Raw genomic sequence first — 144,179 nt, 5'->3', positions numbered from 1 at the left:
AGTGTAGAAGCGGTGAGTGGATGGAAGCTGGAGACAAAGGAGGGATGCTTGGTTGCTAGTTGGCGAGAGCAGAGTTCTGATCCTAGAGACTGGGAAGCTGGGTGACACCATTTTCACCTCTTCTGAGCATGCACATACACTCATACATGTGACACACCAATCCACCCCCAGTAAGCTAAGCAGCACCACCTAGTGGAGTACAGAGCCATTACACCAAGCCCGGTCCAACTACACCAACCAAGCCCTAGAGGATCACCACAAGTCTCTCTGCCTGCTTAGTGTACAGACTATAAAATGCTTCATAGTTTGACTTCTAGGGAAACCAATGTAATTTCATTCGGATTTCATTCTGATTGCTGGTCCATCTATTCATTTTTTTCTTTTCTTATTCTTGAACAGAAAGAGAAAAAAATTATTTTTACTTTCCATTTTTATGAAGGAAGATTTTTCTATTTTTATTTTTTTTGTAAATTTTTAGTCTGTTTTACTTTCTTAATTTTATTTTATTTTACTGTATACATCCTTTTAAATTTTTTAAAGTTTTCTTTTTTCTTTCCTTTTTTTTCTATATTCTATCAAGCTCTTTCAGCAACCAGATCAAAACACACTTAGAACCTAGCTTCCTTTACTTGACTTTTTTGTGTTGTTTTTAATTTTTAATTTAATTTTTTATTTATTATTTTTCTTCCTCTAAAATGACAAAATCAAGGAATTCACTCCAAAAGAAAGAACAGGAAGAAATGACAGCCAAGGACTTAACACAGATATAAGTAAGATGTCTGAACTAGAATTTAGAGCCACGATAATAATACTAGCTTGGGGTGAAAAAAAAATAGAATACCTTTCTGCGGAGATAAAAGAAGTAAAATATAGTCAGGACAAAATTAAAAATGCTATAATTGAGATGCAATCTCAATGGTTCCCAAAGCAGCAAGGACGGATGAAGCAGAGCAGCAAATCAGCAATACAGAAGACAAACATGGAGAATGAAGCAAAAAACAAGAGGGAAACTAAGGCAAAAGAGCATGATATAAGAATTAGAGAACTCAGTGACTCATTAAAAAGGAGTAACATCAAAATCATAGAGATCCCAGAAGAAGAAGAGAAAGAAAAAGGGGTCAAAGTTTTGTGTGAGCAAATCATAGTGGAAAACTTTCCTAACCTGGGGGAAGACAGACATCAAAATCCAGGAAGCACAGAGAATTCCCATTAGATTCAACAAAAACTGACCATCAACAAGGCATATCATAGTCAAATTAACAAAATATGCAGACAGGGAAAGAATTATGAAAGCAGCAAGGGAAAAAAGTCCTTAACCTATAAGGAAAGACAGATCAGGTTCGCAACACACCTAGCCACAGAAACCTGGCAGGCCAGAAAGAAGTGGCAGGATATATTCAATGTGCTGAATCAGAAAAATGTGCAGTCAAGAATTCTTTCTCCAGCAAGGCTGTTATTCAAAATAGAGGAGACATAAAGAGTTTCCCAGAGAAAAAAAACTAAAAAAGCTCCTGACCACTAAACCAGCCCTGCAGGAAATTTTAACAGGGACTCTCTGAGGGGAGAAAAGACAAAACAAAACAAAAACACCAAAAGCAACAAAGACTAGAAAGGCCCAGAGAACACCATCAGAAACTCCAACTATACAGGCAATACAATGGCAATACATACCTATCTTTCAGTACTCACTCTAAATGTCAATGGACTAAAAGTTCCAATCAAAAGACACAGCGAAACAGAATGGATAAGAAAACAAGATCCATCTATATGCTGCTTACAAGAGACCCATTTTAGACCTAAAGACACCTTCAGATTGAAAGTAAGGGGGTGGAGAACCATCTATCATACTAAAGGTTGCCAAAAGCTGGAGTAGCCACAATTGTATCAGACAATATGGATTTTATTTATTTATTTATTAACATTTATTCACTTTTGAGAGACAGAGCACAAGTCGGGGAGGGGTAGCGAGAGAGAGCGCCAGAATTGGAAGCAGGCTCCAGGCTCCAAGCTGCCAGCACAGAGCCTGACACGGGGCTTGAACCCACGAAGTGTAAGATCATGACCTGAGCTGAAGTTGGACGCCCAACCTACTGAGCCATGCAGGTGCCCCAGACAATCTAGATTTTAAAATTAAAGTGTAACAAGAGATTAAGAAGGGCATTATATCATAATTAGGGGGTCCATCCACCAAGATCTAACAATTGTGAACATTTAGGCCCCTAACGTGGTGCACCCAAATATATAAATCAATTTACCACAAACATAAAGAAACGCATTGACGATAATACCATAATAGTAGGGGACTTTAACACCCCATTTACAACAATGGACAGAGCATCTAAGCAGAAACTCAACAAGGAAACAATGGCTTTGAATGACACACTGGACCAGATGGACTTAACAGATATATTCAGAACTTTTCATCCTAAAGCAGCAGAATACACATTCTTCTCAAGTGCACATGGAACATTCTCCAGAACAGATCACATACTGGAACACAAATCAGCCCTCTCAAAATGTACAAAAAGACTGAGATCATACCATGCATATTTTCAGACCATAGAGCTATGAAACTTGAAATCAACTACAAGAAAAAAATGGAAAGACAACAAATACTTGGAAACTGAAGAACATACTACTAAAGAATGAATAGGCTAACCATGAAGTTAAAGAGGAAATTAAAAAGTACATGGAAGTCAATGGAAATGATAATACCACAGCCCCAAACCTCTGGGATGCAGCAAAGGCGATCATAAAAGGGAAGTATATAGCAATTCAGGCATTCCTAAAGAAGGAATAAAGGTCTTAGATACACAACCTAACCTTACACCTTAAAGAGCTGGAAAAAGAACAGCAAATAAAGTTCAAAACCAGCAGAAGATGGGACATAATAAATATTATAGTGGAAATCAATGCTATTAAAATAAAACAGGCAAGCAAACAAACAGTAGAACAGATCAATGCAACCAGGAGCTGGTCCTTTGAAAGAATTAACAAAATTGATAAACCCCTAGCCAGATTGATCATAAAGAAAAAGGAAAGACCCAAATAAATAAAAACACAAATGAAAGAGAGATCACAACCAACACTGCAGAAATACAAACAGTAATAAATGAATATTATGAGCAATTAGATGCCAATAAAATGGGCAATCTGGGAGAAATGGACAAATTCCTAGAAACATATAACTACCAAAACTGAAACAGGAAGAAATAGAAAATTTGAACAGACTCAAAACCAGTAAAGAAATTGAATTAATAATCAAAAATCTCTAGGAGCACCTGGGTGGCTCAGTTGGTTAAGCATCTGACTTCAGCCTAGGTCATGATCTCACCATTCCCGAGTTCAAACCCTGTGTTGGGCTCTGTGCTGACAGCTAAGAACCTGGAACCTGTTTCAGATTCTGTGTCTCCCTCTCTTTCTCTGCCCCTCCCCCATTCATCTCTCTCTCTCTCTCTCTCTCTCTCTCTCTCTCTCTCTCTCTCTCTCTCAAAAATAAACAAACACTAAAAAAAAAAAAAAAAATTCTCCCAAAAAGACAGAGTTCTGGGCCAGATGGCTTTTCAGGGGAACTCTACTAAACATTTAAAGAGTTAACACCTATTCTGTTGAAGCTGTTCCAAAAAACAGAAATGGAAGGAAAACTTCCAAACTCATTCTATGAGGCCAGCATTACCTTCATTCCAGAACTAGACAAAGACCCCCTAAAAAGGAGAGCTACAGACTAATTTCATTGATGAACACGGATGCAAAAATTCTCAACAAGATACTAGCCAAATGGATCCAACAATACATTAAAAGAATTATTCACCATGATCAAGTGGGATTTATACCTGGAATGCAGGGCTGGTTCGATATCCACAAATCAATGCAGTACATCACATTAATAAAAGAAAGGACAAGAACTACATGATCCTCTCAACAAATGCAGAGAAAGCATTGACAAAATACAGCATCCTTTCCTGATAAAAACCCTCAAGAAAGCAGGGATAGAAGGATCATACCTCAAGACCATAAATGCCATACATGAGAGACCCACTGCTAATATCATCCTCAATGGGGAAAAACTGAGAGCTTTCCCCCTAGTGTCAGGAACACGACAGGGATGTCCACTCTCGCCACTGTTATTCAATATAGCATTGGAAGTCCTAGCCTCAGCAATCAGACGACACAAAGGAACAAAAGTCATCCAAATCGGCCAGGAGGAAGACATACTTTCACTCTTTGCAGATGATATGATTCTCTATATGGAAAACCCAAAAGATTCCACCAAAAAAGTGCTAGAACTGATCCATGAATTCGGCAAAGGCGCAGGATATAAAGTCAATGCACAGAAATCAGTTGCATTTCTATACACCAATGATGAAGTAACAGAAAGAGAAATCAAGGAATTGATCTCAATTTAAAATTGCACCAAAACACATAAAATACCTAGGAAAAAACCTAATCAAAGAGGTGAAAAATCTATACACTGAAAACTTTAGAAACTTATGAAAGAAATTGAAGAAGACACAAAAAATGGAAAAATGTTCCATGCTCATGGACAGAACAAATAATGTTAAAATGTTGATACTACCCAAAGCAATCTACATATTCAATGCAATCCCTATCAAAATAACACCAGCATTCTTCACAGAGCTAGAACAAACAATCCTAAACTTTGCATGGAACCAGAAAAGACCCCAAATAGTCAAAGCAATCCTGAAAAAGAAAACCAAAGCTGGAGGCATCACAATCCCAGACTTCAGGATGTATTACAAAGCTGTAATCATCAAGACAGTATGGTACTGGCACAAGAACAGACACTCAGATCAATGGAACAGAGTAGAGAACCCAGAAATGGACCCACAAACATATGGCCAACTAATCTTTGACAAAGCAGGAAAGAATATCCAATGGAATAAAGACAGTCTCTTCAGCACGTGGTGCTGGGAAAACTGGACAGCGACAGGCAGAAGAATGAACCTGGACCACTTTCTTACACCACACACAAAAATAAACTCAACATGGATGAAAGACCTAAATGTAAGACAGGAAGCCATCAAAATCCTTGAGGAGAAAATGAGGCAAAAACCTCTTTGACTTCAACCACAGCAATTTCTTAGTCAATATGTCTCCAGAAGCAAGGGAAACTAAACCAAAAATGAACTACTGGGACCTCATCAAGATAAAAACTTGGAAACAATCAGCAAAACTAAAAGATAACTAATGGAATGGGAGAAGACATTTTCAAATGACATATCAGATAAAAGGTTAGTATCCAAAATCTATAAAGAACTTATCAAAGTTGAGCATGAAAAAATGCTCAACATCACGGAAATACAAATCAAATCAATACAAACACAAATCAAAACCATAATGAGATACCACCTTAAACCTGTCAGAATGGCTAACATTAACAACTCAGGCAACAACAGATGTTGTCAAGGATGTGGGGAAAGGAGAACTCTTTTGTACTGCTGTTGGGAATGCACACTGGTGCAGCCACTCTGGAAAACAGTATGGAGGTTCCTCAAAAAATTAAAAATAGAACTACCCTATAACCCAGCAATTTCACTACTAGGTATTTATCCAAAGGCTACAGGTATGCTGTTTCAAAAGGACATATTCACCCCAATGTTTATAGCAGAGCTATCGACAATAGCCAAAATATGGAAAGAGCCCAAGTGTCCATCAACAGATGAATGGATAAAGAAGATGTGGTGTGTGCATATACACACACGTATACATACATACATACATACATACATACATACATACATACATACAATGGAGATTACTCAGCAGTCAAAAAGAATGAAATCTTGCCATTTGGAACAACATAGATGGAACTACAGGCTGTTATGCTAAGCAAAATCAGTCAGACAGAGAAAGAGAAATATCGTATGACTTCACTCATATGTGGAATTTAAGATACTAAACAGATGAACATAGGGGAAGGGAAGCAAAAATAATATAAAAAGAGGGAGGGGGAAAACATAAAAGACTCTTAAATATAGAGAACAAACTGAGGGTTGCTGGAGAGGGTTGTGGGAGGGGGAGTGGGCTAAATGGGCAAGGGGCATTAACGAGGACACCTGTTGGGATGAGCACTGGGTATTATATGTAGGGGATGAATCACTGGATTCTATTCCTGAAACCATTATTGCACTATATGCTAACTAGCTTGGATATAAATTTAAAAATAAAATAAGAAAAGTCTCACTTTTTACTGACAGCATATGAAATCTCTCCACACAAAAATTTTAAAAAGTGTAGCTTCTGGTATTATTACAAAGAGCCAGGATTTTGGAAGAAATCTTCTTCAAATGTAAGCACTCCATCCACCTGCATCCCTCCACCTGGTCTTTCTGACATCCTCCTCATTCCCAGTGACAGGGCTCCAGGGAACCACAGGGGCTCTTCCCAGCTGTCCGTCTTAATCAGCTTGTGGAACCACTTGCACATTGGGAATGAATCTCTGTCCTTGTTGACACCAGAAGTACACTCTTGGTCCCCAAACCCCTGCTGTAATGCAGCCCCTGCCTGGAAGGATTAATATAGTTCCAGTATTTTTTTTTTGGGGGGGGGGTGTCTAAAAAAAAATCTGAACAAATTCCTGTCTGTGAGCCTATTCCTTTTGTCCAGGACATTTGTGAGAAACTCACCATCTTTTTCTCCTTTCTTCCTCCTCTATTCACGTATTAGGCAGAGATTTCTTAGAACAGGATCATGACAGAATTTCTTTCCTCCAAAAGGGAGACATAATTCTAAACTTTGACAGTAGTAATCACATTAACCAACCAGGGAGATCAAATGACCCTTGAACACATTTTATCAGCTCTATCTCTGAGGCACTAGGGTGGAATCTGGGGACGCTAACCATTTCTTTCAACTGGATCACCTACCATCGTCTTTCTGGGAAGCATCCTCAACTGATATTGGCAGAATCGCAGTGTAGCTGCTATGAATATAAAATTGTATTTTTCAAACCCTCCTGGCAGAATGGAATGAGACAATATACTACAAATAAAGAGGCTCTTCAGGGCATCAGGCCCATCCTAAGAACAGAAGGCTCAGGTGCTCAGAATCCCCTATACGGTTTCCTGTAGTGCCTCTTTCACTTGGCAGAACCTAACGGATGATAACGGATGTCTGTCCAAGACGTCTCAGCAATAAATAACATCTTTATCCCTCCAAGCTCTGTTGTTCTTAAGCCCTATTGGCTACTGGCATGCACTGCCACTGAGAGCACATTCTTCAGACCACATTTGGATCCAAAGAAAACTCATGACAGCTTAATGCTGACCCGTCCCCTTTTGATTCCCCATGGCATTTTACATGCCACTCCTCTAAACAATAAAGATTTTTCATAGTTTACTGATTTTTTTTTTTTTTAAGGAGGAAAACAGTAAATATTAGGTTGGGTATGCTTTTGCAAATCCTTTTTTTTTTTTAATTCCATTTTATTATTTTTTTACATTACCTCTACACCCAGTGTGGGGCAAAAACCCACAAGTCCAAGACTAAGAATTACATGCTCTACTGACCGAGTCAGCCAAGTGCCCTGCAAATCCTTTTAAAGGTACCAAGGTGGCAATACTTTTCCCTTTGAATGTCCAGCCCCATAGGATGTTACATACCATTACATGACCAAATATCATAGTCAAGGGTAAAACCGCATGCATTTCGTCCCATAGTTGGAATGACTTTGGGGTGCCTCAGAACTGTGGAACATTATGGAAACAGCAAGGGTTTTTTTGTTTTTGTTCTTGGTTTTTTGGGTTTTTTTCTTACCTCTATTAAGGATAAAACCGAAGGGGCTCCTATGTCCAGAATTTACCAAATACCATATTTTGGTCGACTGATCTGGCTGATATCAAGGGTACTGGTCTTTCCAGACACCCCCTGGGGGCCAGAGGAAAGCACCCCACTGGTATTTCCACCACAATCACTGCTTTCGGAAATAAGCAGGCACACCTGAGTCATGGTCCAAAGGGATGTCCCCGCGCACTGAAGAAAAAGTTCTCACTTAGTCGGAGTGGACGTGCAGGGCTCTCTCTGCCGGCAAAACAGCACCAGGAGCGAACTGCATAGTCTTTATTTCCTGTTCGCCAGGAATAAACACCAAAGAACGTCAAAGCACGGGAGGAAAACACAAAGAGCCTCCGGACATGGACCACACACACATCCGGTGTTTACATGAAAGCACGTAGGGAAGATGTGCGGTTTTGAAGACTGCCAGACGACTACAGTGGGTCTGTTCCCGAACTGGCTCCTGGGAGATCATGGGACTCTGGATCTCACAGGGCTATCGGTGGACAGCCTTGAGCCCAGAACATCGCTGATGTTTCAGCATTTACCCCATTCACTTTCCCAGGCCTTGCAATCCACTCTCAAGAAATAACTGCACAAGGGATGTTCTTCTAGGTCATAATTTGGAACAAAATCAATCTAAGAACTAGTGCCAGAAAGATAAACCAATATCAGAACTTTATTTTTTTTTTCCAACGTTTATTTTGGGGACTGAGAGAGACAGAGCATGAACGGGGGAGGGGCAGAGAGAGAGGGAGACACAGAATCGGAAACAGGCTCCAGGCTCTGAGCCATCAGCCCGGAGCCCGACGCGGGGCTCGAACTCACGGAGCGCGAGCTCGTGACCTGGCTGAAGTCGGACGCTTAACCGACTGCGCCACCCAGGCGCCCCTTGAACTTTAAAAATTGAAGAAAAAGGGGTGCCCAGGTGACTCAGCGGGTTAAGTGTCCAAGTCATGATCTTGAGGTTTGTAAGTTCAAGCCCCGCGTTGGACTCTGTGCTGACAGCTCGGAGGCTGAAGCCTACTTCAGATTCCGTGTATCCCTCTCTCTCTCTCTGCCTCTCCCCCGCTTGTGCGCTCTCTCTCTCACCCGATCTCAAAAATAAACGTTTTTGAATTTTTTAAAAATTGAAGAAAATGAGAAAATTGATGTGAAAATATAACTTTTAATAACAAAGACTGAAAAGACGAGTAGACACAGAATCAGGAAATTCCAGTATCCGTTAACAGAGGACAGAAAAGACCTTTCAACAATGAGGGGTCTAACATCATGAAAACTTATGAAGAACATTTTGGAATGTATATAATTCAAGACATTTTTTTGTAAAAGTATATAAAGGTGTTAAGTACACACCAACAATAGACACATTTTTATCACCTCTAGGTCCAAAAGACATTATAATGGGAAAGAGACATGTTGTACAAAACCATGTGATTACTTCAAGTCTGAGGTAACATCTAGGTTGTACAGATATAGAGGACAAAGAAGGCCACTTAAAACCATCAGTGTTCATATCAGTGAGATGAACTAGGAATTCATACACTTGGGATCCCAGTCAAGGAAGAGGCACCTGGAAAGTCAAAGCCATATTCACAACAATGAAAAGATTTCTCTCCTGCCTGAATTTTCATGAACAAAATACATGAAGTTCTATACCTGAAGTTTTCCCAAAATTGTGTGCATTCAGGATCATCTCCGTTGTACTGACTCGCATTTTCAAGAAGATTTGAAAGGAGGGATGCCTGGGTGGCTCAGTCATTTGAGCATCTGACTTTGGCTCAATCATGATCTCACGGTTCATGAGTTCAAGCCCCACATCTGGCTCTATGCTGACAGCTCAGAGCCTGGAGCCTACCTCAGATTCTGTTTCCCTCTCTCTCAGCCCCTCCCCTGCTCACGCTCTGTCTCTGTCTCAAAAATAAACATAAAAAAATATTTGAAGGAAAAATAAATGCTTTCCTACAGTGTGGCTTTGCTCACAGATTCCCGGACAGGCTTTTCCATGGTGCTTAAGTGTGTAATGTTTCACATTACTGTGCTTGCACGTGTGTTCTCGAAGGGAAGAGGGACAACTGAAGGCTTTCCCACAGAGCGATCATTCGTAAGGTTCTTCTGCCCACGTCTACGAGACACTGGAAGGTCTTACCAGAGTCCTTACATACAGAGGCTTACTGTCCACTGTGCAGCCTCACGTGTTCTTGAAGGGAGCAGTGATTTGTCAAGGTCTCTCCCCAGGGTGTTTCTTCATGTGCGCTCGAAGAGACGAGGGGAACTTGTACACCTTCCCACACTTCTTACATTCATAGGATTTAATGGTGCTGTGTGTTCTCAAATGACTTTCAAAATTCTGCAGCTGACGGAAAGCTTTCCCACACTCGATACACTCAAAAGGTCTCTCCTCAGCATGTGTCCTCATGTGTGCTCCCAGGTTCGAAGGAGATGTGAAGGCTTTCCCACAGTGCTGACATTTACAGGGTTTTTCCCCAGTGTGTGTCCACGCATGTATTCGTAGGTCTCTGTGATACCTGAAGGCTTTCCCACACTCCTGACATTCATAGGGTTTCACTACATTGTGTGTGGTCATGTGATGTTCAAAAGGTTGATGCTTCCTGAAAGTTTCCCCACACTCCTTACATTCCAAGTGTCCGCCCACTGAGTGTCTTCTCGCAGTATGTAGTACGAGGGTGTGGTGTCGAATGAAGGCTTTTCCACAGTGCTGACATTTATAGGGTCTCTCCCCAGTGTGTTTCCTCACATGTTCTCGCAGGCATGAGTTATACCTGAAGGCTTTCCCACACTCCTGACATTCATAGGGTCTCTCCCCCGTGTGTATTGTCACATGCTCTCGCAGATTCCCAAGATATCTGAAGGCTTTCCCACATTGTTGACATTCATATGGTCTTTCCCCAGTGTGTGTCCTCATATGCACTCGCAGGTCTGTGTGATCCCGGAAGGCTCTGCCACATTGCTTACATTCATAGGGTTTCACAGTACTGTGAGTGGTCATGTGACGTTTAACATGTTCATACTTTCGGAAAGATTTCCCACATTCCTTACATTCATAGGGTCTTTCCCCAGTGTGTGTCCTCATATGTACTCGCAGGTCTGGGTGATGCTTGAAGGTTTTGCCACACTCCCGACATTCATAGGGTTTCATTACATTGTGTGTGGTCATGTGACGTTCAAACTGTAGATGCTTCTTGAAAGTTTTCCCACACTCCTTACATTCCAAGTGTCTGTCCCCTGTGTGTCTTCTCCTAGGTACTAGAAAGGACTGCTGGCCAGGGAAGGATTTCCTACAGGGCTGATATTTATAGAGTTTCTCTGGAGTGTGAGTCCTCACATGTTTCTGCAGGCCTGACTTACACTGGAAGGCTTTCCCACACTCCTGACATTGATAGGTTCTCTCCCCAGTATGAGTTCTCACGTGATGTGTAAGATCAGAGTGACACATAAAGGCTTTCCCACACACGTCACATGCATGGGCTCTCTGTACACAGTCATTTTGCACATGACCCTGAAAAGAAGAAATGCAAGTGAAAGCTTTTCCACATTTCTTGCACTCTAGAGATTTTTTACTACTCAGACTCTTTCTGTATGTCTCTGATGCTCTCCCGGTGTCCTGACCTTCATAGGGTTTCTCTACAAGGTCTGCACCCACCTGAGTGCTGAGGCTTGAGACAGAGCTACAGGCCGGCCCGCATTCCTCACAGGGACTAGATTTGGGTCCTGGGTGAGATCTTCCCAGAGTCCCTAGAAAAAAACCATCTGTGAGGGCTTCCCTACACTTAGCGCATTCACAGGATTTGCCTCCAGTGGGACAGCCCTCATGCACAGTAAGACTTGTAATCGGGTTCAGGGTTTCTCCACATGGATCTCCTTCAATACGTTCACAGACACTCTCCACCAAAGGACTTCTGTTCAAAATAGGAAGGTACATGGTTAGGGAATAATGATTATAAGTGATCTCTTTATTACCTAATGATCTATTGATGTTTGTTAATCATTATTGGGTTACATGATGGATATTCTCAATGAATGAGTATGTTTTTAGCACTGTGTGCAAGGTTCCAAAGTGGAACAAGCTTCCTGTTCTCCCTGAGGACTCAAATAGAGTCATAACATTCAGGGCTTCTTACATATGCTTTTCCCTGACCATTTTTTCCAACTGAATTGTTTTTCAGATGATCAATAGGTAGAATGCATTTATAAAGGTTTGTCTTGTGAAAATTTCGACTACATGATTGTTGCGCTAGGTTTGCAACTGTTCTCTAATTTCAGATCAGTCTCACAATCGCCAACATCCCCCCCTTCCTCCCTTACAAGTGTCACTCACCTCAAAAGCCCTTCCTGCATTCGGGTCAAATCTCCACTGCTGTGAAATTTCTGCTTCTCTACAAACACAGAACAGGAATAATTTTTTGTAAACATTAGTATTTTCACTCAGAGGCTCATTCTGCAAAGAATTCCGCTCAGTCTTTGATCCACTCATTTTACCTTGACTGGGAGAAACTACAAGAAGTGGGAGTCTAATTGAATTTCTCGGAAATCATCTGATATGTAAGGTAAGAAAACAGACCATGTATCTCTATTTATATACTGATCCCGAAATGTAAATGAACTTCATGAGGAAGAATGGTCATGTGACCAAAAAATTCCGAGGACCCTTGTGACTCGAGGCTTTGGCAATAATAGAGAAAGTGTCTGAAATGGCAGCCCGTTCATTCAGAAATACTTCAAACTAGATGGACACTAATGTGGAGTTAAGAATTATCAGAAGAGCCAAGTAGGAAGGAACTGGGCAAGATACACACATCCACACCCTACCTCTATAGGAAGACAGAAAGACTGGCCACATGGGGTATGATGGATGAAAAGTCCAACAGGAAAGCCGGGTCGATGACAAATATCACCCTTCTCAAAAACAGAGTCATGTTTCTAGGGGATGGGTCCAAATGTCAATCCCTTGTCCGGAACCTGGTCCAACCAAGGGTTGATCAGTTCTGAAGGCACATAGGCCTTTGGTGAAGCCTTCCTACACTGCCCCAGCTGCCATTAGAGGTCGGGTGATGTGTGTGGCTGCTGGCCTGCCCCTGAGAAGAGCTCAGCGGGAGGGAGGATTTGAAGGACAACAAGCAATCTGGAAGATGGGCACTAACTTTAGTCTTCAGGGTCATTGATGACCGATAATTGGGTGGCTTTTTATTATTTATTCATTTATTAACTCATTCATTTAATCATTCTTTTACTAGAAGCATACTGACCTATATATTAGTGTCAGATGTACAATACGGTGATTTGACAATTACATACATTACAAAATGCTCATCATAAAAAGTGTAATTGCTGTCATTATACACAACTATACAATTATTGACCATATTCCCTATGCTCTACTTTTCCTTCTGGTAACTTATTTATTCAACAAGTGCAAATCTGTTCTTCTCAATCCCCTCCATGATTTCACCTGTCTCTCAATCCCATTCCAATCTCACAAACACCAATTTGTTGTCTACGGTTTTAAGTCTGTTCCTATTTTCCGTTGTCTGTTCATTTTGTCATTTAGATTCCACATATTCCACATGTAAGTAACGTGTTTTGCTGGTCTCTCTGTCGGACTTATTTACTTGGTATAATACTCTCTAGGTCCATCCATGGTGTCACAAACGTCACGATTTCGTCCCTTTTGTATTACTGAGGGATAGTCCCTTGTATGTAGATACCACATCTTCATTATCCATTCATCTGTTGAAGGACACCTGCATTGCTTCCCTATGTTGAGTACAGCGAGTAACAGTCCGGTGAACCAGGGGCTGCACATGTCTTACCGTGCTGGCTTTTTTCCTTTGGTGAACTACCCAGGAGCGGATTAGGGACTACATGGTACTGTTGTGTTTCGTTTTATTGTTGAAATTCCAAACTGTTTGCCAAGCTGGTTGCACCCATTTAAACCCCACCGACGAGGAGCTTCCTTTTCTCCACATCCTCACCAACACTCGTACTTCCTGTCTTCTTGACACTAGCCGTTCCGGCTGCTGCGAGGGGGCAGCTCATTGTGGTTTCGATGTGCACTTCCCTGAGGATTAGTGATACTGAGCAGCTTTTCATGTGCCAAGTGGTCACCTCTATTATTTTCTGTGGGAAAATGTCTGTTATGTTTGCTATGTTCCCCTTTCAATTTTTTATTTTTCCTTTTGTTTCCCTTACCTGAAGGGATGAGTCCACAAAAATACTGCTAAGGCTGATGTCCATGAATTCAGTGCCTCCGTTTAGTCTTAAGACGTGTATGGGTTCAAGTCCTGCACCGAGGTGTTTAATCCATACTGAGTTTCCTTTCAGGTAAGGGGTATGAAGCTGGCCGAGTTTCACCTCTTTGCAGGTAGCTGTCTCATTTTCCCAACACCACTTATTGAAGAGACAGTCTTAACCCCATTGTGTATTTTCAGCTCCTTCTTTGTACATAATTCGGCCATAGAAGCATGGGTTTATTTCTGGACTCTCTATTCTGTTGCCTTGACCTATGTGTCTATTTTTGTCCCAGTACTACACTGTTTTGCTTAGTATAGTTTGAAATCTGAGACTGTTGTATCTTCAGCTTTGGTATGTTTTCTCAAAATTGCTTTATTTGGAATCTTTTCTGTTTTCATAAAAATTTTAAAATTTCTTGCTCTAGTTCTTTCAAAAATACTATCTGTATATTGATGGGGATTGCATTGAATATGTATAACACTTTTCATAGTATGGGCATTTTCAATAATATTAGTTCTTATAATCCAGGACAATGGTATACCTTTTTTTATTGTGTCATCTTCAATTTCCTTTTTTTTAAGTATTTTTAAATGTTTATTTACTATTTTTTGAGAGAGAGAGACAGAGACAGAACATGAGTGGGGGAGGGGCAAAGAGAGGGAAACACAGAATCCAAAACAGGCTCCAGGCTCTGAGCTGTCAGCACAGAGCCCAACGCAGGGCTCAAACTCACAGACCATGAGATCATGGCCTGAGCCAAAGTCGGATGCCCAACCAACTGAGCCACTGAAGTGCCCCTTCAATTGATTTAAAAAAAAAAAATTCTTAATATTTATTTTTGAAAGAGAGAGAGAAAGAGAGAGAATGAGTGGCGGAGGGGCAGAGTGAGAAGAAGACATAGAATGTGAAGCAGGCTCCAGGCTGTGAGCTGTCAGCACAGAGCCCAACGCGGGGCTCGAACCCACAGACCGTGAGATCACGACCTGAGCCAAACTTGACACTTAACCAACTGAGCCACCCAGACGCCCCTTCAATTTCTTTCACTAAATGTTTATACCTCCTAGAGTAAATATCTTTAAACTTCCTTAGTTACATTTAACATAGTATTTTATGGTTTTTGAGGTAATTTAACATGGGTTTGTTTTCTACATTTCTCTGCTATTTTGATAGTAGATACGGAAGTGCAACAGATTTTGGGATGTTAATTTTGTGTTCTGCAAGTCTTCTAAATTCATGTATTAGTTCTAATAGTATTTGGTGAAGTGTTAAGGACATTCTATGTATTGTTTCATATCATTTGCAAATTTGACTTATTCTTCTTCCTACCTGAAAAGACCAGTGAAGGTATGGAGCCATCCTTACCCACGGCAGACAGGTTCCTGCAGGTCTCCAGCATCACATCTCTGTAGAGCTTCCTCTGACCACGATTCAGCAAAGCCCACTCTTCCGGGGTGAAGTTCACAGCCACATCCTCAAAGACCACAGAGGCCTGAAACATACCACATATTCTATTGCAGCAAAGCTCCCTCTACACCCACATGTGTGGGAGAATAAAGGGTGACAGGCAGGGAGCTGCACTCCACTCCTAGGACCCCTGAGTCACAACAGAGGGTGAGGACAACAGCTGACATAGACTTACACACACCCAATTTCCTGGGTTATTTACACTGAGACAGATCTGAGCAGACCAGTACTGTACAGACCGAAAACTGAAATATTCACTCGGACAACACACAGACCGGAGGACACACGCTTGGCTTGCTCTAAGACGATTATGCCTCGTCAGCTCCAAGAACTGGAACCAGAATATCAGGATGCTGTGGACACTCAGATTCCAGGGCTGCTTGATGTGAGGAGCTCTCGCCCTGAAAGGAACAAGTCAAGAAGCCTGGTGGAGTCTCCTCTCTTCCGACAGAGGCAGACACGACCCTTTCCCCGGATTAGGTGGACTCTGGGCACGGACACAGGCCAGGGCCCGGGCGCCTGGCACACCTGATGTGTAAGACGAGTCCGGGGCCTTAAGAAACTTGGAAGTCAGCAGGGCCGCTCAAACTTTTAACCCAGGGCCCAGAATTCAAGGAAAAGGGCACCAGAAGGAAGAGTCCCTGAGGGATTGATGGGGACACGGCCACCACTCACGTTAACACAGGAGGAAGAGTCACAGCGTATGGACTGTTTTTAGGCAACAGGCCTGAGTGATGGAAAGACACGCAGCAAAGGGCACAGTGAGCACACAGCTGAATGCACACGGGCTCCTGAGTGACCTGCCTCGAAATGGCCACAGGCCCTAACTAACCCCTGCGACTTACAACCGGGCACAGGTCCCACACAGGGAGCATTCCAAAGGTTCCCATGCTCCCTCGTGACCCCGTAACTGTAGCCCCCAGCACCGCCTCCCGGCAGATGGTCTCTTCTTTACCGTCCTGCCCGCTGCTCCCTCGCAGGGTATTCAGCAAACTCCCATCTCCTCTGTTCTGCCTTGGGGGGAATTCTCTCACCCCCCGAGCTGCGGGCCTCCCCCTGATCGGGTCACCCCACATTTGTTGGCCTTCACAGGGACCCTCTGCTATACTCGGCCTCTCCTGGGATTTCCTAGGAATTTCTTGGGAGTTTCCCTTGGTGGCCTGACTCTAAGTGTTCTCTGGGCACCTGACAACCTCCACCTGAGGTTCCTCCTCGGTGAGGATCCCAAGTCCCAGGGGGCGTCTATGGGGCACCCCTTGCCCAACAGGCTGAGGGATTTCCCCTCTTGCCTTCAGAGCGATCCCTCTCTCCTCTCCTTTGTCTTTTAACCCTTCAAGAGGTCTAACCCTAGTACTCCTCAAACAAAGAGGCCAGGGTGGCTCCACACTCTGTCTGAAGGTGTGAGAGTGAATAGGTTGGACTGCCCATGTCTATGAGGGTGAAGGGCCCCTTTCCTCTGCTTTCTCACCCTGTCCCCCAAGGTCTGCTCCCAATATGTGGTGTAGTTGGCAACAGCAGCCCAAGCCGGGTGAATCCACATGTTACAGACTCAGCTGGGACCCTTTCCTAATGCTGGTGGAGTCTCAGCAGGCTTATTCTTTCAGACCCTTTCCTTAATTCCTTTGTTTCCACGTATCCAGCTGCCATCTTGATCTACAGGGAAACACATTCCTACAGGTCTCAGTGCTGAGTCCTCCCCTTTTTTTTTTGACCCAGGTTGGCCACCGGGTGTGTGTCTCTCCCTAGAGCAGGGTACACCCCAGCACAGATTTCTATTGCTATTTGTTGTGACACTCTCCTTGATCGCATGCCCCCAGTAAAGTCAGGTGCCCCACGTAAGGACATAAGGCCCAGTCCTTCTTCAGGACAGTGCACACCCTGACTGAAATCTCAACCACAAGTCACAGCCTCATTCCCCTTGGTGGGACAACCCTTTGGGAATCAGCAGCAGATCTTTCCCAGTATGGGACGAAGTCCTCTATTCCTATACTCGCCTTTGGGCTGTATTTTTAAAAAGTGGATAAAACACGAACCCCAAGACCTGAGAAAAATCATCTCATCTTTCATGTCATGTGTCCTGGCCTCATACAAACTCCCAGATCAAGACATATGGCCCCATACACAACTTGAAGTCTTTTGCCAGAACTCCTCCAAATGCTCACAGGTCCCATACATGCAAGCCTTCATATTCATGGCACTGTCCCCAAATCCCAACCTCTACAAAAACTGCAGAATGTGTCTTCCTCAGACACATGGTCCATCTGACCCTTCAGACATTCTAGATGACCTCTCTTTTATTCCACCCATTGGCTTTCCCCTGCCTCTACAGGAACAGGGGCTCTACTGGACTTAATGGCCAACTTTAGATTTTTCCCATAGGTATCCCAGGTTAAAAAAAAAAACAAACAAACAGTGGGCAACAAATTGACTCCTAGTGGACGCAGATGCAACGTATTTGATTTTTTTTAAATTTTTAATGTTTGTTTATTTTTGAGAGAGAGAGAGATACAGAGCATGAGCAGGAGAGGGGCAAAGAGAGAGGGAGACACAGAATCCAAAGCAGGCTCCAGGCTCTGAGCTGTCAGCACAGAGCCCGACGGCAGGGCTCGAAGTCATGAACCATAAGATCATGACCTGAGCCAAAGTCAGACACTTAACCTACTAAGCCACCCAGCTGCCCCAGAATACATTTGATATTAAAGCTAATTTAAGGTTGCTGATGTAACGAAAAGACATGATTTTAGAGTTATCCATACATATTTATTACATATAAAACTTTTATACTAAAGGTCAAATAAGCTCTGTTGCAGTTTGTAAATAAATGATGAGTTAAAATCATGGTTAACTTTGTCTCAGAAAGTTCTCATGGGTAATTTTTAAGATAGCTTTCAAAATCTTTCATAACCTGAAACTTTGAAATTTTGCTAAGTTCAATGATAAATTCGGTTTAATTCACTGGGCATCTAAGTCTTTTCTCAATAAGATAAAATACTAACATGTTAATTAGCAAAAATAAGTTTCATCTGCTTTTGGCTTCTTATTGCAGAGAAACTAAAGATACCTGCATCTGTTGGAAAACATACATTGTGACTCATTTAAAGACTGTGCTATGAAAAAGGCATGTTCCTAAAAACTATGAAATGCGTCCATAAATTTGTCATCTAAAGAATCCTGGTGTATAGACAGTTCTCAATTGGTTTTCACTGGAGACTAAGGTTTCTAAGAGGTACAATTCTTCTAAATGTAACGGAGACTGACCGGAATGGGGAAAGCAAGTCTGTATCTAAGAGAGTAGGAGATATGAGGGATGGGAATACATTTTGTTAAGGTGAAAGAAAGTAATTTTCTCCTAAAATGAGACTGGTTATTTAGAGAAAAAAATCTCAGGACAAACTCTGAGTGCAAAAGAATGTTGCAGACAAGTCTGTGAAGGGACAGCTTTAGAAAGTCATTTTATGTGTGTGTGCTTAGGATGAACTAATATTGAAATAAATTGATTTTATTAAATTTCTTTTTCAACGTTTATTTATTTTTGGGACAGAGAGAGACAGAGCATGAACGGGGGAGGGGCAGAGATAGAGGGAGACACAGAATCGGAAACAGGCTCCAGGCTCTGAGCCATCAGCCCAGAGCCTGACGCGGGGCTCGAACTCCCGAACCACGAGATCGTGACCTGGCTGAAGTCGGACACTTAACCGACTGCGCCACCCAGGCGCCCCTGAAATAAATTGATTTTAAAAGGATACTGCTTCAATAGTAAACATGCACTTTTCTCGCTGGGACAAAGCTTTCTTGGATTGTTGGTCTGGTCTTGATCAAGACGATGTAAACAAAAGTCTTCTTCCTTTCCTTATCTGCCCCCAAAACCAAAGTTTCTATGTTTTGCTTTCACCAGGTCTTTGACTACTTAAAGTTAAGACTTCTCAAAATGTGTAAGATCTGTAATTCTATTTAGACATGTGCTTTAAAAATTTCTGAGAGTTCAAGGGGTGCCTGAGTAGCTCAGTCAGTTAAGCATCCAACTTCGGCTCAGGTCATGATCTTACGATTTGTGAGTTCGAGCCCCACATCGGGCTCTGTGCTGATGGCTTGGAGCATGGAGCCTGTTTCAGATTGTGTGTGTGTGTGTCTCTCTCTCTGCCCTTCCCCCAGTAATGATCTGTCTGTCTCTGTATCAAAAGTAAATAAACATTTAAAATAAATAAAAATAAAAATTTCTGAGGATTCCAACACACTTTCCCAAGTTTGGAAATTGTAAACGAAGTCTTTTTTGACTAATTAGGCTTGCATATTTGGTATGTTAAGTTACTTGGAAAGCAGGGTCAAACAAATAGTAATAAACCTTAGATTGTATCACTTGAGTGTATACTACAGCTGTTTTGAAATTACATAAAATCCATAAAGTTTAAATATGTTCTCATATAACATCATCACTTGACATTCTAATTAATAAAATACTAGGTGTCAAAGAAACGAGCAGATGTCCTTGTCAGCTATATTACACTGAAGTCACATATCAGATCATGAGTCATGGCCATTTCTATGTTGTTTTGTTTTTTTGTCATTTATATTTATTGTTCTGATGCTCTTGCCAAATGAGTTTTGTCTTCAAGGAGATTCATGAAAAGGATTTTTTTTTTTGTAAATACAGGTATTTGATATCTTTAAATCATAAAACTGAACTGGGTAAGAATTTCCAGAACTAATGGGAAAGTTGCATTCAAACAAACAGGAATTAATTAACATAGGACTAAATGAATTAAAGATGCTTATAGTTTTTGTAACTCTTATTTGAAATACTGCTGGTTCTATAGTGTTTGCTCTAACAAATTGAGGAAGTTTTCTCTTGAAATACCTAGGACTTACAGAAACATGATGAAGTATTCCTTTGTGAACAAATGGAAACATTTCCCTTTTTTCCCTACCTAAATGCCACAGAATTCCGAAACTCTCAGTGAGTATTCTTTCTTTTCCTGTCAAGGATAAGCATTTGTGTAAGTTCAATGAGCCTCTCTGCTTCTTGTAACAGGACACCATAGGAAACGTTGGTTATCCTACCGATGCTTCGACTGAAATGTCATATTTCAGAGAGACATGGTAAGACAACAGATACTACCAGGCAGCTTTAAAGAAATAAGGTTGACTTTATGCAGCCAATCAAGCCCCTTAGAAATGCTGGCCTGATCCCTTGCTGCCAGAGTTCCCAGCAGCCTTACCAGGTGAGTAGACAAAGTCAATTCCTGGCAGGTGCAGGTAACCTCAGGATTTATTCAGGGCCTCAAGAATAGGTAGGTATTCACCTGAATCTACAGGGATTGTAGACAAGTCTGACAGCAAGTATTTGACTTGGCTTCTGGCCTTGAGAGGTTATTAAAAATTCAATCTAGAGATTATTTATAAACATTTCAAGCAAAGCAAGTCGTTAAAAAAAACTCCTATGACCAATCACTATTCTTTTTGTCATTATTATTATTTTTTTATATTTTATTTATTTTTGAGAGCAAGAGAGACAAAACACAAGCAGGGGAGAGGCAGAGAGAGAGGAAGACACAGAATCCGAAACAGGATCCAGGCTCTGAGGTGTCAGCCCAGAGCCCAACGCAGGGTTCAAACCCACAAACTGTGAGATCATGACCTGAGCCAAAGTCGAATGCTTAACCGACTGAGCCACCCAGGCGCCCCACCAACACATTCTTCCTGAGCTTCTGTGAATAATTAGGCCATGTTTGTTAGTCTTGATTTGACTATCTCTGGTTTTAAGGGTGATTTCAGAGAGAATAAAAAATAATGTTTCAATAACACATCTTTGTACATATTAGATTTTAATACTATTTCTTATAAACCAGACTAGGTCCTGAATTTTTCTGGTTTCATCAAATATTTAGCTAGAGTTCTCCAAACTAAGGTTTCCAGCCTTCCATCCTCTTGACTTAAGTCATTAAAAACCACAACCACCCTTTTTCCTAAAGTCTTGAAAACTGACGCTGGACAACTTGAGGTGAGGTTCAGAGAAACTGGCAAAAGCTCATGTATAAAGAATCATCATGCTTGTTACTGTGAGGATGATAACAAGACCTCATGGACATACGATCATCCGAACAGCCAAAAACATGGGAGGAACTCTCCAACATTTTCATAACTCAACTATCACCTTGACCAATTCTGTGTGGCTGGGAGGCCAAAAATCACTCCACAAAATCCCGAATTTCCCCTTCTCCATGGGATTGGCCGTAGACTTCTGGAAATAATGGGTAGCCATTCTTTCCTTATGATATGACTGGATGATGCACTTAGGGATGCCCTTATCTACCAGGACAAGTCACCTCCCACTTGCCAGCAATTCCTCATCATTAGAATATCATTAAGGCTAGGGGCACGTGGGTGGCTCAGTCGGTTAAGCATCTGACCTCAACTCAGGTCCTGATCTCACGGTTCGTGTGTTCAAGCCCCACGTCAAGCTCTGTGCTGACAGCTCAGAGCCTGGAGCCTGCTTCGGATTCTGTGTCTCCCTCTCTCTCTCTGCCCCTCCCCTGCTCACATTCTCTCTCTCTCTCTCTCTCTCTCTCTCTCTCTCTCTCTCTCTCTCTCTCAAAAATAAACAGTAAAAAAAAATTGTTTAAAAAGAATGTCATTAAGGCTGGACATCAGGCAAAGAAGCCTTCTTGATGGTTTTACCCCTTAGACATTCTGTCACAGGAGTTGCCTCTATCAATGTAAAATTGTAAGTAGATGCTTTAACCAAGCACACAGACATCACCTTTAACCAACCCCAACACACGGTCACCCAGAAACTGAGGTGGTCCTGCAAAACCAAACAGCCCTGAAAATCCTGCTGCAGCTCAAGGAGTAACGTATACTTTCATTAAAACAGTGTTGGGGCGGCTGAGCGGCTCAGTTGGTTAAGAGTCTGACTTCTGCTCAGGTCACATCTCCTGGGCCCCACATCGGGATCTCTGCTGTCAGCGCAGAGCTCACTTTGGATCCCGTCTTCCACCCTCCTTGCCCTTCTACTGCCGCGTGCACTCTCTCTCTCAAAAAGAAATAAGCAGGGGAGGGGCAGAGAGGGAGACACAGAATCCAAAGCAGGCTCCAGGCTCTGAGCTGTCAGCACAGAGCCTGATGTGGGGTTCAAACCCACGAACTGTGAGATTATGATCTGAGCCAAATCGGATGCTTAACAGACTGAGCCACCCAGGCAGCCCAACCCGCCCAAAAAAATCGTTTTAAAAGAGTGTTAAATATATGCTCCAGATTACAATAATGTAACAGGATTGCTAAAAGATATGGGTACTCATGTTGGTGCTTGAAAGGATCCCTCCCTCTCCTTTAATAACTGGTTAAACTCCTGGACTGGAGGAAGATTTTGGTCAACTATTAAAGGTCTTTTATTTCAGCTTCTCTTCCTGCTGAACGTTGACCCACCAGGGACATCTCTATGCCCTCATTCAGCAGGAAGAAGCTACTGAAGGTGACACCCCTGCCCTAATGCCAAAGATTTGTATTGTCCGCCTGTCAGGGGGATGTCAGGGCCACATTTAGATAACAGGCTTCACCAATGGAAAACTGAGTTAGGCAAGAGGGCCCACAGTGAACACACAGATGCATAAAAAATAGGCTCATGAAGTGACCCACCTCGAAATGGCCACAGGCCCCAACTATCCAATGGCCTACTTATAACCAGGCACAGTTACCATAAAAAAGGGAATTTCCATATGTTCCCACACTCCCTCACTCTGCCCTATAAGTCTAGCCCCAAACCACTTCCTGGTGGCCCTCTGCTCCCTCATGGTGCATTCAATAAACCTCTATCTCCTTTGTGCTGCGTTGGGTGAATTCTTACACAACCCACACTGCTGGGTCCCCCAAACATCAGAACCCCCATACGTAATATCTTTGGAGCAATACAAGAAGCCACCATATCATTGACATAAAGAGCAAACAATTATCATAAAATTATCAAAAGTTGTTTAAACAAAAGACACGTCCCCCAAATCTAAGGACACAGAACCCCAGCTACATCAGTTACAACAAAGGCAACACCCCTTCGTCTGGGGCTGCAACATGGGTTTGCTAGTCACACAGCTGATACGAGGTTTGTGATCTAAACAGGTTTTTAAAAACTCATGTAACAACAATAAAAAAGTATAAAGACAAATAATACAACTAAATAACGGACAAAGAACGCGAGTACACATTTCCCCAGGAAGATACACAATGGCCAAAAAGCACATGAAATGATGCTCAATGTCACCAATCATCTGTGGTCCATCCACAAAATTTAATTGTGCACAGACACTTCCAACCTACTCTATGAGGCCAGTTTATGGTGATACCAAAACCAGTCATATATAAAATGGATTCTACAACGTGACCAAGCGGGATTTATCTGGGAATAAAATGGTTGGTTCAGCAAGAAAATAGCAGTCATAAACTTCATGAACAGAAGAGAAACAAAAACCCCATGATCACTTACACACAGAAAAGGTATCTCCTTGAACCCACCACCCTCTCTTGACAAAAATACTCAGCCAACTAGGAACAGAAAGGAACTCCCTCATCCCGAAATGGGGCGGCGGGGAAAAGCCCACACCTAACATTTGCGCACCCAGACACTTCTCCAAAGAACATATGCAAATGGCCAGTGGGTCGATGAAAAGATGCTAGACATTCGTCACGAGGGACACGCACCTCGAACTACCACCAGCAGAGGCCCCTTCGCACCCACCACACTGGCTATAAAGACGCCCCAGGAAGCGCCGGCGAGGCCGTGAGCAGGGCGCATTCGCCTTCATTTATCCTGCTGCGGATGTAAGCGGGGGCGGCCGCTTTGGAAGAGTCTGGTGGACCCCCAGCATGAGCAACGTGGAGTTCCCGCCCAGCACGGCAGGTCCGCTCCTCGTATCCACCTGCCCCAGACCCGGGAGGACGAGCGCCATCACACACACGCGTGCGCACGCGCTCTGCTCTCCGCGGCGCGACTCCCGATCGCCAGGGATGAAAACCACCCAGGAGCCGGGCACCTCTTCCAGGATGAGTAAAGGCGACACGACTGAAGTGGAGTCAGGAGTCCACAGGGGAAGCTCCCGAACCTGCCGCTCAGGGCCAAGGGCAGACACAACACGGAGAGACGCACCTGCACACCCGTAATGCATCACTGCTCATGCAGGAGGAAGGAAGATGATTTCCTGGGTGGCAACAGCCCAGCCAATGAGAGACGGTCACAGCCCAGCCAATGAGAGAGAGCCAGGGCTCAGCCAGTGAGAGCCACAACCCAACCAATGAGAGACGGCCACAGCCCTGCCAATACAGAATAGTAGCAGCCCAGCCAATGAGAGGCAGTCATGGATCACCCAATGAGAGATGGTCATAGCCCAGCCAGTGAGAAGCCCCTGAACGTAGAACCCCCGCCCCCCAGTTTGCTCCAACGGACTTCTTGTTTGCACAGCCCCTCCCAATGCCCCCTCTCCTCTAGAAAAGAGTAGCCCTCCCTAGAGTCCTCCCCTTTTTCCCTCCAGATTTGCCTGTGGTTTTGCTGTGGCATGTGTCCCAAATTACAATTCTCTGCTAGTCCCAGATAAACCCATTTTTTTCCTGGAAAAATATCTGGTTTTAAGGTTAACAGTTACTTGATCACTGGTGGACCCACAAAAGACCCCAACCACTCCGGGCTGGCGAGCAAACAGGTGCAGGTCCCACAGAGCCCACTGCGCTGCTTTCTCGCGGACCCTGAAGTGCAGGGTAAGTTTTGTGCCAGGATCAGAGCCCCGCTCCCCGGGTCTGCGCTGTCCTGTGTCTGTGCTCTCCGGGGTTTATTGGGGACCTGTCTTAGGGGCTTGTCCTTTCTGAGAGAGCTCATTTGGCTTTTGTTCCGACTACTTTTCAGAACTGGACTGTACCTCTTAGAACCGTCCCTGTTGGAAATGTGCTAGCCCTTGGTCTGGTTTCTTCTGTAAAGAGGCTACTCCTGTAGAGACTAGTGTTTATACATTTTATTCTGGTCTAGAGAAAACCACCATGAAATGGATTCCAGACATCATGAAAAGAACAGCTTTAAATCCAAATGACAGCCTTGCCTTAGTTTAAAGCTAAGTTCTCTTTTCTGCTTATTATGGATCTTTGATAAGAAATACAGTTGCTGAGAAGTCTGTTTTGCTTGCCGTTTGCTACGAGCATTGTGAAACCTTTCCTGAATGTAACCCGCTATGTAATAGAGTAAGTTGTGAAACTTCCTAAATGTAGTCTGGTATGTAATAGAATAAGTGACTGTACATGAACTAACCGGCATTCCTCGCTTCTGTAAACCTGCTTGCTTAACATATTTCCCCCTTCCCCTTGGTTCCTCAGGTACTTGAGAAAGGGGAGAAACGGGAGACCTGGGCAAACTGTTTGCCTAGTCATCCTGGTCTGTGAAAAACAAACTTAGCTTCAATCCGCTTGCTTAACCAGCTTGTTCCGCTTCTGTACAACTGCTTGGCGTAACCGCGAAGAATCCCTAACTTCCCCATAACTTGTTTGTACCTGTCTATAAAAAGGCTGTAAAAACCTCACTCGGGGCCTCTTAGCGTCACCGGCAACGAGTGTGCGGAGGTCCAGGTTCGAACCTGCAATCAACGACCCTTGCCGCTTGGCTTTGGCTTATGACTCTGGTGGTCTCTTGTGGGGGGTCGCAACCTCGGGCATTACAATCAAAGCGCAGGGAGGGGGGGCTCCCACCCGGGACCCTGACCGGTCTTACGTTTAAAAAGCCATGGTGCGTCCTCATGTGCATTTCTAAAAAATGAACAACTGAACCAAATGTAATTTAAAATTACAATGGCCTTTATGGGGAACTTTCGATCTCCCCAAACTTGTTTTATTGAAAATTAAATTAGGAAGTCATGACTTCAGAACATTGAGTTTGATACAGATTTTATTCGATACCTCAAGACTTGCAAATATTTTCAGGATCTAAGTGTGCCTCTTTGCAAAAGACTATTTCAAATGAACGGAGGCAAACAACTGAAATACGACAAATGGCTTCCGAAGTGTCTTTTTCTCCCGCCCAGGCTTCCCTGTCTGCAGACATCTGGCGGCTACTCTACACCCGGGACCTGCCTCCAACCACTTTCCTCAACAAGCTCTGAACTTCCCTTTTCTTCTGAACCTGCCCTTGATCCCTCCTTACCTCAACCTGTTAACCAGGCCTCTTTAAAGGGAAGGCTTCTCAAGATCTAAAACCCCACATTTCTCATGTTCCCTGGACTAAGGCAGAAGTTTCCAGAAATGCCTAGAACCCCCATAAGCTCGCTGAAGAACATAACACAGCTATTCAACTGGGACACACCAACAGGGTGTCCCAGATTTAGATCAATTAGTCCACATGCGTGTTGCTGAGGCCCAGGCCACACATGGGATGAAACTAACCCGCGAGACACAGATGCCCACTTCTGGAAAGATGCTTATGATACTTACTGGAAATCCCCACCGAGCAATTACAGTAGCTTTTCCTAAGATTGTGAATTAAAACAAAATCTAGATTTCCACACAAGAGCCTGATGAACCTGTACGCGGCTGTTGTAACAGACTCCAGCTTGTCTTCAACATAACTTCAGGGCTTTCTTCACATGTGAAATCTACCCAGGCAGCATTTAATGGGCTGAACTGGGATCCTGCTTTTTACTTAAAAGGCCCAAGATGGAATGGGACTCCACGTCCACTGCATTTTAGTTATTTTGGCAAACAAGCGGACTCACACCCCACATGGAGGAAAGACAGCCAAAACTCTTAATTCTCACCTACGGCAGCTGAAGCCTCCTAAAAACCAAACACCTACAGTTCGCGCTACGATTGCAAACCAGGCGGGACATGTGAGAGAAGGTTATCAGCAGCCTGAATGCTCCAGGTGCGGGAGCCCTCCTCCCAGCCCTTCCCAACCCCTCCTCATTGCCAACATCTGGGCCCTAAGGACCACAGGGGCTCTGCCCCAAGTTCCCTCTTGATCTCTGACATGTCTTCAACGCAAAAAATGGAAGCCAGCTCAAGGAAACCAATAGGCAAACTTCTGTTCTACTTCAAAGGGATGTTCTCCTAAAAAATAATTTCGCAAAACTGACCAGAGGTGTCCCCAAAATGCGCCCCAGAAATGGAAACACTTTATTAGAAGTCTAACTGTTACTTCGAAAAAAGGGAGAACTCTGGTTTGGGCCAAAGAACAGTCTGGCCCTAGGAGCGATTCTACAATATTCACTACTCACCACTGAACACACAGTAGAGCAGCGGCCTCCAATAACAGGAGAGTGTTCGAGAAGTACTCGTGGAGAAAGACTGAAGCCACAAAAAAATGTGACAACCTCGCTGGTCCCACCTGTCCGGTTACAACCCAGGGAAACCCGTTTGCATGAATGGATTTCACGCAGCCCCCTCTCTCTGAATAGGAGTATGTGTTAGTCACGGTTCATAGGTTATCTCACTGGCGGAAGCCTTCTCTTGTCGACAGCCCAGGGCCTGTCCTGTGGCTGCAGTGCTGTGAGAAAAGGGCGTCCCCACCTGGGGAACACCTCGCAAACTTCACAGGGATCCGGGAGCCCAGTTTACCAGCCAGGTGCTGTTCTGTTCGGCCCGTCTTACACCTTCACTCTGTGTAACACCTAGGATCCTCGGGCTCAGGTGGGCTCACTGAAGGCACTACTGCTACTCAAGGGACACCCTGTGTCCCAAACACCGTGTCCAAAAGCACTGGGGTTGGTCCTTTTCCATCTCACACCCCCCTCCAGAGCCCCCCCCCCCCCGACTCCCACCCTGAGAAATCACAGCACGGCCAAGGCACTGGCCCTCGCTCCTTTGACTCTCGGTGACAAAAAGGTGTATACGTTAGTATTGGAAAAAATTAATAGCTTCTTATCAAAATAACCATGCCGTGGGAGAGCCACGTTCACAGTGCCCTCCCGGGGGAGGAAGACCCTGAGGCCTCCCACCTTCCAACTCCGGAGATTTCGTCTACTGACAAGACCCCTCCTGGTTCTCTCCGGCCTCCCTGGAAAGGCCCCCCGTCAGCATCTGCCCGCCAGCCCCTGTGTCACCGCACTCCAGGGCACAGACCCTGGATGCATGTGGCACGTGTAGACACACAGCAAACCCTGACTGCCCTGCACACCACATGGTGACGTGACGGGAAAGGTTTCCCGAACAGCAGCAGACGACATCTGTGCCACAGCCTTCCCGAGACGTCCGGCCTTGGCTTGGGGCCCTTTTTCTCACTGTTGCTTCTTCTCTGCTTCATGGAACTCTCTTCGTGGGGTTCTGGCCTTTCAGGAAAGGGCTCATCAGGATCCCGAGACAAATGAACCGGTCACTTGCCTTTTCTCACGTGTTAGAAGGCTCTAAATTCACAAAAGTCTTTCTTCATCCGAACTATTAACTGATGCCGTCCTATTACCCAAATTCATGGTCTCTCCATTCACAACCTTACAGGCTGCATTTCTGGGTAACATGTGGTTCCAAACTGCACTTTTGAGAACACTTTTTATTTTTTTTTCTTAATTTTTTTTTTCAACGTTTATTTATTTTTGGGACAGAGAGAGACAGAGCATGAACGGGAGAGGGGCAGAGAGAGAGGGAGACACAGAATCGGAAACAGGCTCCAGGCTCCGAGCCATCAGCCCAGAGCCTGACGCGGGGCTCGAACTCACGGACCGCGAGATCGTGACCTGGCTGAAGTCGGCCGCTTAACCGACTGCGCCACCCAGGCGCCCCTTGAGAACACTTTTTAAAACATCTTTCAAGTTTTGCTACTTTTTCAGAAACTTCACCACTAAGCTTTGTGTCCCCGCCCCCCCCCCCCTCCCGGCACTGTCTCCTCCCAAATGCCCTGGGTTCGTTCTCTCCCTCTGGGTCCGTGGGATTCACCATCTGCCCTCACGGTGGCCCAGGCGGGGACTTCCAGGAGGCAAGCAGGACTCCGGGCCTGCCTCCACAGGGAGAACGTTCTCCCCGGGGTTGGAATAAGTGCCAATGAACATTTCAGTGGGCTGCCTTCAGACCCGGGGTCCCCGATTAGAACAATCCATAGAGTTATGCTACTTTTCTTTCGTATTTTATTGCCGGTGAATCGTGTGATTCATACAAGTACACGCTCTGCAAGGCTGACACTGCTGATGCACCCGGCCTAGATGACAAGTGTCTGACGGCATCTCCCTCCGAACCGTCCCCGTCACTCAGGTGTGGCCTCGACTGGTTTTCACTGCTCTGCTCCTTCCCCCCAACAGAGACACGCCAAGCGGGAGACGTCCTTCCTGGCGCTGAGGGACAAATCCACTAAATACAGCAAACCCGCCTCTCGCTCGCAGATGCTTCCGAGGAAACACGGAGGTCAAACAGAGGAAATGGAGAGATTCGCCCACGGAAAGCTCCTTAGGGACGGAGTGGGGGGCCGGCAGGGGGCGCCCTCGCGTCCTGCCCCGTCCTCACCGGGGGCCCCAGCCGCAAGCCCGGCACCCTGCAAGCCCAGCCTGCCTCGGCTGGGACGCCGCCTCCCCACCCCCGCCCTGCCAGCGGGGAGCCACTGTGCTTCCAGCTCTAGGTTCTTCCGCATCCCGGGTTTCCATCCCGGCCCCTGCTGGCCTCTCTAGCAGAGCGTCCCTCTCCTCTGTTCTAGTAACTGCCTGTGGTCCTGTGTATCTTACACGTTCAGAATTAATTCCCTGCTGTTCCGGAACAAACTCAGTTTTGGGGGTAAAGTAAGTGACAGTTTCAATTTACAACTTACCAGTAACTAGAACACGAGGCAGTAACAGACAGACGGATAAACAGCCTGATTGACAAAGAAATGCACAGACAGGCGCCCCTGACTCTAGCAAGTGGGTATACGCTCAGCGGGTGCCACAGGGCATCAGCAGAGATGGGGACACTTGGACACATGGGGCCAGGGAAGGCTGGTTATCTAAGGGGTAAAAGGAATCATCAGATTCACGGACAATAACCGAGTCTGGTGGATTTAACTGGAAACAAGAGGAACACACGGACAGAAAAGTTCCAGCACGTGTGATCAGACCTGAGCGATGGAGGAGTTTTCTCACAGAACAAAAGAAGGTCATCTACACAGGAAGAGACCGGGAAGTTCAAGTCTACTAACAACGTGAAGGGTCCATCCACGCAGACAGCACAGAGAAGTGACACACCCTGACCTGGACAAAACACAACACGTAGAAATGAAACAGACAAATGTCTCCGGGACGTGAAGGAAACAGATCATCAGGAAGCAGACCCTTGAGATACAGGAGACAACACGCTGGAAATGCTTCCACGGAAGAGGAAACCCACACGTGAGAAATGCTCAGCCCGGGAGGAATCAGATAAACCAACGTGCGACGTCCAGGAGACCCCGTGTCACACCCGCGAACTAGAAAACAGGAAGCCAGAAGGGACAGGACCCAGCACTGACGTGTGGTTCAGACTCTGCACCCGCGTTTCCTACTAACATATAACTTACTCATGAGCTACAATATGCAATATGTGAGACAGATCAGGATCACAGTTTTACAACCCTGGACCCTGCATGGAACCGTCGCTAGCATTTGGATGAATCTTTTTTTTTTTTTTTTTTTTAATATTTTTGGGACAGCACAAGCAGGGAAGGGGCAGAGAGAGGGGGAGAGAAAAGGGATTCTCCACTGACAGTCTGACAGAATTGAGCTGGATGTGAGGCCTGGCCTTGACCTCACAAACCCGGAGATCACGACCTGAGGGGAAGTCAGCTGCTCAACCAACTGAGCAACCCAGGTGCCTGGGATGAATCCTCTGATCCATGACTCCACCCACCTGGCATGAAGGTGTGGAGCCCCCTGCAGACCCCCCCCCCCCCAACCCTCATGGAGAAGGACAGTTCTGTCCTGAGACACTTTTCCCCAGGGGACGCTCTCTGGATAAAGCCCCCAGTAACCCGGGTCAGCAGGGACAGGAACGACCTGACACACTTACCACCCTCTGCCCTGAAGGGGAAGAAAAGAGGCAGAAAGAACTCGGGCGTCTTACACCTGCTCAACGCGAGGCTGGCGGAGGACAGAGCCATCCGTGCTGGGCTGGACAGGGTGACAGGTCCTGCTCACAGGTGACAGGTGACCTGCAGACGCCTACCTGAGTGCTGTGCTCCTGGGTGGTTCAGTTGGTTAAGTGTTAAATCATGTGAGTCTTGATTTTGGTTAGGGTGGTGACGTCATGGTTCATGGGTTCGAGCCCCACATCGGGCTCTGAGTGAGGGTTCAGAGCCTGCTTGGGATTCTCTGTCCCTGTCTCTCTGCCCCTCCCCCTGCTCACACTCTCTGCCTCAAAATAAAATAAATTTAAAAAGAGAGAGAGAGAAAGAGAGAAGACTGACAGGAAGTCCCCCTGGCTCACCCACGACAGGGCCACGCGCCGACCCCCCACACCCACACTTTGTGCCTCATCTGCGATCAGCTCAGCTGCTTGTCCCCGTGACCAGGGGGCACAAAATGCTGGCTGGTCCCGCTTTGCTTTGGCTTCTCTCCTTCCTCCAGACCCCTGAACGTGGGCTTGCTCTCAGCCTGAGCCACACACAGCCCCTCCTGGGGGACAGGGGACAGGCTGGTCTCAGGGAACCCCAACGTCAGCACCACACCTGCTCACGCCTGGTTTCTTTCCTCCTCTCCTACCTTCTACACGACTCTTGAGACACTCGCAGGTCTTAGGCTCACAGTGTCGATGTAGCCCCTGCCCCAAATGCAACTGCCCCCCGATCCCCTGCACGGCCCCTGCCCCTAATGCGACAGCCTCCCCTGCCCCTAATGCAACTGCTCCCCCTTCCCCCTGCACAGCCCCTGCCCCTAATGCAACAGTCCTCCTACACCCCTGCACAGCCCCCGCCCCTAGTGCAACAGCCCCCCCGTGCCCTGCATGGCCCCTGATCCTAATGCAACAGCCCTCCCTTCCCCCTGCACAGCCCCTGCCCCTAATGCAACTGCCCCCCACTCTGTTCTCAGCCCCTGCACCTAATGCAATAGCCCCCCCCTGCCCCCCTGGACAGCCCGTGTCCCTAGTGCAACAGCCCCCTGCCTCCCTGCACAGCCCCCACCACTAATGCTACAGTCCCCCTCCCCCTGCACAGCCCCTGCCCCTAATGCAACAGTCCCCTCCCCCTTCTTTGCAGTCATTCTTCTCAGTATAGGACTCTCCTTACTCAACTTGGATTTTTCTTTTGACACTGGTTTGACCAACTGTCCACGACCGCCCCTTTCCTACCCAAACTTTGCCCAGGCCGCTGTGCTCCCCACAGGCCCCTGAACTGCAGGTGGCCCACACGCTGAGCATCCACTGAGCTGAGGAACAAGGCCCTGGGCACGTGAGCCAATGAGGCCTTCCTCCACCACAGGGGCCAGATCCTGACACTGGGCCTTCCTGCCCATCCCCCTCTCGCAGATGGGAGCAGGTCCCTGTTGGAACCGATTGTAATAAACTGTCCTCAGCCAGGTGCAGATTTGAGGTCATCTCTCAGGTCTGTCACCAGCTAGACCCCAAGCCCATGTGGTTGTACTCACAGACCTTTGCCCCACGTTTCCCTAAGCTGTCCTTTCCAGCTGTCCTTTTAACTCAGGCAAATGACAGGAACCTGCCCCTGGAGCAGATCACACATCGACTGCCCTCACCAGATCTCCAGAGCCCCAACCTCCCCAACAAGTTTGAGAAGCCCCAGGATTCCTGTCTGTGCAGAGGGACCTGGAGGGACCTCTGGAATGACCACCAATTACCTTTACCTCATTATCACACTGAAGTCTCCACTGGGGGAGGAGCACAGCCTCCTGTACATGACTTACTTCCTGGGGACAGGCCTGCTGCCCTAAGGCCCACCTCCAGCACCCCTCCTTCCACCCCACACAGGACGAGGAGGCTTCCCCATGGAAATACCCATCCCAGCCCTAAACCAGAAGAGCCCATCCACCCTCCCTCCGGGGAGTCAGGGCTTTGGAAGTTATTTCCTCTGATCTACTGATCTCTGTATCTGCTGCTAATAAAGTTTTCTTCCTGGGACTGCTCAGTGTGGAGCAGTTTCTGACTCACCAAGCAGAGAACTCAGGTTGGTTGGGTGACAGGTCCACCCTGGGTCCCCCTGGAAGCTCAGCGGGTTTAGGGGGTGCCCAGAAAAGCAATCGTTTTAGGACCCCCGCTCCATTCCGTGATCTACGCCTCTCCGGCTCTAATTGCCCAGTACACCCCTTGCAGAACTTCCTGGTCCGCGTCAGAATCACAAAGAAATGGAAAACCAGAAAACCAATCTCAGCCATTTACGACTTGAAGGGAACAGCGTGGAAGCAAAGACTGACAGTCTGCACCAGGCCAGGAAACAGCCAAACCCGTGAAACTCTCCGCGCCGTTTCCAAAGTGAGAAAACCCTGCATTTCTTACCCGAGATCGCAGCCCAGGACCCCATGCGCGTGCACCTGCTCCCTCAGCGCGCGCTCAGCCCCGGCCCCACGTCCCACACTTACCTCCGCTGGATTCTAACGTCCAAGTCTCAGCCCCCGGGACCAGCTCTGGCTCCGTGACCGTCACACTGCACGCGTGCTTTCTGGGCACGTCTTCCAGCTCGCTCCGAGCAACCTCACGCCCGCCTAGACTGCCCCCGACAGAGCTCCCCCCCACCCCCACCGCCCGTCCCCGCTAGGGAGTCGCGGATTCAGAAGCTATTTCCTGAGGCCGCCTTATGGCTACAAATAGTTTCCTTTATGTGACAACTTACCCGGACAGTCTCTACCTGTCCTCCACCGAGGAGCGCAAACTCCTGCTTAGTCAGGCCTCCCCCCCCCCGCCCTCCCCCCTGCCCTCCCCCAGCCTCCCTTCTCAGTTCCAACCGCCCAGGGCCCAGGTGCGGACCCCTGGGGACGCGGACACCCCGCCGCGGCCGCTTCCACCTAGTTCCGGCTGGTCCCATCCGCCCCTCCGGCCCGCGCACTCACCATCTCGGGGCCCCGCTCCGCGCCCTCGGGGCGTCCTCTTACGTCGCGCACACCCGCAACCTCGGCAGCGCAGGATCCCACTGCAACAGCCGCCCCGGCTGAGAGCCACACCCACCCGGCTCTCGCTCGGGCCTGATTGGGTGGTGTGCAGGTCCCGGGCCCTGATTGGGCGATCCTTCAGTCCCTGCGGCCTGATTGGATGGTGTTCCGAAGATAATTCTCCCCGAATCTGATTGGATATTGGTCCCGCGTCTGATTTCCTCCCCCTCCCAGGCCCGCCCCCTGCCCCTGAGTGACAGGCTGGCGGTACACACGTGTCCGATCCCCCCGCCCGAAGTGGGCTCTCAGTAGAATGCGCTCCAGGCGGACTGAGCCGCCTGTCTCCTCCTCCTTCTGTCTGAGGATCTGACTCAGTTTCCCCGCGGAGCCTCCCTTACGCGGCGTCGGATCCGGATGTGACAGAATAGAAGGGCCCAGTGACCCTTCAGTTCGTGGCCCATACAGCATAACGGTGCACCTGTCCCCTGTGTTTTGGAACTGCTCACTGACCGGTGACGTCACCGTAAGGAAGCCAAGCTCCCCCGAGATTTTGACCTGACCCTTGGACACCGCAAGGCCTCGCCCTCCGGCCCCACCCCTACCTCTCTGGCCTCCAGTCGACCAAACAAGCCCTGGGTCCTCAGCCCCCGGGGGACGTGGCTTCATTACCTGTGTGCCCAGCTGGGCACAGCCATAGGCGTGACACGTTACAATACTCAGGTGTGCGCTATATTCTGCAAGGAAAGTCACGGCAGATCCAGTTTGTAATCAGTCCCTGTGGATGTGGAATGTTGATGTGGGACAGCTCTGGGAACACACAAAATAAAAAGAACGCTGGGTTTTACTCTTACAAGTGTGAGCCCTATGGGATGTGAATATCTCCATTTTCCTAAACAAATTTAAAGGCCACAATAGCCAGGAAATCATGCCTCCTGGGCACTGTTGAAATACTTCGTGTCTCTGCGGATTTGCCCACTCTGCCTATTTAATGTGACTCACACCATGTGGCCTGGTGTGGCTGGTGTCTTCCACGTGGTATAACACTGTCACCATACGTTCACGTGCATGATGTGTCTGTCCTTCATTCCTCTCTGGGGCTGAATCACCGTCCGTCCTGTGTCTATGCCACACCCGGTTCATCCATCCACGCACTGGGGGACACTTGGGACGTTTCCCTCTTTTGCGGGGAACGCACAGTTTTGCACCTGGCACTCATGGGCACACATCTGAGTGTCTGTTTCCGTTTACGTAGGCCTGAAACACTTGGGTCACACTGCCGTTCTGTGTTTCACTTCTTGAGGAACCACCAAACTTTTTTCCACGTCAGCTGCCCTGACACTCCCACCAGCCAAGCGCAGGGTTCCGCTTTCTCCATCCACATCTTTTCTGGATTCTGGCTCCTAGCCGTCCTCGTGAGTGGGAAGTGGCATCTCATCGTGCTTCTGACTCGCATCGTCCTGATGGGAGGATCGTTTCATGTGTCTATTAGACATTTGTGCATCATCTTTTTTTTTTTATTTTTTTTCAACACATATTTATTTTTGGGACAGAGAGAGACAGAGCATGAACGGGCGAGGGGCAGAGAGAGAGGGAGACACAGAATCGGAAACAGGCTCCAGGCTCCGAGCCATCAGCCCAGAGCCCGACGCGGGGCTCAAACTCACGGACCGCGAGATCCTGACCTGGCTGAAGTCGGACGCTTAACCGACTGCGCCACCCAGGCGCCCCCATTTGTGCATCATCTTAAGAGAAATGGCTGTTCAAGGTTTTGCTCAGTTTTAACCAGATTTTTTTCACGCTCTGTGTTGCAGATATAAGGGCCGTCTGTGTATTCCAGTTAATAAAGTCTTATCGCATAAGTGATGTAAAAATGTTCTCCCATTTTTGCGGGTGTCTTTTCACTCCCTTGATAGTGTCCTTTGATGCACAAAGATTGACTCTACTGTCAGTTGTGGGAGACAGACTTGAGCCAGCTTCCTATCGGGCGGCTTGGCTCTTAAAACCAGGCGTCCTGGCTGCATGCTCCAAGACTCCGCGATCAGCTTTGCTGCCAGTGGGGAAAAGGTCGTGGGTTCAGTTATGATGTCAGAGCAGCAAGGCCCTGAGAGGGATCTTGGCTTTGCACAAGAAATTCAAGGGCAAGCCATTTAAGGAAAGGGACAAAGATTCACTAAGGATTGAGGTAAGAAAGGAGATCCTTCACACAATGATGGCCTCTCCTCCCAGATGACCCAGAAGACAACCCTCCCTTGCCTCTAACCAAACTTTTATAAGTTTGTTTTATTTTATTTTATTTTAATTAGCTAACCGTACAGAAAAGAACTTACTCTTTAACTCTGGGTTCATCATTGAGGTGAGTTTTTCCTTTGTCTTAAGGTTGTGGAACTAGCCACAGCGGGCAATTTTCAGCATGTCCAGCCTTTGTGGCTTTTACTGCTGGAGGGAGCAGGGTCTTGTGGTTTTGCATGAGTCAGATCATGTGACTCTTCTTATGACCTGATGAGTTTTAGGTTAAGGGTCAGCCTAAGACCAAAAGGGCTTTACACTGGTCTGTCTCCTGAGTCTCCCTCCCTTCCCTCCAGCCTCAGTTACGGCAGGTCTTTCCACGGCTCCCCCAAGCCCCTCCCGGCAGTGCCTGCTGCCCTCTGGTCCTCCCTCAGATGCCACCCGGCCAAGGACTGGAGTGCAGACCCCTGTGGAAAGAGGGGATGGACGGGATACCGGGACCCCAGCCCACGGCCAGGGGCATAAACTGTGGTGGGGACCCCTACAGTCCTGGGAGACCCAGGCTGCGGCCACGTCCAGCCCGCTCAAGTGGGAACCAGCCCCTCCCAGTCTCCCTGGTCCTACCAGGTGAGGGTAACATGGTGGCGACACCTGGGGCCCCAAGGACAGGTGCACAGAGCCACGTCCACGAGGCTAGGAGACCTCCCCCTTGGATGATGCTGTAGCTCCCCGCACCCTGAACGATCTGCACTCCCCTCCCAGAAGCTGTGACCCAACAGAGCTTCGGAAGTTGCCCCCACGTCCGCCCACTGGGCAGCGCCCCAGCACCGGCACTGGGTTTGGTCAGGGCTCCTGGCTCTCCATGCCTGGCCAACTTGACTGGAGAGTGCTTCGTGGGTCCTGCGTGATAGGCACATGGCTGAGCCCGCGTGAACTCGGGTTCTGGCCCCAGCCTCCCCTGCCCGGCCGCCTTCCTGCAACCGGACCCTGCTGCCGAGGACGCAGAGGCAGAAACCACTTACATCCCCCTCCTGGACCAGAAGTCCTGACTCAGTGTCCCTGCGGAGCGCCCCCTTGTCCAGAGCTGGGACAAGAGGGGACAGGCCTGGACGGGACAGGAGGGTCTGGAGACTTCAGGGGTCGGGGGTCAGCCTGGGGACGAGGTCCTGGTGGCTCTGTGTCCTTCCTCTAGGAACAAAGACACTCAACAGTGACCCAGCTGTTTTGACATGTGACCTTGGACACCCTGAGGCCCAGCCCTGCCCTCCGCAGCATCTGGGGTTTGACCAAGGGTTCCCCACATCTCATTTCTTGCCCCTTGGTTATCAGGTTCTCTCCATTCAGGCCCCAAAGTTTGGGCCACCCCCAGGACTGAGCAAACACCGGGACTGAGAACCAGCTCCTGGTCTGTTTCTCCTGAGAACAAGTTGACCACAGGGCGCCCTGCCCTGTCCCCACCCCGCTGGTCCTGCTGTCCTCCGGTCTGTCCTCATCAGTGCACTTTCCCCTTCTTACCTGGAAAAGAAAAGCCCCTTTCTGTCTGACTCGAGACCTTTGCAGACTTCTGGGCTCATTTTGTTCCTACTTAAGTCAAGTTCGTCCTTATGACACATCCAAGTTTTTGTTTTCTGTTTTTTGTTTTTTTGGACATACATGCACTTTAAATCAGGAAACCCACAGCTTCCTGAGAGCTTGGTGCTCACGGGAAGTTGGAACTGTTTAAAAAGCAAAACTCAACTGAATTCATTTTAAAGATCTTTGTTGGCTTTATTCAATGATTCATGAATCGGGCAGCATGCCATCTCGCGGATACAAGGGAGCTCGGAGGAGCTGCACAAAATGAAAGGCTCACAGGCAGGAGGAGTGGGGACAGGAAGTTCTATTAGACAAAAAGTGGATGGATGGTGGGAGGTCACCTTTCCTTCCGGGAGGGCAGGGGTCTAGCAGCCCGGCGACCTCACTAGTGCTGACCAGGTCCTTCCTGATTGACTGGTTTAAGATTCCATTTCTGGGAGAGGCCGAAACTGCAATTAAGTTAACTCTTGGTCTGGTGACAAGGAACTTAGCAAGTGATTCCATTTCGGACTTGTGGTCTTATTTTTAACAGAACCCAGGCCCAGAAGCCGGAACTCTTCAAACAACCACAGATATGACATGTACTTAAAAAATTTTACAGGGTGCCTAGGTGGCTCAGTCAGTTGAGCGTCCGATTTAGGCTCAAGTCATGATCTCACCGTTTCATGGGTTCGAGCCCCATGTCGGGCTCTGTGCTGACAGCTCAGAGCCTGGAGCCTGCTTCGGATTCTGTGTCTCCCTCTCTCTCTGACCCTCCCTTGCTGTCTGTCTCTCTGTCTCTCAAAAATAAACATTAAAAAAAAAAATTTCAAGTGGACATTTCACACTGGAAAGAAATTTATTTGGGATCACTGTCTGAACGTGGTCCTAAAAGACTTTGAAACATAGAAGGCCATGCTAGCCGTGTGGGGTTGGCCGGTGACACAGGCAGTGAGGATGTGCAGAGACAGCAGAGCCACAAGCGGGATGGAGCTGATTCTGTCTCCAAGGGAGGAGAGGGACCGGACATCTAGAGAAATGTCGGCCCTGGTTCCTGGCAGGCTGGGCCTTTTAAGGGTTTTTTAGGGCATGAGAAGGTTGTAGCTGTGTCCACAGTGGAGGGTGGGGGAAGGGGTGGATCCTGGGCAGGGTGGAGCAGGAGGTGACAGGTTTTCAAGGGGCTCTGTCCCGAGCTCATCCAGGATGTGGACTGTGGTCAGGCTAGACAAGAACATGACTTGGGGCCTACTTCCTACTTGGGGCCTACTTCCTGAGAACGGAAGGCACCGTGACCTAGAAAACCCAGAGAGTTAGGGGCGCCGGGGCGGCTCAGTCAGTTAAGCGGCTGACTTTGGTCAAGTCACGATCTCCCAGTTTGTGGGTTTGAGCCCCAGGTCGCGCTCTGTGCTGACAGCTCAGAGCCTGGAGCCTGTTTCGGATTCTGTGTCTCCCCTCTCTCTCTGCCTCTCCTCTCCTCACACTCACATTAAAAATAATGTTTATTTCTTTTTAAGAGGCAGAGAGAGAGCATGAGTGAGGGGCAGAGAGAGAGGGAGACACAGAATCCAAAACAGGCTCCAAGCTGTCAGCACAGAGTCCGATGCAGGGCTCAAACCCATGGACCGTGAGACCATGACCTGAGCCAAAGATGGACAGTGAACCGACTGAGCCAGCCAGGTGGCCCCCCCCCCCAAATTTTTTAATAAAAAAAAAATAAAAGTATACTGGCATAAAATTGAAATTCAGCTTTTCTCTCTGTTAAAACGACAAAGTTTTCTTGGATTGTTGGTCCACTCTTGATAAGAAAGTACAAGCAAAGGTTGTTATTTTTTTTTCTCTTCTATCTGCCCAGAAAACGAAAGCTTCTAAGTTTTGTCTTTATCAGGTCTTTGATTACTTAACAACGTTAAAAACTTCTCAATGTTAAAGCAGCTAAGTTTTGCCAACAATTATATGGCTTCCTGCAGCATCCTACTGCCACCTTGGTTAAACATAAATATTAAAATTTATTATGATACGGAACCCTATTTCAGGCTTGTGCCTTAAAATTTTCTGAGGTTTCTGGGGCGGCTGAGTGGCTCCATCGGTTAAGCGTCTGACTTCAGCTCAGGTCATGATCTCGTGGTTCGTGGGTTCCAGCCCTGCCTGGGGCTCTGTGCTGACAGCTCAGAGCCTGGAGCCTGCCTCAGATTCTGTGTCTCCCTCTCTGTCTGCCCCTCCCTCCCTCACACTCCGTGTCTCTTTCCTTCAAAAATACAAGAACATTTAAAAAATGAGAAAATAAAATTTCCTGAGGTTTCTAACAAATTTTCCAAGATTTAAATGGGAAAGTTAATCAGTCTTGTCTATTTTGTATGCTAATTGGAAAGTCCTGTCAAGCCAGTGATGATAAGCCTTACGTCGTACTGAATGGGCAGATGCTGTAACTATTCGAGAAAACATATGAAATTCCTCAAGTTTTACTATGTCCTGGTGGAAACTCATCACTTGAATTATTGAAATATCGTGTGTCATGGAAATAACTCTCCTATCAGATCTTTGACCATGGCCATTTCCGAGTTGGTGGGTTGTTTTGCCCCGTTTTCTTTTCTTTGCTAAATCATGTTAGTTCTTGTTCTGAAGTCCTCACAAAACGTGTTTCATCGTCAAGGATATTCATAAAAAGGACTTTTGACAAACCTAGGTTTTGCTATCTTTAAAATCATAAAACCAAGCTGAATAAGAATTTCCAGAATTAACAGAAAAAGCATTCAAACAGAACAAAAACTAATGACATAGGACCCAATAAAATGAGGGAAATGATAAAATATCCCTTTTTGAACATACTGAATCATTTCGCTTTTCTCCCTCCCGGAACCATCCAGAATTCAGAAACTCAGCGAGTATTTTTGCTTTCACGGCAATTATAATTACTTGCATAAGTTCAGTAAGAATCTGTTCTCAGTTTGTGAGTTTGTGAGTTTGAGCCCCACGTCTGGCTCTCTGCGGTCAGCAAAGAGACTGCTTTGGATCCTCTGTCTCTCTCTCTGCCCCTCCCCTGCTGTGCGCCCTCTGTCTGTCTGTCTGTCTCTCTCTCTCTCTCTCAAAAATAGATATCAACAGTAGCCAAACTATGGAAACAGCCCAAACATCCATTGACTGATAAATGGACAAAGAAGACGTGGTGTACACAAACACAAACACAAACACACACACACACACACACACACACACACACACACACAATGGAATACTACTCAGCGATGAAGAAGAATGAAATCTTGCCATTTGCAACAACGTGGATGGAACTGAACGGCATTAGGCTAAGCAAAATAAATCAGAGAAAGACAGAGATCATATGATTTCACTCATATGTGGAATTTGAGAAACACAACAGCTGATCAGAGGGGAAGGGAAGGAAAAATAAGATAAAAACAGGGAGAGAGGCAAACCATAAGAGACTCTTAAATACAGAGAACGAACTGAGGTTGCTGGAGGGAGGAGTGTGGGGGATGGGCTAAATGGGTAAGGGCATTAAGGAGGGCTCATTTGGGATGAGCACTGGGTGTCATATGTAAGAGCTGAATCACTGGGTCCTACTCCTGAAGCCAAGTCTACACTGCAGGTTAACTAACTTGAATTTAAATTAAAAAAAAAATAGATAAACATTTAAAAAAATAAGACAAAAAATAAAGGATCTATATGAACAATCACTATTCTTGCTGAGCTTTTGTAAGTAATTAGGTCAAGTTTGTTAAAACTGGACTTGTTTCATAAACGAATTCGTTTTGATTTGGCTATCCCTGGGAATAAGGGTGAATTTTGACAGAAAAATTATTTTTCTTTTTTCTTTAATTTTTTTTTTCAACATTTTTTTATTTATTTTTGGGACAGAGCGAGACAGAACATGAACGGGGGAGGGGCAGAGAGACAGGGAGACACAGAATCGGAAGCAGGCTCCAGGCTCTGAGCCATCAGCCCAGAGCCCGACGCAGGGCTCGAACCCACGGACCGTGAGATCGTGACCTGGCTGAAGTCAGACGCTTAACCGACTGCGCCACCCAGGCACCCCGAAAAATTATTTTTCAACAACACATCCTTCTGGATGTTAGATTCTAGTTTCAATTGTCTTTAAACATTTGCCTAAGCTACACAACTTGAGGCGAACTTCAGAGAGACTGCCATACTTGTTCATATGTACGCAATCTTCCTGCTTGTTACTCTGTGGGGATAATAAAAGGACCCAAAGGCATATGATTATTTAACCAACTGGACAATGGGATGAACTCCCCAACAACTGTATAACTCAGCTCTCACCTCGATCAATTCTATGCGGCTGGGATGTCAAAACCGCGCCTTAAAAGTCAGAGCATAAACCACTCCATGGGGGTTAACTATGGACTTATGGAGTTAATGGATGGCCCCACTCTCCTTATGACTGGATTGGACAATACACTTGGGGACGCCCTTATCTCCTGGGACAACTCATCTCCCACTTGCCAATGATTCCTTGTAATTAGGATATTGTTAAGACCAGACATCGGGCAGAGGGGGCGTCTTAATTGTTTTAGCCCTATTTGTTCTGGGAGCTGCCTCTGTGATGTAACATTACAAGTAGAAGCTTTAGCCAAGCATACGGTGGCCACCTTTAACCAGGCCCAACCTGCAGTTGCCCACAGATTCAAAAAGTGGCCCTCCAAAACCTAATCCTGGCTGCGAGTCAAAGAAAAAAGCTATCATGCTAACGTTGAGACTAAATGTTGTGTATTTATCCCAGATGACTCTGCTAAAGTATCCAAAGTTTTAGCAGATGTACACACGGTACCTAAATGCCAACTCTTTTTTTTACAATGTGCACAACGTGATGCTGAGCCTGGTGGGTTTCTCCATTACAGGGTACAGATTAGCGTTATTTGTATCAATACATAGCCAGTATAATACATCACCCCAACACCAGCACATATAGGAATATTTCTATCCCTAAAAAGAATGTTTCTTTCTGGCCCATGGTAAATGTTACTTGGGACTCTGCAGGTCCTAAGAGGCCTTTGTCTTATCATCATCAAACTATCAGAATTTTAACTGAATATGCCAAGCCACAGATGGGCTCATAACAACGATGGACAAGCTCCCCGTTCCAAAGGTATGACCATCTGACACCAATGTTTCTTTCATCAGGAGGTCTGGAAGAGGTCGTATGGCTCACGGGGGCCCTTGATAAATACACAATTAAGGCCTTAAATGACCCTCAAAATAGCACAACCCTATTAAACACTAACGTCACCCGAATGCGTAAAGCAATCCTATAAAATAGAAAGACAGTAGATGTCTTAACACAAGGAGGAACATGGGGCATTTTTCAGCAGAATGTTGCATTTGCACTCCAGATTATAACAAAAATGTAACAGGATAGTGATATAAATAATTAAATGGGTGCTCTTAAGGACCCTACATAGTCTTTTAACCATTGGTTACATTCCTGGGCGGGGTGGATTATAGTCCCCCACTAAAGCATCTTCTTATCACACTTCCTATTTTTATCATAATGTCAATCCTAATATGTTGTCTCTTTCTCCGTGTTTTCTCCTATTGTCGAGATTCACGATCGCAGTTCCTGACTCCTTGATCCTTATTACTGTGTCTACTCTGGACTCTACAGCAATGGCTTTCTGTAATAGTGACTTGTTGGGACACATAGTGACCAATTTCAGTCCATAGGTAGGAACACCTCCCCCCACCCACTCCCTCCCCTCCCCCCCCTTTCTCCTCCCCGCCTCCCCGCCTCCTTCCTTCCTCTTCCTCCCGCCACCTGTCAGTTTGAAGAAGTTACAGAAGGTGAGCACTTCACCTTTCAACAACCTTAAAGATTTACGGACCGAAGATTGGTCAGGGAGGAAATCATGAAGGACAGAATCAGAAAAATGTTCACCAGAAGGCTGACCTATAGTCTGCCTTGTTCTGATAAGGATCAAATACGCCCTGGTGGCTACTTTCGCAGAGGGACTCATGACTCTCTGTACATCTCACCCCAGTTAATATTGAACTGAATGAAAAACACCAGAGAAATCTTATGAAAAGAGCCGTAAGTATTCAACTGATGTGATGTGGGGTCTGAGAGCAAAAAGTCAGGAAAGAATTCTTGAGACATTTTCACCGCAGAAAGGTGTTTTTACTGAAGCACAGGGGGCAGGACCCGTGGTCGAAAAGAGCTGCGCTGGGATTGTGAGAAGCGACTGGTTACATACTTTTTGGTTAGTTGGGGTTAGGAATAGCAGAAGTCTCAAAGGAATTTGGAAGCAAGGCTTCCAGGACCTTGAGGGGCTAGCTGCTCGTAAGAGAAGGTTACTGACTACTGTCTAGTAAAACATTAATCCCGAGACCCTTCAGAAGTGTATCAGGGGGCCTATGTTTCAAGGATGGTTGCTACCACATACCTTGGTGGAGGGGAGGGTAGATATAAAGGAAGTTTCCGAAGGCGTTTTCACATGTTAAAGAAGACTGACAGGATCCTGGAGGTCTGGCTAATGTCAAGCTAAGGCTGCCTTTTGCCTCTAGCAAAGCATTAACCATAAGGCAGCTGTCAGTTCCCGGAGGAATGTCCTATTCTGCCCGTCTCAAGTATCTGTCAATAGGCTGCACGTTGTAAGGACAGTTAATTTTATCTACATTTCATTTGCCTTTGCTTTCCTCACCACTCCCCTCTAAACAGTGTTGACCCTTCAATCTATAAGGCTGCTAAAAGCGGAAGGCCTTCGGTAACTTCTCGGCTAAGTAGGGGGGCAGCGAGGTCCCTACCTATGGATCAACATTGGCCAGGTGGGCACGTACGTGTAGGACTTACCAAAGGCAGAGGCAGCTGTGGCTAGAGTTGATAACATATGGGAGTCTCCTTCAGCAGACAGGACCATCTGTCAGCTTGAACTTACGGCAGTAAAGGCATCTTGGTGCCATGGATCTTCCACAAGTTCACAGGAATAAAAAGGCACGTTAGCAGGCACACTGGATTCCTGTGAGGGACGTACTGGTCTAATTCTTGATATATGAGCCCATGAGGAATGTGACAGCACATGATGTGACCCAGGAGGGGCCCTTCCATTTTGGAAGTAAATCTCCTGCTGTATTAGACTTCCAATCTTTTATTTTTTTTTAAGCTTTTGCACAGTGAAAGAAGCTACGTTTTATTTACTTATATTTTAGAGAGAGAGAAAGAGAGCTGGGGAGAGGGGCAGAGGGAGAGAGAGAATCCCAAGCAGGCTCCAGACTCAGCACAGAGCCCTACACAGGGCTTGATCCCACGACCCTGGGATCATGACCTGAGCTGAAAGATAGGAGTCAGCTTAGTAGATAAAATCTACTGATGAAATCTGGAGTGGGGTTCATGAGCAAACGACCCAGAAAGAATTCTTGAGATGTCTATGGTGCTAAGGGCGGTTTTAGTAAAGCACAGGGACGGGACCCGTGGGCAGAAAGAGCTGCACTGGGGTTGTAAGGGTGACTGATTATATACTTTCAAATTTGTGGAGGGAGGGGGTTGTAAGTCACCAAGGAATTTCTGGATGCTGAAAGCAGGGTCTCACAGGACCCTGAAGATTTAGCTATTGTCAAGAGAAGGTTGCTTTTAGTTTTTAAGGAAGTATAAACACTGAGGCATTAGGGCAGCTATCAATGTGTTGGGGAGCGTTACACCCTGCAGGCCTCTGACATCTACCGATGGGAATTTAATTTAAACTACATTTTTCTTGGCTTTGTTTCCCTCATCAGGACCCTCAACAACTGAGCCCCCCAGGCAGGACTTCCCATTTAAAGGACTTCCAAGGGGCACCTGGGTGGCTCAGTTGGTTGAGCGTCCGACTTCAGCTCAGGTCATGATCTCACAGTCTGTGAGTTTGAGCCCCGCATCGGGCTCTGTGCTGATGGCTCAGAACCTGGAGCCTGCTTCCAATTCTGTGTCTCCCTCTCTCTCTGCCCCTTCCCTGCTCATGTTCTGTCTCTCTCTGTCTCAAAAATAAAAAAAAATAAAATAAAAAATTAAGAAAAAAAATTAAAAAAAAAAAAAAAAGACTTCCAATACTTTAAATAAAGCATGTCTCCTGCGTTTATATGGGGTGGGTTGCTGGTAACTGTCAGATCAGGTTTAGGGAGGAGATGGCCTGCTTGTCCATTTACAAAGTTATGAATTAACCTGAAGTGAATAACTTCACAGAGCATAATAGTTTTCCTCTACTGATCGAGTCACAGTGAGAAAGGCCTTTCCGCATACTAACTCAAAGAGGCTTAACCCTATTGTTTTGGGGCAATTCTCATTCTGGGAAACACTTTTGGCAAAATAGTAATTCAATTTTCTTGAGTCTCAATGCTTAAAGTCTAATACTTACAAAGACATGTTATGGAAACACATTTCCTCTATAATCACCCTCATTTTTTTAAAACATTTATCCATGGGGCGCTTGGGTGGCTCAGTCGGTTGAGCATCCGACTTCGGCTCAGGTCATGATCTCGTGGTCTGTGAGTTCGAGCCCCGCGTCGGGCTCTGTGCTGACAGCTCGGAGCCTGGAACCTGCTTCGCATTCTGTGTCTCCCTCTCTCTCTGCCCCTCCCCTGCTCGTGCTCTGTCTCTCTCTGTCTCAAAAATAAATAAATGTTAAAAAAAAATGTAAACATTTATTCATTTTTAGCAGAGAGAGAGAGAGAGAACATGAGCAGGGGAGGCGCAGAGAGAGGAGACACAGAATCCGAAGCCAGCTCCAGGCTCTGAGATGTCAGCACAGAGCCCGACGCAGGGCTCGAACTCACAAGCCGTGAGATCATGACCTGAGCTGAAGTCGGAAGTCTAACCGACTGAGCCACCCAGGCGCCCCATATAATCACCCTCGTTTTTATCAAAGGTAGCCAAATCAAGACTAATGCATTTGAAAAACACGTCCAACTTTAATTAATTTGGTTTAATTATTTATATAAGCTCAGCAAGAGTAGCGATTGATCGTACACATCTTTTTTTAATTTTTTTTTCAACGTTTTTATTTATTTTTGGGACAGAGAGAGACAGAGCATGAACGGGGGAGGGTCAGAGAGAGAGGGAGACACAGAATCGGAAACAGGCTCCAGGCTCCGAGCCATCAGCCCAGAGCCTGACGCGGGGCTCGAACTCACGGACCGCGAGCTCGTGACCTGGCTGAAGTCGGACGCTCAACCGACTGCGCCACCCAGGCGCCCCCATACACATCTTTTAAAATATACTTTGCTGGAACTTTTTATAAGGAACCTAGATTGAACTTTTAGAAGCCTCTCTAGGCCAGAAGCCAAGCCAAATACCTGTAGATTTGGGTGTATCCCTCTTCTTGAGGTCCCCCAAATATCCTGAGGTTCCTGCACCTGCCAGGAAGCGATATTCTTTACTCACCTGGGAAGGCTGCTGGGAACTCTGTCAGCCAGGCATCGGGCCAATATTTCCAGGGGGGTTGATTGGCTCCACAAAGTCCACCTCAGTTCCTCCAAGCTGTCCGGTTAGTTCTGAGTCTATGCAGGTCTGTCCAAATCTGACATTCTTGTCAAAGCCTTGGTAAAATAACCCGCGTTTCCAACGGTGTCCTCTTACAAGGAGAACAGATTCTCATTGAACTTATGCAAACAATCATAATTTCCACAAAGAAGGAACACTCACTGAGATTTTTCTGAATTCCGGAAGGTTCAGGTAGAGAGAAAAGTTAAATGCTTCACATTGTTCACAAAGGAATATTTATCACATTTGTGTAAGTCATAGATATCTTTTCTTTCTTTCTTTCTTTCTTTCTTTCTTTCTTTCTTTCTTTCTTTCTTTCTTTTCTTTCTTTCTTTCTTTCTTTCTTTTCTTTTCTTTCTTTCTTTTCTTTCTTTCTTTCCTTTCTTTCTTTCTTTCTTTCTTTCTTTCTTTCTTTCTTTCTTTCTTTCCTTTCTTTCTTTCTTTCTTTCTTTCTTTCTTTCTTTCTTTCTTTCTTTCTTTCTTTCTTTCTTTCTTTCTTTCTTTCTTTCTTTCTTTCTTTCTTTCTTTCTTTTAGGTTTATTTATTTTTGAGAAACAGAGAGACAGAGAGACAGAGCACGAGCAGGGGAGAGGCAGAGAAAGAGGGAGACACAGAATCCGAAGCAGGCTCCAGGCTCGGAGCTGTCAGCACAGAGCCCGACGCGGGGCTCAAACCCACAAAACGTGAGATCATGACCTGAGCTGAAGTCACTTAACTGACTGAGCCACCCAGACGCCCCAGCGGACGCCAAGTCCCAACAGAGTCTCCTGCCTTCTGGGCCCATTGATCAAGAGTGTCTGTAAACCAAACATCAGTTATTTGGCTTCATTCCATCAGAGTTGGTGCCATTCAGGCATCTCCCATAGCTCTCCCATGATGGATCGACTTCCATTCTCACATATCCACCATTTAGATTTTCCTGTGAGCTCCCACACATCCACCCAGGCCACTGATTTGTACTCTTTTAGTTGGTGATCTTTTCTGACACTCCCTCATTTCTCTGATTTCACCATATTTATGTTAGGTTGAATTTGTGTACTAAACATCTTCCTATAATATGTCCAGTGGCCCTGTGTACCTGACTCCACAGGAACTTCTGAAATTTACAATTAGGTCAGAAAACACACAGGACTTTTTTTTTTTTTTTTCCCAGTTGCTCTATTGAGTTGTTGCATTTACCCCGTACTTTTTTTTAATTTTTTTTCAACGTTTTTATTATTTATTTTTGGGACAGAGAGAGACAGAGCATGAACGGGGGAGGGGCAGAGAGAGAGGGAGACACAGAATCGGAAGCAGGCTCCAGGCTCCGAGCCATCAGCCCAGAGCCTGACGCGGGGCTCGAACTCACGGACCGCGAGATCGTGACCTGGCTGAAGTCGGACGCTTAACCGACTGCGCCACCCAGGCGCCCCTACCCCGTACTTTTTGTTTCTGGACAATTCTACATGAGAAATAGGTACCTTGTAAATACATGAAGCAGATTGTGGGAGTGTTCTGTTAGAGATGAATGCAATCTCTAAATGATAAACTTAATATGTGTTCAATTATTACAATTTTTATGTTTGCAAACTAATTTGTGCTTTTTTTCCCCTGTTTTTCCCCATCCCCGCCCTCTCCTGAATTTGTGTTTTGTCAAACAATTTTTTGGTACATAATTTTTGGGAAAATCCTAGTAAAACTGGTTTCATATTTTCTGTATACTTAAAACTTAACTTTATTTTTCATGTACTGAAAGGATATGTTAAAATATTCCAATACAGGGGCGCCTGGGTGGCTCAGTCGGTTGAGCGTCCGACTTCAGCTCAGGTCATGATCTTGTGGTTCGTGGGTTCGAGCCCCGCGTCAGGCTCTGTGCTGACAGCTCAGAGCCTGGAGCCTGCCTCCGATTCTGTGTCTCCCTCTCTCTCTGCCCCTTCCCTGCCTGCTCTCAGTCTCTCTCTCTCTCTCTCTCAAAAATAATAAAACAATAAAAAATTTTTGAAATAAAATAAAATATTCCAATACAGTTATGGATTATCAAAACAATACTGTAATTTTGTCTTTTTGAACATATGTTTTGGCCTCAGAATTTAATGTGAATTTTTTTATTCTTATAATGTTAAGCAGTTTCCCCTTTATTATTTTTTTATATTTATCTATTTTTGACAGAGAGGGAGAGAGACAGAGAGACAGAGGGAGACAGAGAGACACAGAATCTGAAACAGGCTCTCAGCTGTTAGCACAAAGCCTGACGGGGGGCTCGAACTCACCGACCACAAGATCATGACCTGAGCCCAAATCGGATGCTCAACCGACTGAGCCACCCAGGCGCCCCAGCAGTTTCCCCTTTAAAACTGCTTATCCGGGGGCGCCTGGGTGGCTCAGTCGGTTGAGGGACCAACTTCGGCTCAGGTCATGATCTCACAGTTTGTGAGTTCGAGCCCCACATCAGGCTCTGTGCTGACAGCTCGGAGCCTGGAACCTGCTTCAGGTTCTGTGTCTCCCTCTCTCTCTGCCCCTCCCCCACTCATGCTCTGTCTCTCTCTGTCTCAGAAATAAATAAACATTAAAAAAAATTTTTTTAACTGCTTATCCACTTGTAAGGATAAACACTTATACATTGGCCAAGTCAATACCCACCAGCCAGAACACATGAGAAATACACATGCAGTTGAACAAAATTAGATTTGTGGACTTCCTACGATGGGGTGACTGCTCAGCATGAGGAAGACTGGAACATCTCAGAAACTGCATAGAAAGGACCTACAGGGACTGGATTTATTTCGGGTGATCTGGGGGAGGCATCAAAGGAGACGGTTTTTTACTGGGTTGGATATGGTCAAGAGGAGTACAGTAGAATGTTAATTCAGTAGGCTTCGGTTGCTCAAATTCTGCACTTCTTGAAGAAAGCACTTGTCCTTGACCAGCTCCTGGGAGATAAATTTTGAGTCCTTGAAATATTCTGACCGATAAGTGTTCTGTATGTCTGCGTCCTTGGACCACACCGTATCAGTTTCACTGGGTAGTTTATGCTAACAGTGTGACTTATGGTGAGTGCTTGCTTTTGTGTGCATAAGGCCACAGACAGGGCTGTTACAAGTTTGACCTCTGAGGAAGGGAGCTGGAGGCTGGGTAGCTAAGCTCAGTTATGTGGATGTTGCATGGCTACATGACTGCCCCCTGGAGATGAAGACTTAGGTGAGCTCTAACTGTCAACACTTCACACGTGATGTCACACATCACTGCTGGGAGTCCGGTGTATGTGACTGGTGAGGGAGGACAAATGGAGGTCCGCATTGATTTCTCCCAGACTTCACCCTATGTGCTATTTCCCTTTGCTGATTTCAGTCTATCCTTTTTACCATAAACCATGGTATAATGGTTCTTCCGAATCCTGTTTGTGTTGCAGGGAGTATGGCCGGAGTCGCAAAAAGATGAGTCTGCAAACAAAGGGCAGTTAAGTGAAGGTCCTCATGCTCGAGCCAGAACGAGGCCATACTCTAAGCGGGTTGCTTGAGCTGCTAAAAAGAATGCATGTGAATCATGTCGTTCGAGTAAAGCTAATAGGATGCCATCCACGTAATGGATGATCGTAGCATGAAGAAACTGAGATCGTCAATATCGGAGAGGTTCTGCAACATGTTTGGTCCTTCAAGTGAATCATCAAGTCTGAGAATGCTCTTGGGGAATTTTGATACAGGAAATGAGTGTAATTGTACGATTTAGAATTCCAGTAGTCTTATCTAGAAGGCAGAAAAAAGAGAATAGGACTAAAATTACCTTGTAAAGAAGGAGAAGTCAGTTTTATTAGCCAGACGAGGGATATTTCATTACTTTTGTGATTTGCATAATCCTATTATTATCCTGTGTAACGCCATGGCTACAGAACACTCTTGCTTTTGCTTTGCAGGTCAAGAATTTTATGTACAAAGAAGCAATTGGCATAAAAGGTGGAAATGTGGGTCTTGGTGGAAAGAACAATCCAGGACAAGGGAGATACCAGGGAAAGCAAAAGGGTGTAGTCTATTTTTTCTATTGAGAGCAAGGGCATCAGTGAGTGAGGATGTTGTTCATTAATGTATATTTCCATCTTCTAGTGTGTCTTACGTAGACACTATTAAAGGACCTGCTCCAGGGTGTTTGTAAATAGTGTGTGTGATACACAGTCCTGCATTCATGGAGTTGACAGAGTAATGATTCTCTATAAACATAAAACCCGACTCATGGTTCAGCTTTATTTTTGCAATGGTTAAAACCGTTTAGGTTTAGGTCATGTGATATATTTATAAGTTGGAAAGACTTTCTGTCACCAGAGTCCACATGTATCTGGGCTACAGAATGTGGCTATCTATAATCCTCCTGAAAGAATTGTAAAGAATCATAAGCCTTTTGAAGCGATTACAGTCTACATAACAGAACTTGTATCCTGGAAATCATAGAGTCATCCCTAGTTGGAAAAGGGGTAAGATCACCTGCACAGTCTTACCCCAGCATATGCCCTTTCTTATGATATCTATGCAAGCTTTGGTGATCCGGTAGGTGCAACGAGAAGGACTGTGGATGGTGAGGGGATTTTCTGTAGGAAAAATGAAGGTGAGCTGCAAACATAGTGTGTCTTTTTGAGTATTTTCCAACTTAGTATGAAAGAATATATATTTAGCATTCTCAAACATGGAAAATTTTAATGCCCTTGTATGGAAAGAAACAGAGGGTTGCCTAGGTGGCTCAGTCAGTTAAGTATCTGACTCTTGGTTTCAGTTCAGGCCCGATCTCAAGGTTCATGGGATGGAGTCCCGCATCTGCTCAGTGGGATCAAGCTCCGCATGGGGCTCTGCACTGACAGCACAGAGCCTGGTTGGGATTCTCTCTCCCCCACCCCGCCCTTCCCCTGATCACACTCTCTCTCTAAATAAATAAACATTAAGGGGCACCTGAGTGACTCAGTCAGTTAAGCCTCCAACTTTGGCTCAGGTCATGATCTTGCAGTTCATGAGTTCGAGTCCCACGTTGGGTTCTGTGCTGACACTCGGAGCCTGGAGCCTGCTTCAGATTCCTTGTCTCCCTCTCTCTCTGCCCCTCCCCTGATCACACTCTGTCTCTCTCTGTCTCTCAAAAATGAATAAACGTTTGTATGGAAACCAATTTGACAATAAATTTCAAAAAAAATGAATAAACACTAATAAATAAACATTAAAAAAAGAAAGAGGTGGAAAATTTTGTTTTAATGTCGCATAAAGTTTTTCACAGATACTTCCATATATTAGTCCTCCAGTATGTTAGGGCAAAGAAAAAATGCAGTACCTCTTTGCTTAATTAAACAGCAAATGAAGTAAAATCTGTGTCTACTTTTCCCAACATCAATATTTTGTAATAGTGCAGATATTTCAACGTAATTTGACCATCGTTACCTTATTTGATCCCCCTCCCCCCTCTCAACCAAACTCCAAAGAAGAAAGTTGAGCACAGGGAGAATGGTTTGACATCGGCTCATGTAACTTATAATCAATGAAATCTCAGTTTTGAAGATTTTATGTGTTCCATGACCTATACTAGGCACTGTAGAAATCCAAAACTCAGACCACCACTGAAAGGCAAGTATAATTGCTCAGTTTTACAAATATGACATCAAATACATCTGACTCAAAATGCTACGATGTCTGAGTTCATTACATGGCTTTTTCAATAAAGGTATGGTTGGGGCGCCTGGGTGGCTCAGTCGGTTAAGCAGCCGACTTCGGCTCAGGTCATGATCTCGCGGTCCGTGAGTTCAAGCCCCGCGTCGGGCTCTGTGCTGACCGCTCAGAGCCTGGAGCCTGTTTCAGATTCTGTGTCTCCCTTTCTCTCTGACCCTCCCCTGTTCATGCTCTGTCTCTCTCTGTCTCAAAAATAAATCTTAAAAAAAAAAATAAAGGTATGGTTTTATTATTTATTTTTTTAAAATTTGTTTTTACATTTTATTTATTTCTGAGAAACAGAGTGAGACAAAGCGTGAGCAGGGGAAGGGCAGAGAGAGAGGGAGACACAGAATCTGAAGCAGGCTCCAGGCTCTGAGCAAGAGGTCAGCACAGAGCCTGATGCGGGGCTCGAACCCACGAACTGTGAGATCATGACCTGAGCCGAAAGTGGTACGCTCAACCGACTGAGCCACCCAGGCGCCCCAAAAGGTATGCTTTTAGAATGTAGAACAGATCAGAGTGTAAGGATGGGGAAGGGCTTGACTACAAATGGGCAGCGCTAGTGATTATTTGGGAGTGAGATATTAGTCTGTATTATGATATTGGTGCCACTGTATACATTGCTGAAAACTCATAGAACTACCCGCAAAAGACTGCATTTTACTGTTTCGCATATGCCTGAGCCAACAACAGAAACCCATACCAGCACCTTGATTTTTAGGTACGCAAAACAACTCTCTCCACCTCCTCAATGATGTTACAGAGAATGGCAGATACAGATAAGAGGGAGACTTGAGCCATCACGCCTTTCTTGGAATCCACTCAGAAATTAGGTGACACCTCCTGGCACATGCCTGCCCTTAGCTCCCGGATGCCAGAGGGAAGGGGATGGGAGAAAAAGGAGCAACGGCCGGATTTTGCTGCTGTTCAGCTAGTTGTCTCCAGGCAGGATTCATGAGGCATACCGATTGTCACACTCCTGCAGCTCCCTCAAGGACTCCTTTTAATGTTTTGCCACTACAGCTTTGCTCTGGTTAGTGTGACGTCACTCTGATAATCATAAGCTGCCCCCCAGATATGCGTTAACAATCATCATTCAAACATATGGCTCACTGATACATCGGAAGTATCTCACGACTGATGTTTTATGAGACGACAGTAGATAACCTCAACAGCAGCTAGCCCCTCAAGGTCCTGGAAGGCTTGCTTCCGAATTCGTCAGGCACTTAGGCCATCCCTCACCTCCACTAACTAAAAAGTATATCATCAGTCACTCCTCACAATCCCAGCGGAGCTCTTCCTGCCCACGGGTCCCTGTGCCATAGTAAAAGCACCTTTTTGCACCAAAAAGGTCTCGAGAATTATTTAACTGTCCACTCCACGGCCCCACATCAGAAGGGACAGGGCATTTGCTCTACAGGGTCCTGGGAATCTGAGCTCTGAAAGAACTATTGGTTCGAAACAACGGCGGACCTAGTTTTGTCAAGCGGGGCCCTCGAGGGCAGGAATCCCCTGCTTTCAAAACCCCACCCCAAACCCAGTTCTGTACTTTTGGCTGAAAGAGTTCACTAAGGGATCCGCATCTGTCCCCATCCTGTAAATATTACCCTGGAGCAGCACCACGTTGCAGCGAGGTGAGAGGGAGTAGAAGACGGGCGGTGAAAGCCGAGACGGTGGCCCACACCCCTGGCGGGAGAAGCCGGCTCTGCAGCACCGGCAGCTCAGCAGCACGTGGCCAGGCGCACTCCACCTTCTCGCCCCTTCAACCCTCCATCACAGACATGCACATGCGCAGTCACAGCGCTGCCAGACTCAGGGCCGCACATGCGCAGTCCACACCCGGAACCACAGGCTCTTTGGCTCCCTAATCATCCCCAGGCTCCAGGCCAGGTCTGCGGGGTCCGCCCCTCCGTGCGCCCGGTCACTCACTTTCTGGGGCACACCCGCAGGAAACTCAGCTCGAAGAAAGACGGCCCTCCAAGGCCTTGATCTGCCCCTCGGGTTTCCCCCAACACGCACAGCACCCCCTGCAGACCAACTGTTCCCAGAGGCAGCTGACAGTTCTGACCTTTGCCGAGTGTCCCAGTGCAGGCCAAACCTCCCTCCTGTCGTGGAAGTGGAGCCCGCCGACTTCCCGGAAGAGACGCGCGGGCCGGGCCGGAAACGGCAGAAGTCCCCGCCCCCTGGGCCTCAGCCGCTTCCGGCGGGTGCCCAGGAGCAGCTGCAGGTGGTTTCCCGGGGCCTCAACCTTCTTCCTTTCTCCCGCTGGCTGCTGAGGGAAGCCGCTGAAAGTCTGCCAGGTGCGAAGGGAACGACAGCGAAGTGGCTGGACTCGGAGGAACCTGGTGGTGGACATGATGGCTGAAGAGGTGAAAGATTCCACAGTCTGTACCGTTCGCAGCCCCAAACAAAGGGACAGCACACACTCCCCTGTGAGATAGTGAGGGGTGCTTCGCTGGAAGAAACTTGAAGTAATCTCCACTCTAAGTATGGGGATGGATGTTAACTAGACTTATTGTAGTGATTTCACAATATCTACATATATAAAATCATTATGTCGTCCACTCGAGACAAATACAATGTTACATGCCAATTATAGTTCAATAAAATAAAATAAAGAATAATACCATGATGTTCGCTATAATTACTTCTATCTAATGGGGCATTGAAAGTCCTGGATAATGTAATAAGAAAAATAAATTACAGGAACAGCTCTTTTTTAATTTTTAATTTTATCTCCAAGAGAGAGCGTGCGTGCATGGGGAAAGAAGGGTTGAGGGAGAAAGAGAGGATTTTAAGGAGGCTCCATGCTCACGATGGAGCCTGACTCAGGGCTCGATCCCACGACCCTGGGATTATGACCTGAGCTGAAATCAAGAGTCAGGCACTCAACCAACTGAGCCACCCAGGCACCCCCCAGGCATAAGTTCTTTAAAAGAAGAAATTAAACGTATTATTTGCAGGTGATATGATGGTTTACATTGAAAACACACAAAAAATTCTACAGATAATTATTAGAAAAAATAGAGTTTGACAATTTGGTATAAAGTTAATATATTTTATTTTTTTAAGTTTATTTTGAGAGAGAGAGCAAGAGCTATGCCTCAATCTTAAATGCTTTTCTTTTCCTGAGTTCATTTTCCAATACAAATGATGCTTCCCTACCTCCTCTGAGGAAGAACTATTTTAATAACAGCACTGGTGACCTGGCTTCCTCAGAAGAAAAAAAATGCATACGGAACAGCATGAATTCTGACCTGTCAGAATTTTCCTACTGGACTGACTTTTTTATTGAAAGTAAGACAGTTTGTACCCCAGGCTTCTCACAGGCAAGATTTTGTCTTCCACGGGGAGAGGATAGAGTGAGCTGTTGGGTTTACTGAGGTTGGATACAGATCTAACATTTAAGTTATATTTTACATAGGTACTAGAACAGAGTTCTGCTGTTAAGTATAATTTTACCCCCTTTTGCCACATTCTAAGATCTATAATTTTGAGTATCATGTTTCATATTCTCTCCTCTGTACTTACCACAGCTTTGCCTCTGTGGGCTTCCTCAGGGATATTTTCTTCTATGTTATCTTACTTTGCACTAAGTCTCTCTTCAACTGTAAATTGTTGGTACTTCATCCTTGAAGTTCTTAATTTTGCTGACCTATTCAGTCATGTTTTCCATTTGTTCCTTTTTTAAGTTTTTATATAAATGCAACAGGAATACAGAAAAGTGAACATATTATAAAACAGCTCACTGAATTTTTATGAAGTTAACACACCCATACAATCAGCACCAGATCAAGAAACAGAACATTGCCAGCACCTGAAGCTCAATTTGTGCTCCCTTCCAGGCATCATCCCCTAAAGATAAGAGCATGAATGAGATTCACATATTTTTTCCTCCTGAGGTCAGGAACATGACAGGGATGTCCACTCTCACCACTGTTGTTCAACTCAGTACTGGAAGTCCTAGCCTCAGCAATCAGACAACAAAAAGAAATAAAAGGCATCCAAATCGGCAAGGAAGAAGTCAAACTCTCGCTCTTCACAGACTACATAGTACTCTATATGGAAGATCCAAAAGATTCCACCAAAAAACTCTAGAACTAATAGATTAATTCAGCAACGTCACAGGATATAAAATCAATATACAGAAATCAGTTGCAGTTTTATACACCAATAGCGAAGGAACAGAAAAAGAAATCAAGGAATTGATCCCATTTACAATTGCACCAAGTACCATAAGATACCCAAGAATAAACCTAACCAAAGAGGTAAAAGATTTATATGCTGAAAACTAGAGAAAGCTTATGAAAGAAACTGAAGACACAGAAGTGGAAAAACATTCTATGCTTATGGATTGAAAGAACAAATATTGTTTAAAATGCCTATACTACCCAAAGAAATCTACGTATTCAATGCAATACCTATCAAAATAATAGCAGCATTCTTCACAGAGCTTGAACAAACAATTCTAAAATTTATGTGGAATCAGAAGACCCCGAATAGCCAAAGTAATGTTGAAAAAGAAAACCAAAGCCAGAGGCATCACAACTCTGGACTTCAAGCTGTATTACAAAACTGTAATCATCAAGACAGAATGGTACTAGCACAGAAGCAGACACACAGGTCAATGGAACAGAATAGAGAGTCCAGAAATGGGCACACAAATGTGTGGCCAACTCATCTTTGACAAAGCAAGGAAGAATATCAAATGAAAAAAAAAAACAGTCTCTTCAGCAAACAGTGTTGGGAAAACTGGACAGTGACACACAATAGAATTAACCTGGACCACTTTCTTACACCATCCACAAAAATAAACTCAAAATGGATGAAAGACCTAAATATAAGACAGGAAACCATCAAAATCCTAGAGGAGAAAATAAGCAACAGCCTCTTTGACCTTGGCCACAGCAACTTCTTTCTAGACATGTCTCTGAAGGCAAGGGAAATAAAAGCAAAAATGAGCACTGGGACCTCATCAAGATAAAAAGCTTCTGCATAGAGTAGGAAACAATTAGCAAAACTAAAAGGCAACTAACTGATGGAATGGGAGAAGATATTGCAAATGATGTATCTGATAAAGGGTTAATATCCAAAATCTATAAAGAACTTATCAAGCTCAACACCCCAAAAACAAATAATCCAGTGAAGAAATGGGCAAAAGACATGAATAGACACTTTTCCAAAGAAGATATCCAATGGCTAACAAACACATGAAAAGATGCTCAACATCACTCACCATCAGGGAAATACAAATCAAAACCACAATGAGATACCACCTCACACTTGTTAGAATGGCTAAAATTAACAATACAGGAAACAACAGATGTTGATGAAGATATGGAGAAAGGGGAACACTCTTGCACTGTTGGTGGGAATGCAAACCGGTGCAGCCACTCTGGAGAAGAGTATGGAGGTTCCTCAAAAAATTAAAAATAGCTCCACATAGTCTCTGTGCTGACAGCTCAGAGCCTGGAGTCTGCTTTGGATTCTGTGTCTCCCTCTCTCTCTGCTCCTCCCCTGCTCACACTCTGTCTCTCTCTCTCTCAAAAATTAATAATAAACACTAAAAAAAATATTAAAAATAGAGCTACCCTATGACCCAGCAATTGCACTACTAGGTATTTACCCAAAGGATATAAAAATGCTGATTTGAAGGGGCACCTGCACCCCAATTTTTATAGCAGCGCCATCAACAATAGCCAAATTATGGAAAGAGCCCAAATATCCATTGACTGATAATGGATAAAGAAGATGTAGGGTGTGTGTGTGTGTGTGTGTGTGTGTGTGTGTGTGTGTGTGTGTGAGAGAGAGAGAGAGAGAGAGAGAGAGAGAGAGAGAGAGAGAGAGAATATTACTCGACAGTCAAAAAGAATGAAATCTTGCCATTTGAAATAATGTGGATGGAACTAGAATGTATTATGCTAAGCAAAATAAGCCAACCAGAGAAACATAAATATCATATGATTTCATTCATATGTGGAATTTAAGAAAAATAGATGAATATAGAGAAAGGTAAGGGAAAATAAGATAAAAACATGGAGGGAACCAAACTGTAAGAGACTTAAAAAAAAATTTAATGTTTATTTATTTTGGAGAGACAGAGCAAGAGCAGGGGAGGGGTGTAGAGAGAGACACAGAATCCGAAGCAGGCTCCAGGCTCTGAGCTGTCAGCACAGAGCCCAACATGGCTCAAACTCACGAGTCATGAGTCCATGACCTGAGCTGAAGTCGGACACCCAACGGAGCCACCCAGGCAACCCACAAGAGACTCTTAATACAGAGAACAAACTGAGGGTTGCTGGAGGGAGGCAGGTGAGGGGATGGACTAAATGAGTGATGGGCCTTAAGGCAAGCACTTGGGATGAGCACCGGGTGTTATAAGTAAGTGATGAATGACTAAATTCTACTCCTGAAACCATTATTACACTATATATTAACTACCATGGAGTTAAATTAAAAAAAAAAACTTTTTTCAAACATAAAAAAATAGAGATTCCCCTATTTTGTATTTTATTTAATTAGAATTGTGTAGCATGTATTTTTGTGTATCTGGGGTTCCAATCAACACTGTCAGTCTCTGGTTGTTGTTGTTGCATTGTCATTTTCTATTACCCCCACAACATCCTTTCTCTTTTTGATGGACATTTCAGTAGTTCCCAGTTTCGGGCTATTATAAATAATGATGTATTGGCCATTCTAGTAAGTACCTTTTTGGGAAAAGTACATATGCGTTTCTATTTGAGGCATATATCTATATACACGCATGGGATGTAGGGAATGCATATTCTCACCATTCATCGATACTGGAATCACTTTTCCAACGTGGTTATACCAACTCACACTCCAAAACAAGTGTGGGAGAACTCCAGTTGTTGCACATCTTCACCCAAAGTGGCATTCTCCTGCATGTTTTATATATATTCATTTTACCAACTCTGGTAGGAATATACAGGTATCTCATTGTGCTTTTAATTTTCATTTTTCTGATTGCTAACCAAGTTGAATACCTCCATTCTAGTTATACATCTATAACTAATTATATCTAATTTAAATCTATATTAGCTGTTTGAATATCTTCCTTTGTGAATGATTTCATTTTCTCTTGCATGGCCTGCACTTTTCTTATTAACTTGTAGGGGCATGGGATATATTCTATGCACAAGCCCTTTGCCAGATACATAGATCGAAATTTTCCCCTTCCATTCTATGGGCTGCTCTTTTATTCTACTAATGTTGTCCTTTTTTAAAAAGTCTCTTGTAGTTTCTTCTTAAATTGTTTAAGTTCTCACATTTATCTTTAGTTTGTTTTGGAAAGAAGTTTATGTAGGGCATGATGTGGAGATTTACATACATTTCATTTCCATAAAACTCCTGACTCAAGGACAGAGGTAAACACATGACCTAGAAGACCCATGTTTATGGCTAGGAATGCTCTCAGAGAAAGGGAGTGAAGCCACCAAATTGGCTTGACTCAGGTCCACATACAGAGAGGGACGCAAAATTGGGAAAACTGCTGTGATCACAAAGCCAGATGGCACTAAATGGTAGCCTGTTGTTCAAAGAAGCATTAGGTACACTAGCAGCCATTTGGCAGAACCCAAGGGTCATAGGTAAGGCATTTTGTAGAGGGCACACGAGCCCCTTATGTGTGCAAGGGGGAGGTGCCTCAGCTTCAGCCTTGGCCTGAGCAGCATCCTAAAGTCTTCAAAACCATACACTGCCTGACGACGCTTGAGTTGGTCTAACCCTCTATTGAAATCTGACTGATGCTCTTTGCTATCATCTAGTAATGACCACTGATAATGCATATTCCCCAAAACCCAGCAAATGAAACTAAAGAAACGCTGTTTTACAAGATAGGAAGAGACAACGAACAGTGGTTTTCAGAGTCCAACCCGAGATAATAGCCTTGTCTTTATATGACTTGGTTTTGATTTTCATTCAGACTGGATAAAGGCCAGATTTGCTGATGCTGAACTAAAAGGGTACTTTTGCTAAAAGGGATAAAAAAAAAAGATACTATATTGTTTTATGTGTTAACACTGTTATTTGCTGGAAAGCTCTCTATGACCTCCAGGATAAAAAGATATGATAGGCCCTGTAAAAACTAATTGGCCAAAAGTACACTCCAAATGGCTTTTGTGTGGTGACAGAGTGCAGCGGAGATGTCAATACCCAGTCCTGTCCAGATAGCAGATTTGTTAGCAAAATAAATGTTTCAATCTGTAGGTTTGGAAGTGATATCATGCAGCAACAGATAACAAATACTCTGATGTAAGATGATGTGCCCTTTCCTCCATTCCAGAGGAGACTATTATTATATGAAGCAGGAATTTGGTTCTTTTTAAAATGTTTTAAATGTTTGTTTTTGAGAGAGAGCGTGTGCAAGCAGGGGAGGGGCAGAGAGGGAGACACATAATCCAAAGCAGGCTCCAGGCTCTGAGCTGTCAGCATAGAGCCCTATACAGGGCTCGAACTCACAAATCACGGGATCACGACCTGAGCCCAAGACGGATGCTTAACCGACTGAGGCACCTAGGCACCCCAGCATGGATTTGGTTCTTAAATTGAGATACTTATATCCATTTTTTAAATTGTGGCAAAATACACAACATAAAATTTACTATCTTAACCATTTTTAAGAGTACAATTCAAGGTCATCAAATACATTCACATTGTTGTGCAACCATCACCACCATCCACCTGCAGATCTCTTTCTATCTTGCAAAACTAAGACTCTATGCCCATGAAACAATAACTCCCACGGCCCCCCATCACCACCCCACCACTGGCAGCCACCATGTGATGGTTTTTCGTGACTGCCTTATTTCATTTCACGTAATGTTTTCAAAGTGTATCCATTTTGTAGCATGTATTAGACTTTCCTTCCTTAAGGATAGGATACGGTGCATATATCCATCGTAAATATGCACCACATTTCATTTAATCCACCCATCCATGGATGGACACCTGAGTTGCTTCCACCAATTAGCTATTATCAATAACGCTGTTATGAGCATGGATGTACAAATATCTCTTTTAACCCCTGATTTCAATTTTTTGGGGGTGTACACTCAGACGTGCAGCTGCTGGATCATATGGTACTTCTATTTTTCATATTTTGGGGAACTGCCATGCTAGTTTCCGTAGTAGCTGCACATTACATTCCCACACACAGTACACAAGGGTTCCCATTTCTCCACATCTTCGCTTGTTAATTTCTGGGGCTCTTTTTTTACAGTACCACCCTAATGAGTGTTAGGTGGTTGAGGCAGTTGTATTTATTTATTTACTTGTTTTATTTTTTAAATTTTTTTGAGAGAGAGAGCGCGCGCGCATGCGAGAAAGGGAGGGGCAGTGAAAGGAGAGAGAGAGAGAGAATCCCACACAGAGGGCCCCATGCTCAGCACAGAGCCTGATGCAGGGCTTGATCTCCATTAACTGTGAGACCATGACCTGAGCCAGTATCAAGGATCAGACACCTAACCGACTGAGCCACCCCAGTGCCCAGAGACAAACGTAATTTAAATGACCTTAAACTTTTATCCATCATCAAAATGAAAAGGCAACCAACAGAATAGGAGTAAATAATTGCAAGTCGTGTATCTGATAAAGAACTCACACAACTCAATAGCAAAACAAAAACAAAACCAAAAACAAAACACCAAACAATCCAATTTAACAACAGGGAGAAGAATTGAATAGACTTTTTCCAAAGAAGATATCCAAATTGCCAATGATGTGGAGAACAAAGGCAAAATAAAAACCATTAAACTTCCTTACAACTTACAGCCCACTGACAAGTCCTTGAGACAGGCAGAGTGACCTTCCTTCAGGAACTCAACTGCCTCAATGTTAATACTTCCCTAAGGGCAAATGGCAACCTTAGCTTGACATTAGCCTGCCCTCCATGACCCTCTAAGTTTACCTTAACATATAAAAAAAAATCCCCTTGGAAACTTCCTTTATCTCTATGCCTCGCCCACCAAGATATATGTTAGTAATCATCCTCCAAGCTTATGGCCCACCAATATACATCTGAAGGGTCTCATGACTGAGGTTTTACTAGACAATAGTAAACGACCTTTTCCTAACAACAGCTAGTCTCTCAAGGTCCTGGAAACCTTGCTTCCAAACTCCTTAGAGACTTACGCTATCCCTAAGCCCCTCCCAAGCTGGAAGTATATAATCAGCCACTCCCCACAATCCCAGGGCAGCTCTGTCCCCGTGCTTGAATAAAACCACCCGTTTTGTACCAAAGACGTCTCAAGAATTCTTTCTTGACCATTTGTTCCCAAGCCCCAACATTTCACATCAGCCAACATTAGGTTATTATACACAGGATGGGAAACATACACAGAGACAAAGCAACACCACTGTAACGTAGGAGACTCACAGACACTCTTGGCTGAACATAACTCTGCCACAGGGACAATCCCAGCCCTGTCCTACGTGGCCCCTGAGACAGACACAACCTGAGATAAAGATACACACACTCGCAAAAATAATGCACACTGACAGACCTCCAAGCAACACGTACACACCCAAGAACCTCTGCACCCTTCCCTTATTTGCTTTTTCCCTTTACGACTTAACCACCCTGCAATACACCTTATAATTTCTTTATATGTCCTTCATTTTCCCCCATAGAATTTCAGTTCCAAGTGGAAAGAGACGATCCTTCCCACCCGGTCACTGGTAAGTCAACAGCACCCAGTACAAAGTCTAAATGCTTATTGAAAGGCCAGGTTCATACAGACACACACACCTTCCCCTGGGGTGGGGGTGGGGTTCCCATTTATCCAAACACGCTCTTGGGTTCACATCCAAAGGTTATGTTCCCCGTGCCAAATACTACAGGGTTCCGCTGGCCCCCAAGGGGCCCTGCTGGAAAAGGGATGTCACGCTACAGAACCCTCACTGTGCACAAAGCCTGCCTGCCCCCACTTAGCCCCGTGTCTTCATAACCTGACACCCAGAGCCTGCGACCCCAGAGAGTCAAGGGCCGCCGGCTCCAGCGCCTCGCTGTTGCAAGTTTCTGCCGGCAGAGGCCTCCTCGCCCCCTGACAACCCAGCTGGCCACGGCGGCGCTCTCCTGGATGTTCCCATCGCCGTCCTGTCCTCCCGGGCTCGGCTCCCGCCGCCGGGCCTGCGGCCTTTCCTGTCCAGGGTCGCAGTCCAGCGCACCCACTGCATCCTGCCAGGGGACAGCCAACGTCTCTCGAGCTCAGACATCCCGTTTCCGGGCGACGGGCAACGACTCCTGGGAAGGAGGAGACACCCAGAAGTTTGTAGATGGGCATGGGGGCGGGCCCCTCAGCACCCCAGCCCCACTCAGATATAGACTGCGCGTTCTCCGGCTTCCAGAACACCTGCGGTCTCAGCTCCGCCACAGGAGGGACTCGCCGCGGCAGGAGCCGGAGCCTGCGCCTGCGACTGCGGCTGCGCAGGCCAGCCAATTCAGAACTCCCAGGTGACTCCGCGGCACCCATGTGACTGCATCCGCGTTGCATGGTGGGAGCACTGGAGGGGGGTGCGGGGGGGATATGATAATGTCTGAGGAGGCTCTTACTCTAAGCTACATTTCCCCAAGTGACCACGGCTGTGCAGCGGAAAGGGTCCCACAGATTCCACCTGGAGCCGTCAGGGAGTTTGGAACTGAGGCAACCCGGGGTGTTGACAGCGCTTGCGCGGCGCGGAGGACCGCCCCCCCCCCCCGCCCCGGGTGTTGACAGCGCATGCGCGGCGCTGGTTCGCAAGTTTGGCCAGGCAGAGGCGAGAGACTGCGAAAGTGCAGGCGTGAGTGCGCACGCGCATGGCCGTGAGTATCGCGTCCTCCCTGGTGTGTCGCCCACGTGGTAGGTGTTGAGGCTGTGACCCATTCGAAGGAGAGTGTGGCCGGCAGTAGGTTGTGAGTTCATGTGGGAGCCGCGGCTCTGGAGGAAGAATGTGGGTGGCTGGTTTACAGTGCTTCCTCTGGACTCTCCGTGCACCCACATGGAATTTCTGCGCAGGAATGACTAGTGGAGCGCCCTCCAGTGTGCGTCAATAGCGGAGTTTGCAGCAGTGAAGGGCACAGTTGGGTTTGTCCCTGAGATGTCAGGTAGTCTGAACGGAGTTGCAGGTGGCCTCGGGACAGGACCCTATGCATATACCCAAGGAGTAGGAAACACCACCAGGCCGACTCCCCCCTCCCCGGAGGATTCCCTTGAGAACGCGGTGGAATTCCTTTTATTTTTTTATTATTTTTTTTAATTTTTTTTTCCAACGTTTATTTATTTTTGGGACAGAGAGAGACAGAGCATGAATGGGGGAAGGGCAGAGAGAGAGGGAGACACAGAATCGGAAACAGGCTCCAGGCTCCGAGCCATCAGCCCAGAGCCCGACGCGGGGCTCGAACTCACAGACCGCGAGATCGTGACCTGGCTGAAGTCGGACGCTCAACCGACTGCGCCACCCAGGCGCCCCTGGAATTCCTTTTAAATTTCAAGCCACAGCGTTCCCAGAGTTCTGGCCCAGGAAACCTGATGTCAACCTAGAGACCTATTGCTGGCTTTCCCTCTCTTCCCTCAGGTAAGGTGATGGAGGTGAGGACAGGTGTGACCCTGGAGTGTTTTCGAACTTCAGTTGAGGTTCCAAGAAAGGCCTGATGGGTCGCAAGTCTTTAGGAGGTGGAAAGCACTGTCCTTACACATCTAAAAATCAGGGGGTGAGTGAGTTTAAACTTCCCTTTAGTTCATAAGATAGTTTCGTATCTTTGTTTTCTAATAATTTATTTGAAAGACTAGAATTGGCCATTGTAAGTGTAGTTCTATGGGTTTTCATAAATTCACACTTTGTACCACCGTAGTTAAAATACAAAACACTCCATCTCTCTCCTCCGAGAAAACAACGTCCTAGTGCTCATTTGTTGACAAACTTCCCCCCATTCTTAACCCTCTCATCTGTTCTAGTTCCCTGTACCTTATTTTTTCCAGAATGGCATATAGATGTAGGCTTTTGAATACTGTGTTTAAAATGTAATGTTACATTTTGAAATTTTACTAATTGTACTTGTCCTCCAGAGTTCTGAGATTTCAAATTTTCAACAGTACCCAGTACACCTCGTGGCACACATTAGGCCTTCAAAATAGAGAGATTCCATTATCCTTTTTCAGGTGCGTAAGCTTGAGCAGGACCCTGCTTCCATTGCTTAACTTGTGTCACTTGTACAATTGGAAGGATGCTGGGAGAAGTCATTGAATGTGGTAATAAGGATTATGAAATGACACTAATCTCTGCTGTGCTATGAAAACAAGCGTTAGCATGGAGAAACGGACAAAGACTGGATTTCATTTGCCTTTTAATTAAGCACAGTACTGTTATATTTTTCTTTCCTAATATGTGTTGGAAGTCTAAGCATGTGGAAACAATACCCGTAAAAAGCAAAGTGGGCATTTGGGACTTTCGTGGATTATTAAAACAAAAGCTTACACATTCTCCTCCTGTAAGTGGTCATTAAAATTTTCCTTGTTTGAGGATGTCTAATAAATTGGGATATCGCTCATATGATACCCCCAGTCTGCAGCTCACTTCACTGATTCCTGGATAGCTTTCCCTTTTGCCATCGCTACCTCTTCTTGCTTCTATTAGGGAATCAGAGTGGGCTTGCATAGCTATTGCTCCGCTCACAGAAGACTTGAGGGGTTAGAAGTATGAGGATAATGTGAAGCTTCCTTAAACTATGAGAAATTCTGATTTTCTTCAGAACAAATCTCAGTCCACATGCCGGAGTCCCAAAATGATAGTAACAAATATATGAAGCAATTTCTTTTTTTTAATATGAAATTTATTGTCAAATTGGTTTCCATATAACACCCAGTGCTCATCCCAACAGGTGTCCTCCTCAATACCCATCACCCACCCTCCCCTCATTCCCACCCCCCCATCAACCCTCAGATTGTTCTAAGAGTTATATGAGGCAATTTCAAATTCTTTCATGAGGATGTTAAATACAAACACCCATACAGCATGCTTCAAATCAATATGAACTGTCTGGTCCCAAATACCAGTGCCCAGTCTCATCAACATATATAACACACCCTGAAATTTTTAACCATTGTGAAAATGAGGGTGAACTATATCTGTAATTTTATGGGAAATGGTTAGTGTCAACTCCACGAGTGGAGGATTGTTTCTGTATCATCACCCACTTTTTACCAACACTTCTGAGCAGTTCCAGAAAGTATCTAAGGCATACTAAGTGGTGTAAGTATACATGAATCAATGGTGCCTTCATTCACTGAGGCCTCTCTTCTTCAATCTGTGTGCCTATTATCTCGTCACGGTTTATATTTTACTTCACTTTGCTTTTATATTATCCAATAAAGTTTAAGATATTTTCTCATGAGAATCTTTTTATATCATTTGCTAGACTTACTTATTACTTAATTAAATTGGTAAAACCATTATTTAAGTTTTTACTATTGTGAATAAGAAGTTATATTGATAACATTGTAACAATATACAAAGTAAGATTTGTTAGGATGAAAACTGCCTACATTTGTATGCACCTGGTAATATTGACTCAAAATTTACAATTCTTAAATTCACAAAGTTACAAAGTTTCGACAACTCATAGATGCAATGTTTAATATCTTTTAAGTAAAGACATTGACATTTATTAGTATACATTTTAAAACAACAGAATATTTCTCATTTTATACATTTATATAATGCACAACTCATATGGAAACAGTTAATTGAATATTTCTCATAAACACTGAATTTGTTCAACCAAAAAAAAAATTCACATTGTGTCTAATCACACATCATCGATCTTAATAATGGAACATATCCTGAGGGATTGGATTTAGTGCTGAATAACAGAAAACCCACACCATCTACCCAATATGTCAGTAATGCTGATTTATTTTACAGAAATACTGGGTCAGGACAGCTGCTCAATGATGCTGTAGGGAAACACAGTCCCATATGTTCTTATGGATGCACCACTGCAGACACACAGAAGCATGAGAAGTATTATGAGACTGAGATGTTCACTATACAAATCAGACTTTGTATGAATATGTTAAGATCTAGGGAAAAGGGGTCAGAGCATTAGATGAGATCAACGGCCATGACATCCTAATCAGTGGCCTGGTGGACAGTCTAGGGCTTTCAGGAAAATGCAAGCTGTGGACATCTGACCGTGGATGTGCATCCGTGCTGGAAAAGCTGGTCGGGTGTCTGTAAAAGCCTACACCTCTGACAAAGTAGAAGTCACGCAGTTGGCATTTGTTTTGAAGGTGCTTTTGATTGGCAAGGCCGGCAATCAGGAAAATAAGCTGGAGATGGTACCCACGGAGTCCCTACGCGTCTGTCTATCTCCCTCTAGAGTGGTGGCTCAATAAACTGAAAGGCGCTTCTTTCAAATCTCATGAAAGCTGGGCTATTACAGAATTCTATCATGGAACCATATAGAGAAAGCATCCTGGGAAGTGGTAGTTCCTAGCCCTTCCTATGTTGCGAGGACACGTTCCAAGAGAACCATATCCACCTCTAGATTTCACTGTCTTCTTCATTCAAATGTATTGTCCACTTCCTAACCAGAAGCTAGGACAAAGAGCATACAGCAACAGATGGAAATAACAATTCATACGAAACTATACTCTTGCAAGATCTCTGCATACCTACAAATTTCTAGCCAATTACATATTCACAAATTTGCAAGCCAGCAAAATGGAATAATGGAATAATGATCCTCTGGCAAAAAAAAAAAAGTGTTGAGAACATATACCTTATGATGTAAGTAAAGAAGTGTCAACTTTTTTTTTTTTAAGAAGTGTCAACTTTAAGTGTCAAGTTGTAAGTTCTCTCAGGAAGATAGTAAAATGGAATATATGTATGTAATGGGAAAGTGATACCCAGCTTGGAACATACTTGGCCAGTAAGAAAATCCAAACAAATACCAATGTCACATTAGTCTAAAGGCCCCATACTTACAGAACAATTTAAAAACTATATAAAATTAAACCTAATGCATATTTAAAACACATCAACCACCTGTGGGTGAATCACACTTCAAAATGGATGCAGAAATATTAACTGAATTCATGAAGGGGGAGAAAACCTACAATATATCAAAATTCATGTACTGTGTATATGTACTCAGAATACTTGAGAATTTTCATCTCAATGTTTAGTTGAAAGAGACATGGAAATTCACTTGCCAGAGGTCCACATTAAGGATGAGATACTGAGCAATACTGTGTAACTTTTATAATATTTCTCTTCTGGTGTGGATTTTCCAAACTATTTTACATGAATTAATATGCATTAGGTTTTCTTATATTTAGAAACTTTCTTTTGACTGTGAGTTCTCACATGACTACGAAACGCTTTGAGACAACTGAAAGTTTTCCCACATTTTTCACACGTCTGAGGTTTCTCTCTAGTCTTTATCCTTATGGTTTTAGAAGGATTGGGACCAACTGAAGGCTTTCCCACATTTTTCACACTTACAGGGTTTTTCTCTAGTCTGCATTCTTACATGTTTGGAAGGATGACCGAAAGCTTCCCCACATTGCTTGCATTTATGGGTTTCTCACCAGTGTGCTTTCTGTCATGTTTGTGTAAGGATGAGGACCAACCAAATGCTTTCCCACATTTTTCACACTCATAGCGTTTCTCTTCAGTGTGCGTTCTTACATTTTTGGAAGGATGAGGGCCAACTGAAGGCCTTCCCACGTTGCTTATGTTTACACGTTTCTCTCCAGTGTGCATTCGGACATGTTTGTGTAGGGATGAGGGCCAACCAAACGCTTTCCCACATTTTTCACATTTATAGGGTTTCTCTCCATTGTGAATTCTCACATGTCTCTGAAAGGATGTGAGCCAACAGTAGGCTTTCCCACACTGCTTACATTCATAGGGTTTCTCTCCAGTGTGCATTATCATATGTACTCGAAAGGATTTGGGACAGCTAAAGCCTTTCCCACACTGCTTACATTCATAGGGCTTCCCACCATTGTGCATCATCACATGTACGCGGAAGGATTTGGGGCAACTGAAGGCTTTCCCACATTCCTTACATTCATAGGGTTTCTCTCCAGTGTGACTCCTTATATGTCCAGTGAGGGAGTGGGAACGAATAAATGTTTTCCCACAAAGTTTACAGGCATAGGGTTTCTCTCCACTGTGAGTTTTCACATGATTCCTTAGGTAGGAAGAACAACTGAACGCTTTCCCACATTCCTCACACTGATACAGTTTGCGTCCAGTATGACTTCTTTTGTGCCTCTTAAGGGATGAACGATGCCTGAAGACTTTTCCACACTGAATACACTCATACAGTTTTACTCCAGTAGGCGTTTTCTTGTACAGCTTAAGACTTGGAATATGGTTGATGGTTTCTCCACATGCATTACCTTTGCTACTGTCACAGAGTCTCTCCACCATATGATTTCTGCTAAAAAAAAAAAATGGAGGGGGCACATTATTAATGGTTTGTGTATTAATTATTTATTAATATTTGTTAATGAGCTCGAGGATTACATTTCTACCATTTTTCTGTCTAAATATAGGTTTTCTGTCCTGTCGGAATTAGTTCAAGGTGGAATAAACTAAATGCTCTGAGAATGGGCTGAGGCACAGCCCATTACTACAACAGCATTTCTCATATGTAGGGTTCCCTGGTCATTGTTTTCCACCAAATTATCTTTCAAACGCTTAATGTCTGAGTCACATGAAGGAAAAAAAGGGAGGGAATGATTTGTGAATAAGCAAATCTGGAGCTAGGTTTATGGGTCTCTTGTTTTTGTTTTTGTTTTTTAATTTCATGAAATAGTAAGATTCTCTACTGGGATATTGCATTTTCTCCTAAATGCAACTCACCTCAAATGTCTCCCCTGGTTGTTGTGCTTATCTTCAATGCACTGGTCTTCCCAATTTTCTCCAAAAAGGGAGGTCCAGGAATCATTTTTTGTGAACCTTGCTATTTTCTGCTCATTGGATAATTTTTCTCCAAAAATAACCTGCTGAGAAGTGGACCCATTGGTTCTAAGTTGATTCTCATCATCTAAAACAAAACAGTGAATAAATCTTATGAAAAAGGCAACTGTGCGCAAAGAAATACATTCAGGAGTTCAGTGTTTCAAAACTTAATTATTAAGAGACACAAGAGGGGTTCCTGGGTGGCTCAGTTGGTCAATTACCTGATTCTTGATTTCAGCTCAGGTCATGCTCTCACATTTCATAGGTCCAACCCCCACACTGGGCTCCACATTGTCAGTGACAGAGAACACTGTTAGTGTGGAGCCTGCTTGGGATTCTCTCTCTCTCTCTCTCTCTCTCTCTCTCTCTCTCTCTCTCTCTCTCTCTCTCTCTCCCTCTCCCTCTCTCTCTCTCCCTCCCCCCTCTCTCACTGCCCCTCCCTGCTCATGCATGCTCTCTCTCTCTTAAAATAAATAAATAAAATGAAAACAAAGAGGCACAAGAAGTCAAAATAGTAGGCAATTTAATATGCACAGAAAAAAACACAAGGTTTCAAACAACAAGGTTCTTCATGCCCACAAAGTGACCCACGGGTATATACACATACTGAGGACAGTGAAGAATGCTGTCTTTTAAACCAGAAAGGAAGAAAAACACAGGTCAATATATAGATTTTTACTGTCACTGAGAAACTGTTAGATTCTAGGTCTGTGACGGCTGTGATCACGCCTGTCTTATTTTCCAATGCGTCTTCCTTCCGCATTCCAGATTTTGAAATGGGCTTAATGAATGAGAAATAGTTGTTATCGAAATAACTAAGTGAAGGATTGATGCCACCCTTACCTACTGTGACCAGGTTCCTGAAGGTTTCTAGCATCACATCTTTGTAGAGCTTTTTCTGAGCAGGTTTCAGCAGGGCCCACTCCTCTTGGGTGAAGTCCACAACCACATCCTCAAAGACCACTGAGTCCTAAAGCAAACCACAGATGTGTAGGAGAATGGGTAATACAGGGGAAGTGGACTCAAATTCCCAGGAAGTTCCAACAAGATTCTATGGTCTCCCCACATCTAATCTACATCCACACTCACTTTCTGTATTGTGGTCTTAACACACCACTAATACATTGAACTTGTCCCTCTCTCCATTTTTACTGTGACCCTTCCTGTGTGATCCCTGCCTTTTCATAGAGTCTAGAATAGTCCAAAACACATTGGAAAAATTAGAGAAATGCTATACAAATGAAACAAATATTTCCATTTTATGACCACCAATTCCTCGTGACAAAAACTATTTCATCTGTCTCCTTATTGCCCACCGCATTGGTCAGCACTGCATAGGTCCCAAGTTCAAATTGAAACGGGACTCTAATAAACAAAAACGCACTGAAGTTTTTCCTTCATTTCCCCTCACCAACGAGAGGCCCAAGGTGGAAACCCAACTTGCCACGTGGGCCAGCCGATCCTGTGTCTGGATGTACTCTAGGCAATTCAAAGTAGATATGTCCAACTGGGAGCAGGAAGGCATTTTTCCTGGAGAAATGCTAATATTAACTTATATGTGTATTATTTATGTATATCATTTATCACAGAATCAGTTGCTACTCTTTCTTCCTTTGTGTGCCCTTGAGACAGAAGAGGTATTGAGAAAGAGGAGGAAAGAGGAAGACAAGATAACTCAGAAGGAGGGAAGAAGGCATGAGAACTTAGACCTTTCCATAATACCCACATTCATAAACCTTGGTGTCGGTATGCATTAATTTTGAGTACACGCACACGCACGTGCACACTGAGGTTCTAAGATGCCAAAATAGCTCTTTCCACCCAAGATTGCTGGTGCCTTCATCTTGGACTTCCCAGCCTCCATACGTGAGGCTTCCCATTTCTCCAATGCGAGAAATACATTTCTATCATTTCTAAGCCACTCTTTGGTGTTTTGTTATAGCAGCCCGAATGGGACGAAGACACATAGCCAGAGACTGGAGCAAAGTGAGATGGGAAGTAAGTCAAGAATGGTGGGGAGTGCTGGGAGGTTGGGCCCATCATCTTGTGGGGAACTAGTCAGATTCGATTCTGTGAGAACTGTGGAGCTACTTCAGGCTTTTGCACAGAGGAGTGGTCTCCTCTCTAGCTTTAATGATCCATCACTTGTGTTGAGACTAGACTATGGGGAATGGATGTAGAGACCAGAACACCTGTTAAGAAAATAAAGCCATAACCGGGTGAGAGGAAGGTGGGTCGGCCGGGGTGGTCACAGTGGAATGTACAGGGGAAATATTGGGAAGGGCTACAGATTCCTGATGGACTGAAGTTGGGGCAAGACAGAATGAGAGGAGTTGATGACGCTGATTATGTCTCACAATAAAAACTGAAATAATGGGGGCGGCTGGGTGGCTCAGTCAGTTAAGCGTCTCCCTTCAGCTCAGGTCATGATCTCATGGTTCCTAAGTTCAAGCCCACATTGGGCTCCCTTCTTCCACATGGAGCCTGCTTCAGATCTTCTGTCCCCCCCCCTCTGCCCCTCCCCCACTTGTGCTCTCTCAAGAATACAAATAAAACATGTAAAAAATCTCAAAAAAAAAAAAAAACCCAAAACCCTGGAAAGATGGAGTTTCCATGAACTGAGATGTAGAAGGCCATATGTAGACTAAGGTCTTGGGGAGAGGATGAGAAGTTCCTAACAGGCAATACCAACATGGGAATAACAATAAGACATCCGAGTGGACACATGCATTAATAATGTCTTCAGGAGCACCGGTCAGAATGGCAAAAATTTGAAAACACCCAAGTAGCCACTAGTAACAGAGTTAATAAATAATGGTGGTATATCCTTGCAAGTGAATACAAGAGAGCAATTAAAGGTTAATTAACTATTATTACCACACAGAAGACCGTAAAATAACTTTAAACAAAAGGAATCTTACCTAAAATCTTACCTAAAATCTACACTGCGATTCCATTTACATGCAACGTGGGACATGCAAAATTAGAGTATCTTTATTTAATGCTGCATACACAGGTGCTAGAAGAACGGACACTGCCTTCACACCAGTCAAGATATTGGTTACATCTAGAGAGTGAGGAGGGTCACTGGGAATCATTTCCAGTGGGGTGTCTGATGTCAAGCACTGTTTTAGCTCTAGGGCTGGATTTTACTTCACAGGTGTTTATTTTTTATTATTTCTATAGACTGTCCAATATGTCTTATGTACGTTTCTGCATGTATGTTATACTTTGCAATGAAACATGGTAATCAATTAACACAACTTACCTGACATCATCTTAAGAATTATAGAAAATGGGGGCGCCTGGGTGGCTCAGTCGGTTGGGCGGCCGACTTCAGCTCAGGTCATGATCTCGCGGTCTGTGAGTTCGAGCCCCGCATCGGGCTCTGTGCTGACAGCTCCGAGCCTGAAGCCTGTTTCGGATTCTGTGTCTCCCCCTCTCTGACCCTCCCCCATTCATGCTCTGTCTCTCTCTGTCTCAAAAATAAATAAACGTTAAAAAAAATTTTTAAAAGAATTATAGAAAACGATTTTATACTGTTCAACAGAAACACATGAAAAAAAAAAAACTCATACTGCAGAGGAACCAATGGTAAGACGCATAGCCCAATAAAGAGCATAGTGGTGGGGGGTGGGAAGATTATTCGAAAAGGAATATATAGGGGCCCCTGGGTGGCTCAGTCGGTTAAGCATCTGAGTCTTGATCTCAGCTCAGGTCATGGCCTCACAGTTTGTGAGTCTGAGCCCTCGGAGTGTTGGGCTCTCTGCACTGGCAGTGAGGAGCCTGCTTGGGATTCCCTCTCTCCGGCTCTCTGCCCCTCTCCTGCTTGCATGCGTGTGCATGCACATGCTCTCTCTCAAAATAAACAAACTTTTTTTTTTTAATTTTTTTTTCAACGTTTATTTATTTTTCGGACAGAGAGAGACAGAGCATGAACAGGGGAGGGGCAGAGAGAGAGGGAGACACAGAATCGGAAGCAGGCTCCAGGCTCTGAGCCATCAGCCCAGAGCCCGATGCGGGGCTCGAACTCACAGACGGCGAGATCGTGACCTGAGCTGAAGTCGGACGCTCAACCGACTGCGCCACCCAGGCGCCCCTCAAAATAAATAAACTTTTAAAGAAGGAATGTATAAATGGTGTGAAGTTTTTCTACCAAAAAAAATGTACAAAACTAAGTTCCTCTTGCCTCCCTCCTGGTCAACATTACATGAAAAAGCCAATCCAGTGCCACAAGAAAATAAACAAGTGTGCAGAATTACAAAAGAATAAAAAAGATCACTGTTATCCTTGGCACTAAGAAGCCTCTGCACAGGACCCCGACAGAACAAGAAGAACCACAAAATAAGATTTTTAGCACGATTCTAGAATAGATACACAGGACGAAAATAAAACTCAGCACCTTTCCATTTCATAACAACATTAAGTTGGAAAATTCATGTCAAAAAGTGAACACGAAAGCCATCATTTCAAGCCTCTGGAAACAATCCTTACTAAGGACATACAGCTGAAGAAGCGGGTATTCAAGAAACTATGCGAATTCAGTACCAGAAATTAACAGTTTGGTATTTGAACCAAGACCACTCCCTCTCTCCCTAGACTTCCTTTTCTGACTGCAGCCAAGAACACAGGACCCCTGTCCACACAGCTCCCAGCCAGAAAAGGAGGCCGTCAGCATTTCTCATCCTGCCCCAGTTAGCTGCTGCTGAGTTTAAGCTCCAAGCGTGCAGTCGACAGGAGGGCCTCTCTACTTCCGCCAGCCCCTGCTGGTAGAATGGGGGCTCTACAGTGGGTGCAGGGGATGCTGAGAATACGGGGACCTGATAGTTCTTGTTTTGCCTAAGGCGGAGGTTCCGCACTCAGGAGAGGCAAGCTGGGAAGACATCAAGCAAATGCTCTTCCTCCACTTAATGCTCAGCTCTTTTTCTTAACACGTATTTATTTTTGAGAGACAGAGCATGAGCGGGGGAGGCGCAGAGAGAGGAGGGGACACAGAATCCGAAGCAGGCTCCAGGCTCTGAGCCATCAGCACAGAGCCTGACGCGGGGCTTGAACTCACAGACCGCGAGATCATGACCTGAGCCGAAGTCTGACGCCTAACTGACTGAGCCACCCAGGCGCCCCAATGCTCAGCTCCTAAAGTGGACTTGTCACTCAGGTGGAGGTGTGCCATTGTCTCCACTTCAACGCAGCCCTCTGGCTCAGAGATTCTTGACGAGGAGGAAACGCAGGCTGTAAAACAGATAGCTCCTAGTCTTTCCCCCCAAAGAACTGACTTCATTTACAACAGAACATGGAGATTCCCAAGCCTAAGGTTGCTCTCAAAAACAGTGGAAGTTGTAGTGAAAGGCAACTGGGAAGAGATTCAAGATACGGGCAAAACTGTGGCCCCCTTGTTTTCAGGGGACAAATAGGGAAAGAGGACGCTGGGAGGAGCCCCTCAGGGGTCTGAACGATCAACAAACACTAACCTGTGCAGCCATTCCTTCAAAGGAGTCCAAATTTGACTGGATTAGTCGATAGAGCAATGTACGCACCATGGCATGTTCAAAACAATAAAACAGTCAGCCTACAACTAGTGGAGATTAACAGCTAACAGCGGTTGGTCGAGAAAGAAATGAAGAAAACCCTGCCAACACTACTGCCATCCCAGGGTGACTGAGGAGAAACATCAGAGGCCTACTACTGAAGGGGTTGGGAGGAGAGTGAAATAGACTTGACTAAAATAATCCAGCCAGTCACCAAGCAAACACAAATAAACAACAGGAAGCCCAGAAGACAGGGGCCAGTACCCAAAGTTGCTACAATATATTATCTATAGTGTCCAGTTTCCAACAAAAAATTACAAGGCATGCAAAGAAAAAGGACACTGTGACCCTTACAGCAGAAAAATAAGCAGGGGTCGGGGGGCACCTAGGTGGCTCAGTTGGTTAAGCGCCCGACTCCAGCTCAGATCATGATCTCACGGTTCCCAAGTTCAAGCCCCGCATCAGGCCCTGCGCTGACAGCTCAGAGCCTGGTGCCTGCTTTGGACTCTGTGTCTCCCTCTTTCTCTGCCCCTTCCCTGCTGGTGCTCTGTCTCTCTCAAAAATAAATAAAAATATTTTTTAAAAATTGTTTTAAAAAAGAAAAAATAAGCAGGAAACAGAAATAGCAAACAGATGTTGGTTTATAGAAGGGTTCAAAGTAACTTATAAATATGTTCAAAGAACTAAAGGAAACAATGATTAAAGATGTAAAGGAATATATGATAACAATGATGCACCAAATAATGTCAAAAAGAGATCGAAATTATTCTAAATGAACCAAATGAAAATTCTGGGGTTGAAAAGCACAATAACTTTTGTATCCCTTGCCTCTGGAGACATGTCCAGTAAGAAATTGCTATGGCTGAGGTCAAACAGGTTGCTGCCTATGTTTTCCTTTATGATTTTGATGGTTTTGTCTCAAATGTAAGTTTTTCATCCATTTTGAATTTATTTTTGTGTATGGTGTAAAGAAAGTGGTCCAGTTTCATTCTTCTGCATGTGGCTGTCCAGTTTTCCCAACACCATTTGTTGAAGTGACTTTTTTCCATTGGATATTCTTTCCTGTTTTGTTGAAGCTTAACTGGTCTTCATATGGTTGTGGGTCCATTTCTGGGTTTCCTATTCTCTTCCATTGATCTTTGTATCTGTTCTTGTGCCAGCATCATACTGTCTTGATGACTACAGCTTTGTAACATAGCTTGAAGTCTGGAATTGTGATGCCTACAGTTTTGCTTTTCCTTTTCAGGATTGCTTTGGCTGTTTGGGGTCTTTTGTGCTGAGCGTGGAGCCTGCTCAATATTCTCTCTTTTGCCCTCTGCCCCTCCCCGCTGCTCATGCTGTCTCTAAAAATAAAAAATAATAATTAAAAAGGAAATGCAGGGGCGCCTGGGTGGCTCAGTCAGTTAAGTGGCCGACTTTGGCTCAGGTCATGATCTCGCGGTCCGTGAGTTCGAGCCCCGCGTCGGGCTCTGTGCTGACGGCTCGGAGCCTGGAGCCTGTTTCAGATTCTGTGTCTCCCCCTCTCTCTGACCCTCCCCCGTTCATGCTCTGTCTCTCTGTCTCAAAAATAAATAAACGTTAAAAAATTAAAAAAAAAAAGGAAATGCAACAGATTTCTATCGATTTCATATCGTGCAACTTTGCTCAATTCACGTATCAGTTCTAGCAAATTTTTGGTGGAGTCTTTTAGGTTTTGTACAGAGTATCATGTCATCTGCAAACAGTGAAAGTTTGACTTCTTCCTTGCTGATTTAGGTGCCTTTTATTTCTTTTGGTTGTCTGATTGTACTTTCAGTACTATGTTAAATCAACGAAACTAAAAGGCAGCCTACAGAACAGAAGATATTTGCAAATGATAAAGGGTTAGTATCAGATAAAGATCTCATAAAGGGTTAGTATCCAAAATCTATAAAGAACTTATCAAATTCAACACCCAAAAAATAAATAATCCAGTTAAGAAATGGGCAAAAGACACGAACAGACATTTTTCCAAAGAAGACATACAGATGGCTAACACATAGAAAGATGCTCAACATCACTCATCACCAGGGAAATACAAATCAAAACCATGACAAGATACCATCTCACATCTGTCAGAATGGCTAAAATTAACAACTCAGAAAACAACAGATGTTGGCAAGGACGTGGAAAAAGGGGAACCTTCTCACACTGTTGGTGGGAATGCAAACTGGTGCAGGCACTCTGGTAATAGTATGGAGGTTCCTCAAAAAGTTAGGGGCGACTGGGTGGCTCAGTCGGTTGAGCGTCCAACTTTGGCTCAGGTCACGATCTCGCGGTCTGTGAGTTCGAGCCCCGCATCGGGCTCTGTGCTGATGGCTCAGAGCCTGGAGCCTGCTTCGGATTCTGTGTCTCCCTCTCTCTCTGACCCTCCCCCGCTCATGCTCTGTCTCTCTCTCTCTGTCAAAAATAAATAAAACATTAAAAAAATTTTTTTAAGTTAAAAATAGAACTAACTGGGATACCTGGGTGGCTCAGTTGATTGAGTGTCCAACTTAGGCTCAGGTCATGATCTCACAGTTCATGAGTTTGAGCCCCGCATCAGGCTTGCTGCTCTCAGCACATAACCCACTTCGGATCTTCTGCCCTCCTCTCTCTCTGTTCCTCCCCACTCACGCTCTCTGTCTCTCAAAAATCAATAAAACATTAAAAACAATTTTTAATAGAACTACCCTATGACCCAGCAATTGCACCACTAGATTTTTACCCAGAGGATACAAAAGTACTGATTCAAAGGGGCACATGTACCCCAAAGTTTATAGTAGCATTATCAACAACAGCCAAACTATGCAAACAGCCCACATGTCAATCAACTGATGAACGGATAAAGAAGATGTGGTATATACGTTCAATGGAATATTACTCAGCCATCAAAAAGAATGAAATCTTGCCATTTGCAATGACCTGGATGGAGCTAGAGTGTATTATGCTAAGCAAAATAAGTCAGTCAGAGAGACAAATACCATATGATTTCACTCATATGTGGAAAACAAAACAGATGAACACAGGGGAAGAAAGGGGAAAAAAAGAGAGAGGGAAGCAAACCATAAGAGACTCTTAACTACAGAGAAGAAACCGAGGGTTGGTGGATGGAAGTGCACGGTGGTGGTCTAAATGGGTGATGGGCATTAAGGAGGGTAGCTGTGGTGAGCACTGGGTGTTATATGTAAGGGACGAATCACTAAAGTCTGCAGCTATATGTTACTATATATGTTAACTACACAGGATTTAAATTACAACTAGAAAGAAAGAAAGAAAGAAAGAAAGAAAGAAAGAAAGAAAGAAAGAAAGAAAGAAAGAAAGAAAGAAAGAAAGAAAGGGAAAAAAAGAAAAAGAAAGAGAAAGAAAGAAAGAAAGAAAGAAAGAAAGAAAGAAAGAAAGAAAAAGAAAGAGAAAGAAAGAAAGAAAAAGAAAGAAAGAAAGAAAGAAAGAAAGAAAGAAAGAAAGAAAGAAAGAAAGAAAGAAAGAAAGAAAGAAAGAAAGAAAGAAAGAAAGAAAGAAAGAAAGAAAGAAAGAAAGAAAGAAAGAAAGAAAGGAAGAAAGAAAGAAAGAAAGAAAAGGCACAATAACTGAAAAAAGTCATCGGAGACACTCAACCATAGATTTGAACTTGTGAAAGAAAGAACTACAAAGTATGTTATTCCATTCACATGAAACGTCCAGAATAAGAAATTCTCAAGAAGCAAAAAGTACCTTAGTGGTTATTTATGGCTGGGAGTAAGAAGGAAGGTGACAGATAAATGGTCTGAGGTTTCTTTTGAGATGATGAAAATGAACTAAAGTTGACTCTGGTGAGAACTATGAATAAACAGGCCAGAATTGTACACTTTAAGTTGGTGAATTTTATGGTATGTATAGTATGTAAATTACATCTCGGTAAAGGTTATTTTAAGCCAGCGCATAATAAAGACTTCTAATGAAGGGTATAAAAAGATTCTAATGGACAAAAACCTTCAACTCTATTGGATAATATCAAAGTAGAATGCATGGAAAAGCGGCACATGTTCTTTGAAAGAACTCAATGCCACGAGGATGTCAGCTCCCCCAAAAGAAACCCGTAGTAGTCTTTATAAAGTTCCATTAAATCCTCAGACCTGATTTTCCAGAACTTCACAAAAACAACGTCTCGAAAGTTTAAAGTTCTCCAGAGAACAAATGTCCAAAAAAAGGGGGAAAAAAGTTTCTTAAGAACACGATAGGGGCTTTCCAAATACATGAAGGAATTTGAAACCACAGTAATATGGCCAATATGTTATTAGTAGAGGATAAACCAATAGATTCATGGAAAGGGAAAGAATCCTGAAGAGACCCTATGCGTATGGAAATTCGACTAATGACAGAACAGGCATCGCAAAGCAGTGGCAGAAATGCTGTATACTTTAATATACAGGTCAGGGAGAAATTAGCATCCAACTAGGAAGAATGCTTGGTATTGCCATCTAGTCCATGGGCAATAATCAATTTACTCTAGATTTAAATGCAAAAGACATAACTAGAACTCTTTCAGAAGTTAAAGGGAAAGGTTTTTATGATGTAAGAATAGGGGATTTTTTCTTAAATAAAATTTTTAAGTATAAAAGATTATTATAATTAAAATTATAAGCATAAAATGTTTACATATAAAACTTTCCTTAAATAATAAAAAAAGAGTAAGCTATAAAGGAAGAAATTGATGATTACAACCCTACTAAAATTAAGAAACTGAAAAGGTAAACCACAATTCGAGATAAATGTACTTGCAACACATACAAATATAAAAATGTGTGTGTAAAGCAAAACGGAATGGTCAAACAAATGAATGAGAAACCACAAAATGGTTAAAACATGTATCACAAAAGATGTAAGACTACATATGAGAAAAGAGTCAACCTCGTTGTCAGTGAGCAAATAGAATAAAATCTTGTTTCATACCAAGAAGGGCAAAAATTACTAAATTAGATCATGTCGGGTATTGATGGTCACATGGAACAAATAAGCAGTTATGTACAGATGTTTGGAGAATCAACTGGTACATTCCATTGGAATTTCCTCATAAATCTGAACTTGGCCATGATCCACAACCTAGAGATTTTCCTCCAGTATGTCGTAAATGTACCATGCATTTGCACTCATACACTGAAACAAGACTCATGGGAGTGGCATTTTTCACAAAAGCAAAAAAAAAAAAAAACTTCAAAAACCCAAATCCCGTAAGCACTGGAATGGAAGGAAGAATGATGGCAGTTGCAGACAGCAGCATGTATGAAACAAACTGACGCAAAGAACCCTGGGGAAGCCTTTTCAGCGTAATTCCGTTAATATTTATTTATTCAAAGTCCCGGAGGGATAAAAGTAAGCAGAACACTGTTCAGAAAAAACACATAAAAGGTAAAGGCATGAAGATTAAGCAAACAAACAGTAGTTACCGATAGGACAAGACGGTCATTTAGGGAGGGTCATGTCAGGAGTCTCTACCCAAGACCGATTTATGAATCTAGATGGTGAGTCTATGGATGTTTACACCATGATTAGTTTTAAAACGTCCAATAAAACTTTGTATGTGTGCTAAATACGATAAATTTCACCATAAAACTTAAAGCATCAATTAAGGTTGAAAAATTATATGCTTTTTGTATGTTTGCTTACCACGTAACATTAATCAAACAAAAAGTTTGATTAATGAACTTTTTTTTTTAATTTTTTTTTCAACATTTATTTATCTTTGGGACAGAGAGAGACAGAGCATGAACGGGGGAGGGGCAGAGAGAGAGGGAGACACAGAATCGGAAACAGGCTCCAGGCTCTGAGCCATCAGCCCAGAGCCTGACGCGGGGCTCGAACTCCCGGACCGCGAGATCGTGACCTGGCTGAAGTCGGACGCTTAACTGACTGCGCCACCCAGGCGCCCCTGATTAATGAACTTAAGTAGAAAAATATTACATGCAGATCGATTGCCTAATTAGAACTGGATGCATAAACTTGAAAATCAAAGACATCTGTCATTGCTACGAAAAGGTCTGCAGAATTAGCAATAGAACAAATAAGAAAAGTGTGCTGCACGTGTATGTCATGTCACCTTTCCTATAACAAAAGAAAAACTCTTGCACTTTTAATCGTTTTTATAGAAAGAAACACTGACAAAAATGCACAAGAAATCATTAAAACTAGTTGTCTGAAGGTGGCTGGGGCAGGACTGGCACGGACCACAATATGCTGGCAGGGGATTGTCTTAAGTTAGATTTTCAATGTTTTACAGATTTTTTTAACCTTTGCATCCATTATTTACTTTACAGAAAGAGAAATCTATATCAATTATATTTTGCTTTTTAATGGTTTTTATTTTTATTTGGGAACCACTTTTCCATATAAGAAGTTATGTTAGGATTTAATCCTGTGAAAATTAATAGAGCAAAGTCTCACTAAAATGGAGTTGAGAGAAAAACAGTAATAATAAATGAAAAAATAAAAACCCAAAAGAAAAACAAAACAAAACGAAAGATAAAATGGAGTCAGGGGACCAGAAGGGGTAACCACACCACTCCACGTCAATTACAGGAAAGAACTGTCAATTACAGGCCCAAGAGATGTCCATTGCATCTCCAATAAGAAATTGACTACCCCTAGGGGCGCCAGGGTGGCTCAGTCGGTAAGCCTCCTCCGACTTCAGCTCAGGTCATGCTCTCATGGTTGGTGAGTTCCAACCCCGTGTTGGGCTCTGTGCTGACCTCTCAGAGCCTGGGCTCCGTGCTGACCTCTCAGAGCCTGGACCCTGCTTCGGATTCTGTGTCTCCCTCTCTCTCTCTGCCCCTCCCCTGCTCACACTCTTTCTCTGTCTCAAAAATAAATAAACATTAAAAAAAAAAAAAAGAAAGAAAGAAATTGACTACCCCTAGGGCACCTGGCTGGCCCAGTCAGTCCAGCAGGAGACTCTTGATCTTGGGATTGTGAGTTTGAGCTTCACGTTGAGCAAAGAGCCTACTTACAAAAATCTTAAAAATGAAATAAAAACTAAGAATGGAGGACCCTTTACAGAAAATGAAAAGAAATTGACTACCCCTATAATTCATCAGGAAAAACTGCCATCAACAACTCAGAGAAACTGTCATCACCCTGAACTCTTGCCTCTGTCCAATGGACTTTTGTCCAAAACAATCCCTCCCAACTTCCTCCTTGTCCATAAAATAATGTTGTTCTTTTGTTTGTTGGGTGTGCCTAGGGTTTTGCTGTCCTCGCAGGTCCCAAATTGCAATTTTCTATATTCCAAATAAATCCATTTTTGCTAATAACTGACTTATTTTTAAGGTTAAGAATCCCCTGAAAGTTAAAGTTTATGAAAATGAAATATCTCAAACATCTTTACAACTAAAATGACAGGTGACACCATCATTATTTGCACTTCCACTCCATCTCAGTTGAGGAACTATTTTCAAAAATGAGTAGAATACTTTGCACATCAGGGGTTTGGATCCAACCTATTCAATGCACTAGGATTTTCAAGGATTTGCACATCCAAAGGTAATTTTCCTCGTATCAATTAAAATAAGAATTGTCTTGGGAATAGTACATTTGAAACTTCATAACTCTATAGAGACAATCACTGATATAAAAAATTATGGAAAAAGTGAAAAATTAACCTGAGCGTTTAAATACACCCATCTCCTATCTGGAAGTCCTCTTGTCAAAAAAAAAGGAAGAAAAATTCTGTATGCTTTCAGAATTCTCTTCTATTGTATCTCTCAATCCATTTCTACTCACCCAAGAAAATAAAAATCTTACAACACTCAAATAGGGAAATAAAAAGGCCAAAGTTTTAGGGAGACTGGAGTTATATGGCAGCAACATTCAATACAGAAATCAGAAGGGATGAAAATCAAACATTTCCGTTGGCTCAGATAGAGCCACTGACTTATCCACCATTCCCAAAGAACACCCACCAGGTTCAGAAGGTGAAACACACCCACAGGCTTGGGGTCCAGAACCTCACTGCAGAAATACCAGCCTTCTGCTGAATCAGTCCCCAGCGATGGAGATAGGGTGACCTGAGCAGACACAGGGATGGACTCTGGAGCTCCACACACCCTCCACTCCCCTCCCTGCAGTGCGGAAATGCTCCCTCTCCAGGCTTCAGTTCTCACTACCCAGGAAATTCTTGGCTGGAGCCAGTTTAAAGTTCTAACCCAAATGAACCCCCAAATTCATAACTCTCCCCCAACCACGCACATTTTTCAGTGCCCTGTAGCATTTCTAGGTACACACATTCCTCCTGCGGATGGCGTGGACAGGCTGGGACATGAGCACAGAAGAGAAGCTCCAGAAAAAAACCATTTCATTCTCTCTCTCTCTCTCTCTCTCTCTCTCTCTCATATCTCATGATTGGTCTTACTTAGCTTAGAGTCACCGGGCAGGGCCCCTATCCCCACTCGAGGTAGTCACTCTTGTTGGACCCTATTGATTTAAATGACACAAACTCAGTGTTTGAGGAATCCGGCAACATCACTCAAACCCAGTGTTCATGTATAAAGGAGAGAGAAGACTCAAGAAGAAAACCCACAATGGGTCTAATGACTTTTTAAATGACTCAAGAAGAAAACCCACAAGTATCTGTTCCTTTCAGAGAAAATAAAGATGTCACTTTATCATTTCCATGGGAGTAAAATGCTTTATAAACAATCACATTTCAACACGTGATGCAAATTTCACGAAATAGGATTCAGCATTCATCTCTGAAATCCAATAATACCAGACAGAATAAAATTATCCACAGTCATAAATTTCCCACCCAGTAAACAAAAAATAGCTGACATTTTGGTGAGTCTTTGTAACTCACCAATTAATAGGCCAAGCTTGTGTGTGTGTGTAAATGCATTCATTTTTATGCATTCATAATGCGAGAGAAGCTTTCTCTATTTCTCTTAGATTCTTTTCCCCAGTAGCATCCTCGAGGCTAAGCCCTGGAACTCCATTTGTCGTCACCAAAAAGAAAACAACAGATGTGAGAAACTTAACCACATGCTCAAGGAGAGGGAAAAAAAAAAAAAAGGCACAAAAGAATTTTTAACAAATGGTATGTAAGACTAGATCTTTTTATTATTTCTGAACTTGAACCTTCCCGTTTCTTTGGAATTATTTTTATCTAATCTTTCTATTAATTAAATGTATTTTACATTTACTGACAAATCTCAGGCTCGAATAACCAAATAAATCTTTGCAAGGTGACAAACTCAGGGCGGGGCAGTGCAGAACGGGAACACTGAGATGACTCAAGGGTCAAGCACGGCCATCCTACCACGTGGGACATCCACCCCCCAACAGCTGTTCTCTGAAATGCTCGCTGAACAGCCTCCCAAAGGGCACTGGCTCCTGTCCCACTGCGGGTCTGCAGTGCACTTTGCTTTGCAGGTTGCAGCACCAACTCACTGGGTTTTCTTTGTCCTTCGGGTTTTTCATCCTTCACCGTGAGAATCCAGGGGGCAGGAACCATTCCTCTCTTCCCTTCCATACCAGCATCTGGTCAACTGACAACTAATGTCCCTCCAGGAAATGAGAACTGGGGTCGGGGTCACCTAGGGATCCAGGACATACCAGAGGATCTCTCCGAGCCCAGGACCCCAAGCAGGTCTCCCCACGCTCCTCACTCGTCCCCTAAGGCTCTCTTGTAGGAGGAGCTAACTCCGGGCTGAGATTCCCCGACCCCCGGGTGGATAGCAAGCTGTGCTCATCTGGTCACCCCAGGCAGTCCTGAGAACCCCAGACCCGCGCGGGGATGGGACAGGACGCTGGGACCCAACCCCGCGGCCAAGGACAGAAACTCGGGTCAGAACCTGGAGAGGGGCTGGGGAGAGGAACCCGGGCCGCGGCCACCTCCAGACGGTACCGGCTGTTGAACCAGCCCCGCCCGGTCTCGGCCGACCCCGCGCACTCACCATCTCGCGGCCTCGCTGCAGGCTCTCCTGGCGTCCTCCCCGTGGCTCCATGGCCCAGGCAGGTGAGCGCGACGCCGACCCAGACACCTGCAGCCGCACGGGGCAGGTGCACACTAGCGCCTCTGGCGGTCTGAGAGCCCAGCCCACACGGCTGGGAGCCCGCCCGCGGTTCTGATTGGACGGTGCTCCGAGACCGCGGACCCTGATTGGACAGGGCTTGCAGACCCCGCCCCAGCCCTCCCAACCAGATAATCCACCACCCTCGCCCCAGGGCCCCCGACGGGACGATTCAGCACGACTGCAACACGAGTGGCTGGGCCCTTCCGGCTGGTCACAGTAGGGACACTTGGGTACAAGCAGAACCAGCTCTAGCTCCCCCAAGGACTTCGGCGTCTTCCCGCAGGTCTGTGGCACCTCCTGTTTCCAGACTCCCATTTCCCCACCGAGCAATACCTCTCTGTCCAGAGAAGGAGGGGTGTCCAATCCCAGCTGGGCTGGGACAAGACAGGACAGGAGGCCCCGGTGTCCTCCAGGGGTCAGAGGTTGGCTTGGGACTGCAAGGTCACCCTTGGGTCTGGGCTCTTTAAGAACACAGACATTTGGGGGCACCTGCGTGGCTCAGTCGGTTGAGCGTCTGACTTGGCCTCAGGTTATGAACTCACCGCTTTTGAGTTCGAGCCCCACATCAGGCTCTGTGCTGACAGCCCAGAACCTGGAGCCTGCTTCGGATTCTGTGTCTCTCTCTTAAAAATAAAAACAAATAAACAAACAAACATAAAGAAAAAAAATTTTTTTTAACACACATACATTTGATCGTGACTTCACCACGTGCAGTGCAGGGTCTGGATACGTTTTGATACTTGGCCCTTGACACCGTTGTGGCCTCACCCATGCTTCCCCACCCCCCCTCATCTGCCGCTTTAGATCAGGAAACTGCAGCCTGCAAGTGCCAGGTGCTAGCGAGGAATTTGAACCCCACAGCCTGAAACTGGGCTCAAGACCTTTTCTCAGAAGGACCACAAGTTACCGGACATGTTCATTAAAATCCTCAGCTTCACATTCTACACTAAAAGGAAATTATTTGCAGATCCATTTTTTAGTATATCCCTAGAGAACTTTGAAATGTGAACGGTTATGATATCCCTCAGGCCATTTAACTGATAGAAGAAAATAGCAAAAGCTTATATAAATTTGGAATGGGCCCAGAAGTTTAATATGCTGAACAGATTGAGTCAAAATTCCTAGTGCATTTAACATGCTTCCCTTTTCTGAAAATACCTCCCAGTTTGAGAGCTAGTGGAAGGACACTCTACGGCGTATCTTATTTACAAAGTTGAAGAAATTCCTATTTTATGGTTTGCAAAAAAGTATTGTCCGCTTTCATAAAAATTAGAGCTCAGAGAAGTAGCATGTAGAAAAGAGGCTTCTCATTAAAAATATATTTCTCATTTGACTTATAAAGTATTAAAAATGAGATACAGTTAATATACTTGTTTATTGTTTATAAATGAACACCAAGTTTTAAATAATCAGCACGAGGTTTAGAAATCTGCCTTAAAACTCTCACCTAGCATACCCTCCAGGATTCGTGTCCATTTGCCCCCTCCAAATTCCAATTGTATTAGTTTTTGTACATATGACCAGTGTTTCTTTATGTAAAGAGAAGCAATTTCAGCTACGTTTTTTTCTCCTCTTAGATATATTAAGGTAACATGGTTACACACTGGTATATGCTTCAACTTTATTCAATTAGAAATAAATTCCTGCAACTCATTTCATATCAAGGTGCATGCAATGGTATAAATTCGTGTAACCAGTTCTCTCTAGACCCTGGGCTCATACTTAATCTGTTGCTACTCAAATGAATATACGGGCAAGTTAAATGGGCTCAGTTAAAAGACTTGTGAGTACCTTCCAAACAGACTGAAACCAAAACGAGGTAGGTGGTCAGATAATACAGTAAAACGAATATCTTTAAATTGTACTTTTTTTCACATGTAAACAATTCTTTAAATTTGTGTAGCGCGTCTCATACTTTGCAAACATTGCATAAAACATTTTATCTTAAGTTTATTTTTTTTAAGTTTACTTATTTATTTTGAGAGAGAGAGAGGGAGAGAGAGAGGGAGAGGGAGGGGCAAGAAGAGAGGAAGAGAGAGAATCCCAAGCTCAGCATGGAGTCCAGCTTGGGGCTCAATCTCACCACTATGAGATCATGACCTGAACCGAAATCAAGAGTCAGTTGCTTAACCAACTGAGCCACACAGGTGCCCCAATTTTATCTTAAGTTTAAATATTAATATTGTAGGGGTGCCTGGGTGACTCAGTTGGTTGATGGCCCAACCCTTGATTTTGGCTCAGGTCGTGATCCCAGGGACCCGGGATCCAGCCCCGCATGGGGCTCTGCACTGAGCATGGAGCCTGCTTGAGATTTCTCTCTCTCTCTCTCTCTCCCCCCCCCCTTTGTTCCTCCCCTACTTGCACACATGCTCTCTAAAATTAAAACAATAAATATTAATATTATATAAACTCTGTAGTTTGGAACAATCATCGATAGACCTTGGGCAGATATTAGACCCCAGTGTGTCCACCCTTCATTTCCCTCCTACTCCCAGATGTGACCAGTATTTGGAATTTTATAGTTATTCTTCAGAGCTTTACTATGACTCATCACTAAGTAGCGTTTTGTCTCTGCCTTTCTTGAGCTTTTCACGAAAAGATAGGAATAGAATTACCTGGAACATGGTCGTCACTGATTTCCTTGCCTCAGTCTGTTTCACGCATGCAGGCATCTGTGGCTGGGGGTGACCCAATTTACTCATCCTTTCCAGTGCTTATAGTTTCGGGGCTCTTTCATGTGTATGTTTTCCTGGCGTGGAAATTGCTGCTCCTATCATTCTTGTCTCGATTTCCAAGTGGCAGTTCATAACAAATCCTCTACACATTGGAGAAAAACTACCGAATTGGAGACCATGGATAATTTCAAATTTATAGGAAATGCCAATGGGATGTGTGAATCAACAGTCCCACTATTCTTGCATAAGATGATTGACCACGCTGCAACTGTTGAATATTTGCCCATATAGTCCATGTGAAACAGGATTGCCTCGTGTGTCTTGCTTATTACCAATGATATTGAGCACTTTGTATGTCTTTCGTCTGTGTAATCTTCATCATTTTCTTACTTTTAATTCATTTGTATGTTTATTGGTTTCTTCTGATTTCTTCATATACTCTGGATATGAATCTTTTTCATTTGTACGTATTGCAAATATTGTCTCCCAGACCGTGGTTTATCTTTGTACCCCCTTTATTCTACATTTCAGTGGTCTGTAAATAGTTTTAATAGTTTAATTTCTCATTCTCTCCCTTTGTAGCTTACTATTTTTTCTTATGTAAGAAAACTCCCCATATTCCAAAGTCACAAAAACTTGCCGTAACTTCTAAGAGTGTTCTAGCTTCCTCCTTCACGTAAATCTTCAGTAAGTTGATTATCATACATGGAGTTGACAGATTTATTACTCCCTTTTAAATAATCCTTTGTTACTGTCCATGTGTTAACGTATCCATAATTTTTACCACTGGGCAGCAATGCCTGCTTCGTCTTCTTGGTAAAATATGGTGATATTTGTATTTTATAACATGGAAACATTTTTATCCCTGCAACGAGCTCCAATTTTTGGTAGGTATCTAATAAATTGAGAATTTATACTGTCCAATATCCCATTTGTAACTCGGTCCTCATTCAAAACTGAGTTTTCTAGTTTATTACCATCACAGTCATGGTTTCATGGACACATATATGTATCAAAGCATTCATGCATAAGGAGAGCCTGGGTGGCTCGGTCATTAAGCATCCAACTCTTGATTTCAGCTCAGGTCCATGATCCCCTGATTCAGGAGATCGAGCCCCACATCAGGCTCTGTGCTGACAGCAGAGTCTGCTTGGGATTCTCTCTCTGCCCTGCCCCCACACTTCTCTCAAAATAAAGAAACTTTAAAACTTACTTGTATATCTGAATTTTATTTCATTTCACTGATTACTGAATAAACCTAAAAAGTTGGCTTGATCCCAACCTTTCCATTTCATGCAGTATGGAGCTTGCACAAACTTACTAAAAATAACTGTAAAGGTTTCCAGTTTTTTCACATGTAGGAATTTAATACACGATGATTATATGCCTCTTAGAAGTTAAGTAGAACCCGCTTGTGAATCTGCACCTGACAGGCCTTTATATTTCATGACACACAGACTGGGGAGCCCATACATAGGCACAAAAAAACCACTACAGCATGCAGTGAGACAGGCACTGACACTCCTGCCTGGACACACCAGGATGATGGAACACATGGAACCTCTCGGACAGACACATGTGGCCCTGCAGACAAATATACAGAATCACCCAGCCTTCATCACTGGAAATACCGATGGCACCCCCAAGCACACATCCTAGGCACACCCTCAGAGATAACGGTCCCAGAGGAAGTAAGACTCTCCCCGAGGCACACACAGCTCAGGCCCTCAGCACGCCCCTCCCCTCGCTTTGTTTCTTCTTTTGAGGAATCCCCACCATCCGCACAGTGCGTATGTTGCTCACATCCTTCGTATCTTCTGTATCCTAGAACGTCCGCTTCAAGGGGATTGTGATATTTTGCCTGTTCTGCTCACGACGGAACCTATACTACGATCGGTTACACGGGAAAAATCAAGAAACACCCATGGACTGTCGGGGCCCAACAGACGCAAGAACGTAGGTGGTGGCGCACCGCCATCGTCGTCCAGCGACGCCCACTGCAACTTCCGGAAGTGAACTGGTTTTCGCACCCAGCCCGCGCGGCAGAGGCCCCCACACCCAAACGCAGGTGCTTCAACCAGCCCGGTGCAGAGGGGCGTTCCTGAGCCATCACTGGCCACCTAAGAACTGACGAACGGGGACTCTGAGCCCCTGAGGCTCAGTGGTCAGACACGACTGCGACAACGATGCCCCAGGCCCTCCCAGAGAGCTGCGATCCTTCCACGAACAGGCCCTTCTTCACTCGCGTCTGTCCCCTCGTTCAGCCACAGGCCCTCCACGGCCGTCACCTCTGACGCCATCACCTCGGCTGCAGCGTCCTCCTGCACCCGTGGCGAGGACTCCGTCGGACTTCAGGGGCCTTCCCCGACAGTCAGCGCTGTCCGAGCACAGGAGGATGCGAGCGGACGGAGGCCTCAGGAGCTAGGGCCACCGGGCCAACCGCCACCAACTCACGGCCCACCAGAAGCCGGGGTTGGGGGAGAGGGGGCGGGACTCCCACCGCTTCCGTTACCACACCCGCCTTGAACCCCTTCGCGGGTCGCCACCTCCAGTGGGTGCGCCTGCGCAGTTCAGCGAAGACGCACTCCCAGGAGTCTCCAGGGCGCAGCGGCTTTCCACGCAGGCCAGCGCTGCATGCTGGGAAAAACCTGAGTGGCTGGACTCCCAGCATCCGAGGGGCCTCCTTTCGGAACTACGTTTCCCACAGGCCAATGGGCTGCGTCCTGTGCCGTCGAGGCTCCACGCGAGAAGAAGTGCGCGTGCGCCGTGGCTTCTGGGAGGCCCAGAAGACCTGCCCTGGAGCCTGAGGATAAGGGACGCGCGGTGGTGCGTAGTGGGCGTCTTGCGGGCGCAGAGTGTCAGACCTGAGCAAGAGGAGAAGTCCCTTCGGTGACTGTGGGGGAGTGGGTGTGACAAGCAGTTTTGAGACCCTGAGAGGTGTGATTGTACTTGCGGGTAATGAGATGTGTTATGGGGCTGCGGGAGTTGCAATGGCTGGGAGTCGTTTTGTACCCACAGCGTGTGTTCTGCCACCGCTTCTTCTTCCCTCTCGGCTCGCCGCCACGTGGGGCTGCTGCAGTGGTCCCAAGGGATGTCGGGATGAATACTGGTGTTTCCCAGCAAGAAGGCGGGGGACTCGCTTGATGGCAGGTTTAGAGCTGGAAAGGCGTGATGCTGATGCCTAAGAATTCAAGACAGGCCCCGGAGAGTCACGATGCTGGTGCCCAAGGGTTAGGACGCCCCCAGGTAGGGTCCTCCTTGGGGAACAACCGAGAGGTCCACCTTCAGGTTTCAGAATCAGAGCGTTGCTGAAGGTCTGATCCAAAGAGCCTGGTGTCAGATCAAAGATGGATTCCAGACGAGGTCTTACTTCCCTCCAGGTATGTGTGTGAGGCCAGGGCCCTAGACAGTGTTTTCTGACTACTGTCTGGCTTCCCAAAAGGGCCTGACAAGTCCTTTCCACATTATGAAATTCTTCCCAAGACACCAACGTGATGGAAATGTCTTGTTGTACACCTATGTATCAAGGTTGAGGAGAGTTTTAAATTTCCTCTAAACAAAAGAAAGCAGTTTTGTTTTTTGGTTTGTTCTGTTTTGCTTTGGTGGCTGTTCATTTTCTAGTAATTCAGTTTTAATACACCTATATCAAAATTCATTATTTTAAGTGTAGTTCTATCCGTTTTCCAAAATGTACACTTGCACTGCAACAGTCAAGATACAGAACGCTTGATCACCACCCAAAAAACTCATGGTGCCCATTTGTAGTCAGCACCCCCACCCTTAACCCCTCATCTGTTCCAAATCTCTATACCTTTGCCTTTTCCCAAAGAATGGCACATAAATGGAACACTATGTTGCCTTTTCAGTCCTATGTGTAAGTTGTGATGTCATATTTGTAAAATTGTGTATACTTACTTTACAGAGGTATTCTGAGTTTTAAGTTTTTGAACAATACTCATCATGGTGGTGGCCTATATTATACATTCAAAGTGACAGATTTCATTATTATTATGAACCATGTGAGATCAGAAAAGACTGTGCTCCGTTGCTCCACTTTTTTCATATGTACCATGATAGAGATGATGTGAGGTGGGTGGGGGTCAAATGAGATACTAGTGATTATCAAATCACACTAATTCCTTATTTTAAGAGGTTTTTGTTTGAGAGAGAGAGTGTGCATGTGCACACAAGCAGGGGAGAGGCAGAGGGAGGGAGAGGGAGAGGGAGAGGGAGGGAGGGAGAGAGAGAGAGAGAGAGAGAGAGAGAGAGAGAGAGAAAATCTTAAGCAGGCTCCATGCTAAGTATGCAGGGCTCCATCCCATGACCCTGGGATCATGACCCAAGCTACAATCAAGAGTTGGATACCCAACCCCCAAATCACATTAGTTTCTGCGGCACTGTGAAAATATAAGTTAACATGGAGAAATGGACAGATTAGATTTTATTTGTTCTTTAATCAAGCAAAATGCTGTCACATTTTTTTTCTCTTCCCTAATGTGCTAGAAATATATCCATATAGAACTTACACCTGTGAAAAGTAGAATGGGGCTTTTGGACTTTGTGGATCATTAAACCAAAAACCTTCCACCTTCTATAAAAAGCATTAAATTTTTCCCTGCTTGAGAATATCAAGTATACCTTTTTTTACTAAATTGGAGTATTATTCAAAATGGTACCAACTGCAGATCATCTCAGTTTTTCATAGATAACTGTCCCCCTACTCATAACTTACCTTGCTTCTGAAAGAAGGTTACAATCGACTTGTGTTAATTCACTATACTCATAAGACCATGATGGGGTAGAACTGTGCAGTTGACCATAATGCTTAATCAAATTAAGTGCAACCTATGGTTTTCTGGGGTACAAATTGTGTGAGTCAGTCTACAGTAGCAGCAAAAATATTTCAAATATATAATACAACTTACCTTTTTTTCCCCACAAGAGTATTAAACACCCACACCCTATACTCTGCATAACCGGGAAGAATCTGGCCCCAAATACCCATGTCCAAATTCATGGAAACATATCACATGCTTTAAAACATTAGCCATTACAAACATTAAGCTGAACCAGACCTATACCTTTATTTTTATGGAGAATCATTATGGTTAACTACATGAACGCACGACTGTCCATATCATTCTCCACTATTTACAAACAGTGAATATTTGAAACAGCGCTTATTAAAGACCTATTAGATGATGGAAAGATAAATAAATTAATGATGAAATCTTCACTCAATGAGTTTCTCATCCCCCACAAAAAACTACACACTGGAATCCCTGCATTCTCTATTAGCTCCCTGGTCTTTGTTTCCTTCACAAACTTCTTATGAGCCTAAGTTTTACCACTTGTTAACCACTACTTTTTTCCCATAAAAACATAAACACTAAGACTGCAACAACCTGTGTGTGTTTCCTGCCTCTCCATTCAACATAAAACAACATAGAGTACATTGGTTACTTTTGACTATAGCTGTTTAAATACTGAGCCTACAGCACATGGCATATATGGATGCTCAACATTAGCATCAAGTAAATAGTATGGTCTCTGAGTAGTAAGAGCTCGAAACCTGATTATGTCTCTGTCTCCTGCTATCTTTGAGATCTCTGGTAATTTATGCAAACTTGTATTTCTCAGTTAACTCATAAAAGGGCATAGTATATTCCCTGTCTCACAGAGTTTGCTGAGGAGTAACTGAATTTCTATATGTAAAATGAGTTACTCAATGAAAAATACTAAAAAGCATCCGATGCAGATTGCAGTGTATACAGAAGCAGCCCAGACAACCCAGAGTTGGCCTGGCAAAATAAAGAATCTCACACAACACCATCATTAGACAACACCATTTGGTGACCAAACTGGATCAAGACAAAAACAAAAACAAATGCACTCTAAATAAGTCTGTAAAAAGTAAAAAAAAAAAAAAAAAAAAAGAAAGAAAAACAAAAAGTCCCCAAACTCCCCTCTTCTTGTTAATACAACTGACTGCTGCTTCTTTAACAATTAGTGTTATCACCACTCCATTCTTCTTGCCTTCTGGATTGAAACTTAAAATTCCCAATGATGAAATTACATTCAACTCCCGATAGCATCCAATAGAGAGCAAATCTCAGCTTCCTTGAACATAACCCAAATCAACTAATACAAGCAGAAGTCCTATGATAAGTCTTTTTTAAACACTGGTTTAACCCATAATCATTAATGGTGTGTTTCTAGAACTCAGTACACCCAACATCTTTTACCACAGGTGTGATCCTGGTGGTCTTTCTCTAGAAGACACCAACAAACCATTAATGTTTCACTGTTATTAATAAGAAGTTATCTTAATGACAAAAACTTGAAGTATATAAAAATAAAGTTTATCTGAAAGAAAAATGCCTAAACTTGTATGCATCTGGCAATATTGACTAAGAATTTATAATGTTCAATTTGACAAACTTACAAAAATCTTCACACACAAAAAAAGGCCAGCAAACTAAGTCTACCAACATCTTAAAATGATTATACACCATTACCAAATGGTATTTACCCCAGGAATGCAAGATTGGCTTAACATTGAAAATTAAGTTAGGGCACCTGGATGGCTCAGTCAGTTAAGCATCCAACTTCAGCTCAGGTCATGATCTCACAGTGCATAGGTTCAACCCCCACATCGAGCTCTGTGCTGACAGCTCAGAGCCTGGAGCCTGCTTCAGCTTCTGTGTCTCCCTCTCTCTCTGCCCCTCTCCAACTCATGTGCTCTCTCGCTCTCTCTCTCTCAAAAATATTAAAAATTTTCTAAGAAAAGATAATACACCATATGAACATCATAAAAGTTAAAAATCACATGATAATCTCAATAGACATGGAAAAGCACTTTGGTAAAATCTAATACCCCTTTATGATAAAAGCACTCAGTGAACTAAGTAAACTCAGTAATCTAAGATGAGAAGGGAACTTTCCTAACCTGATTTTAAAAAATCCCAAACTAACATCATACCTAATACTGAAAGACCAAATGATTTCCCCCTAATAACAGAAACAAGATAAATATGTCTGCTCTTGCCACCTCTCTTCACCATTGTAATGAAGGCTCTATCCAGAGAAGACAGGCAAGAAAATAAAGGGCATCCAGATAAGAAAGGAAGAATTAAAGCTAAGTCTATTTGCAGATGGCATGATTTTTGTCAGTAGAAAATCTTGTCCACTAATTAGGACTGATAAACAACTTCAGCAAGGTTGCAGGATACAAGATCAAAAGGCAAAAATTAATTGTACTCCAATACTTTTGTAAATCAATGAAAAAGGATACAGGGTCTGGAAATAAACACACATACTTAAAGTCAACTGATTTTTTTTTTTTTTACAAAAGTGTTGAAGTAATTCAATAAAGAAAATGTAGTCTTTTCAACAAATGGTGCTGGATCAATCAGATATCCATATGTAAAAAACAAAACAAAAAACTCATGCTGTTTACAAAAAAACTCAAAACTTATAATAGACCTAAATGCAAGATACAAACAATAAAACTTCTAGATGAAACAAAAGCAGGAATTTCACTGTGACCTCAGCTAGGCAAGCATTTTTAAGAGATGACACCAAAAACAAGGTTCAACAAAATTAATGAATTAGAATTTATCCAAATTAAGCTACTTTCCCAAAGACACCACTGAGAGAACAGTAAGCCACAGATACCAAGAAAAAATTCTGAAATCACATCGCTGATAAAACTTGTGTGTCCAGAACACATGAATTCTGGCAAAGCAATGACAAACACCTCAATGAAAAGTGTGACCTTGTTTAGAAATAGGGTCTTCAGATGTAATCAAGTTAAGAAGTCATTAGAGTGTGTCCTAATCCAACATGAATTGTGTCCTCGTAAGGCAAGGATAAAACATACAAAAGAAAGACACACAGGGAGAATGCCATGTGATAACAGAGGTAGAGGTTGGAGTGACGCAGATCAAGGCAAAGAATGTCTAGGGTTGAGGGCTTGCACCAGACGCTAGGAAGTGACAAGGAATGATTCTATACACAGTCACAGAAGAAGCATGGCCCTGCTGACAATGATTTCAGGCATCTAGTCTCCAAAACTGTGAGAATAAATTTAAGCCACCTGCTTGGATGGTCTGCCCTACATTCTGGAAATGCATGCCTTCTTTTTCACGTAACCCTTCACAAGAGTTTTAACTGCTCCAGGTAATAGTCATCAAAGCTGGCTTCCATCACAAAAAAATAAATCACTTCCTTTTTACATTTTGAGGGTGATCCATGAAAAGGATGTGAGCCCAGAATGCAGTAGCACACATGAGCTCTATTCAGGCAATACTCTGTCGGGTTTGCCTGTGGGGAAAGTCCCTCACAGCATGAGGCCGTCCAGAGGCAATGGCAAGGAAGCTACTACCCAGAAAGGGAGGTGCGCAAGACAACTCCCAGGGAAGAAGGGTATCAGAGACTTACATGGTTGGGTGAGGTCGCTCTGCAGCCCAGATGGAAGTCTTTGGATCAGAGAGTTCCAAAGGGCAGCAGCAGCCTGGGTCTTTCATAGCTACAGAGATTACCCTATTTATGGCTAGCAGCTGTTGGGCAAAGTTTCATGGGGTAGGCATGAAAAGCAAACAGGCTCTAAATAGCTAAAAATGCACTTATTTGAGCTATGTTTAAAACAGATAAGTACAAAATTGAGTTTGGCACCACTGGGCTTTTGAACCACTGGTTTACAATGAAGAAATAAACCACGGAAGGACAATATACAGAGGCCATCTTTGTCTCATGTATACAGAACCTCCAGATTCTATGTGCCTCCAGCTAGAAATACTCAAATAATATCTAAATTATACTCGTCAAAATATCAGACCTGAATACGGCCACACCTGTAGATCTAACTTGCAATTACTTGCAAATATAAAGAACAGAAGACGTTAAAAAACAGCATGGAGATATAATTAGAAGACCCATTCTATGAAAATTTCTACATGATTTATTCAACAATTACATTACAAAGAAATACATGCTAAGGGAACTATAGATTAGATACAAAGGAGATATTAAGTTGTAATGTATGGGTCTCATTAGATCCCAATACAAACAATCCAACAGCAAAATTTTAAAATTATGTAAAAAACTAGGAAAATTGACCACTGCCTATTTATTTGAATATATTAAGGATAATTGTTCATTCCAAAAATTTTAAGATTGAAATGATATACTGAGAACTGCTTCAAAATTATCCAGAGGAAGCCAAGTGTTGTAAAGAAAACTGATGGAAATTGTTGAAGGCAGGTAACAGGTATAACAGATTTTCCTAAACCATTCCCTCTACATTTACAGAGTTTGAATTTTTACAAAATAAAATTTTGTTAAGTTTATTCATTCTGAGAGAGAGCGAGTGAGTGAGCAGGAGGGGCAGAGAGAAAGGGAATGAGACAGAATCACAAGCAGGATTGGCACTGTCATCACGGAGCCTGATGCGGGACTCGAACCCATGAACCATGAGATCATAACCCAAGCCAAAAGCAAGAGTCAGTTGCTTAACCGACTTCAGCTCAGGTCATGAGTTTGAGCCCTACGTCAGGCTCTGTGCTGACAGCTCAGAGCCTGGAGCCTGCTTCGGATTCTGTGTTTCCCTCTCTCTCTCTCTCTCAAAAATAAATAAACATTAAAAAAATAAAATAAATGATTAAGGTGCACCTGGGTGGCTCCGTTAATTTGGTTTCAGCTTGGGTCATGATCTCATGGTTTGTGAGTTCAAAACCCTGCTTGGGATTCTCTCTCTCCCTCTCTCTCTATGGATCTCTCCCCTACTCACTCTCTCAGCTCTGTCTCAAAATAAATAGACAGAAAGAAAGAAAGAAAGAAAGAAAGAAAGAAAGAAAGAAAGAAAGAAAGAAAGAAAGAAAGAAAGAAAGAAAGAAAGAAAGAAAGAAAGAAAGAAAAAGAGAAAGGAAGGAAGGAAGGAAGAAAGGAAGAAGGAAAGAAAGAAAAACTATAAAAGGAAGTTTTGGTATGGTCTCTATAATTATGCTAATGTAACCCCTTTCTTAAAAGGATATTCAGATTGTGTGGTAGATTTTCCAATCCCCTGTGAAACAATCTAGCAATGTCCTCATGATAGCACAATAGTAATTTTTCCTCCATTTTGAACCATGTGACTCACTTAAGCCAGTGCTATGTGAGCAAATGTTATGGCAGAAACCCTAAAATGTGCTTTTGGCTTTCCTCTGTTCCTCTAGTGCCTCATCTTGAAGAAGTTTCCCTGAGCTGGTGCTATCCATTCACTTTCAGCCCCAGAATGGACATCTCAGATCAGAGCCAATACAGCTTCCTGAAAACCCACCACTTGTCACAACCCACCCAAAGTCAGACCTATGAACATGAAAATAAATGCTTACTGCAGCATGTAATAAGCAAAATCTGACTAATGGTTATTTGCACAATTGCAATTAATGACAACATTTGCACAATTAGCAAGATGTTGGACAAAATATGCTATTTATAAATAGAAATGATGTGCTCTGGAAGGTCAGAGAAGGAAAAGAAATTTATACAACTGACAAAGAACCAAGAAAGTCTTCATGCAGGAATGGTTAGTGAGTGCTTGCATTTCCCCATTTTGTGGAATCAGATGATATGAATTTTAAATATTTGGAAACAAAATGTTATTGAAATGATACAGAATTTAATTTTTTCTAAGATTAAGTTCAAACTGAAGTGCAAATTATTATCCTCTTGCCACATAGAAGTTTCTCTTCTATGTAGTGATCTACAGGAAAAACCAAATAACAAGATGGCATTGTGTCAACCATATTTGCCCTTTGGAGATCCATTTCCGTGTCACCTGTTCATTTACTTTAAGAATGATCACAATCTAAAATACTTCATCACATGACAATTATCATTCAAGAGTTTATCTGAACCACCGTTGGTGTTAGAAACTTGAAGTAAAAAATCAACAGATAAGGAAAGAAACTTAGGTGTGAGAAATTCTAGAGAAGTCCAAATTACTGCCAGCAGGTGCTAGGCTGTTAATCTAGGACTAAGCACTCTGTAGAATGTTGGAGCTCATGAAAACCCACTAAAAATAACTGTGAAGCTTTCTCTTTTTAAATATTTCGTTAGAATTTATTACAGTAAATATTTGACTCCTAAAAGTTAAACACAAGTGACTTGTAACCATCTGTTTTTACTGTGTATTTGGGTTTCCATACACACAACTGCGCAAAAACGCAGAGAAAACACTACAGCCATGCAGTAAGAGACGCAGACGATAACAGACACTCCTGCCAGCACAGGAACCACCACTCAAACACCTGAACTCTCTGACATATACACACGCTGCAGCGACAAAATCACAAAAACTGTCACTGGGACGGACACACATGTGGACACACCCAGATAGACACAGAAACTCAGACACATTGGCAAAGATGATGCCTCCAGAGAAAACTAATTCACTCCCAGGGATACACAGCTAGGCCCTCGGAAAACCACCCACCCAACAGCTCTCTACTCCAGGCTAATCCGCTTAGCTACACTACATGTTTTACTGCTGTCTCTCCTCCTGGAACGGGGACTTCACACTTTCTGAATCTGTGTGAGGTAGGGAAAAACCTCTCTCGATAAGAACCCCTCCACAGGAATCCGAGGAAGAAGTGGAAGGGACCCTATATGGCTGGGGTTATGGTGTTCCAGCCCCACACGCTGCTTTTAGGATTCTTTGAGAAATGCACTCATAACTACTTTGACCTCTTGTCACTGCTTTCCAACTGGAAGCTCGGTGAAGGCAATAATGGTGCCCATCTCGTGGACCGGCAGCCACCGTGTCCTACACTGCGGTCTTCCTGACAGTCCTCCCCTCTCCTGGTCTCATGTGCCCACACACCTTGCTCCATCCACCCTGGGCGGCCCCAACCGCCTCCCAAGACTCCGCAGGTGGACACCTTGGGCACTCAGGTGCTCGTCCCACACACGTCTCCCAGCCACTGAGCCACCCATAGCAGAAGCCAGGCAGGGACGGGAACTGAAGCCCAGGGGTGGGGACTCCACTTTCCTCTTCGCCGCTGTAGTGTCTTCCGCGCGTGCGCGTGCGCGCCCGCCCCGCCCACACGTGCCTGCGTACTTCCGCGTGGGCTTCAATCCCAGGTGGCTCCGAGGAGTACTTCCTCACGGGGCGCACGGCATGCTGGGAGGAGTCTGAAGGGTGGAGCTCTGGGCCTCTGTGGAGTCTCTGCCCGAGACCTCCACTTCTCACAGGCAGCAGGGCTGAGACTACGCGGAACCGGAACGCAGAGCGCGGGCGTTGGTACAAATGCGCATGTGCACTGGTGAGGTGGCGTTGTAGTCCCGGATGGGCGGCGGGTAGGCATGAGCTGTGGTGAGGAGTCCCGGCGCCGACAGTGCTTGTGCCACAGCCTCAGGCCAGAAGATTCCAGAACACGGGGCAGGTGAGTGAGGGACAACAGGTGTGAGTGTGCATGCACCTACCTGAGGGCCCTGACCAAACATCCATTAGTGACTTCACTGAGGGTTTGAGACTGTTCACACGGCCAAGGTGGGGAGCGATGAGCAGGGGCTCCTGCGGGAATAGGGGCTGCCGTGGCCATGAAGCACGTGCTCTCAGCCCGGTGGGGCTGCCGTGACGTCCTAATGGCATCAAGTTTTACAGACTTCTAAGACTATATACAGGCATTCCTTTTGTGAGACATGACAAAGACAGGGAACTAAGATCACTGACTAGGTTTGGGGGATTTGAAAACAAATGGGCACCTCTGTTCGAGAGTGATGGTGTATTCTCGCTCTCTCTACCTCTTGCTGGCTCATACTCTGGCTCTCTCTCTCTCTAAAAAATAAACAGAAAAAAAAAACTTTTTAAGAACTAAAAGGCAACGTATTCAATAAAGGATTAGTATCTAAAATATATAAAGAATATATAAAACTCAAACACCCAAAAAACAAAAAATCCAATTAAAAAATGGGCAGAAGACATGAACAGACATTTCTCCAAAGACCTACAGATGGCCAACAGACATATGAAAAGATGCTCATCATCACTCATCATCAGGGAAGTGCAAATCAAAATCACAATGAGGTATCATCTCACACCTGTCAGAATTGCTACAATCAACAACACAAGAAAAAACAAGTGTTGGCATGTGGAGAAAAAGGAACACTCGTGCATGGTTACTGGGAATACAAGCTGGTGCAGCCACTGTGGAAAACAATATAGAAGTTTCTCAAAAACTTCAAAATAGAACTACCTTATGATCCAGCACTCGCATTACTGGGTATTTACCTGAAGAATGTAAGCACACTAATTCAAAGGGATACGTGCAGCCCGATGTTTACAGAAGCATTATTTACAATAACCAAGATATGGAAGCAGCCCAAGTGTCCACTGATAGATCAATGGATAAAGATGTGAAGATACACACACAATGGATCATTCAGCCATAAAAAAGAAGGAATCTTGCCATTTGCAACAAGGATGGAGCTGGAGTATTATGCTAAGTGAAATCAGTCAGAGAAAGACAAATACCATATGGTTTCACCCATATGTGGAATTTAAGAAACAAAACCAGCAGAAGTGGAAAAAAAAGAGACAAATCAAGAAATAGACTCTCAATTATGGAGAACTGCTGGTTCCCAGAAGGGACGGAGTAGGGGGATGAGTTGAATAGGTGATGGGGATAATGTACTTGTGATGAGCACCGTGTGCTGTATGAAATGTTGAATCACTATATTGTAGACCTGAAACTAACATAGCACTATGTTAACTGGAATTAAAATTAATTTTTTTTTTTTAAAAAAACAACCCTTCTTCTCAATGACTGCTCCACCAATTTTAGTTAGCTAAATTCAGTTATTTCTGCCTTCTACAATCACCAAACACAAGCCAAAATCTGAAAATATATCCTTTCAAACACCCTCTGGCTGATACATCCCACTGTCCATGTGTTCACTCAAATTGCTTGAATTCAATGCACCCAATTTTCATTGACTACCAGTGTGTTCCCAGTGGTTTGAGTTAGAAAGCTTTGACAAAACAATTACTTAAGGTTTTATTAGCAATGAGTAAGAAATCAGTTTAATAGGAAATTCTTATGCAACAATAAAAAAAGTTACACGACAAAAATGTCTTAAGTTGTATGCACCTGGAAATACTTAGAATGTATAATGCTTACCAGAATTACAGTTGATCTGGAATGCATAATTGCCATGGGATATTTTAATGTGTTCTCTCAGTAAATGAAAGAGTATAGCATTTGGTAGAGTTACGGGTTGAATTGTCCACCAAAGTCCTATCCCCAGCACCTCAGAATGTGATCTTATTTAGAAACAGAGTTACCACCAATATAATTAGAGGAGGTGATACTGGAATAGGATGAGCCCTAACTTGATATGTGTGGTCCTTATAAAAAGAACCCCAGATGAAGAGATAAACACGCATGTGGGCAGAATGCAGAGTAAAGATCAGTTATATCGCCACAAGCCAGTGAACTACCAAAAGCTAGGAGAGGGCTGGAGCAGACCCTTCCTTAGCCCCTTCAGAGGAAGCATGGTCTGGCCAATACTTTGAACTTAGACTTCTACCTTCAGAACCATCAGACCAAAAGTTCTGTTGTCCTAAGCCACCCGACGGTGGTACTTTGTTACAGCAGCCCCAGAAAAGTAATGCAGTAAGTGCACAGATGATATAAAAACACTGTAAGTTGTGTATTTCTAGGAAATATCTACAAAAGATTTCCCTTGATAAAATACATACTGTTTTTAATGACACATAATCAAACATAACAGTAAAACCCTTAGCAAGAAACAGCATTTGGCTCTCCCAAAATCTAGTATACGAAGGTGTTTTTTTCTCACGTTGAAGGACTGACTCAGCACACTATAAGATGTAATAGGTTAACTAAGTCCCATGTGTTATTTTGCTTTGTAGCAACACTGTAGCTTTTATGGCAGAATCAGGATCACGGAGTCACTAGAAGTATTGAAAATAAGGCGATCACTATACAAATTAGACCTTATACACATATGTGAAGATCTAGAGAAGAGTGAAATCATAGTATCAGAAAAGATCACTAACCATGAGTCTGAAACAGTGGTCTAGAGGACACATCAGAGTTTGTAAGAATATCCAAACTGTGAGTGCAAGACCACACAAATGGATCCTTTATACGCAGCTCAAAAAGATATTCATGGAAGCCTGCGACTCTGAGAAAAATGGGAATCAAGCACATGGCATTTCTTTTGCATGATACTCTTGATTGGCAGGGCCAAAATCAGGGGAAAAAAGCTCCTTTGCATCTATCACACTTTAATATGGCTCCAAACAGAAATGGCTTCTTCACTTCCACCTTCCAAATCTCGTGCCAAGTTAGGCTATTGGTAAATCTGAACGTAAAGGGAAGGGTTTCTGGGAAATGTAGTTCCCAACACTGCCCACGTTGACATAATACAATCTGGAAGAACCACCTCAAACTCTGTATCTTATATCTCATGGTTGCAAAGTATCTCTCAAGTAAAAGCCTACTGTCCAATTTCCAATCACACTCAAGGGCAAGGAGCAAAGGGAAAAAGTTGAAAGTGACAATTCACATGACACTATGCTTTGAAGAACTCTGCATAATTATCAATTTCTGCAAACTATTTGTAAAGCAAATGCAATAAGGCTCCTCTGGCCAAATTAAATAAATAGATTCTCAGTATGGCAGAAAATACGTAACAGGTGATACCCAGGATCTGCCACACCAAGCTAGTAAGAAAATCCCAAGAAATACCAAAGTGTCATTGTTCCAAAAACCCCTTAAAGAATTTAAAGAACTAAAAAACTAAAACTACTTACATATTAAAAACACACTTCAAATCACCAGGAGTCCAGCAAACTGTAAAGATAGGTTTATTTACTGAAATGTAGGGGAAAACATAGTATTTGCAAACTTTCGTATGAAAGCTAAGAGTACTCGGAGAGCTATTCTGCACCCAAGTTTTTATCTGTAAAAGAACTGGAAATGCACACCCCATGGGTCCACTTTGATGGGGTTCTCACAAAGGCAGTACCATATTTACAACTTTTATCAGATTTCTCTCCTGGTGTGGATTTTCTGAAGCATGGGGCATGAATTCATCTGCAGAATTTCCCGCAGTGCATAAGTAGTGTCTCTCGGTAGTGTGTATCCTTACATGTCTTCTTAAGGATGAGGAACAACTAAAGGCCTTCCCACACTCCTTACATTCATAGGGTTTCTCTCCAGTGTGCACTCTCATATGTATCGGCAAGGATGACGGCCATTTGAAGACCTTCCCGCATTCCTTACATTCATAGGGTTTCTCCGCGGTATGTGTTCTCACGTGCTGCTGCAGGAGTTCAGGCCAACTGAAAGCTTTCCCGCACTGCTTGCATTCATAGAGTTTCTCTGCGGTGTGCCTTCTCATGTGTTTCTGTAAGGATATGTGGCAATAGAACGCTTTCCCGCATAGCTTGCATTGATAGGACTTGTCTCCTGGATGCATCCACACATGTTCTCGAAAGCAAGCAGACAAATTGAAGGCTTTCCCACACTGTTTGCACTCGTAGGGTTTCTCTCTGGTGTGTGTCCTCAGATGTCTTCGTAAGGAGATGGGCCAGTTGAAAGTTTTGCCACACTGACTGCATTCATAAGGTTTCTCCCCAGTGTGCACTCTCATATGCCCTCGAAAGGACGAGGGATGGCTGAAGGCTTTCCCACACTGGCTGCACTCATAGGGCTTCTGTCCACCATGAGTCCTTTCGTGTCTTCGAAAGGACTGGGGATAAATGAAGGTTTTCCCACACTGTTTGCATTCGTAGGGTTTCTCTCCAGTGTGAATCCTTTCGTGTCTCCGGAAGGACTGCAGGTAAATAAAGGTTTTCCCACACTGTTTACATTCATAGGGCTTCTCTCCAGTGTGTGAGATCATGTGCCTCCGAAAAGCTGAGGAGTAGCTGAAGGCTTCTCCACATTCCTTACATTTATGTGGTGTCTCCCCAGTGTGTGAGATCATATGCCTCCGAAAAGTTGAGGAGTAGCTGAAGGCTTCCCCACATTCCTTACATTTATAGGGCTTCTCTCCAGTGTGCGTTATCATGTGTCTCCGGAAAGTTGAGGAATAACTGAAGGCTTTCCCACATTCCTTGCACTTATATGGCTTCTCTCCAGTGTGAGTTCTCACATGACTAGTAAGACTTGAGAAATCAATGAAGGCTTTCCCACATTGCTGACACTCATAGGTTTTCTCAGCAGTGTGAATCCTTATGTGCCGGTTGAGGGAAGAGGTACGAGGAAAGGTTTTTCCACATAATTTACACGCGTAGGTTCTCTCTCTGTTGTGGGTTCTCACATGCATTCTTAGGTGTGCACGACAGCTATAGGCCCGCCCACACTCCTGACACTGATACGCTTTGTGTCCAGCGTGCATGGTGATGTGACTCTCGAGGGAGTGACGCCCGAAGACTTTCTCATACTTACTGCATTCATCCTCTTTAACTCCGCAAAGAGTTTTCTCATACAGATTAAGATTTGGAATCTGACTGGAGCCTTCCCTGCACTGACCATTACTTTCAGAGAGTCTCTCCACCACAGGATTTCTGTTAAGAAGAAGAAGCATGTTATCAACAGTTTGACTAATGATTTAATATTTACTAATAAGTATCAGCATTACATTCTTAGGGGCGCGTGGATGGCTCAGTTGGTTAGGCGTCCAACTTTGGCTCAGGTCATGATCTCACTGTTTGTGAGTTCAAGCCCCGTGTCGGGCTCTGTGCTGACAGCTCAGAGCCTGGAGCCTGCTTTGGATTCTGTGTCTCCCTCTCTCTCTCTGCTCCTCCCCTGCTCATGCTCTGTCTCTCTCTGTCTCTCAAAAATAAATAAACGTTTAAAAAAAAAGATTACATTTTCATCAATTTCAGTGAATGTGTAGGCTATCTGATAAAACAGAGTAAACAATATCATGAGGAGACTGAACCATAGGCATGATGAAAACAGTTTCTTTTTTTCTTTTTTTGTTTACTTATTTCTGAGAGAGAGAGACACACACAGAACGTGAGGGAGGGAGGGGCAGAGAGGGAGACACAGAATCTGAAGCAGGCTCCAGGCTCTGAGATGTCAGCACACAGCCCGATGAGGGGCTTGAACCCACGAACCATGAGATCATGACCTGAGCCAAAGGCGGGTGCTCAACGGACTGAGCCCCCCAGGCTCCCTGAAAACAATTTCTTAAACATGGGCTTTTCCTCCTAATTGTTTCCAACTGAATTATGTTTCTAACACTCAACATCAACATCATATTTAAGGAAATTTTTTTTGTAAAAATTCTCACTGAGTAAACAAATTCAATCTAGGCTCCTGTGGGTGACTTGTTTTCTTTGCTTTTTAAATTTCATGACATACTAGGATTCTCTCCTGGAATACTGCTTTCTCTTGTGAGTGCAGCTCACCTCAGATGTCTCTCCTGGTTTGTGGGCTGATCTTCCGTGCTGAGTTCTTCCCAAATTTTCCCTAAAACAGAGGCCCAGGATTCATTTCTGGTGAACTTTGCCAATTTGTTTCCCTTGGATATTTTATTCCCATAAGCATCCTGCTGAGAAACAGACCCATTGGCCTTCAATTGAGTCTCATCATCTGAAAGCAAAAACGGAACAAAAGTTTTAAAGGAAGAAGGTACCTGTTAGTTGAAATGACACTGAGGACTTTAGCTGTATCGGGACTTCACTGATACAAGTACGAGGGCTCAAAACGGTAAGCAATTGAACGAAGGCAGTTGAATTCTCATACGATTACATAAACTTCATTGGGCTCCTTAATGACCCATGAAATCGGTATTTTCTGATGACACAAAGGGAGCTTGCTTTATAGAAAGAAAAAAAAATCAGTTTAATACAAAGATTCTCATTCTCATGCAGACATTATAAGATTCTAGCTCTCTGATGGTTGTGACCCTGGCTTACTAATTAATAAGCATTCCCTTTCCACATTTAAAATCTTGAAACAGGCTTGATGTGTAAGAAATGCTTGTTCTCCAAACAACCACGTGAAGGAATGAGGTCATTCTTACCCACTGCGGCCAGGTTTTTCAAGTTTTCCAGCATCACATCTCTGTAGAGCTTTCTCTGAGCAGAATCCAGCAAAGCCCACTCCTCCAGGGTAAAGTCCACAGCCACATCCTCAAAGACCACTGAGTCCTAAAACACCCAACATATGTGCAGAAGGAAAGTTGAGACTCTAGAGCAAGTCAATTCAATTCACGGGACATTCAGACAAGACCCTGTGGTCACCCAACATCCACTCTATGACTCAATCATCAGACCTCTCACTCTGTCCACACTTACATCCTCCTCACAAGTTTAACAGTACCACTCACCCTACTGAACTTATCTTTACACTCTTACTGCAACCACATCAAATCTCATTCTCCTTTAACCAAAGCGTTCGGACCACAATGGAGAATTCACAGAACAGCTCTCCAAATGAATCAAATATTTGCATTTTAAGACCCATCGGTCCTTTGTGATACAAACTACTTTCGCTCCTTCCCTGTTGCGGACCATGTCAAGCCCCAGGTCAAACGTGGGTGAGGTTTTATGAAATAAGAACACACTCAAGGACTGGGGACTTTTCCTTCCTGAGAGACTTGGTGGAATCCAACTTGCAGCAGGGGCCAACTGACCACAACATCTTAACTCCAGGCCCTAAGTAGACAGGTCCTACTGGCTAAATGACAAAATTCTCTTGAGGAAGTACTGTTTATGTATTTGTGTCATACAGGAATAGGATAGAAAGTTGTTGAGAAGTCAGAGCTCAGGGAAGAGGAAACAGGCATGAGAACTCAGACCTGCATCCATTCACTCCCCACACTCCCGAGTCTCAGTGCGACTGCCCGCCGGACCCCCACCAGACAAATGTTATCTGGTGACAAGCAGCTCTTTCCACCAGAAACATGGAAAAGTACTGAGGATAAGGTTGAGTCCCATCCCACCAGGGGGTTAACTGAAGTCAAAAACACCCATCAGTGAATTTGCCCTTGATGATGAAAACAGATCGGGTTAGGCAGTGCCTTCCTACAAAGGAAACCCTCCCACATATCAAGTTACAGGTAAAAGCTCCCCCCTCCATACATCATCCCAGAGGCCATGCTCTCAATTTCTCTCCTCCCCCTGTCCCTCCCCTGCTGGGCACGTGAGCATGTCAGGCCAACCCCTGAGAGCACAGGACCCACTGAGCTGCACGCCTCCCTTGAACCCTGGTTTTTTAAAAAGTTCATCGGCCCACTGACATCTATGAGCAGGAGAAAATACTCTCAGTTGGCAGTTCTGCTGCCAGAATTTACCTGTTCAACAGGGTAGCAGCGGAATGGGAAAATCCCCGTGACGGGCACAGGGAGCAACTGGTCCCTGAGTCAGCTGCACTGTTCTTAGTTATCTGTAGTGCTTCTTCCAGTGAATCTCCACTCCTAGTGTGCAGGAAATGTGCCATCAGGGGCCTTAACTTTATTCGTAGACACAACTCCTGGCAAGGCTGGTGTCTGGGAACCTGGGTTTCAGGTTTCACACCAGCCTGACTGATCTCACCCACGGTGTCTAAACCGCTGTGCACGTGACACATTAATACGCAACACCTGCCTTCCTTCTGGGAGTCTGGAGTCAAAATGCCGGGCGCTGGGTCTCTACCAAGACTCCCTGCGTGACAGTACCTCCCGCGTCGTCAAGACTCACTGCTGGGCGCACTCCGTGTGACTCCACCGGGAAAGAACACTTTTCCCCATGTGCCTGTTCCCTGTGCTAGCTCTGCTGTGTCTCCATTTGTTGTAACAGATCACAGTCATGAGTAAAACTATATGCTAAGTCACGAGGGTCCTACTCGCAGGACACAAGGATGGTCTTGGGGGACACCAGACACAGTTGGCATCAGAAGTGGAATCTGCTAGAACACCCCTGGCTCACTGAAACATAGCAGAAGCCATGTGTATGGAGAGAAGGTGTGGAGAGACAGCTGAGCTGCAGCCTGTCATGAATCAAGAGTTGACAGAGGTAAAGGTGACAGAGGTCCATCCCCAGGGGGGCTGGCGCGCTGGGTATACTGCCGCTTTGGACCATGCTATCTGAGCGAGAAGACTTCAACAAAACACAGCTTTGGTGAGGTCTCGGATTTTTGTTCTCTCTTCCAGGCAGGAGGAGAAAGGGCCCCCAGGTTCCCAAGGGTAAACTATGGATGGGCAAAATATATGAAAAGTTTGCATTGCGCTGGGAGAAAAAAATTAGTTAAATCAGTTTCCAGGACTGGAGCAGAACTTCAGATAAACCAAGGGAACAGGGGCAGGGACCCTCTCCCCATCCTTCTGCCTGGTTGCTGCTGGGCTGCCGCAGCCTCCCGGCCCACCCCTCACATGGCAGCCGGGATCGTCCCTGGCAGCTGTAGTGTTACCCAGTAAATGCCGGACTCACTACGAGGGCCTCGTCGTGGGTTACGCTGTCTCCCAAAAAGGTACGCTGAAATCCTAACCCTTGGTATCTATGAATGTGACCTTCCCTGGAAATAAGATCTTTGCAAATGTAACCCAGTTAAGACAAGGTCGGTAGGATGGGCCCGAATCCAATCTGGCTGGTGGCATCCTGAAGGGGGAATGCCAATGCAAAGTCAAGGACACGCAGGGACGGCAGCCACGTGAAGATGGGGTGCAGAGATTGGAATTATGCTGTCACCAACAAAAGAACACCCGGGGCTCCCCGAGGCCGTAAGACACCAGGATGACACAGAAGCACAACCCTCCACCATCTTGATCTTGGGCTTCCAGCCTCCAGAATCTGAGAGAGTAAGTTCTGGAGCCACCCAGTTTATGGTCACTTGTTACGGCAACACTACAGAACTCAAACGGCTTCAAATAAGTTTGTGATGAGGAAAAAGGGAAAAGGTTGTTTTGTGGGTTTTTTTACTTAAATTGGTTTTGTTTTGTGGCTACTGCATCTGCAAGTAAGATAAAAATGGACGCACATGCCTGTAATGTAATAAATGCTAAAGGAATCATCCCAATCAGTGCAGGGAAACAGTGTGGACAGGACACGACCCCCTTGCTTGTTGCCACTGGTGCATGGGGTGGAATTTAAACTCCTAAGTGGTAGAACAAGTTTAGGTTTTTTACTGAGTTTTTACCTACCGGAGGTTCACAACCAGAGGGAAACAATGAAGCAGGCAATCTCTAAATGGAGAGATCCTTTGGGAATTTTAAGTACAAGTTTTCAGCTTGCCGAAGAGCTCTTACAAAAACCTACTTCTTTTTCTTTCTTTCTTTTTTTTTTAAGTTTATTATTTTTGAGAGGGGGAGAGACAGGGCGTGAGCAAGGGAGGGGCAGAGAGGGAGATACAGAATCCAAAGCAGCTCCAGGCTCTGAGCTGTCAGCACAGACCCCAACGCGGGGCTCGAACCCACAAACTGCAAGATCATGACCTGAAGTCAAATGCTCAACTGACTGAACCACCACCGAGGCGCCCCACCAAAACCCATTTCTGATGGCCGCTAGACGCAGACGACGGTCCGGCAGTGTGTCACGTGGACTCCGATGAGAGCAGGGACCGCACGTGCAGCTTGGAACACACAGTTCTGACCCTGCAGCGTCTCAGCTCTGCTGCTGCTAAAAGAGGCCCCTGGTGATTTGGGGAATTGCGAACCGCCTGAACTTGACTGCAAGCTAACGGCCCGCAGTATCCGCGATGGCTGTTTCAGCCTCACTGCACGCTGGGCTGCTCTGAAAGCAGGTGCAAGCTCCAGGAACAGGACTCTGACCGGGAACCCAGCAAACTTAGGACACTTGTCTGAGGTCCTAACCCACGAAAACCTCCAGGTGGTCCATCTGGGTCACTCGCGGTTGCCGGTGATGAAGGCCTTGTTCTCCAATGAGACAATCTGAAATCAAGCTGTTCATTTCCATTACTTTCCGCACAGACCACCCCCAGATGCCGTCCCCACCGGTGAGGTGGACGAACTAGTGTTGTGGGTCACAAAAGTGTCTGAAGGTGACCACCGCAGGCATCCCTGCTAACAAGGACCAGAATGCGTTATTTCAAATAGGCTGCACTGAGGGCGCCCGGGTGGCTCAGTTGGCTAAGCGTCCAACTTCGGCTCAGGTCATGATCTCGTGATTCGTCAGTTCGAGCACCATGTTGGGCTTTGTGCTGACCGCGTGGGGACTGCTTGGGATTCTGTCTCCCCCTGCCCCTTCCCCATTCACCTCCCCCCCCACCCCCCTCCCGGCCCCTTCTCTCTCGGCCTCTCAAAATAAATAAAGTTTAAAAAATAGGCTGGGGCGCCCGGGTGGCTCAGTCGGTTAAGCGTCCGACTCACGACCTGAGCCAAAGTCGGATGCAGTCATGATCTCGTGGTTCTTGAGTTCAAGCCCCACACTGGGCTCTGTGCTGACAGCTCAGAGCCTGGAGCCTGCTTCATATTCTAGCTCCCTCCCTCTTTGCCCCTCCCCCACTCACACCCTGTTTCCCTCTCTCTCAAAAATAAATAAAAATATTTTCTAAAACAATAATAAATAGGCTGCACTGAAAACTCCAGGGCAAGCCCCCCCACCCCAGAGTCCACAGTGGGGACCCGCTGACCTGGCTGCCTAATGCATATCCCATCAGGGCGCTATCTTATCCCTGAAAGACACTCGAGTCAGCCAGAGTTGTGCCATGCCAGAACGGACACCTGAGGCCAGGTGAAAATGAAACAATACAGAAATTTTGAAGATGAAGCCTCCTAATGTTCTAAGACCTTTACCTTTATGATCAACGGGATTTGCTTGAACTGGACAAGTCAGGACCCATAAAGGGCATAACCAAAACCAAGACTGCAGACTGGTCTCACTCGGCTACACAGGGTGCCACTGATAATAATTTTGCTGTAAAGATGTCTTGTCCAAGGGCCAAAGGAACGGACTGTTCAAAAAAATTTGTTTTTGATGTCTTTATTCGAGACAGAGAGAGACAGAGCATGAGCAGGGGAGGGGCAGAGAGAGAGGGAGACACAGAATCCGAAGCAGGCTCCAGGCTCCGAGTTGTCGGCCCAGAGCCCAACTCGGGGCTGGAACCCACGAGCTGTAAGATCATGGCCTGAGCTGAAGTCGGACGCCCAACCAACTGAGCCACCCAGGAGCCCCGGAACGGACTGTTCAGAAGTGTTAACTTAATAGGCCTGAGTCCTGCTCCCAAGGTTGGCCCTTGGCTGGTTCACAGGAACTTGTATTTGGGAAGGCTTCCCACCACCCTGTTAGGAGAGGCTCCCTATGTCTTGTTATGCTAGTCATGTCTTGTGCTGAAGACCAGCTTTCCTTCTGGGAGTCTAGAATGTTGGTGCGTGCTAGGCATAGGGTGTCTCCATGACCCGGTACCAGAGTCTCTCGTTAGCTTCCCTGGTAGACACCATTTACATGTGCCCTCACTCCAGGCTGCTGGAGGGACTGAGCATATCCTGCATGATGTCCCCGGAGGGGACACCTGGAACCCTGTGGCTGGTGTCCTCGGGACTTGGCCCCAGGCACATCTCCCCTCTGCTGACCTGGTGCTGTATTCTCTCGCGCTGTAATAAATCAGGGCCGTGAGCGCAACTACGTGCCGAGTCCTGGGAGTCCTCCTAATGGACCTCTGAACTTAAGGGTGGTCTTGGGGACTGCTACGGACTGAAATGTTTTTGTGCCCTCCAAAATTCAGGTTCAATCCTAACTTTAGTGTGAGGGTACTGAGAGGTGGGGCCCTGGGGAGGGGATTAGGCCATGAGGCTTCAGTCCTCATAGGTGGGGTGAGTGCCCTTATAAGAGGCCCGAGAGAGCTCCCTCGTCCCTCCCGCCATGTGAGCACACAGTGAGGAGACCACTGTCTGTGAGCCAGGAAGAAGGTCCTCACCAGACACGAATTCTGCCAGAAATCTGCCAAATCTGACATCAAGACACCTTGACCTTGGACTTCTCGGTCTCCAGAACTGTGAGAGACAAATGTGTATTGTTTATTTATTTTTTTTTTATTTTATTTTTTTTTTAAATTTTTTTTTTCAACGTTTATTTATTTTTTGGGACAGAGAGAGACAGAGCATGAACGGGGGAGGGGCAGAGAGAGAGGGAGACACAGAATCGGAAACAGCTCCAGGCTCTGAGCCATCAGCCCAGAGCCCGACGCGGGGCTCGAACTCACGGACCGCGAGATCGTGACCTGGCTGAAGTCAGATGCTTAACCGACTGCGCCACCCAGGCGCCCCCAAATGTGTATTGTTTATAAGCGCCTGGTCTGTGGCATTTTTTTAATGTTTATTTATTTTTTAGAAAGAAAGACACCATGAGTGGGGGAGGGGCAGAGAGAGAGGGAGACACAGAATCGGAAGCAGGCTCCAGGCCCTAAGCTCTCAGCACGGAGCCCAATGCGGGGCTCGGACTCACAAACCGTGAGATCATGACCCGAGCCAAAGTCGGACACTCAACCGACTAAGCCACCCAGGCGCCTCAATTTTATTTTATTTTTAAAATGTTTATTTTTGAGAGACAGAACGCAAGCTGGGGAGGGGCAGAGAGAGACCCGGGGGGGGGGGGGGGGACACAGAATCCGAAGCAGGCTCCAGGCTCTGAGCTGTCAGCACAGAGCCCGATGCGGGGCTCGGACTCACAAACCGTGAGATCATGACCCGAGCCGAAGTTGGACGTTCAACTGACTGAGCCACCCAGGCGCGCCCCTGGTCTATGGCATTTTTGTTACAGCGGCCCCAGCAGATGGAGACAGGGACTCCCAGCACACCTGGCTCAAATCCACCACCTTTATGAAATTAATTTTTTAAGCGCCATGCAGAACCCAGTATATGCAAAAGATTCTGCCAAAAGCCTCGTATGCATCAGCTCGGATATTCTTAAAAACCCCGCAAAGCAGGTATTATTAAAACTGGCTCACGGTAGAGGAAATGCAGGACGGTCGGTAACATCCCCGAAACTCCTCCAACGCCTGCACCCGTACACACACCGTGTGGTGGTTTCTCTGTTGTGACTGCTGTTTCCCAGTGTGGTGGGAAGAATGCACTGACTTCTGCCGGGCACTAAGGCGAGTAGGCAACAGGAACCTCTCCTATTGCCCTCATGCCCTCACGCTCCTGCTCGTGGCAGAGCCCCGTGTCCCTGCAGGACCGCTCTGTCTGAGGACCTCACCTCTGGCTCTTTCGCGGAGTGAACTGTATTCAGGTCGCGGTTACTTGGGTCCTAGAGCCTGCGGGCACCGGGGCTGCAGCACTGAACAAAACAAGAATTCTGAACCACGTGGCTTTTAAATTCTCTTGGGAGGAAAATGATAAATAAGAAAATCAAGTTGCCGTACTACGGGAAATGTGCCACACAAGCGGGTTCGGAAGAACGTATATATGTTGACGTGTGTGTTTGTGTGTCATTCATTGATCTCCGTGTGGCTATTGACATAGATACATATGAATGACTGGCTGCAGGGCAGAGGAGAGGAGAGCAGGAAAATTAATCATTTCAGATTATACTGCAGTTAGATACCTAAATCGCTAAAAAACATACACACATGTACATGTTACACACACACACGTAACGATATGCGTGTACGGAACTCTATGGGCAGAACCACAAATATACACATACAAGTCTTCATATACTTCTACGTATTTGTTACCCCTGGAGAGGGAGAGGGCCTGCCTGGGGTTCACTTCGAGTGGGGCTTCTCGTGTGAAGGCTTGTTCTACATTTACGGCTGAATTTCACTGCACGGAGGGTTTTTTTTTTTAAGGTATCTGTCAACTGAACAATGCGTCTGTCAATGCATTTTCCTGCATTGTCATCTGTCAATGATAAATGCATCTGTCAAATGCATTTTCCTGCATTAGTGCTATATTACACAACAGAGTAGGCTAAAACCAATTCGTGTGATTTACGTGTAATGCTCCCAAGAGACGTCAAAAGCCATTTTATAATATTCAGCAATCATACGTAAAAAATCTTACCACTGGGAAACGATGGTAACATGCCCAACCTGGTCAAGGAGAACCAATGAAAGAAGGTTCAAAACAGAACAAAGATCATATAAAACGGTATGAAGCTCACTGTTTCCTCCAAAACAATCGGGTACAAATCAGGTATGCCTGGCACCTCCCTCTTGATTTAATCAACATTATACTAGAGATCTGATCCGGTACCACCAGAAAATAAACACAGGTCAATACTAGAAAACAAACACTGGTCTTCATGCCTAAGCTTAAAAACTGTATATACGGGGGGCGCCTGGGTGGCTCGGTTAGTTAAGCGTCCGACTTCAGCTCAGGTCATGATCTCACGGGCCTTGAGTTCGAGCCCCGCGTCGGGCTCTGTGCTGGCAGCTCAGAGCCTGGAGCCTGTTTCCGATTCTGTGTCTCCCTCTCTCTCTGCCCCTCCCCTGTTCATGCTCTGTCTCTCTCTGTCTCAAAAATAAATAAACGTTAAAAAAAAAATTTTTTTTTAACTATATACGGGACACCGACGTAACAAAAATGACAGTCACAAAATAAGATTTTTAACAAGATTCCAGGATAAAAATTCAATATGAAACCAAATTTCATTAACAGCAAGTCAAAAATTCATTTAATGGCACAAAAACAGACACATAGACCAATGGAATAGTATAGAAACCCCAGAACTAGACCCACAAACGTATGGCCAACTCATCTTTGACAAAGCAGGAAAGAACATCCAATGGAAAAAAGACAGTCTCTTTAACAAATGGTGCTGGGAGAACTGGACAGCAACATGCAGAAGGTTGAAACTAGACCACTTTCTCACACCATTCACAAAAATAAACTCAAAATGGATAAAGGACCTGAATGTGAGACAGGAAACCATCAAAACCTTAGAGGAGAAAGCAGGAAAAGACCTCTCTGACCTCAGCCGTAGCAATCTCTTACTCGACACATCCCCAAAGGCAAGGGAATTAAAAGCAAAAGTGAATTACTGGGACCTTATGAAGATAAAAAGCTTCTGCACAGCAAAGGAAACAACCAACAAAACTAAAAGGCAACCAACGGAATGGGAAAAGATATTTGCAAATGACATATCAGACAAAGGGCTAGTATCCAAAATCTATAAAGAGCTCACCAAACTCCACACCCGAAAAACAAATAACCCAGTGAAGAAATGGGCAGAAAACATGAATAGACACTTCTCTAAAGAAGACATCCGGATGGCCAACAGGCACATGAAAAGATGTTCAGCGTCGCTCCTTATCAGGGAAATACAAATCAAAACCACACTCAGGTATCACCTCACGCCAGTCAGAGTGGCCAAAATGAACAAATCAGGAGACTATAGATGCTGGAGAGGATGTGGAGAAACGGGAACCCTCTTGCACTGTTGGTGGGAATGCAAACTGGTGCAGCCACTCTGGAAAGCAGTGTGGAGGTTCCTCAGAAAATTAAAAATAGACCTATCCTATGACCCAGCAGTAGCACTGCTAGGAATTTACCCAAGGGATACAGGAGTCCTGATGCATAGGGGCACTTGTACGCCAATGTTCATAGCAGCACTCTCAACAATAGCCAAATTATGGAAAGAGCCTAAATGTCCATCAACTGATGAATGGATAAAGAAATTGTGGTTTATATACACAATGGAATACTACGTGGCAATGAGAAAGAATGAAATATGGCCTTTTGTAGCAACATGGATGGAACTGGAGAGTGTGATGCTAAGTGAAATAAGCCATACAGAGAAAGACAGATACCATATGGTTTCACTCTTATGTGGATCCTGAGAAACTTAACAGAAACCCATGGGGGAGGGGGAGGGAAAAAAAAAAAAAGAGGTTAGAGTGGGAGACAGCCAAAGCATAAGAGACTCTTAAAAACTGAGAACAAACTGAGGGTTGATGGGGGGTGGGAGGGAGGAGAGGGTGGGTGATGGGTATTGAGGGCACCTTTTGGGATGAGCACTGGGTGTTGTATGGAAACCAATTTGACAATAAATTTCATATATATATAAAAAAATTTCATTTAAAAAAGACGACACATACCATGGTGAAAACCAAATTTCAGTAGTATCAAATAAGTAAAATGAAAGCTATAGAAAGAGCCAAATGGAAAAATCTGAAACCATTAAGGGTTAATACCCAAAAAGAAATAAATGGAAAGAAAACACAGAGACAAGATCCCTCCCAAGACAGACCTACGGTCTTCGTAATATTCTATTAAACCCACAAGCCCAAGTGTGGTTTTTTTGGGGGGACTAGACAAAGAGTAATTCTGCAAATCTAACAAGAAGAACAAATGTCCAAGGACAGGCAAAGTGTTCTAAATAACAAGGCAGGGCCTGCGGACACCCGGGATTTTAAGGCAACAGCACTCCGACATGATGGAAGACGGCCGGATCAATGGGAAACGGGTCCAGGCCTACGGGGAAACTCGATTCACGGCGGGACAGCCCCTGAAGAGCGGAGGCAGAAATGATGAACACTTTAATTCACGAGACAGTGACAGACTGACTTCTAAATAACAAAGATGCTTGCATTCCTACCCCTTCCATGGACACTAATTTGTTGCACATTACAGCAAAGTGTATCAGCAATAAAAGGAACCGGTACTGTCACAAACGCTCCACGCGGCCAACTCAACGAGATTGGCCAACCAATCTCACAGACTGGTTTATCCTTCTAATTTACCAACTGACCTACCACGCTTTGCGGAAGGGTATTCGTTCCTCCGCAGCCCTCGGGAAGGGAGATGTTCTCTATTCCTCGGACACTCTTTTCCCCAGAAAGCCTTTCCCGGGGAGGCCCGGGATTCCACCTGTCATCACCCAAAGGCACAGACCTGAGAAACTGACTACACACGGGGACGGACTTCCAGAGAACGTTTAACAAATGGAACGTAAGACATTTTCTTATTTTTCTGTTTGACATCTGCTAAAACACCGAGGTTCCGGTAAGTGAATACATCTACTGGGGGGGGGGGGGGGGGGGGGGACGAACCAGGCAGGCGCGGTGCAGGGCCCCCGCACTGCACCCCCGAACAAAGGGCGCCGACCCCGGGCCCGCTGCAGGTGTTGAGGGGAGGGCATGACGCTTCGCAGGAGGCCGCACCAGCCCCCCGCAGGGGAACCCAGGCGCCGGAACCGCCTCTCCCCTCAGCCCCAGATCCAGTCCGCTGTCTGCCACGTCCCTCCCAGGAGCGGTTACCTGGGGCCAATGATCTGTCAGGGGGTCCCCCAACCCCGAGCCCAGGGCCCCAGACAGGTGCCCCCACACTCCTCGCCCGCCCCCCGAGGTGGGGGGCAACCCGGGACTGCGAGTCCCCAATATCCCCCCCTCCCTCGCCCGAAGGCGGAGACTCGGGTCGGGAGCCCCGGGGACGGGGACACCCGGGCCGCGGCCGCAGGGAGCGGGTTCCGGCCGGATGGAACCACCTACTCCCGGTCTCGGCCCGGGCCGCGCGCACTCACCATGTCGGGGCTCGGCTCCGAGCTCTCCGGGGAAGACGTCTTCCCCGCGGGCCCGAGGGCCGGGCAGGTGAGAGGAAGACACCTGGGTCCGCGCGGGCAGGTGCGCAGGAGCCCCCGGGACCTGCCCGGAGCCACGTCCACGCGGCCGCAAGCGCGCCCGCCCCCGCGCCTGATTGGACGGTGTTCCGGGCCCCCGCGCCCTGATTGGATGGTGCTCGGAGTCCTCCCTCTCCCAGGGCTCCTGATTGGATGCTTTTCCGAGACCCGCCTCTGGTGCCCTTGATTGGACAGTGCTCCTCACTCAAGTCCCTGATTGGCTAGTTATCCAGGCACCGCCCCCGGGGCCCCTGATTGTGTTCCGAGAAACGCCCTTGTCGTTCTGATTGGACGGTCCTCCGTGACCACACCCCTGCACCTGAGCGACAGGCCGTCCCGACACACGTGGCTGACCCGCGCGCTCCGGATGTGCGCCGGGAGTTGAGCCTCCCGGTGGCGCGGCGTGGCAGGCCCTGACCTCCTGACTCGGTTTCCCCGCGGAGCGTCCCCTGCCCGGAGCCGGGACCGAGAAGACAGGGCCGCAAGGCCCGGAGGCGAGGTGACCGTGGACGAGTACTCTTTGTTCAAGAACAAAGACCCTACGCAGTGACGTCACCGCACGGAAGGCCGGGTCGGGCTCGGGGTTCAGGAGTGACCTTTGACATCTGAGGCTCCGGCGCCGTCCTGGTGCTGGAGGTCCGCTGATCGCGGGGGATCGGGACCTGGCGCCCCGCCCCAGTGCGGGCAGCTTTTGAAACCCGCAGGTGTGCGTTTTACGCTGCAGAGAGATGTATTTCGAATCAGGGTTCTGTTGTGTCCCCAGGGAATTCTGCAGCCTAAACGCGTGATGTCCCCCAGGCAATTGAGTTCCTATCTTAACTGATTTGAAACAACAGGAAAGCTTCTGTAAGGCTTTGGGACGGACCTGAAAACACTTAATAAATGGGGGCTTAACACCCAAGGTATCTAATAAGGCCTACCCGCTTAAGAAAACTGTGCCTAGGCTGGGTCTGGACGTCCAAACGCTTGGTACCACTTACTTGATTTACAAACAGAATTAAAAAAAAAAAAAAAATCGGGGGGGGGTTTGCAAAAAGGTTTTGTACGCTGTCATAAAAATTAGTGTTTAGAAAATTAATACATAAAAAGCTTCGAGTTAAAAATAAATGACTTGTTGGATTCATAAGCTATTCAAAGTATGATTATATACGTTTTCGCTTAATATGGATTAATAATGAAAGCCAAATTTCAATAAGTCTGCATGAGATTTAGAAGTCTGCCTTAAGACTGGGTTCTGGCACGAACCTCCAGCACCGTCTGCCTGCCATAGTGTGTTCAGATAAATACCCTGTAAGCATCACTCATAGAGGACATGTCATTTCATTCATTAAGGTGGAAAATGAGGCTGATCTCGGGATTCTTCACAAAACATTCATTGCACAGAGAACAAAGTAAAACTGTAGCCCCCTGAGGGGAAAGAAGTGTGAGTCAAGTTATTTGAGATGTGATTCATGTGTGGAGGTAACAAAGGCATTCTCAAACGCACAGAGTGACAGGACAGGAAGGCGCAGACCCCTTCTCCCTCCTGCGGCCTCCATCCACCCTGCGGTTAGAAGGTTCTGGTATTCGGGGAGCCGCTGGCGAAGTAGAAATGTGGTTTCCTGCATGTTCAGCCCACTCCAACCCCACATCATAAAGCCAAGTATGAAAGATGTGGCCGGCAGAATAAAGGTGCACACGTGGTGATCACCAGAACCTGTGAACATGGCCCCGGACATGGCAAAAGGGACTTTGCAGAAGGGATTAAGGGCCCTGAGGCGGGGGTGACCCTGGGTTCCCAGGCAGCCAGCCCAGCGTCCTCAGGAGGTCCTCAGGAGACAAAGGCAGGGGGTAGGAGTCAGAGAGATGGTCAGACCCCCAGCTGCTGGCTGTGAGGATGTCGGAGGGATCTCAGGCCAAGGAGTTTGGGTGGCTTCTAGAAGCCAGATAAAGGTGAGGGAAGAGATTCTCCCTTAGGGTCTCCAAAAAGAAGACGGCCTTGCCAACACCTTAGATTTTAGACTTCTGACCTCCAGAACTGTTGTAAGAAATTGGTTAAGTCACTAAGTGTGCAGGAATTTGTTACAGCAGTCACAGGAAGTTCACAGGATGGCTCTGAGGCAGAGGAAAATGCCTCGGCATGGGGCACAAAGAACGCCTCTTCCCAGCCCGAGTTTTTGTGGGACGGCTTTGAACTTGCCACGGGCTCCTTCAACATGACTCTGCTCCCACAGCGGCGCATCTTGGGGTGATCTGACCGTTTTTTAGAGAACAATGTCTTTGCATCTTTGTTTTTGAAAGGAAGCACTTTTCAGATAGATGATATTCTGACTAGAGATTTTATCCAAACCGTAAGCATCCATTCGTAAGGCGTTGGGAGGGCTGGTTTTTGCATTCCTCAAAGAAGTATCTCCTAATGATAACCACAACAGGGGGAGAAGGGGAGCACTTTCAACCCGTCCCCCCACATTCCAACCATACAGAACATGCCGCGACATTTTCAATACTCATGTATCTACTGCCAAGATGTATGAAATCCTATCGGTTTACCATCCCCTATCAGATTTCTTGAAAGAAATCTGATACTTTACAGGGGCGCCTGGGTGGCTCAGTGGGTTGAGCATCTGACTTCGGCTCGGGTCATGATCTCACAGTTCATGGGTTCGAGCCCCGTGTCAGGCTCTGTGCTGACCGCTTGAAGCCTGGAGCCTGCTTCAGATTCTGTGTCTCCCTCTCTCTCTGCCCCTTGCCCGCTCACGCTGTCTCTCTCTCTCTTTCTTAAAAATAAACAAACATAAAAAATAAATAAGATAAAATAGAAAGAAAACATCACAGATAGAGTTGAAACGCCCTGTGTATCACCTCCAGAATCCCAAGATCCCTTCCACGTCCTCCCAGAGGAAACCATAATCACAAATTTAGTGCGTATTATTGCCATGACATACATTTGGATCCACAAACTACATATAACATTTTCCCGACTTTCAATTTTAAAGTGCCCTTATATACTATACACACTCTGTGACTCGACCTTTTTATCCTACAAAAGCTGCTTAATACTGATAATCACTACAGGTTTCATTATAGGGTTTAATGTAATAAAATAAAATGCCAAAAGACTGAAGCAGGAAATACACCTTCCAAAAACACCAGCAAAGAAATACACTCCACCAATACAAACAACAGTAGAAGACAGAAAATAAAAGCTTCAAAAATAAGAAAAACGACATAAAATACATCAGAATTAAAGCCAACAACATTCATCAAAGCAATAATTGGCATAAATGTGTCCTTTAAAAACAAATGGATTTTCTGCTTTGAATCCTAAAGCAAAATTCAATTATGTACTAAAAATGAGAGATGCAAGGAATTTTAAAGGTTGAAATTCACAGGAGGTGAAAAATTATTCCAAAATGAAAGGCTAGTTTTGTTTAAAAAGCAGAGGTGGGGCGCCTGGGTGGCTCAGTCGGTTAAGCGTCCTACTTGGGCTCAGGTCATGATCTCACGGTTCGTGGGTTCAAGCCCCACGTCGGGCTCTGTGCCGACAGCTCAGAGCCTGGAGCCTGCTTCGGATTCTGTGTCTCCCTCTCTCTCTGCCCATCCGCTATTAGCACTCTGTCTTTCTCTCAAAAATAAATAAACATTAAAAAAAAATTTTTTTAATGCACATTACTGGGCACCAACTCTCACTTGTTAAATCTGAACGTCCTGACGTGAAATTTGACAGCCAATGATGAAAAAGGTTGATGCAGCAGGCAAGCCAGATTCCATAGCATAAAAACAAAGAACACAGCTTCTCCCCAAGATCTAGAGAATGTTTTAAAACTTGACCACAGGGTACACCACACAATGAAACTCAACACGTTTTAAAGATTCAGGACAGTAGACACATTCTCAGACCACAGCACAATAAAGCAGAAACTTAACAAGATAATAAAGATAATGGGGATCTACAGAAAGCCCACAGAAAACATCATACTCCATGGTGAAGGACTGAATGCTTTTCCCTAAGATCTGGAATAAAGCAAGGAGGTGTGTTCTCAACACTCCTGTTCAATATTGTACTAAAGGATTGAGCCATTGCAATCAGACAAGAAAAAGAATTTGTTTTTAAAGAGAGGGAGATGGGCATTTAAACACCAAGAAATTGAAAATATATATATACATTCTCTCTCAAAATACTTTGAGATAAATAAAAAAAAATGTTGTAAATATTTTTCTTAATGGGCTCCGTGTCCATAATCTCACAACCTTGAGATCAAGAGTCACACACTCTACTAACTGAGCCAGCCAGGTGCCCCTCTAAATAGTTTTGAAATATGTGAAAACAAAGCTAAATGAAAGCTTTCCTCTGGTTAAAGTCCTCACCTTGGAAGCTCCAGTGACTCACATTTCAAATTAAGTATCAGGTTGTCAGAAAGGCCCCGACGTTAGTCACTCTCTTTTTATCTATCACAGCATCATCCTGTTTACGTCCCCAAGAGCACTACCAAAATCTGCAATTATTTAATTAAAGTATTTGGTTAGCTATTTCACATCTGTCCCTGCCCCTCACTCCATCATGGATCTGGCTATACAATGAGCAGAGCTCACTGCAAAATGAAAACATAGCAGGGGGATCCTCTGAATATCAAGATGGGGGGCACCTGGGCGGCTCAGTCGGTTAATCGTCCAACTCTTGATTTTGGCTCAGGTCATGATCTCATGATTTGTGGGATCAAGCCCTGTGTCGGGCTCTATGCTGATGGCACAGAGCCTGCCTGGGATTCTCTCTCCCTCTCTCTGCCTGTATCCTGCTTGTGCTCTCTCTCTCAAAAATAAACATTAAAACATATAATGCCGGGGCGCCTGGGTGGCGCAGTCGGTTGAGCGTCCGACTTCGGCCAGGTCACGATCTCGCGGTCCGTGAGTTCGGGCCCCGCGTCGGGCTCTGGGCTGATGGCTCAGAGCCTGGAGCCTGTTTACGATTCTGTGTCTCCCTCTCTCTCTGCCCCTCCCCCGTTCATGCTCTGTCTCTGTCTCAAAAATAAATAAACGTTGGGGCGCCTGGGTGGCGCAGTCGGTTAAGCATACGACTTCAGCCAGGTCACGATCTCGCGGTCCGTGAGTTCGAGCCCTGCGTCAGGCTCTGGGCTGATGGCTCAGAGCCTGGAGCCTGTTTCCGATTCTGTGTCTCCCTCTCTCTCTGCCCCTCCCCCGTTCATGCTCTGTCTCTCTCTGTCCCAAAAATAAAATAAACATTGAAAAAAAAATTAAAAAAAAAAAAAAAACATATAATGCCATATAATGTATATGGCACCTGGGTGGCTCAGTCGGTTAAGCACCAGACTTCGGCTCAGGTCATGATCTCATGGTTCGTGGGTTCGAGCCCTGCGTCAAGCTCTGTGCTGACAGCTCAGAGCCTGGAGCCTGCTTCGGATTCTGTGTCTCCATCTCTCTCTGCCCCTGCTCAGCTCATGCTCTGTCTCTCTCAAAAATAAACATAAAAAAAAAAAGAATATCAATATGGATACACTAGAGTATTTAACCAATCACAGGACCTTTGTGAGACACACTTGGGTGACTGCACACATCACAACCGACGAGGCCGTCCTGCTTCCCCACTCCTCGAATATATGTGCAGGGAGGGCAGACACCTCATCCACCTTACGCACAGCCACCTAGCACAAGGAGTTCCCCACAACTGTTGGAGGGAGCAAGGGATAGAGACCGGAAAACAGTGCGCTTGTGACACCCCGACGTCAGCCAGCCCTCAGAACTGGATGAAAGCTACAGATCCTTCCCCAGATGACGCGCTATGCCCCAACATACATCCTGCATCGAGCACAAACTGTTCGTGGAGCCCTTAAAGAAACGTATCCGTCAGCCCAGTAGGGTCTACACAGACCCCAGATGAGGGATCCCTACTTGAGAAAGGCAGCAACAAACGACGTGATCAGGTACCACTTAGGTGAGAGGAGACCCGACAGGCAACCTTCCTCATCAGCCGCAGAGAAAGGGGAAGATCTAGACAAAGGTCAAATGACTTCCAAGGGAGAATTTAGAAAGCACAGTCCCCCTGCATCCAAACGTGGCATGGGCCCTTGTACAGGTCGTTCAGGTTCAAATCCTGGGTCCGGCACCGTCTAGTCATCTGACTCTGGACAAGCTCCCTTATTTCTGTTTGCCCTTTTGTAGTGTCGGCAGGTGAACAGCTACTATCTCCTGGGCTTGGTGAGAGTCAATGATGAACCACACACAAGTGCTGGAAACAGAGCAAGCAACCAACAGGTGACGCTGGTGCTGGTGACGGTGCACATCAGAGCTCTCGGTCTCCACTCAGGCAAGTCCGCCTCACGGGTGGGATTTCTCCCAAGCTGTCAAAGGCTGCTCCACTCCCCCCGTCCCAAGACCGACTGCACTCTACCCTCCCCACCATGGCATCGGCAATCCTGATCAAAGAAACCTGCTATCCCTTGGGGTCGTTTGATTTCTACCTACCGTCAAAACGATTATAGCAACGCCAGACAAAATGACAAAAGGCAGGAAACCACACATCATCGGATAACTCTGACAAACTCTGTCCAGTTCCTCCACATCTCTGCCCAGCCTTTGTCCGTTTATGTACATATTCAGAATACACTGGACGGAGTCACACATACCATTTTGCACACTTTATTTTTCACTGTGCACCCAAAGCTCTTTCCGTGTGAGCACACGTTCTGTGTTGACACAGCCGGGCACGAAACAAGTTAGCACCTAGCTAAGGGACCGACAGGGGCAGGATGACTAAGTAAAATACTGAAACAGACTATTGAAACAAAAGTACTGAATTTGGGGGCACCTGGGTGGCTTAGTCAGTTAAGCGTCCAACTTCAGCTCAGGTCGTGATCTCGTGGTTGGTGGGCTCTGTGCTGATGGCTCAGAGCCTGGAGCCTGCTTCTGATTCTGTGTCTCCCTCTCTGCCCCTCCCCCCACTCATGCTCTGTCTCTCTCTCTCTCTCTCTCTCTTTCAAAAATAAACATTAAAAAAATACTGAATTTTGATGGGGCACCTGGGTGGCTTTGTTGGTTGAATATCTGACTCTTGATTTCAGCTCAAGTCATGATCTCAGGGTTTGTGGAATCGAGTCCCATGTCAGGCTCTGCACTGACAGCACGGAGCCTGCTTGGGATTCTCATTCTCTCTCTCTCTCTCTCTCTCTCTCTCTCTCTCTCTCTCTCTCCGTCTTTCTCTGCCCCTCTCTTGCTAGCATAATCTCTTCCCATAATAAACATTTTTTAATACTGAATTTTGAAACAAAAGGTATTCTGTTTCAACAACTAAATTCGTATGACGATTCTCAGCAAAATCCCTTTCCACATTGCTGTTCACATTTATCAATCTTTTCCAAAAGGACACGCCCCACTCAGCATAGCTCAATGGCAATTTCCCCCACTGAAAGGTCCCTTCTCAGATCTAGACCTCGGAGCTTTTCTTCAAGAACGTGCATGGGGCACCTGAGTGGCTCAGTCGGTCGAGCGTCCGACTTCGGCTCAGGTCATGATCTCGCGGTCTGTGAGTTCGAGCCCCGCGTCGGGCTCTGTGCTGACCGCTCCGAGCCTGGAGCCTGTTTCCGATTCTGTGTCTCCCTCTCTCTCTGCCCCTCCCCCGTTCACGCTCTGTCTCTCTCTGTCTCAAAAATAAATAAACGTTAAACATTTTTTAAAAAAGAACGTGCAGAAGCCTACTTCTTTTCAAACAGTCCCATCAGAAGGGCAAAATCTAACCATACTTCTGTAGCAGAGAGCTGAAAGGTACCTTACAGGCAGCAAGTGGTCTCTAAAACCCAATGAGGTTGCTGCTCTGATAGAAAGCTTTCCCACAATCAATTATTTTATAGGTTTTCTGACTGGTGTGAGTTTTCTGGTGTGTGATAAGGGACGAGCTCTGGCTGAACGCTTTCCCACATTCGCTACAGCCGTACGGTTTCTCTCCGGTGTGAGTCCTCTCGTGCCTCACGAGGGAAGACCTCTGACTGAAGGCTCTTCCGCACTGATTACATTCATAGGGGTTCTCACCGGTGTGAGTCCGCTCGTGTTGGTTAAGCGAGGAACGATCACTGAAGGCCTTTCCACACTCGTTACATTCGTAGGGCTTCTCGCCCGTATGCGTTCTCTTGTGCAAGACCAGGTAAGAACTCTGGCAGAAGGACTTTCCGCAGTCTTTGCATTTGTAGGGCTTTTCCCCTGTGTGAATCCTCTGGTGTTGGGTGAGAGACGAAATCCTGTTGAAGGCTTTCCCACATTCGCCGCACGCATAGGGTTTCTCTCCAGTATGAGTTCTCAAGTGTCGTGTGAGGGTTGAGCTGTGCGTAAAGGCTCGCCCACATTCCTGACATTCATATGGTCTCTCTCCTGTATGGATTCTCTGATGTTCACTCAGGGAATGCCTCCGGTTAAACACTTTCCCGCAGTGGTGACACTCGTAGGGTTTCCCCGCTGTATTCACCGTGTTGTGTGTTGTGAGAGCCATACCGTGAGGAAATGATTCCCCGCTTTCGGCGGCTCTGTGGTGTTGACCGAAGGCACTGTTGTGGCCGACGTCTTTTCCACATTCGTTCCCTTCACAGGGTCTCTGATCTGTATATGCCATCTGATGATGGTTTAAGAATGGATTAGCTACCAAACTCTCAATATCTAGACCACAGTCGTGGGAATGTTCTTCTGTAGAACCTCCTTGAGACAAAGCAAGGTCTGAGCTCATACTACAGGCTTCCCCAAACTCATGCCAAGCAGTGGTCTCCCTTTGAGCAAACACCTCCGCCTGGGGGTACGCCAGCTGCCTCCAAAGCCTGTGCAGGGCTTCACGATTCTCCTCAAGTTGACCATAGCTCCAGTCTCCTTTGGGAAGCTTTACTATAGTCACACCACTGGGTGGTTCTTCCCCCCAAACCACCTTCTTACAAGATGACTCTTGGCTTTTCAGTTTGGCAGCCAAATCTGAAATAAATTGAGAAAAGGGGGGGAGAGAAGACACTTTTAACTTAATAATGGCGGCACAAAAGTACTTCCAACATGCATGAGGTACATGTGAATCCGCGTTCAAGTATCAGCGCTCAACACAGGAGAAAACAGGAAAAGCTCCCGAGGCCAGGACGCAGTGTAAGAAGTTTGCCGATGACGGAAAACGGGGGCGAACGTAAATGTAGAAGGGATGGCCCTACAAAGGAGGGGGGATGAGAATGGCAAAGAGAAAGAATTATCAAGAAGGCAGAGAGGGAACATATGTAACAAGAAACACAGGTAGAATAGCTTCCAGAAGGAAATGAGGGGCGCCCGGGGGGCTCAGTCGGTTGAGCGTCCGACTTCGGCTCAGGTCACGATCTCACAGTTCGTGGATTTGAGCCCCGCGTCGGGCTCTGTGCTGACGGCTCAGAGCCCGGAGCCTGTTTCACATTCTGTGTCTCCCCCTCTCTCTGCCCCTCCCCCACTCATGTTCGCACTCTCTCTCTCTCTCTCCCTCCCTCAAATAAACATTTAAAAAAGAAAAAAAAAGAAAAAAGAAAAGAAAGAAATGAGATGTATTTCCTCTGCACCCAAAGCCTTGTAGAAGTCGGCGCACAGGACAAGCCTGCTGGAGAATGAATAAAGGTATCTGAGAAACTGCCACCAAAGACCTCAACCTGCTCCTTAAGCAAGAGGGCGTCTGTGGAGAGACCCGTGACCTGCAGTCCCCAAGACGCCGCCCCCATTCAGTGGCTCGTATCTGCCTGGCTCTCACCTGAACAGGAGGTTTGGGGAGTTCCTTCCCCCCCGTCCACACAGCTACTCCTTGCTCCAGCTGGAAAGGCACCACTGGTAGAAAGAGTGAACCCCCCACCCACGGGGAAGGACCGGCGGCCTGAGGGGCTTGGGCTGCGGACAGTGCACCAAACTCAACGCCTGCATCGGCACTTCGGGTCTTCAAGGTTTCTGGAAGAGACAAGAGCACACTGGAGACACGGCGTGTTGACCAAGCTGAAGATTTTATTTTCCTAATTAAAAACTTGCGGACCTCGGGGCACCTGGGGGGCTCAGTCAGTTAAACACCCGACTCTTGATCTCGGCTCAGGTCATGATCTCACGATTCGTGGGATCGAGCCCCGCGTCGGGCTCTGTGCTGACAGCTCAGAGACTGGAGCCTGCATGGGATTCTGTGTCACCCTCTCTCCCTGCCCCTCCCCTGCTCATGCTCTGTCTCTCTCTCTCTCTCAAAACTAAGCAAACGGTAAAAAATACTAATTAAAGAAACCTTGTGGCTCTCACATTTTCCCAAGGAGATCTACAAATGGCCAACAAGCACACGAAAAGATGCTCAACATCATCAGGCATCAGGGAAACGCAAATCAAAACCACAGTGAAACACCATTTCACACTTACTAGGATAGCTATTATTTTTTTAATGTTCATTTATTTTTGACACACACACACACACACACACACACACGTGTGAGGAGGGGAAAGGCAGAAAGAAAGGGAGACAGAGAATCCCAAGCAGGCTCTGCACTATCAGCACAAAGGCTGACGCGGGGCTCGAAGTCACGAACCGCGAGATCATGACGTGAGCTGAAGTCAGACGTTCAACCGACTGAGCCACCCAGGTGCCTGTAATTTTTTTTTTTTTAAGCAAAAACAGAAAATAAGGATTAGAGAGGATGTGGGCCAATCGGAATCCTTGTGCGTGGCTGGTAAGATGGTGAAATGCAGTCTGGCGGTCTCTCACGAAGGGAAGCACAGAGTCTCCATATGACCTAGCAAGTCCGCCCCTAGGTGTGCACCCGAGAAAGAAGAAAGCAGGAACTCAAAGTGCTATTTGCACATCTGTGTTCACGGGAGCATGATTCTCAGCAGCTACAAAGTGTCCACCCATGGTTGTGTAGATAAATAAAATGGGGTCCATCCACACACTGAAATATCACTCGGCTTCAAAAACCAAAGGCAGGGGCGCCTGGGTGGCGCAGTCGGTTAAGCGTCCGACTTCAGCCAGGTCACGATCTCGCGGTCCGGGAGTTCGAGCCCCGCGTCGGGCTCTGGGCTGATGGCTCAGAGCCTGGAGCCTGTTTCCGATTCTGTGTCTCCCTCTCTCTCTGCCCCTCCCCCGTTCATGCTCTGTCTCTCTCTGTCCCAAAAAATAAATAAACGTTGGGAAAAAAAAAAAAAAAAACAAAACACAAGGGCAGGGGCGCCTGGGTGGCTCAGTCGGTTAAGCGTCTGACTTTGGCTCAGGTCATGATCTCACAGTTCGTGGGGTCGAACCCCATGTCGGCGGGCTCCGTGCTGACAGCTCAGAGCCTGGAGCCTGCTTCGGATTCTGTGTCTCCCTCTCTCTCTGACCCTCCCCTGTTCACGCTCTGTCTCTGTCTGAGAACTAAATAAACATTAAAATGTTAACCTCATTAGTATCCTGTTACCATATCTAAAAAAAATAAAATAAAATAATAAAAAAAATAAAAACCAAGGGCAGGGGCGCCTGGGAGGCTCAGTCGGTTAGGCGTCCAACTTCAGCTCAGGTCATGATCTCACGGTTCGTGGGTTCGAGCCCCACGTCGGGCTCTGTGCTGACGACTCAGAGCCTGGAGCCTGCTTCCGATTCTGTGACTCCCTCTCTCTCTGCCCCTCCGCCGCTCATGCTCTGTCTCTCGCATTGTCTCAAAAATAAACATTCAAACAAACAAACAAACAAACAAGGGCAGGGGCGCCTCAGTGGCTCAGCTGGTTAAACGTCTGGCCTCAGCTCAGATCATGATCTCGTGGTTCATGAGTTCCGCCCTGCGTCGGGTTGTCTGCTGTCAGCAGAGAGCTCACTTCAGATCCTCCGTTCCCCCCTCTCTCTCTCTCTCTGCCCTCCCCCCCTCAAATAAACATTCTTTAAAAAATAAACAAATAAATAAAAAATAAACAGGAAGGACATCCTCCCACCTGCCACCACGTGGACAGACCTGGAGGACACTGTGCACAGTGACAGAAGCCAGACACAGAAGGACACGTCCCGCGTGACCCTACTCACAGGGGGTCCCTAGAGGAGCCCCGTCCACAGAGACAGAGAGCGGATGGTGGGAACCAGGGGTGGGGCAGGGGGCGGGGTGTCAGTGCTTCGTGGGGGCAGGGTCTCAGTCTGGGGAGATGGAAAGTTCTAGAAACAGATGGTGGGGGTGACTGCACATTTTGAATGTAATTACTGCCACTGAATTGTATACCCAAGAATGGTTTAAAAGGCAGATTTTATGTTGTACATGTTTTACCACACATACAAAAACATGTTTCATGATGACTCTGTACCCGAGGGGACTCGGGGACATTATCTAAGCCTCAGGTGAGATGTGCGGCTCGGCAGCAGCTCTGGGAGAAATCGGGTCACTTGCAGTGTTGAAGAAACCAGTAGACCACTCACCCCATAAGGGCAGGGGCCCACAGCTGCCTTATTCACCAACAACCCCCCACTTCCTAACACGGCTCTGGACACACCGCGGAGGCTACGTGCGTGTGAACCGATGGGCAGGTGCGTGCACGGCGCTGGTCTTACCCAGTGCGGCCAGGTTCCTGTAGGTCTCCAGCATCACCTCTCTGTACAGCCTCTTCTGAGCAGGGTCCAGCAAGGCCCACTCCTCCCGGGAGAAGGCCACGGCCACATCCTCGAAGGTCACTAACTCCTAAAATATCACATCGATTCTGCTCAAGAAAGGCACCCCCCCGCCCCCGCCTTTTTACAAGAGGCCCGAAGGCCGTGGCCAACAGGAGATCCACGGGGAGCAGGGAGCAAAGCCCGGAGGTCAGATTCTGCTAGCACGCAGATCTCGTGGGAACACACGGCCCGTTTCCTACTGAACTGGTGAGTCCCACTTTTGGATCTGTGAGCGCAACATTCCCACTTGAGAACCTCCCCCTGCTCATTCTAGAAAGAGGTAGCTTGTGGGATCGGACGTGTATTACTGACTTTCCAGGACGTGGCCTCCTCATCTGCTCAATGGAAGGAAAATGGAAGAAACTCTTTCCGCTCCACGGGGTGCAGTGAGGCTGAGTAGTTCACGCCGGTCGGGGCATCTGCTAGCGACACGGTCAGAGAACCCAGAAGCCACACCTGCCGATCCGCACGAGCGGAGAAATGTGGCAAGAGCGCTGATGGGCAAAGGAAGGGCACGTGGAGGGGGGATGGCGAACGTGTGGCGCCTGGCTGGCTACTGCAGCCGTCCTGGCTGGAACCAGCAGCTGGGCTGCTGTCTGTCGTGAGGGGAAAAGTTACCTATGGACCTTGAAAGCGATGGCTCCCACCCCAGGCGAGCAGGCCTGCTGGACCCGCTGGCTGGTTTTGGCCATGCTGGCTGAAGCTAAGGTGGTTTTTGGTTTCGTTTTTAAAAAGCACAGTCCTGAGGCGCCTGGGTGGCTCAGTCGGTTGAGCGTCCAACTTCAGCTCAGGTCATGATCTCATAGTTCGTGGGCTCGAGCCCAACATTGGACTCTGTGCTGACAGCTCGGAGCCTGGAGCCTGCTTTGGATTCTGTGTCTCCCTCTCTCTCTGCTCCTCCCCTGCTCACGCTCCGTATTTCTCTCTCTCAAAAATAAGCAAACATTAAAAAAAAAAATTAAAATAAATAAATAAATAAAGATGCAGGCCTGGGTTGCTAAGGGGCTCCCGTGAAATCCTGCATGGCCTGGACAGGCGATGACCCTCCGGCCTGACCGCCTAGGTCTGGGTGGCTCCGTTTACTTAACGTGAAGACAGAGAAGAAGGGACCCTGCCTGGCCTCGCGGCATCTCAGCTCTCCTGCTGCCGAGGGACAAGCCACAGCTTTGTTTGGAACCCTGACCCCACAGGCCCCGGGGGCGGTGTGGGCTCCAAGCTGAAACCTGACAGTGTCCCCGGGGGCTGTGCCAGCCTCAGCGAGCACCAGGCTGGCCTGAAAGTGGGTGTGCCTGCGATGACCAGGACTTCCATGCAGGGGCCAGAGCAGATCAAGTACCCCTCTCCAGGGGGCCCCAACAAGGACAACATCCAGGACACTGCCTGGACCCTTGGGATCGCCTGCAAATGTCCACAGGAAAGGGCCTGTTCTCCCAGGGACCACCTGAACCTGAGCTCTGTCGGCCCTATATTTCTGGCGCAGACACTGATCACTTTCTCAGACTTGTGGCTGCCATCCGAAGCCGAGAGCTAAGGGACAGGGACCCCATCTACCAGTCCCCACAGATGTGTTGTCCCAGTGGATGGTGGCCTCTGCTGTCCTGATGCTCATGGCCTGCAAGGCAGCTTCACATTAAACACAGCTCTTCCAGGCTTACAAAGACTGACCCAGCCTCGGGAAGGAAGGACGTCCTGCCGCCTGCCACCACGTGGACGGACCCGGAGGCCACTGTGCACAGTGACAGAGGCCAGACACAGACGGGACACGTCCCGCGTGACCCCACTCACAGAGGCTCCCCAGAGGAGTCCCGTCCACAGAGACAAGAGAGCAGATGGTGGGAGCCAGGGGGGGGCGTTGGTGCTTCATGGGGACAGGGTCTCAGTCGGGGGAGATGCAAAGTTCTGGAGACGGATGATGGGGGCGGCTGCACGACACCATGAGTGCGCTTGGTGCCGCTGAGCTGTGTGCTTAGAGAAGGTTACGATGGTGAACCTTTCACCACAACTGAAGTAACGAGACGGTGCTTCCCAGGCGGCCCCCCGCCGCGGTGGGGGAAGTGCTCCCTGCCGAGGACAGAAGCTCAGCTGTCTTGCGGGGAAAGACGCACTGAACAGCACGCCTGTGCTTCTGCTTACAAGCAGAGGTTCTCGGACCCAGACGCTCACGGGGAAGGCTCCCTGAGCTCCCACACAGCAATGGGGCTCCCTTCCCTATCTGGGAATGCACTTCTTGTAGGAGTGCGTCCTCTGGGCACACTGGACACTTTCAGGGGAAGAGGAAGGTCCCGCTCACCTGGGGCCCGGGGGACACGTACTCAGGTCCCACTCACCTGGGGCCCGGGGGACACGTACCCAGCAGCCATCCTCTTCTCTTGGGAAAAGCAGGATCCGGGGCAGGCAGAGCTGCGGGAGGAGAAGGGACCGTGAAGCCCAGGCCCAGGCCTGTCCCTGATCCCCAAATCCTGGACCTGGACACCTCTGGCACAATCCAGGTGCGCCCTCCCCCCCCACACACACACACAGTGTGGTCAACAGAAGCCAGGACAGAGGCCACAGGCCTGAATGGCCCCTTAACCCATGCATGGACCAAAATACGGAAGGTCTTGGAAGCTTACAAAGTATACCAATTCTATCACGGAGGAGTCTGTGCAAGTGTCCTGGGGCCACTGAAATAAACGACCACACGCTGGGGGCTTAAGACAGCAGAGATTTATTCTCTCACGTTCAGGAGGCCAGAAGTTGGATCAAGGTCTCAGGGCCAAAGCCCCAGAACAGGGTCCTTCCTGCCTCTTCCAGGTTCGGGGACTCCAGCTTCCCCTGGGCTTGTGGTCACATCCCTCCAGCTTCTGCCTCGGTGGTCACGTGACTGTCTTCTGACTCTGTGTCTCTCTTCTTATAAGGACGCCAGTCGTTGGATTAGACTCACCCATTCCCATATGACCTCATCTTAACTAATTACATCTGCAAAGACCCCATTTCCAGGTAAGCTCACATTCCAAGGTTCCGGGTGGACACGAATTTTGTGGGGAACCCCATTTGACCCAGTAGGACCTCCCAGCCTCGAAGCCCACAGGCCCCCACCCTGGGCGCCTCCCAGACTCATCTCTGCCTCCCCACAGCCCAGCCGGCTCCCTGGGGCCCCTCTCCCGGGCCCCCTCCTTTGCCCTGGCCTCTCCTACCGGACCACCCCAGCTCTGCAGCACGAAGGATCCAGATGCGCCTGTCCCACCCGGAAGGCACAGGCCGGACTGCACACTCCCGGGAGGCTCCCTTCCCTTCCAGGCTGATTCTGGTGCTGCCTGGTGGCACCAAGGACCCTCTCTCGCCTCTCTGAGCCCTCCATCCAACTAGGCCTTGACCTCTGGGCTTCTGAGTTCAGCTCAGATGCTCTGTTTTAGCCAGAGCCCTGCTAAGTCACTTCAGCTTGAAGCCCCCGCCCCGTGTCTGATCACCCTGGATATCCGGCCAATTTCCTCCTGCCCCACCCAGGTGGCGGGGGGTTGGAGGGGGTGGGGGGGTGGGGATCACCCAGAATGCCTGCAGCAGCAATCCTATCAGGTCTGTTCAGCCAGAATCCCCCGTGATGCGTCCTCACGGCAAGTGCCCGTCTGCTGACCCCCACCTACTCCCTTGCTATAAACCCCCTCTTGTCCACACTGCATCGGGGATGGGGCCCAGGTGCACCAGAGGTCCTTCCCCACTGCAACAGGTCCTGAACTGTTTCTCGTGCTCTAAGCACTGTCTGCCTGTGGCCCTCTGTTAACAACATCCTGGAGCAGTCCTGCTCTGTCCCCACTCACTACACGTGAGCCACCGGCCTGCTCTGGGTGATGTCGTAGGCGTGAAGTCTCTTGTAAACGCAAATTCTCATGCAGACTCATGAGGAATGAATAGAGGCCAGTTACCGGATACTTACGACGGGCGTGATCTGGATTCCTGGATGAAAACTTCAAAAATCACCACCCAGCCCCATTAATAGAAAATCACCATGGGATTTTCATGGGAACACCCCGGTGATCATCCCCACGGATGCACAAGTCATTACTGGGGACACTCCAAGGAGAGGCGGGACATCGGGTAGCAGAAAAGTCACATCTCCAAAATACTTGTTAATTACCGCCATGGTGTTAACGCATCTGTATTCTTCCATGGTCCTCCCTCCAGGACGCGGAGGAGCCTCCCCTCCCCCGCGCCATCCACGTGGGTTCACTCAGTGACTTGCTTCCAGCAAATAGTGCAGATAGAGTGAAGAAGGGGAACTTTATTCCTGGAGAAACCTGGCAGACCCCGCCCTAGCCAAGTGATGAAGATCAGTGTCACTGTGATGAGGACAGGACGCCTGCTGTGATGTCCCCTGATGTGACACAGGACACCTCTGGGCCACCTTCAGTGTAAGGTAACCTCAGTGTAATCATGAGAAAACATCAGACGAACTCAGTCCAAGGGACCTTCTACAAAGCACCTGGCCACTGCTCTTCAAAAGCGTCGAGGCCACGCAAAACCAGGAAAGTCTGAGGAAGGGTCACACTGGAGGAGCCCCAGAAAACAAGGCGAAATGGCAAGATGTCATGTGGGACCCTGGATGCGGTCCTGGGCCAGAATGAAGGTCCTGGGCTAGTGGAAAACCTCATGAAATCTAAATGAAGTTTGCAGTCTGGTTAGTATTCTGAACCAAGGTTGATGCCTTGGTGGGTTGATGTGGCTTTTTTTAAGTTTATTTATTTTGAGAGAGAGAGAGTGAGAGCGAGCGAGCAGGGGAGGGGCAGAGAGAGAGGGAAAGAGAGAATCCCAAGCAGACTCCACGCTGTCAGTACAGAGCCCGACATGGGGCTTGACCTCACAAAGTGCGAGATCACGACCTGAGCTGAAATCAAGAGTCAGACACTTAACCGAGTGATCCGCTCAGGAGCCCCAGTGGGTTGATGTTTTTAAAAACGGTCTGTGGTAAGAACGCTTAACATGAGATTTATCTTAACAAATTTTAAGCGTAGAAGGCGCTGTTGCTGACCGTAGGTACGACATCGTCCGGTGGCCCTCTCGCACGTGCTCATCTTCCGTAACTGAGACTTGATGTTGCCCAGCCCCCTCCCTCGGCCCCTGGCGGCACCACTCGGGGGTCACGTTTTGGCTGTGATAAATGTCCCACAGTGAGACGTCAACATCAGGCAAAGCGTTCCCACTACGGCGATGTTAACCCTGAGGTAGCACAAATCGGTTCTTGGGACAGGGAGGGGAGAATGTAGAAAGTATTCTTTTACACGCATGCAGAACAGAAGCAGATACGGGCATGTCTCATTTCATTGTGCTTCACGGCCACCGCGTTAAGACTGAAGGTCTGTGACAACCCTGCGTCACCCCGTTGGCACCATTTTTCCAACAGCATTTGCTCACTGCGTGTTCCTGGGTCATGCGCTGGTGATTCTCACCAACTCATTATCTTTTTTTAACTTTATTTATTTTGAGAGAGAGAGAGAGAGAGCACACGTGCAGGAAAAGGGGCAGAGAGAGAGAGGGAGACAGAATCCTAAGCAGGCTCCATGCTGTCGGCACAGAGCCCGATGTGGGGCTCGATCTCACAAAGTGAGAGATCATGGGGCGCCTGGGTGGCACAGTCGGTTAAGCGTCCGACTTCGGCTCAGGTCATGATCTCACGGTCTGTGAGTTCAAGCCCCGCGTCGGGCTCTGTGTTGACAGCTCAGAGCCTGGAACCTGTTTCCGATTCTGTGTCTCCCTCTCTCTCTGCCCCTCCCCCGTTCATGCTCTGTCTCTCTCTGTCCCAAAAATAAATAAACGTTGAAAAAAAAAATTTTAAAACAAAGTGCGAGATCACGACCTGAGCCAAAACCAAGAGTCGGATGCTTAACTGACTGAGCCCACCAGGCGGGTCTGCACTCGTTATTCTTATAGTTGTTACGGTGATCTGTGACCAGTGATATGACTGGCTGACAGTTCACATGATGATAAGCATCTTGTAGCAGTTAAAGTACTTTCAAATGAAGATATTTACATTGTTCTTTTATTTATATTTTTGAAAAAGTAGTGGAGATTTTTTTAACGTTTATTTTTGAGAGAGAGAGAGAGAGCGCGTGGGAGAGGGGCAGAGAAAGAGGGAGACACAGAATTGGAAACAGGCTCCAGGCTCTGAGCTGTCACCACGGAGCCTGATGTGGGGCTCGAACCCACGAACCGCAAGATCATGACCTGAGCCAAAGTCGGAGGCTTAACTGACTGAGCCACCCAGGCGCCCCTACATTGTTCTTTTAGATACAGTGCTATTGCACAAGTACGGAGAAAACATAACTTTTACATGCACTGGGAAACCAAACAATTCATCTGACTTGTTTCGCTGCGGTCGTCCGGAACCGAACCCGCAATATCTCCAACGTATGTCTGTACACATATATCTGTTGTCACAGGTTAATCTGTGTCCCCTCCAAATTCATCCCTTCCAGTCCCAACCCCAGGACCTCAGACGGTAACTGTATTTCAAGATAGGGCCTTTAAGAGGTATTAAGTCAAAATGAGGTCGTTAGGAATGGGCCCGGATCCAGTAAAACCAGTGTCCTTGTAAGAAGAGAGGATTAGGACACAGACACGTGGAGAAGACAAGTCTGTTGTGGGAGCCGTGCAGCCCCAGCACCCAGACGCATCTCTGCTAGGAAACTTTCATGGCGGGGGCGGGGCACCCGGGTGGCTCAGTTGGTTAAGCCGCGACTCTTGAGCTCCGCGCTGACAGCGTGGTCGGCTTGGGTTCTCTCAATCTCTCTGCCCCTCCCCGGTTCACACGCGCTCTCTCTCAAAAAAATAAACATTAAAATTTTTTCATGGGGGGGGTGGTCAATACCCACGTGCGGCTTTGATCCTACTATTGTCAGGAGACGGGCCAAGGGGGCAGCTGGGTGATGGGTGGGTGGGACTCCACCCCGTTTTTGCAACATTGTATGAGTCTATAATTAAGTCAAAGCTGAACGTTTAAGAAAACAGCCGCCTCCCCACCAGGAAAGGGGGATCAGGGAACAAGGTTCCTTGGGGTGAGGCTGAAGGAAGAAGCTGGTGGAGAGCACGCACGAGGAGCGGTGGCGAGGCACTCAGGGCCCCCGCGCACGCCTCTTCCAGCGACGGCGACTCACTTCCTAACAAAGAGCTCCCGTAGAGAACAGGCATTTGTCCAAAGGCGACACGCAAACGACCAAGCCGCATGGAAAGGATGATCGATCTCATGAGTCATCACGGAAATCAGACCCACAGTGAGGAGGCCCCTCCCGCCCAGCAGGATAACTGGAGGCCACAGGACAGGAACAGGTGTCGGTGAGGATGGGGGGGGGAATGGCCACCCTGGAGCAAGGCCAGCGGGGGTGGGAGGTGGGTCGCTGTCCTGGAAGACGGTCTGGCGGTTCCTCAAATGGTTAAACACAGTTTCCACTGGACCCAGGGATGCCTCTCCTACCGTCTGCCCGAGAGACACGAAAACACACATCCACACCAAAACCTGCCCACGAATGTTCGTGGCGGCACGACTCGCGGTGGCCGAAGAGTGGAAACAACCCCAGTGCCCATCAACGGATGAACGAGTAAGCACAATGTGGTCCAGCCGTACAGTGGAATATCATTCAGCCGCGAGCAGGAGCGAGGCACCCACACCCGCTGCCCCGCGGTCAGACCTGAACACATGACGCTCAGGGAGGGAACGAGACACGAGAGGCCACACGGGGTGTGTGAAACGTCCAGAACGGGATCATCCAGGGACAGGCAGGGGGCTCGTGGGGACTAGGGGAAGGAGGGTGACTGCTGACGGAGACAGGGTTTCTTCTGGGGTGATGGAATGTTCCAGAACTAGACAGACATGATGACTGCACAACTCTGTGAATACACGAGAAATCACTGAACTGCATACCTGAAATGAATGAATTGGTTTGTGGACTATATCTAAATAAAGCTGTTAGCCAAAAATAAACCTAACAAACCTGGAAAAAAATACCATGGCTAACTCCAGTAAGCATGTGTAACTGGTTTTTTTTTTCTTTTTTGGACATGTAACTGTTTAAAAAAAAATTTTTTTTAATGTTTACTTTTTTAAGAGAGAGAGAAACAGAGCATGAGCCGGGGAGGGGCAAAGAGAGAGGGAGACACAGAATCCAAAGCAGGCTCCAGGCTCCGAGCTGTCAGCACAGAATCTGACCTGGGGCTTGAACTCACAAACCCTGAGATCATGACCTGAGCCAAAGTAAGACACTTAACTGACTGAGCCACCCAGGTGCCCCATAACTGTTTAAATTATCAAGGAAGGGGCGCCTGGGTGGCTCAGTCGGTTAAGTGTGCGACTTTGGCTCAGGTCATGATCGCAGGGTTTGTGAGTTCGAGCCCCGTGTCGGGCTCTGTGCTGGAGCCTGGAGCCTGCTTCGGATTCTGTATCTCCCTCTCTCTCTCTCTCTCTCTGCCCCTCCCCCGCTGGCTCATGCATGCTCTCTCTCTCTCTCTCTCCCTCTCTCAAAAATAAACAAACATTAAAAAAAATTTTTTAATAAAAAAAATAAATTACCAAGGAAGACGTGATCTGTAAGGGCAACTTTTTTTACAAACCACTCATGAAATGAAACAAATGAAACAAAAAGCCTGAACAAAAGCCTGAAACAAAAGCCTGAAAATCTACAAGATGAGCTGGAATGATGCAGAGTTCTCACGGAGAGCCAGCCCTGCCTTGCTTCAGCTACAAAGGGGAGCAGGCTGTGCCCGGCCATGCCCCCAGGGCATCAGACGTGTCTTTACAAGGACACGCATGCTTCACCCTGACGAAACATCTGCTGATGACACTGAATCAGGTCCTCTAAAGGACACGCTCCAGCCCTGACCCTCTGGTACCTGTGAAGGTGACCCCATGTGCAAGCAGGATCTTCGCAGCTGAGATGAAGTCATATAGGAGTAGAGTGGGCCCGATGCCACGGGCTGGTGTCCTTAAAAGAGACGCAGACACACAGGAAGAAGGCCATGTGACAATGGACGTAGAGGCTGGAGTGACACAGCTGTAAGCCGAGGGACCCCAAGCGTAGAGAGGGACCACAGGGAGCTGGAAGAGGCAGGAAGGGTCCTCCCCTGGAGGCCTGCTGACCCTGCATTTCAGACTTCTGGCCTCCAGAGTGTGCAAGAGGAAGCTTCTGGAGTTTCAGCCACCCAGTCTGCCCCGGGACGCTCACAAACACCACAGGCAAACAGAGGGGCAGCGTTCCTTGCCGCCCCCCCCCCCAACCCCCTAGCCTTGCTGCCAGGGAGCCTCATGCAGGGGATTCTGTGCAAGCGCCTGAAGGCATCTACCACTGCCTCCCACGCTGCGTGAACTTCCGTCTTTGCTCTTGGGACGTTATAAATATTTTTGTTAATGTCTGAGAGACAGAACGAGACAGAGCATGAGCCGGGGGAGGGGCAGAGAGCGAGGGAGACAGAATCCGAAACAGGCTCCAGGCTCCGAGCTGTCAGCACAGAGCCCGACGTGGGGCTCACACTCACGAACTGTGAGATCATGACCTGAGCGGAGGTCAGAGGCTTAACCCACTGAGCCCCCCAGGCGCCCCGGCTCTTGGGACTTGAAGCCGCAGCTCAGGGCAATGGGTCCAGGTCCCCCAGCCCCTTCCTAGGTCTTGCAGAACAATTCTCTCCCATCGTCTGATGGTTCGAAGACCCTCCTACCTTGTGGCAGATGCCCGTGGTCCCTTCAGCCCCCTCCTTCACCTAGACGTGTGCCACATGGCTTGGGACCTTCCCTTTCAATGTTCAAACCACAGAAACTCATCATTTCTCCCCAGGAAGGGCCTGATGAGGCCAATGAGGAACTCCTCTAAGGATAAAGTGTAAGTCGGGATCTCCCTCTCAGCATTGCGAACGGCGGTTCGGGTCGTTCTCGCCGGGCGGGGCGGGGGGGGGTGCTCTTCTGGGCACTGGGAGGAGTTGAGCAGCGTCCCTGGCCTCACCTACTCCACCCCAGGGCTCAGCAGGGTGACAACCACAGATGTTCCTAGATACCACCACGGTCCCTTAGGGACACAGGCACTCCCCAGTGAGATCTCCCTGGTTTAGGGGAGTCTACCCACCCCCAAGACACTTTGTGTGCCATCATTATCCGCTCTACGGAGGTCCCAGGAGGCTGCACACAATTAAATACACACACGGGGGGGGGGGGGCGGGGGTCACTCTGGTTCCTACTGTCTGACCCTTTGGAGATTTATTCTGGTGTCTAGTGAGCAGGGATCGGACTCAACTGGTTTTCCAGATAATTAACATAGGGTGTCTCCGCCTCAACCCTGTGGACACTGGGGCCGGATCATTCTCTGGGGTGGGGCCGTCCTGGGCACTGCAGGGGGCTGAGCAGCATCCCTGTCCCCCACCCACTCGATGCACTGCCGCCCCCCCCCCCCCCCCCCCGCCCAGCCCCGTCATGACAACCACCAACGACCCCAAGCACTGCCAAGTGTCTCCTGGGGGATGGGGCAGGCAGAATAGTCTGGGGGAGACCCCGGGTCAGCCAAGGAGCCCTAGTGAATTCACATTCCCAAGTCTGAACGTTCCGACCCCTCTCGGCCTTTAAGAGCAAATAGGGTTTATTCCATTTCCCTTTCAAGTGCGGCCCCTCCCTCACAGCAGAGCGCGCCCCCTGGGTCTCACGCTGGGGTCCCCCCGCCGGGCAAGGGTCAGATGTGCCATTCTGGGCGCTGGGCGGCCTCCGTCGCCTCGAGTGACAGACAGGACAAACGCCCACGGGAACGCCTCGGCCGCCCCTCCCGCCGGACCCCCGCCCAGGACCCCGAACACCCGTCTCCAGGAGTGGTGACCCCGGGGTGGGCGCAGGTGCCAACCCGGGCGCAACGCTCGGGCGCCACCGGCTCCCGCCCGGGCCCGCCGCGGCCAGTCCCGGACGCCACCTCCCTCCGCCCCCCGGAGCCCGCGCCCCCGCCCCCTCCCTGCGCCCCGTTAACTCACGCCGCGCCGCCGCTGCCACCGCCTCCCCGACGAGCGCAACCGGGACGGTCTCCGCAGTGCGCCTGCGCACCACGAAGCCGCGAACTACAAGTCCCAGGAGGCTCGGGGGTGGAGCTGGGTGTGCCCCGTCCCTCTGGGGCAACGAGTCGAGTCACAGCGCCATCTGCGGGCGGGAGGTGTCTCCGCAGGACTGAGAAGCTTCCCGCAGCTGCGCACATCCGCCGGCCGCAAACGCGCGCCCGCGCCGTCGGGCAGGTGCGCGGAGGGCTCCGCCAGGCCTTAAATGAGGGGCAAATTGCCAGCCTTCCATTTGGCGCGGTGCCAGAGACATACAGATTTGCCTATTGGTTAACAAATCATGGAAACGTATAATCCGTTTTTTGCTTGGTAAAAGTGTTTTAATGATACTATTTCTTACTAATACCAATATGTTGATTTGTGTTATCAATAATATGTTGCAACAATAAAA

At 46.1% G+C, this 144,179-nt stretch overlaps 3 protein-coding genes and 1 long non-coding RNA gene across 7 annotated transcripts; 1 reads left to right on the top strand and 3 right to left on the bottom strand.

Annotated features, from left to right (window-relative positions):
• Window positions 1-8,942: 8,942 nt before the first annotated feature.
• On the bottom strand, window positions 8,943-34,724 carry LOC101084518 (zinc finger protein 709-like). Of its 4 annotated transcripts, none has more exons than XM_045043285.1 (4): window positions 33,559-33,965; window positions 15,373-15,535; window positions 12,134-12,191; window positions 8,943-11,714 (listed from the first exon to the last, which is right to left on the bottom strand). In XM_045043285.1, the coding sequence occupies exons 2-4, from the start codon at window positions 15,440-15,442 to the stop codon at window positions 10,016-10,018; spliced, it is 1,827 nt and encodes a 608-aa protein (XP_044899220.1). In that variant the 5' UTR covers window positions 15,443-15,535; window positions 33,559-33,965; the 3' UTR covers window positions 8,943-10,015. The 4 variants fall into 4 exon arrangements, with proteins under 4 accessions (XP_044899220.1, XP_019671239.2, XP_044899221.1 ...); XM_019815680.3 differs by lacking the exon at window positions 33,559-33,965 and adding an exon at window positions 24,644-24,732; XM_045043286.1 differs by lacking the exon at window positions 33,559-33,965 and having other exon boundaries at window positions 8,943-11,314; window positions 11,459-11,550; window positions 15,409-15,478.
• Window positions 24,925-26,057, top strand: LOC111557732. The gene is made up of 2 exons (XR_002737965.2): window positions 24,925-25,248; window positions 25,394-26,057. It is a non-coding gene; the product is annotated as an uncharacterized LOC111557732 (long non-coding RNA).
• Window positions 34,725-68,013: 33,289 nt separating the features above from the next.
• On the bottom strand, window positions 68,014-91,470 carry LOC101084263 (zinc finger protein 556). The gene is made up of 5 exons (XM_011287994.4): window positions 89,562-91,470; window positions 86,827-87,569; window positions 72,222-72,348; window positions 71,280-71,463; window positions 68,014-70,854 (listed from the first exon to the last, which is right to left on the bottom strand). Exons 2-5 carry the CDS (start codon window positions 87,259-87,261, stop codon window positions 69,933-69,935), a joined length of 1,668 nt encoding a protein of 555 aa, XP_011286296.4. The 5' UTR covers window positions 87,262-87,569; window positions 89,562-91,470; the 3' UTR covers window positions 68,014-69,932.
• A 14,012-nt stretch (window positions 91,471-105,482) lies between these two features.
• ZNF555 (zinc finger protein 555) lies at window positions 105,483-143,127 on the bottom strand. Its single transcript, XM_045042091.1, has 8 exons — window positions 141,602-143,127; window positions 135,095-135,145; window positions 132,647-132,773; window positions 127,927-129,084; window positions 120,049-120,326; window positions 108,672-108,798; window positions 108,055-108,238; window positions 105,483-107,205 (listed from the first exon to the last, which is right to left on the bottom strand). The coding sequence occupies exons 1-8, from the start codon at window positions 141,653-141,655 to the stop codon at window positions 105,645-105,647; spliced, it is 3,540 nt and encodes a 1,179-aa protein (XP_044898026.1). The 5' UTR covers window positions 141,656-143,127; the 3' UTR covers window positions 105,483-105,644.
• Between the last annotated feature and the right edge of the window lie 1,052 nt (window positions 143,128-144,179).

This window comes from Felis catus, chromosome A2 (genome assembly GCF_018350175.1).
Source record: "Felis catus isolate Fca126 chromosome A2, F.catus_Fca126_mat1.0, whole genome shotgun sequence".
NCBI classification, from domain to species: domain Eukaryota; kingdom Metazoa; phylum Chordata; class Mammalia; order Carnivora; family Felidae; genus Felis; species Felis catus.
Note: the sequence above shows the minus strand (reverse complement) of the source record. Positions and strands in the feature narration are given on the sequence as shown.

Coding starts and splice junctions, on each gene's coding strand:
- LOC101084518 (XM_045043285.1), bottom strand. CDS start 15,442: ATGCTGGAGACCTGCAGGAACCTGTCTGCCGTGGGTAAGGATGGCTCC. Junction 12,192..15,372: donor ACCTTCACTGGTCTTTTCAG/GTAGGAAGAAGA, acceptor CTGTGTTTGTAG/AGAAGCAGAAATTTCACAGC. Junction 11,715..12,133: donor ATGCAGGAAGGGCTTTTGAG/GTGAGTGACACT, acceptor TATTTTGAACAG/AAGTCCTTTGGTGGAGAGTG.
- LOC101084263 (XM_011287994.4), bottom strand. CDS start 87,261: ATGGGAGTCTGGAAACAGGAGGTGCCACAGACCTGCGGGAAGACGCCG. Junction 72,349..86,826: donor TGCAGCGAGGCCGCGAGATG/GTGAGTGCGCGG, acceptor GGTTTGCTTTAG/GACTCAGTGGTCTTTGAGGA. Junction 70,855..71,279: donor AACCAGGGGAGACATTTGAG/GTGAGTTGCATT, acceptor TTTTTTTTTTAG/CAGAAATCATATGGTGGAGA.
- ZNF555 (XM_045042091.1), bottom strand. CDS start 141,655: ATGACTTCATCTCAGCTGCGAAGATCCTGCTTGCACATGGGGTCACCT. Junction 132,774..135,094: donor GAGAAGAGGATGGCTGCTGG/GTACGTGTCCCC, acceptor GTGATATTTTAG/GAGTTAGTGACCTTCGAGGA. Junction 120,327..127,926: donor CAGCAACCTCATTGGGTTTT/AGAGACCACTTG, acceptor TGTCCAATCAAG/GGCACCAGAGGCGGGTCTCG.